The sequence below is a fragment of the Cyprinodon tularosa genome, unplaced genomic scaffold (genome assembly GCF_016077235.1).
Source record: "Cyprinodon tularosa strain WSP-4 unplaced genomic scaffold, ASM1607723v1 ctg8, whole genome shotgun sequence".
NCBI classification, from domain to species: domain Eukaryota; kingdom Metazoa; phylum Chordata; class Actinopteri; order Cyprinodontiformes; family Cyprinodontidae; genus Cyprinodon; species Cyprinodon tularosa.
In genome coordinates, this window is record NW_024039562.1 from 3,617,429 (window position 1) to 3,723,911 (window position 106,483).

Here is a 106,483-nt window from a genome sequence, read left to right on the forward strand (position 1 = left end):
TTCTTTCAAACATGCTTTTTTAAAGCTACAGTGTGTAATAATTACAGGGATATACAGTCAGAAATGTAATATATTATACATAACTATGTTATTTATTATCATCTACGAGCTCAGCCTCTTAACCTTAATATTTGCGTTGCTTAGATTTCGTTTTTTATAATTACATAGGAGCGGGTCTCGCAGCCATGGAGGCAGACATCTTTGCGCTACGGCAGCGCAGAGCCAACAAACTAGCGATTGCGAGATTACGCTCGAAAGTAACTACGGCAAGTTGAGAGAGATGAACTGAGACGGTACTGAATACACAGACTAATGAAATACTATCTGTAAAATCATCTATGTAAACAAACCTCATCACTTGAGAAGGTAGGTGATGCGGACATCGTGGAAGACATTTTGTCCCGTAACGCTCGCCGTACTGTTGGGGGGGAGAAGCGGTGGGGGGGATGTTCATACGATTGGGCCAATAATCGTCCGTACAATAACGCGCAGTTCCATATTGCAAGCCGATTGGGCCAATAATCGTCCGTACAATAACGTGCAGTTCCAACCCGTATTTTACGCGAGCGCGCGTAAAATACGTGGCGTTAATAATGTTTGGTGGTGTTTTTTGCATATTATATCATCAGGAGGTTGTCTTTTAGGTGCTCAGCCACTAGATTTAAAGGTGTTTTACCCAATAAGAACACTGCAGCACCAGACACAACCAGGAGATCCCTGATTGTTGGGGAAAGGCAGAAAGAAGATGCACCTTCCTTTCTGATCCTGTCTAAATCCTGTTTAGTTCAATAATAAAGTCTGATATTACACAAAACTCACTCTGCTTGTTCTCCCTACTTATGCCCTTGGTGCAGAAGATAAATTATATCTTTAACAGAAATGTTATTATTAATTCTGAAAATATTATCATGTGAATATAAATACAAAGCATACAAAAAATGCAGCTTTATTAAGTGACCTGGTTTATTTTATTTAGCTTTTAATTTCTTTTCAACATTTAGTTCAACATTTAGTCATACCTTTTATCTGTATGTCTCCAATATCTGAACGTTCATACAGGTCAACGCTGTGGTCATTTTCTGTAGTTGTGCCAGGTCCACTGAAGAATAGAAAACAAGATATAAACATTTCAATCTGTGTTATATAGATTATAGACATAAGCCTATAGAAAATAAAGTGATAAAGTTGGTTTCTACTTACCCTTCTCAGGCGCGGATTCAGGCGGGGGCGCGCAGTGACGTAAAAAACGAGCGCTTGCGTAAAATACGGGTTGGAACTGTGTGTTATTGTACGGACGATTATTGGCCCAATCGGCTTGCCATAGGTTAACTTCAATCTTAACGCGACAATTCAATGCGAAATGTGACGCGACAATTCAATGCGAAATGTGACCTTCTTGGCTTGCCATAGTTTTGCTGCTGGACTCGCCGCATCAACCAATCAGAGAAGCTGATCTGGGAGCTGACAGCGAGACAGACACAGCGCTCTGATGACATATGATATTAACACAAATGGAAAAGGCTGGATGGATGAGGAGATGATGAAAGCGTAGCTGAGGGAGGTGTAGCCTATGTGAGGAGACCAGGTGGTTTTTTCCACGCATCACCATCGCTGCGTGCCCATCTCACAGCCGATGTGAAAAAAAAGGTGAATCAAATGGATACTGTGCTCGCCGTTATCCCGGGGGGTCTGACAAAGGAGCTTCAACCGCTCGACATCAGTGTGAAGCGGCCGTTCAAAGTAAGGCTGCGAGCGGCGTGGGAGCGATGGATGGCCGACAGAGACCACAGTTTCAGGATAAGTGGAAGGCAGCGCCGGGCAAGTTACGCCACAGTTTGCGGATGGATTGTAGATGGACTAACGTGTCTGCTGGCTCTGTTGTACAAGCTTTTGCAAAAGCCGGCATTATTTCTGAGGAGCTGCGCTGCACGGAAAGTGACTCTGACAGCGAAGAAGGGGAAACTGGCATGTCTGATTTAGCGCAGCTGTTTTATTCAGAAACAGAGGATGATGACTTTGATGGGTTTGATTAATACTTTGTAATAAATACATGAATAAAGCACAATCATACTCAGTTTTGCTCCCGCTCTATTTTTCTACCTGAAAACTTAATTCAACAGCAGCATCTGGGCCGGGTCTCCTCCTCTTCACCGCGGTGGCTGGCAGGTGTTTTTTCATCTAAATAATCTAAATCTTGCAGCTATATTTGCTGTGATCAGTGGGAATTAAGTAGTTTTATTATGTTTTTAAGTGAGAAAGTCCACCTGAAAACTTAATAATTGCAGTCAGTTCATCCAGATTATCTATTTCTGTCGGAGGCGCTCAGACCCCCACATACCAGCGGTGCACCGACAGTAGAAATCCTTTCATCAGCAGCCTCTAGGCTGGACATTCTCCGGGTTCACGCGGTGGATGGCAGGTGTTTTTCATCTAAATAATTTAAACTGCAGGCACCCATAAAAGCGAACATATTCCGTCGGCAGGTTTCAGGATTTTAAGTTAATTTAGGAGTGATCACAGCGCTGTGTCATCTGCGATGTGTCTGTCTCACGGCCAGCTGCCAGGTTTGATTAATACTTTTTAATAAATACATGGGTAAAGCACAGTCATACTCAGTTTTGCCCCCGCTGTATTTTTAAATACGCAGTAGAGGTATTTAAAGGTAGTAGAGGACATGTACCTGTATATAAAAAACGCGCCCTATAGTCCGGTGCGCCTTATGTGTGTGTTAAATACAGAAATGGGACACATAACTGAGAGTGCGCCTTTTAGTACGATGCGCCTTATGGTCGTGAAAATACGGTAGGTTGTTTATTTATTCTGCTCTCAAATATCAACCCAAATTCCACATGGACTGTTCCAGATGGAAAAATAAACAGCATCTATATGGATCCTTATTAGTTTAGCTTTGCTGTTTTTCTCTTGCTTTATCTTCTTTCCACCCTTTTCTTCATCAGAACAAATAACATATGTTCTGTTGAAGAAAACCCATAAAGTTTTAGTCAACTACACCTCCAGATATATCTGAGCTAATGATTCATTGAGAATAGGTCATTTTAAAGTCTCCACCATTCATCTAAATGTAGGAATTAAATCCTGTTATTTATATCCTCTATCATTGTAATCCTTATTATTAATGTTATCATTATTATTATTATTATTATTAAATAATGTTATTATCATCATTATTTCCAATTGAGTCATTTGAACACCGTATAATTATTAACCAATACTTATGTTAAATAAATTTGCATATTTATTCCAGATCAGCTTAAGATAGATTTACTTCTTAAAGAATTGTAAATAATTTAAAAGCAAATTCAATCAGCCTAATTTATTTTTATACAAGCTATTTATGCTACACACATATAGATTTATTTACCCTTAAAGTTTAATCTAAATCTTAAAGAATTAAGATTAACAAATTAAACTTTAGCATCTAGCATTTAAATAATGACACAGGTCCTTGATTATTTGAAGAAATGCCCAATTATTGTTAAACAATCATAATCTGTTCATTTGATTTAATTTTTAAAAATCTGTCTCATTAAACTTTATTTGTTGTGATATTTGAACCTTATATCAATCCCCTTTATTAGCAATTTAAAACAGCTGTGTATTATCTCTAACACATTTAACTCCTGCTTTGTTTTGAAAACAGGTGAGGGGGAAGAATGAGCCACAGAAAAAAGAAACTGTCCTTATTTTACAGTTTAACCTTAATTATTCACTCATTTTTATTTTACCAAGACAAAAAATAACTAAACTATCATTTCACAAATGGACAACATATAATAGTTATAGTGGATCCACAGACACTACAGACAACATATAAGACAAACAGATAAGACAAACAAAACACCAACAAATGGCCATAACATAAATGATTAAACGTAATTGTTGCATGCAAACATTCATGTGTGTCAGGCCCTTTTCTGTCATCGGGGTGGGGTGGGGGGTTGGGTGTGTGTGTGTGTGGGGGGGGGGGGGGGGGGGGGGTGGGGGGGGGGGGGGGGGGGGGGGGGGGTGGGGGGGGGTAGGCAGATTCATGGAACCCTTAGCCCGCCCATCTTTACCGAACCTCCTGTAACTGGGTCAACGCTAAAATGGACGCTTTTCAGTCTATTTATACGCAGGTACTTTAACTCTAGTCAATAAACAGTGAATCCGTTACTATTCTGCTGTAAGCCAACCATTTATAACTTTATGTCAGGTGCTATTTCAGTCCTAATTCTGAAAGTTAGGATGTTTTTTTTTGTTTTTATCATCCTTGATTTAAATCCATTAAGCAGGTTTTAGGTTTTATTTATTTTTAAACATACTTGTTTTAAATGTGCCAAAAAATTATTATTATTATTTCACTCTCTCAGGAAAATATGCCACTTTGATTCAAATCTTTCAGGAATTAATTATTTATTTTTTGCAAATCTGTAATTTTAGTTAATAAACTCATAGCTTTTATATATTTTAGCTGCATTTTCCAAACTACGTCCCATATATTTGGTTTACTGTAAGGTTTATTTATTTTAAACACTTAAGGGGTGAAAATTGCTGATTTCATTGTTTATATGTTTTAAATGATATACATGTGTATTAATATTTTTTTGGAGGAAAGGGAAATCAATTCTCTTAGTTTTTCATTTAGTAAAATCTTATTCAGATTAAAGTGACACATAACTTTAGATTTTATCCTTTGGATTATATTATTCAGTCTTTTTCCTCTATGAGGTGCTATTTTGTTTACATTTTCATAAGTCAGAGCAACCATCACCTTTTCTCTGTCTTGGTCAGAACCTCAGACAAAGCAACATACCACAAAATCATGAAGAGATTAAGCTAATCTCTCCGAGTGGCTGCTGTGGAAATGGAGAATTTGGTTTGTGACTAAAACCTGTGCACATTTTACTGTGTCAGACCATGTTTGGCATAGCCAGCAGATTAGGAGACCTAATTAAATATTTTGAATGCTGAACTGGTCAAGGCTACTGCTAGGATACCCCACACATGATTGTTCAAGTGAAAAGATGTACCACCATCATGTAGAACTTTAGTATTTTTCTTAATCTACTTCGCTAGTTTGTGAATCATATTTTTTATACAATTAAGTACTAACAATGTGCATATGTAGCTGTCAATCTTTGCATTCAGCCTGGTGTTTTTGAAGAAGAATTTTGAATATCTGCTAATAACATGACCCTGTGTATTGAAACGTTATCCTATTCGTCATCTACAATCCACAATACTCTATAAAATCAATCAAACTTACCATAGATTGTTGCTTTTCCGTATTAAGATCTGAAGAACTGCTACATCATAGTTTTGGTCTCGTAAAATCAGCAACATGGCACTGATGACATCAAAAAAGATATAAGAAAACTGACTACAAATCAATTTGTACGTTCTTGGTGTTTTTTGCCTCCCACTGTTGTGTATCTTTTTAAGTTAAATTCTTTGATTAATTAACAAATTAAGTAAATTATAAAAGTTGCCTTCTTAAAGCATTTTCTTCATACAGTGGGCACTGGTTGGAAATGGACACTTCACTCACGCTCCGCGTGTTTCACAAATTGCGTGAAAAACATGTGACTACTATAGCCACTAGGTGGCAGTCTGAGTCCATTTCGGCGTCCCATGAGTCAGGATTATATAGATCAATTAGCAAACTGGGATATTCTTTTGTGTTCTTGGCTGTTAGTGTAGAGGGTAGAGGGAGTAGTCTGCAGTTCTAAAGGTTGAGGGTTCAATACCAGCTATGGATGTATATTTTTCAATTTTTTTTAAATCACTTTTTTATTACATAAGACCATAGGGATTATCATTCTACATTTTTATCTTACTGTATATACAGGTCTATTATATTGCATGCCTTATAGCCACAGTGTTTAGATATTTTTATAATTCTATTTACCCTATTCCATATTATATGTGTCATGGTCTGGCGGTGTTTGTGAATGAGAGATGGTGCGGCTCGGCTCATGTTCACGTGAAGCAGCAAATATGCAGCCTAGATGTGGAATTACTCTCAGTGAGTTTAAGACTTTATTATCTGCCGCGGGAGTTTGGTCACGTGATCGTGCTGTGCGTTTCCAAAGCGTGTTAAACAAGTTTCAGACTAGAGTCTGAGATGGGAGTGGATTTTCACTCCTGTCCCATCCCGCTCCGGAAGCAGTGATGGTTTTTGGGTCGTGTAGTTTTTTTGACTCGCATTATAGTGTAGGCTTCAAGGAAAAAAAATACAAAATGGCGGCGCCGCGCCAGTACTGGATTTTTTTTCTTTCTATTTAATTTTATTTTTTGGCATCGATCCTAGTTTTTTTTGTTATTATTGGTTTGCTCCCGCTCCCGTCTGCTCCCGTTAGTGTTTAATACTGTCCCAATCACGTGATCGTTACTAATACTGACTCCCATCCCAAAATACTTAAATGTCTTTTTTAAAATTTTTGACAATATGATCATTAGACGGGTAAAACTTATGAATTATTTTTAAATGATATTGCTTTAATTTTGGTGGTCAGCAAACATCGGTTGGGTAAGAGCCAGACCTTCTTCCAGTCAATGTTTTGCACAAATGTATTCCAGTATGCAGGGCCGGATTTAGGAGGATTGGGGCCCCTGGGCTGGAGTCAGGATGGGGGCCCCTGGGCTAGAGTCAAAAAAAAAAAAAAATATATATATATGTGTTTGTTTTGTTTTAGAGGATAAATAACATGCAAATACCAGAAGAAATTGCTCCAAAGACTTTGGCATAATCTATAGGAGACATAGGAATTTTGTATTCTTCTAGAAACTCTTTATAAGAGTAAAGAAGACCCTCTTTGTTAAATAATTGGTCAACCAAAATAATGTTATTATTAAACCAATAATCAATAAATAAGGATTTATGTTTAAACAATATGTCTTTATTGTTAGATTTGTTAGGTAGGATTTGTTAGAACAGACTTCTTCACTCTGCTCCACTCTCCCCACGCTCACACAATACGTCACGCAACCAGGAACAATAAAAGGCTGGACCTTCTTTATGCAAATGTTAAGGATGCATACACCTCTGCCCCCCTCCCCCCGCTGGGTCGTTCAGATCACAACCTTGTCTACCTGCCCCCCCATTACATTCCACTGGTGAGAAGGACAATTGCACAGTCAGTGAAAGTTTGGTCGGATGACGCCACTGAGGAGCTGAGGGATTGTTTCAGCACCACAGACTGGAGCATGTTCCAATGGTGAGGACATCAACAGCCTGACTGAATGCATCACTGACTACATGACCTTCTGTGTGCAGAGCATTGTGCCTACACCAAGTTTGCAGATGAGTTAAACAGCTTCTTCACTCGGTTTGACTCCCCTCACACTGGTCCCCTCCCTGCCCTCAACTCTCCACACACTTTCAACCACCAGCCCCCCAGAGACCTTTCCCCCCCACCGCCGCCACTCCCACCAACCCCCGACCCATCCACACCTCTAATCGTGCCTTCCTCCCCCCTCACAGTAACACCAATGCAACATTGGAAAGCCTCAGGACCAGACGCCCCCCCCCCCCCCCCCCCCCCCCCCCCACCCCCCCCAGGCTGCTGAGGACCTGTGCAGATGAGCTCTGTCAGATCCTCAGCAACATGTACAACCTGAGCCTCAGCCTGGGGGTGGTCCCCACCCTGTGGAAGACCTCCTGTGTGGTTCCGGTTCCCATATCAGCCGGATTGGAGCAGTGGTTCTAGAGGAAACTTATTTGGAAAATTAGTTTGTGGAAAGACACTGCATGCAGTTTCTCCCTGTGTTTACAAACGTAGGTGAGAAACTTGGGAGAAGCTGCATGCAGTCTCTCTTCACCATAAAATGGAGTCCACCTGGAAGCAACCGCAGGGAGGCTGAAGAGCAGACCATTTTCTGGTGGGATTGGTGGCTGGTTGCTATTCAAGGTAATTTTACACACCTGTCCTTAATTTGCATTTGAATCAATGGTGAGTGACCTCTCCCTATCCTTCTACAGATGAAGAAGTAGACATCTCCTTAGAGCAAATAATTCACCAAACCCATCAGTTGAATTTTTTGACCAGGAACCAGGAGAGCAACGCCTGCCGTACTCCTCTACCTGCAGCATCACCCTTTTCCTTCCAAGAGGTGTGGAGTGTGAGGAGCAATTTAAAGCCACGATGGAAATGTCCATCAAGGGCTCACATGGATTTAGAATAGTCTGATAAAAAAAAAAAAAAACCCTAGTGATAATAATAGTTTCAAAGGTTATCCGTTTTCTGGCCTTTCTTATGGTTCTCTCAGATGTATAATGTAAACCAGTTTAAGGCTTTATATTATGGACTCATTGAACCATACTATACAAACTTGCTGTGCACTTAGAGATGGCCCATTGAGATGCAACATATCCCGCTAAGGAGTAAAATTGAAGCATGTGTGCAAATTAAGCATACTCTACAATATAACTGAGGCTGATCCACAGGTCATGAGCACCAAAGCAAGAAAAAAGCATCAAGTATAGAGCAGTGCAGATTTATTTTTGCTCACACAGCAACATGCTTTGCAAGTTTGCATCAGTCTGATTTTGGAGCAACACTGTGATGATAGACAGATCCTTCTTGCATAGTAATACACTAAATACGTTAAATGGACTAAATCTATTTTTTTTTTGACAAATTGTAACAATCATAATGGTGAAAAAATAAATGAAGCTTTGGATTGCAACAGGAACAAAAATGGCCTTAAGAAAGCTGGCTGGTGGAACACATGATGTGTGTTAGGAAAACAGTAATTGGTCCACTCAAGATTTATCTTTGTTCACTTAGCAACTTGCTTTGTACATTTGAAGTCTGACCGATTTTAAGCCATAGCCATGATCTCCTCTACAATAAAACAGTTCATAAACAATTTCATGAATGCTATGTTTATGATGTTTAAAATGGTTATAAAGGAGGCAGAGCTGAAATTCTCATTGAAACCACCGGAAACAAAATAGTAATTTGGACAAATTGAAACATTGAAACTATAATTTCATCATCCAAGTAAAGTGTGTAAATTAAGCATACAAGTGTAATTAAGGTGTAATCTGGACAAAAATGGCCTCAAGGAAGTGTTCGATAGGTGAGGAGCAGCAGAGCTGGTTGGAGGAACACAGGAGGGAAGATGTTGATGACCTGGGGTGTGTGAAGGATTAGGGAACCAAATATTTGAGCTAGTGCTTACTCCTTGTCAACTTGTAAAACTTAGATTAGTTGGAAATTGTACATTTTGAATATCAGCAAGCCATGCAGTATTTGGTGTAACAATTTAATTCAGGATTCTGACTAAGCTTTGTTAGACTAACTTACAGTCTGTAAAATTAGGTTATAATACAAACAGTAGTACTGAGGCATTTAAAGAAAGACACGAAGATAATAAAACAGTACATACAGACAAAAAAAATTAAGCATAGCGTCACATAATACTGTTTATTCCCTGGAAAATGGTATAGTTTCATGCTCACTTTGCATTCTTGGAAATTTAATATGATGATTCAAATCACAAAAAAGTGGTAGACAGACGTTTAAAAATTGACTTCAAACATTTAATCTCATGAATTTGGGCTTTCACTGCCATCTGCTGTCATATGAGAGTAAGTACAACTTGACGACCATAAGCTTTTTCATATTTCTTTTGTCATTTTAAACATGAAACTACCAAAGCACAAGCCAAGTGGTAGAACTAAATGTTGAAAAGAAATTAAAAGCTAAATAAAATAAACCAGGTCACTTAATAAAGCTGCATTTTCTGTATGCTTTGTATTTATATTCACATGATAATATTTTCAGAATTAATAATAACATTTCTGTTAAAGATTTAATTTATCTTCTGCACCAAGGGCATAAGTAGAGAGAACAAGCAGAGTGAGTTTTGTGTAATAACAGACTTTATTATTGAACTAAACAGGATTTAGACAGGATCAGAAAGGAAGGTGCATCTTCTTTCTGCCTTTCCCCAGCAATCAGGGATCTCCTGGTTGTTTCTGGTGCTGCAGTGTTCTTATTGGGTAAAACACCTTTAAATCTAGTGGCTGAGCACATAAAAGACAACCTCCTGATAATATAATATGCAAAAAACGTATTACGTAAAAAACGCGCGCTCGCGTAAAATACGGGTTGAAACCTCGCGTTATTGTACGGACGATTATTGGCCCAATCGGCTTGCCATAGCTTGGAACCGCGCGTTATTGTACGGACGATTATTGGCCCAAATGACTTGCCATAGCCTCAATAAATGGTGCAAGTCAAGATGTCCAAATCGCCCGTAGATCCTCTGTCTGCTGTGGAAATAGGCTCCCAGTCGCATTATTTTCAGGTAAACCCACTCACTGCAGCTCTCTGACCATCCACCATGTATTTGGATTGTCTCAGATGCTACTTGTTGTTCTGTGAAGCGTCGCGGTTTGGCAGCAGGTACCTCAGCCAAACTGTACATTGATGCCAGAGCCACAGCTCTCTGTGTGTTTGGCTTCAATCCACCTGCAAAAAAAGATCAAAGCTGCTGCTTTTGGTTCAAACTCAGAGATCAGGCCTTTTCTTTTGCATTCATCTTTTATTATTTATTTCAGCGCGCTTTCCATCGTCTACAATAACGCGGAAAACCCAGCAGCAACATGATGGGATTGCGTTTCCTTTATTTATTTTGATTGATTTATTTATTTTTAGGTGTTGGAAATATTATAGCCTATATCTTAGTCCAACTTGTAGCTTAGAACCTGAGGCGCTCCATTTGTTGCTCAGAATGAATCCTCTACATTTTTGGCCCAGAAATTATATAAAGTTATAGCTTATTGTATCTAGTGCTGGACAGATGTTAGAAACTTAATTGGAGAACCTAGACTGAGGAAGACACGAATCACATACATCAACGTTATAAAGCTTACCAGGGCTGCTCCAAGCTTTTATGGGGCCCAGAGCAGAATCTGATTTGGAGCCCAGTAGAGCCCTACTAATCCAGATTTATGTGTGAACCGACATTTTGCATGAACATTCCCCTAAGCCACATCGATACAAGCTGTAAAGGTCATTACATTACTCTCTCGGATGGCAGTAAGCAGCTTAGTTTATTCCACAATTATTATTGTGTAAATGTTGTTATCTTTAGTTCCTCTTATGTTCAAATAATTTGCTATTTTTTGTCACAAATGTGGTCTTCGTATCTATATATACCTTGTCTGTCTCTTTGAAGTCATTGGGTGAGATAAAGGGTATTTTTATCTACTGTTGGTGTTTTTATGTGGTAAAAATGGTAATTTACACATTTTTTATATTTATTTGTTTTGTTTGCCGAATAGTTTTAATTGATAGCATGTCACTAAAGGGCTGGGTATACTCCGGTAGCAGTGTGTCGCAGTGATTTTGTCACAGGTATGACTCAGATATTTTTGAGGCCTGCGCTATGTAATTCCACGCCACAACGCAAGAGGGACAGTCACGAACTAGCTGTGAGGAAGTGGGGGCAAGTTTGTGCGACGAAGGAAGGGACATGAGGGCGAAAAAGAGCGGGGATCCAGGTGGAAAAAGGGTCCCAGCGTTCTCACGCATCTCGCTCTTTTAGCTGGACCAACAGGAACCAAACAGGAAATACGCATGGGTATAGCGGATGTAGAATTGACCAATCAGAGACCTCTTGTCTGCGGTCTCCTACAATTTTGGAGAGGTGCACCAGAGTGTCTGCGGCAGGGGCGGGGACGTCTCTGCATTCACAGCGACACCTGCTCAGGCAACCTAGTTTTGAAGTATAAATCAGCCTCAACTCCTGGCCCCAAATCATTTAGTAAAAACAACCACAGAATTAAGCTATATTTACATAATTTTACATGAGTAAAATGCTTTTATAACCATTTTAATTAAATGATAGGTTTTTCATATCTAAGGGATTACTGAAAAAAAACCACAACTTTCTAATTAATACGCATGTACTACCTATTATTTCCTCACCTGTTTGTGTGTCGTTTTTCCACACAGCTGCCCAGGAAGTTGCCTAAACGCAAGAGCCGCTTCAAACGCTCAGATGGCAGCACATCCTCAGACACAACATCCAGCTTCATCAAACGGCAGGTAAAGTTTACTTTATATTATAAATATTCAATAGAAATCTGTCAGTATATAATTGATAACAGCGCAGGAAGAGTTTCTTCTGTATAAAATATAGATCAGGTGACGTGAGGGCATTTGTAAGGTTTCATGCTGTATAAGGAATGGTGAGGAGTGATAAATATGTGTTTAATTAAGAACCAAGACAATAGTATGGGAACCTCTGGTAGTATATTTTCCTGATTTGAAATGTCGGCCTGCTTCTGTTCATCCACACTGCTGATGTCCATGTTTTAGGTGTTGTTTGTGTACAGCAGAGGGCAGCAAAATGTTTGAAAATTAAAGTGTGGGAAGTGTGGCACTGAAATCCCAACACAGCACACAATTTTTAATTAGTCATTTAGGGTCAGACACTTTTGGAAGACTAAATTGGTTATTTAAAAGGACTGCTGTGATTAAAATGATACTTAAAACATTTCAGATTTTAGATTGACCTGTTAATCTGGAAGAAGAGTGTCCATATGCTGCTTCTGAAGAAAAATTCAAATTGATCTGACCGTGTAAAACAAATACAACTGTAGTTATAGTCAATAAGACAGGACAGATTTGAGTCCAGAGATTTACATAGAAGGCAAAATGCAAGACAAAGTGGGGTATGAATGACTTCAGGTGTTGCAATTAGTGAAGCAGACCAATATTAATTTAAAAAAGTATTTTGTTGGGTATTGTTTTAATTTTGAAATACTACTATTGCAAGCAAATTTGAACTCTTCTATTTGTAGTTTTTCTTTCTTTTTGTAAATAGTTGTTTTATGCATAACTGTTTAAAGTCATCCTACTTTGTTACAATTAGATTTAATCTAAATTTTCAATTTCTACTGTGTGCCCAATATTCTTTTTTTGTTTTAAATAATTTATTTACTCAGTGCTGATACATCTGAGCTTTCCCACTGAGGGACAATATAGGACCTTTCTACTTTATGCTATTCTTAGACTATTGGGAGAAAACTACAAATGTGCTCAAAACGTTTTCTCTGGCATCTTCCTCTTTGTGGCAGGCCTTAGTTATTTTTTGATGACATCAGCTCAGGCAACAGAATTTGTTTTCGGTCAAGGAAACTGTTAACCATCTTTTCAGAGGTATGTGAGTATATATAAAATAAAAAAAAAAAGGCAATGTATGATAATGCAGTCATGTTTGGCCCCCTTTACCCTTGCAATTCTTTCAAGACCTCAGAGGTTTGTTAGAGAGCATTTTTGAGCAAGCAACAGAATGAAGACCAAATAAAACAGAAAAAGGGTCAGGGATTAGTTTGGGAGGAGGTAACAATGCTACATTACATTTAAATACAACTAATGATTTAATTTAAACATTACATCAGTATCGAATGCTTCAAAACTCTACCTGTAATATATAATCTTTATTGTTGCATGCAGGAGTGGCAGCATTGTGCTGTGTGGAGGTTCTATTCAGCATGAATTCAAAACTCTCCAGGGTTATTTAATGGTAATATGGGGATAGCTGCAGGATGAGGCAGGAGGAGGCATATGACCCTCAAATCCAACCTACCAAAGTAACTGAACATCACTTGCGCTGAGCAGGCTGTGTTCTTCACCTACCGTACTTCATCTGTCTGCACCCCATACCCCTCCCCTATTCTTTTTATTAAACAACCAATCAGTGATTAGTATGCAAATGAACTACAAGTAGCCTCACCTGACTATTAAGGGATGTGAGACTTCTATCTCACTAAGGAAAAACCAAATTGGTAAACTCTGAGGAGGCACAAATATGGAGGTAAATCTGTGTCGCTAGGATTTGAATTAAAAATGCCACTGAAATTTAAATATTGTATGTTTGTACTTACTGTTTCAGTGTTAAAATATATTCAGAACACATTTTTGACCTAAAAAATAATTCATTCATTATTTCTACACAGTTGAAATTTCATTTGTTATTTTTTCTTCAAGCTAAAAATTCACATTACTATTTCAAAGTGATTACGTTTTCAATACTTATTTTTCAGTTTAATTTTTCAGTGTTAAAAAAATCTGCATATAAAAAAAATTCAACCTTTCAAAATTAAAACTTAATATTTTAAGCCTCCTGAGATTCAACTGGCTCTATTTCACTGTCTTAAATTCGGCGTCTAAATTCAGTGTAAAAAGGGAAGGGTTACTTCAGGTCACAGACATTAGCAAAGGATTGTGGTGTCCAACACCCAGCCAATGCCGTTACGTTTTCTTAGTCACGTGACGTGACGCTTGCTGCGCTTATACTGAAGGAAAACCAGCATGACGGAGCCGGTCATGCAAGCTAACGCTAACTCAATGGTGAGTTTATTACTTTTATTTTTCTGTAGTTTAGTTAGCGTTAGCTTGCATGAGCGGCCCCGTCATGCTGGTTTTCCTTCAGTATGAGCGGCACAAGTGTCACGTCACATGACTAAGAAAACGTAACGGGATTGGCTGGGTGTTGGACACCACAATCCATTGCTAATGTCTGTGACCTGAAGTAACCCTTCCCTTTTTACACTGAATTTAGATGCCGGATTTAAGACAGTGAAATAGAGCCAGTTGAATCTCAGGAGGCTGAAAATATTGAGTTTGAATTTTGAAAGGTTGAATTTTTTTATATGCAGATTTTTTTAATACTGAAAAATTTAACTATAAAAATAAGTATTGAAAATGTAATCACTTTGAAAAAGTAATGTGAATTTTTAGCTTGAAGAGAAAATAACAAATGAAATTTCAACTGTGTAGAAATAATGACAATGATTTTTTTTTAGGTGCAAAATGTGTTCTGAATATATTGTAACACTGAAACAGTAAGTACAAACATACAACATTTAAATTTCAGTGGCATTTTTAATTCCAATCCCAGCGACACAGATTTACTTCCATACAAAAAGGCGTAATAGAATTTATTATTGTTACTAATGTGGTGAGGCACCATATAAATCGTAAACTACAAAAACAATGAAAACATAGGAACAATTTTTTTTATTAATTATTTAAATTAATTTTTTCATCTGTGCCTCTTTTACCATCTCAAGCCCTACTAGATTTATAATCTAAACATGTTGGGTCTTTCTCTAATAAATTTTCAGCATACTTTTATTTTGGCCATTTTTACCCAAGTAATGACACTCAAACTTTATTAACTTTCTAATCTTGCTAGTCAACTTTACATGAATATGCAGCAGATCACTTCCATTAACTACAGCAGCCTCTTCCAAGCCTCTTCCACAGCTGTCATAGGGTTTACTTTTGTCAGTGAGCCCCAGGGCAGCTGTGGCTACAATGTAGCTTACCACCAACAGTGTGTGAGTGTGTGCGTGAATGACTGAATATAGTGAAAAGTGCTTTGGGCAAGTCTCCTTAAAAAAGGACTATATAAGTATATGTCATTTACCATACTCAGTGGACACTGTGAGAGAATGTTCAAAAATGTTGTGCATTTGCTAACAAAATATGAATTGTCTTATGAGATAAACTTTCATTTAAAAGAAATGTAAATGTTACATTATAGGTATAGTGGAGGATGTTCTTTTTCCGGGTGGATCATCAAAATAAGTGTTCCTGTTGTCAATTGTTAATCATTTTGGTGATTATGTTTGCGTTCCTACGGTCCTACGTGCTCGTCCCCATTTTCACTTACTGGTTTGAGTCTGACATTGTGTAAAAATTGCACATCTTCTTTCGGAAAGTAGGCTTGTATGAGCGATGCATACAGCGACTTTTAAACAGAGCGTGCACAAGGATAAATGGGTTTATGCATTCTCTGCTGTGCTGTAAACAGTTGTACATGTTGATTAACTTCTCCATTTAATCTGAAAGAGGGAAATACAGTATTCTACTGTAATAATAGTATTTACTACTGTAAAGTTCTTGCTTATTTTACTGTGGTGGTGTCATATTAAAGACCTTGTGATATAAAAAGTTTCTTTTTGATTGTAGGATTTTACTGTACACTAAAAATTAGATGCTCTAACTTTTTAAGGGGACATTGTGCAGGTATTCATTGGGATATTAAAAGGAAACTTAATTACAAAAACTTACTGTAAAATTATACTGTAGATTATTGTGGAAAGCTGGTTATTTTTAACAGTACACAAATTAGCATACTCCTGGAAAATTAGTTACCTTCCCCACAAGGTAACAAATATATGGCCATGCGTCACCCACACATACCAGTCAACCAAGTGGTCTACTTCGCTTTTTTGCAATATTACTAATACAGACTATTCATTAAACAGAAGATTTTGACATCTAATTGAAACTGGCACTGCCATATGACATTTTACTGTATCCTGTATGTGATGGACTGAGCAGTAAGAACAGTTAGGCACAGGTGTATTTAAAAAAAAAAAAAAACAACAAAAAAAGGGTTCTTTTATGTAACCCAAAAAAGATAAAATATCACAAGTACAAAATGGATCCAAAAATGAGGTCAAAGAAACAAGAACTACTCAAAACAACCAGTAAGAGAACTAACTCAAACAAACTGACCTGCATTTTTGAAACAAAGAGAAACTTGAATAGTGGCTAAAAACATGGGGCAAGGCATACACAAACCTAACTAAACCAAATGAAGCAAAAGTCAATTTCTCCCCATAGCACTGATGTGCTATAGTCCAAATTAGTTCAGCCCCTCGGCCACCTGCTGGTTCCTCAGTCAAGGGAATTAAACAAAATCATAACAGAGCAGGGTAAACCAGAATGTGCACACTAATTTTGAAGTACAGTGCAATGCTGATAAATAAATTCCAAATAATGAAATGACTCTTTAAATAAAACCCTATATAAAAAAGAAACTAAATATCAAATGATATTTGTCACCACATCTGTGTGGCTGTAGATGTAGCCATCACACTATACAATGACAATGAATGTTCTTCTTCGAAATGACATGAAAATTAAGCATAGAATATCAGCCAGCATCAGCTGCTTTATTAGTCAGCCACTATAAATTGATGTTTTTGGGGTTTTTTTGTAGTAACTGGTTATTTTACTTTTGTCTTTATGTAAAGACCAAGTTTTGTTCAGACTTATTCAATTGAAATTTCCCTGAGGTCTTTTCTGTTAAATGACCTCTTGATACTGTTAATCCAAGTAAAGTAATTTTTACATAGACTATGGTGACATAGCCAGGTACAATGCAGGACTAAAGCAAAGGAAAGAGAAAGAAAATTTGGAAAGCCATTTAAAATGCCTGCACAACTGTTCAAGAAACCGTGATAACATTATAAGTATCATCTGCTTGGACTTCCGGTTTAACTCATGGAGTAGACAGATGCACAAGAATGTTCACTCCCAAACTGAAAGCATAAATCCCTCTAATTAACTTGATAACGTTACATTCGACAGATAGAAATCGTGGAGGGAGGGAAAGACACATACCAGAGGCCAAATTAAGATACAAATGCCAAAACCTCACGATAAAGGCTCTTCCATAACAAAGGCTAAAGCCGAACTGCACAAGCAAGCACCAGTGCGAGGAACCTGCCGGCATACTAGAAGCAATAAGAGTTAAAAGAAGACTTAAAGGGGATAACAGGAATCTGAGGAGTGAAATTGCACAACTGAGTGAGATGGAAAATTGAGTGGAGCAGGTAGAGCGGTGGTCGGCAGAGTTGACTGAGGCAGTCTGTAACAGCTTAAACCAACAAACAGAGCAACAGCGCAAAGTTATGGACCTTGAAGCCACAGCCAGAAGAAATAATATGCGCATTTTTGGATTAACAGAGGGAGAATAAGGAAACTCACGCCTTCAATTCATTGAAAACTCCTCTGGGCTGCCTTTACCCCCGGACCTGGACCTTAACATACAGCGTGCCGATAGATTGCTGGCTTCCAAACCCCAACCCGACGCACTGCCAAGAGCCATTACAGTATATTTTCAAGAATTCACCGCCGAAGAGATGGTGCTGAGGCAAGCTTGTAGAAAAGGAAAGATTCACCTGAGTAACAGGAACCTGTACTTTGATTATGACTACCCAGGCAGAGATAGTGAAAATGAGAAAAGAGTACACTGGGATAAAGAAAGCACTCAAAGAAAAGAATATCCACTTTCAGACAACATTCACCAATATTTGAATCCATTGGAGCCCCGGAGCACAGCCCTACGATAGCGCGCAGGAGATGCTGCGGTAGAAGAATACTTGAGGATTAAACATGCAGGAACCGGAGCCCATAGCAGAGGACAGTGACTCAGGAGCACATCTTCGGGAACTGTAGGGACGGCAGCAAGCAAACAGCCGAGGATCGGCGACATCCACCACAGAGAGAGCAAAGGAAAAACCACAGGGGCGTACAGCAAGAAAATGTACTTTGGGATATGAAAATTATGTGATTATTTAACTCGAAATGGCTCTTTATAGTAGGCCTTCATGTAATTCAGTAAAGTGATTGGGAGAGTCGGTTTTAGTTATTGAACAATTACTGTTGGACTATAAAAGATGGCAGAGTTGTTTATTTTTAACAATGTAGCCACTCTTATGGGTGGACCCTCTCTAGTACACCCATAAAAGAACTGCCTGCCAAAACAGGCAACTGAAGGGAGTGAACATTACAGGAGAAGACCATATAATCGGGCAATTCGCTGATGATATAATTATATATTTACAGAATCCTAATGTAACACTTCCAACACTGTTTTTAAAACTGGAAGAATATGGGAGGATGTCAGGATATAAAATGGTACTAGCTATATAAATATAGCTACTACCATTAAACTACATTCCGAGCAAGGAAATGAGACAAAGTTACACACTCAAATGGGAAAATAAATCAATTAAATACTTGGAAGTCCCACCTATGTAAGACCTGGGCAAAAGTCAGGAAACTAGTTATTCCACAATTAGCAATACAATACAAAGAGATTTCTTAAAATGGTCAAAATTAGTAATGGATTTTAGCTCAAGAATAGAAATAATTAAGATTAATTATATAGTGCCTAGGCTACTGTATCTATTTCTATCATTACCATTTAAGATTCCAGAAGCCCAATTTAAAACACGGAACAAGCAAATATCCAGATTTATCCGGGCAGGTAAAAGAGAAATTAAAGACTCTTCAATTAGATAAAAGAAATGGTGGCTTAGCCCTCACTAGCTTTAAAGAACATTATTATGCTGCATAACTAATTTACGTAATCAATTGGTGTTCTCTTGAGTACGAACCCAAATTAAAACGAATAGATTTAAATGTACAACTACAAGCCAGGCTTGGGAAAAATGTATTAATTAAAATGACAGAAAACACCATTTTAGAAGAAACTGGTATGAGGTATTTAAAAAATACAAATCAGAAGGGGATAGTAAACTATTATTATGGCACTCCCAGTCAACGAGATTCAAACCAAAAGACTCAGATAGCACATTTGTAGAAAAAAAAAAAGAATTTGTCACTATGTTGTTTAAAAGCATACAAAAAGTAACACGTTGAGAGTGCATTTGGTCCCACTTGGAATTAGTGTTAAATTAGAACTCTACAGGGTGTATATTTTACTTCAGTTGTTGTAATAACTCTAAAAGAGTCAATGTACCTTGACACTGCATATTTAACACTGTGGATATAAAAAGTCTAAATGGGAAGCAGAATTAAAAGTGAAACTTTCAAAGAGCGACTGGCTTTCAATGTGCAAAACACAACAGTCCTCCACGAGCTCTAGAGGCTGAAGGGAATTTGGCTGGAAAAATGTATTACGCTACTTTATAACACCTCAATTACAAAATAATTTACTCCATACTCAGCAACAATGTTGGAGGTAGTGTGGACAGATGAATGCCAGTCATTCTCATATATTTGGCAATGTGCAAAAATACAAACCTGCTGGGATCAAGTTGTTCAGGCTATAGAAAAAATAATAGGATACAAGATACCCAAGGACCCACGTATTGTGTACTTGAGCTGGCTGGAGAGTGAAGAGATATACAGGGAAGACATCTATCTCCTCAAATCTCGATAGTGGCAGCTAAAATGGCGGTTAGCAGAAAATGGTTCAGAAGCGACCCTCCACACCTGATGCAATGGATATCAATAGTAGAGGAAATCTTCACAATGGATAAAATCACCTACCACCTAAGGATCAAGCCCAAATACCTGAAATAACATTGGAAAAAGTGGCTTGATTACACAAGTCAGAAAGAACTTACCCTCAATAAGACTGGAACGCCCTACAAATCTATATAAGGGACCTGTGTGACCCCCACATCCCCTAAACATGGACTCTGTTATACCTTTGTTGTATTTTTGTTGCCCTTCTCTTTTCACTTTTCTTTTTTTTTTTGTGTGTTCTATGCAATCTTGAAAAATACTGAACAAAAAGTAAAAAAAAAAAACTATCATCTTCTTAGATAGAAAACAGGGGTCACTTAGACACTGGAATAAAACAAAATACTTTTCCACTTTCCAATATAAACAATCCTACTGACGGTGAAGCTTTCATGATTAGAAACGATTCATTAACACCTACTAGAAGTTATTTGAAAGATTAAGAATGCTTTATTCCTTCTGAGAAGAAAATAATCAGCTAAAAGGGGGTTCATAATTTTCTATTGTAGTAGGAAATATGGAGCAGTGTAACAAAGAGGCGTTAGGTAGAAGAGGAAAAGTGCTGAGGGGGCATTTTCCCCAGCAGGGACATCAGATATCTCAATTTTGGGGCGTATCAATGAAATTCTCCAGATTTTCAGGAAATTTCACGCAGCTTAAAACATTTATGATGCTCATTTTAAAGGCCTCCATCTGTGTGATGATGATGTGTGGGTTCAGTGTTCCAACAAGCACCTACAGTTTTTTTTTCAACCATTACCTTACCTCCACTCACATTTATACACAAACACACAAGGACCACACCACCTCCTGCTCCCTCCGACAAAGGCTTTCACACAGAGGGAGTAAAATTCACACACAGAGCAGATAGTTTTTTGCCTGTGATAGGGGTGGGGTGTGACTATGGAGGAGCAGCGGCGTATGAGTCATTTCTGCAGCAGGATACTGTATGGATACATGTGTTAGATGTAGGACATGAGCGGGAGGAGAATACTTGAGGGAGGCATCGATTAAAAACAGCAGTTTCATCTGTTTCCTTTCTTGGCCGCTGCACGTTCAATTGGACTTAAGGAATATTAAGTGAGAGTGATGTAAATTTGAGGAGGTGGGTTTTATCAAGTGACGCAAATGCTGCGTTGGTTGTTGTGTTGTGATGTGAGGATGTGTGGTAAGAATAGAAAAGAAGGTGTTGCCAGTTTCTGCTCCAGTGCAGGTTGTCCCTTTTTAGGGAGTGGGACACGGCACAGTCTGTCTGCATACGACAGGTAATGTAGAGAGGGAGGCACCGGCCGCAGCAGCATCACCACATTAGCTGAGTAAGTATGAAGTATTGCTGTCCAAGATTCCTGTGTTTTCTTCCATCACCTGGTTTCCCTCTCCCCTTCAGCCCTGGCTTTTGTTTCCCTCTGTTGTGCACCTGTTTCACTTTCTGGTTGCAGTCATTCTGCATGCACTCTCCAGTTCCTTGCAGCCTTGTTTGATTTTTAAATAGGAGGGAGCCCGATATTTACAGGGAGATTTAATACATGATGTTTTCCAGATGCTAACAGACCAGATGCTAGCAAACACAAAAGCCGATGGTATGTTGTTTTTAAACAAATGTTTGGTTTGTGAATTTAGCGGTTGCAATCATCATAAGGATTTTCTAACCTTCAAAAAAAGAAACTTTTAGGGAAATATTGTTCCAAGATCATGTTAATAATTGGCAATATTTTGGATGCACAAGATGTTTGGGCTGTGGGGATATAGTGATAAAAGTAAGGTTGTTGATTTTTGAGTGAAAGAATTATAACAATTGTTATAGATACACATCTGAAAAGTGTGGCATATATTTGAATCAGTTTCTCTGATACTAGAGAATTAATAACCTGCACAGCGAGCTGATGTCATCATTTGAAAATGAAAAAAGTTGCACACATAGCAAATCTACAACGCCATGCTCGGCAAGGAGAGCATTAATCAAATAAGCAGCGAAGTTACCAATTGTAAGTCTGCATGAAACAAAACATAAATCACTAGAGAAATTATTAATTACACAATATAAACATCTGAACTCTTTCAAAGAGAGCTGTTTTTGACACAAAGCCAAAAATCCTTAGTGCCACAAAAAGTCTATTGGGTAAACAACATAATCCCCTTCCTGCAGGATAATTACCCTTAATATATTGTTAAAATCAAAGGCCAAGTCAGAGTCAAGATTTTGCTGAATTGCAGTTGGCAACAGTTTCAGATGTCCAAGTCTGATCAAGGCCACACGTTCCATCATTTGTTTTGAAACGAGACATTGTTTCTATGCCAGAGTTATGCACTGCTTTTAGTTTTATCGCATCATATTGGACAGTGGATTACAATGTGAAACATTTTTAAAAATAAAATGTCATGAATGCTTTAGTACAATAAAGACCAAACCTGTCTACAGTCCACATTTTAAATATTGGTGTATCTTCATCCATCCATCCATCCATCCATTATCTGACACGCTTGTCCCGAGTGGGGTTGTGAGGGGGTCTGGTGCCTATCTCCAGCTGTCTACGGGCGAGAGGCGGGGTACACCCTGGACAGGTCGCCAGTCCATCGCAGGGCAACACAGAGACAAACAGGGCAAACAACCATTCACACACACACTCACTATTGGTGTATCTTGTTTTTATGAATTCTAAAAAGAAAGCAATGTGATCACTTCCACATATTCTGGAAAATAGCCTCTGCAATTATTTTGCAGGCCTAATATTTTTTATTTTTATTTCTATGACTGTCAAGGTTAATGGATGTTTGCAGATGACCCAAATGCAGAGATGGGAGGCAACAGAAGCATTAATCCAGAAATTACAGGCAAGGAACTCAGAAACCAAATCTAATAAATGCTCAGGAAAAACAAACATAAGAATAAAGAGAATCCAGCAATGAGGAACTGCAGAGGAGGAGTATATGGGAGATAGAACAATGGCTGTGTTTAAATGTCTGCCCTAATCACTATATAGGGCACTATATAGTGCTCCATATAGTGCCCTAATCACTATATAGGGCACTATATTGTGATTACGCCATGAGTGTCCGAAAAAGTGGTTGAAAAAGTATTGGACTGGAAATTTCCTACTTTGCACCTAGAAAGGTTTTATTCTTCCGTGTCACATCTCGATCCGTCCCTTTGTTTTACTTAAAAAATAAAGTAGACCTAAATTAAGTTTTCCCACCTTAAAAATATTAGGTGTCCTAAACTATAATGTATTAAAGGTTGATAATGTATTTCCTGAGAAAATAAATGCATTAAAATCCTTCTTGTTTTATCACTTGTCTGTGCTTGATCTGCACTGAAAATGGGATCCTACGCTGATTCTGGGCTTTTTAGCTTTGGATTTAACCAATAATCTGGATGCAGATGAACATGGATTAATTATATTTTGCCTCACTTCTCTGAGCATGTCCAACTGCAGGTGTGAGCAGAAGCAGCCAAGGGGAAAGAAGAGGGGCAACAAAGAGTAAAAGCAGGACATGTCCCCTGCACTTTTTATTGTCCAAAAACAATGTTACGCTGCAGTACACAGACACTAGTCAAGACCGCCCACAAACTACTGATTGGACCTCTGTCTTTTTTTGTGTGATTGGCTGTCACCGCTGTCACCCAAGAGAAGCTCACTTTACAAACATTTGACGCACCACTGAATCAGGTCTGTGAAAGGTCTTGTAGAAAAACATGGCTCTGCAAAAGACAACAGTTAGTGAGGGAATCTGAAATTGTAAATCAGGCATTTTTTCTTCTCTTGGGTCACGTAATCTAGAAGGATTGTAAGAATAATCTTTGAATTGGTGCCATGTGCGTGCGTGTGTTTGTGGTTTTGTTTATTAGACTTGCAGCCAGGATGTCTGAAAAAAAGAAAGAGACACACTTTGACTTCTTTAAAAGTCAAAGTGTGAGTTACTTTCAAAGAACTTTGTAACAACCCTCCTAAAAAAAACCTTCATGGGCTCCATAAAGCAGCATATCTACTTCAGGATCCTCCTCCGTTTTTTTAAAGCTCTCAATAACCTATATATTCATTTTGTTAAAGTGCTGATACATCAAAAGTATTATAGTTATATATCATTATCCTCAAAAAAGAAAAAAAACATACAATCTATGAATGTGATTTTACACATTCAAGCTCATGATAACTGTAAAACTATGTGTGTTTAATCTAAATGAATTGTTGCACCCAAAGTTGTCCAACTGTTCATGTCATGTATTCACATATTTGTCAGGAGAGGGATAGCAGAGATCCAAGAGAAAGTGAATGAAATAAATACAGAGGAACTTCTAGAAAACACATTGAACTTATATAGAGTAGCTATATTAAAAAATACTCGTGTACCCCCCGACTTCTGATATCAAAATTTCGTCCATACACTGGAGATAACTGAAAAACCACCAAACCGGAATAGTAAAACAAGAAGTAATTAAAAAATAATGTATTTCTTAACACTGAAAACAGAATAACGTAAATCCAAGCCTGACAGAAAACCCAATGTGAAAACTAAACAGAACAAAACATCCCAGAATTGCAGATTATAACAATTACACATCACTTATTATTTTATTCCTGGGATTGTGACTTTGCAAAGCTATTGAAAGGAGAATTATGTTAGTTTTTCTAATGCCAGACTTAATGATTGCCTGGCCCTCTTGGGCGCAAAGTCCAGTGCTCTATACAGTTTTAACAGAACCAATTTCTGAGCTGAGTTTGCAACTCCAAACATTTAGCATGCTGAGAAGAGTTCAACTCTAACTCATGTTAGTCAAACCATGGTTTTGAAATCTGTGTTGCATCGAGGTTCATTAACCAGAAGTTGTGCATATGTCAGTATATGTTTGGAGAATTTCTCGATACCTCCACTGCCGTGTTTAGATATACAGAAGATGCTGGAATGTTATTTACTGTAGTTGTGTATCTTCGTATTGCTTAAGCTGGGCATACACTGCACGATGTTTTGCCCTTTTCGGGCCGACTTTCCAGTCGTGCGAGAATTGTTCGATCGGGCCAACTTTCACCCTGATTGTTTGTCGTGTAGTGTCAGGAGGTAACGAGGTACGATCAGCCTGTACCGACCACCTTATGATCAGGTCGGGAGAAAATCAAACATGTTTGAAATTCAGTTGGCTGTCGTGGCCAAATTGGTCAGTGGGCATGCGCGAACAAGGATTCTTCTTCCTCTCAGACGAAAACACAGATGTGTGTAAATTTGACAGACAGTCGTAGCCACGTTTGTTCAGCCATGTCAAACCAAATTCATTGTCGTCTTTTCTTTTTTTAGTGTACTCAGCACACAAAATTGCATAAATTTCCAAGGCAGCGTGTTTCACTCATGTAAGCTTTATATTCCTCTTCTACTCGTTTGGCTTCCGGACAGATGAGTCTGAGTAGCGCCATCTCATTACGGAGCTGAGTCCGGCATAGTTTTTAGATGTACAGTGTGAGCAGGTAGATTGCATCAGAGCGTCGGGTCGCGCAGTGTGAGAACATACATCGTGAGCTGTAAACTCACACTGTAGAGTGTGAGCTGTAGCTGCATGCAGCGATTTAAAAAATCGCAGTGTATGCCCGGCTTAAAGGAATAGTACACCCAAAACATGATTAGCCTTCATTTTCTACTCACCCCCATGCTGAACAACACTCTGGAGTACTTTTTTGATATCTCAAATGCATCTGGAGATCTGGGAGGCTTCTTACTGTCTGCTGACATTCAAATAATGGAGGTCCATAGCGCCCGAGGCAGAAAGGTCCATAAAAGTCCACAAAAAACGTGTCAATATTCCTCCATACTGCTCGTCCAATGTATTCCAAGTGTCCTGAGTGGGTAGCGTCCATAATTTACTCGAAACGAAGTCATTTAGAATGTTTTTAGAGCATAAACAGTAGCGTATAGGATTTCCTAAAAGCGCGCGCCTGCGAGTTCACGAGCCTACGGAAACCGCGGCAGACCAAACCAGATGAAAGTGCGCATTCAGCTCGGCAAAGAACTCATGCTCTTCCTCAACACTGAAGTCCTCAGACATTTTTCTTTCGTTGTTTCTTTCTTTGCATAGGTAAACAGCAAATTTCTTCTTCTACGCTTGCATTATCAAGAGCAGACGCTGAATGCGCACTTTCATCTGGTTTGGTCTGCCGCAGTTTCCGTAGGCACATGAACTTGCAGGCGCGCGCTTTTAGGAAATCCTATACACTACTGTTTATGCTCTAAAAACATTCTAAATGACTTTGTTTCAAGTAAATTATGGACGCTACCAACTCAGGACACTTGGAATACATTGGACGAGCAGTATGGAGGAATATTGACACGTTTTTTGTGGACTTTTATGGACCTTTCTGCCACGGGCACCATAGACCTCCATTATTTGAATGTCAGCAGACAGCAAGAAGCCTCCCAGATCTCCAGATGCATTTGAGATATCAAAAAAGTACTCCAGAGTGTTGTTCAGCATTGGGGTGAGTAGAAAATGAAGGCTAATCATGTTTTGGGTGTACTATTCCTTTAAAGCTGACATGCACTAGTTCACAGGAGTTTGATCTTGCATAATTCTGAGAGGAGGGGACGGTTACTAAAAGAAACCCTGGGGCCTCTTTTTTTACTCTAAATTACTTGAAAGAAAAGTTTGTGGCAAATCAAGAAAAAAAATATTGGACAGATTGAGAATACGGTTTTAAAGAGAAACATTTAGGTACTGTTTCTGGTCAGAGAAATAAGAGATATCTAAAATGGCCTCAATGCAGTGTTTCCCTCAATGCTATACTATCTGGACACATTCAGCTTCTTAGAAGGAGCTCTTTACAGACAGTTTGTTTCTAATATATCCTATATCTTTTTTCAAAAATGCATTCAATAAAGATGTCCATTCTAAAGATCCTTGCCTAAAGCACAGCTTTACCCAGATTGGCAATAGTAAACGTTAGGGATGGAACGGTTTATGAAAACCGTCCGAACCGTTCGGTTGGACTGTCTTGGTTCGGTTCGCGTGTGCTGCGTTCGGTTCATGCGCTGCTCCTTTTTCTCATAGGCGAAGCGTTTACACTCCAGAGCAGAAGGTGGCGGTACTGCGACCAAAGCCAACCACCAGTAGTAAACAAGAAGAAGAAGCGAAGCAGATTAGCCGGGTGTAGCAGAAAAAAAATCAGTTGTTGTGGAGTTTTGTGTGGGTATGGCGAGTGGGAAAGAACAGGAGTTGGAAGACGCGCCAGCAGCACTTTATAGGTCTGCTGTTTGGGACCACTTTGCATTTAGAGTGACCTACGATGACGGCGGAAAGAAAGTTGTGGATAAAAACAGTGTGCAAGCGTTGTGCAACACGTTTTGTTTATGTTAACAGCAACACGACAGATAGTGTGCATTCACAGAATAAGACAACTAGCTACAACGTAGGACGACCTTACGTAAACATATCCCCAGAATGATTGACAGTTAGGAGGACCACTTATTTAGAGGATCCACTCAGAAATAAAATATCATCCTCTATACCTCTAAGTATCAATACTTTTCGGATTATCACTATTTTTGACAACTCCAATTGATACTAAATATTTTCAAGCAGGTTTTCTTACCCTTAAAGGAAAAATTTGTTATCAGTTGTCTTTGTCACAGCTTAGATTTAAAGAATACTGGGCAGTATGGACTGATGGCATCAAGACAAGAATGTCCAAATTCCTACTGGTCTATAGATACATCGGTAAAACAAGGAAACTGTGCTTGTACGAGTTGTCTAATATTTTCCTGAGGAAGAACATACAGAGTGAGCAGAATAAGTCCAAGAACATAACCCCATGTAACACCATACATGACTTTGGCATAAGGTGATTGATTATGTACAAAAAAGGAAATCTAGTAGCAATGGGTCAAGGATCCAGAGTAAGATTATTGGATCAACTTTAAATCAGTAACTAGGACAGACTGACCATTTTGAGCACAGAGCCACTTGTGTTAAAAGCTCTTTCAAGAAGCAGCATATTTGATCTACTCTGTTTATCTCAGTTGATTAAATTGAGTATATATGATATTTTCACCACCCGGTTTGTGAAAACACTACAACTTAATAGGATCAAGAGAATAACATAACATTCCTGTGGAAACCTCGATCTAATTAGTTGAACTCCCTCGTTGAGGGTCTCCTGGACTGTTGAAGCATTTGTCCCTCTCATCTCAGCACCAGGCGAGCTTGGTGAAACACTTTTCTCACTTGCCCACCACTCTGCAGAGTTGGGGCAATCAGTGTTGCAGCATGTGAAAAATAAACACAGAGGCAGAGGAGGAATGAGCAGAGTTAAATTCAGCCTGCAGAAGAAGATGTTAGCAGGAAAACAAGACATTCTCCTAAAAAAAAAGTAGGATGAAGATGTTGCTTACCATCGTTACAAACTGCAATGCGGTAAAGGGTCACCTAGATAAGCCCCTGCTTTATGTCCCACTACTCTTATTGTAAAGAAGACTTTTGATATATTAAACAGGTCGTCTCCTTGTAAACACAAGGAGCAGCAATCACCTCCTGTGTTGTAATGAACCTTACATGTAACGCCTCTACTCTGCGCCCACCACCACGTTTATTCTGCTTTTATGTCTGAGAGGGTTTGTGAGCATTCCTAGTGAAGACAGGGACGCTGCAACAGTGAGAAAATTCCCATTGATGTCTTTATCTGGATCTAGTGTCGTCCTCTTAATCAGCCAGGTATGCACCATATCATTGTCTCATATTTCTGTTCTTTTTTTGTCCTTCATTGTCTCTAATTTTTTTTCATCAAGGTAGCATCTGCCCTTCTTGCCTCTAACCCCCTCATTTTTCAGTTACTTGAACATTCCTGTCCTCTCAGTGTATCTTTAGCTGTATCCATTACTCTGATATCTCTCTCTCCTTCTCCCCTCTGTTTCCACCTCTTGCTGCTCACCCTCCTTTTCTGTCTGTCAGTGTTGCTCTGGCTCTGGTGCAGTGGTGCCTCACAGAGCTTGCGAGTGCTAGAAATCACATCTAGTTATCTAACAGAGACGCCAAACCAAAAAAAGAAACGGGGAGAGCTGTTTGCTGGCACAGCTGCTGTCTTCATTCTGGGTTTCCTGCATGTGTTCTGCAAAAGGTGTCAGTGGTTTTGGTCTCTGTTTGGGGAACTTCTACCTACACTATATTGCCAAAAGTATTTGCTCACCCATCCAAATTATTGGAATCAGGTGTTCCAATCACTTCCATGGCCACAGGTGTATAAATTCAAGCACCTAGGCATGCAGACTGTTTTTACAAACATTTGTGAAAGAATGGGTCGCTCTCAGGAGCTCAGTGAATTCCAGCGTGGAACTGTGATAGGATGCCACCTGTGCAACAAATCCAGTCGTGAAATTTCCTCGCTCCTAAATATTCCACAGTCAACTGTCAGCTGTATTATAAGAAAATGGAAGTGTTTGGGAACGACAGCAACTCAGCCACGAAGTGGTAGGCCACGTAAACTGACGGAGCGGGGTCAGCGGATGCTGACGCGCATAGTGCGAAGAGGTCGCCAACTTTCTGCAGAGTCAATCACTACAGACCTCCAAACTTCATGTGGCCTTCAGATTAGCTCAAGAACAGTGCGCAGAGAGCTTCATGGAATGGGTTTCCATGGTCGAGCAGCTGCATCCAAGCCATACATCACCAAGTGCAATGCAAAGCGTCGGATGCGGTGGTGTAAAGCACGCCGCCACTGGACTCTAGAGCAGTGGAGACGCGTTCTCTGGAGTGACGAATCGCGCTTCTCCATCTGGCAATCTGATGGACGGGTCTGGGTTTGGCGGTTGCCAGGAGAACGGTACTTGTCTGACTGCATTGTGCCAAGTGTAAAGTTTGTTGGAGGGGGGATTATGGTGTGGGGTTGTTTTTCAGGAGCTGGGCTTGGCCCCTTAGTTCCAGTGAAAGGAACTCTGAATGCTTCAGCATCCCAAGACATTTTGGACAATTCCATGCTCCCAACTTTGTGGGAACAGTTTGGAGCTGGCCCCTTCCTCTTCCAACATGACTGTGCACCAGTGCACAAAGCAAGGTCCATAAAGACATGGATGACAGAGTCTGGTGTGGATGAACTTGACTGGCCTGCACAGAGTCCTGACCTCAACCCGATAGAACACCTTTGGGATGAATTAGAGCGGAGACTGAGAGCCAGGCCTTCTCGTCCAACATCAGTGTGCAACCTCACAAATGCGCTTCTGGAAGAATGGTCAAAAATTCCCATAAACACACTCCTAAACCTTGTGGACAGCCTTCCCAGAAGAGTTGAAGCTGTTCTAGCTGCAAAGGGTGGACCGACGTCATATTGAACCCTATGGATTAGGAACGGGATGTCACTTAAGCTCATATGTGAGTCAAGGCAGGTGAGCAAATACTTTTGGCAATATAGTGTATATGTTGTTGTGTAGCTAATTGGTCCTCCAGAGGATGCGTTTGTATATGTTGGCAAGATGGATGACCACCACTGAGCTTATACTCATGGAAGGCGAGGAAAAGCAGTCAAATTAGCGTTGCAAGCTGCTCAGATGTTGCAGAAAAAATGTCTTTTCTTTACAAGAATGTTGCTAATAGTTTTTCTGAGTGGATTGCATTTACTTAGTCTTTAATCTGTTCTTTTTAGTTTATTCTCAGTTGATTTAATTTAGTTTCTCCTGTGCTTTTTTGTCTCAGTGACAAATTTAGAACCCTCAGATAAAGTGTTGGGAATTATTTAGTTGTTGTACTTGCTTTTTTGTCACAACAACTTACACAAGTACAAAAATGTAATGATCAGATTAGGAATTTATTTATACGATGCCAATCAATCTAGATTAACCTGTCAAAAATAACTGAATGCCTTCTAAAAGTGAGGATAAAGTCACAAACTCTTGAATCACTTTTTGGCATAGTGGGGAAATAATTGTCAGAACCTGAAATCAAACAAAACAAGGGATGTTTGTAGATTTCAGAAAAAATAGGATAAAGTAAAATGCTATTAACATCATAGGAAAATTAGTGGTGGTGTTGGAAGAGCATAACTACCTCGGTGTTGACCTGGACAACAGACGTCTACAGAAAGGGACACAGCAGAATTACTTCTTCGGGAAGTCGAAGTCCCTCAGTGCTTGTTGCATGTCTTCATCTGTTGGACTAACAGCAGCAAATGACTCAAGGAAGCTCAACAAGCTGATAAAAAAGGCCGGCTTTGTTCTACAAAGTTTTCTAAAACTAAAAGAAATTTTTAAAAAATGGAGATGTAATTTAGTGCCTCTTAATTAGAATAATTTAAGATCAGGCCCAGAGTGCCTTTAGTCAAAGGCTTCCTCAGATCCGGACATATCCTCCACAGATTATCCTTCCTGCTTACAGCTATCAACATTTAAAAAAATAGTTGAAAGAAAAAAAGTTATTACAGCATTTAACTTCCCTTTAGTAGCAATAAAGTGGGTTGAACAGAATTGAGGCAAAGGAGGCACAAAACATCAAACAAACACCAACTTGTTTATTGTGTGATACTTTTTTTTCTGTCTCCAATGCTTTTACTTTTCAACACATTTAATAGGAGACATGTCTCCAAAAACTCACACTTTTTTCAGTCCACAGATTATTTATTACTAAATGTGAGGACAGTTGCTTTTCTTCTTTGTGCTTTGATTAGTCGTTGTTTTAACCTTTTTGTTTTCTTTTGTTGAATCATGAACTTAACTGAGGCAAGTGAAACCTGCAGTAATTTTGACATGTTCTGAGTTTTCTTGTGACCTCCTGGAGGAGCTAATCCTGCAACCCAACCAGTCCTGGAAAGGCAGACTACTGTTCAATGTTTTTTTTGTAGATAATGGATCCTACTCTGGTTGGGCTTTGTTAGCCTCCTCAGACTTAAGGGTGTCACAAATCTAGTTTCCTATTTGATTTTGAAGATCAGGAGATGATGTGTTGCTTTTTATGGTCCGTTAACCCTGTGCTGTCAGACAGGAGTTTGTCAAATGATTCTAAAGGCCTGGCAGTAATTACACCTGGCCATGTTGGTTTGGTCTCTTAAAAAATTAAATCGTCATCTAAAAACTCCTTTTTTTTACTATGATTATTTTTCTCAGAAATTGGCATACAGTATATATAATCTTCTAAAACATGCTGGTAGAACTCTGCCATTGCTTAATGTGCTAGCCATTCCTGGGATTTGTTATTTAACTGCTTACACGGAAAAATGATACACAGTGTGTATTTCTCTAATGAAAAGAAGTCTCTGGAGAACAGACCAGGGAATAAAGGATGTATGTGCTGCACTGAGGGGGATGCTGGAATGGATTCGGGCCAAGCGGGAAAGAAAAGGAAGCATTGCTTCCTTTGTGCTATATTTGGTCTGTCATAAGATAGCTGGTGTGGGAGAGCGGTGCATTGTTTCATAGATCCCCACTTGAATTCTTTCATGAATGCACATACATATTTACATCCACACCTGCATGTAGAAAGGCTGCAGAAGAGAACACAGATGAGGGAGCTTTCCTGCAGAACCAGCGGGTCTGTGTTTCTGTTCCCAATGTTGTTCTATGCAGCTTTGAGCTGAGTATTTGTGTCATGCAAAATGATTTCCTCCATAGAGCCTAATGTAACTGTGAATCTGTCTTGACAGGGGTCTGCTGATTCGTATACCAGTAGACCGTCGGATTCAGACCTGTCAGCCGAGGAGGACCGCGAGGCGTATCGGCGTGAAGCCGAACGCCAGGCACAACAGCAGCTTGACAGAGCTAAGGTACACCGCCAGGGGCGCCTTCACAGTTATCGAAAGGGGATGGTCAGAAGGAACTTCCACCATTTTTGGGTAGAACAACAACATAAATTTGAACAATCTGAATTCTACACAGTATCAATGCTCCTATGGAAAGTCTTTGCATAGGGAGAGACATTCAACAAAGTTCTTTGAGCTGACTAGGTACATGCCTTCTATGTCAAGCTTTCAGCCTATCACAGCAGTAGCAGCCAAGATGATTCACATTTTTGATTTGTAACTGAGGAGTTAACAGATAAATCCAACTTTTACTTAATCCGGTCAGGAGGAACTTGCAAACACCTTCTCATCCATTAAGGCAAAAATATTACTTAGGCTTTAAGTAATTGAGGGTATTCCATCTAAAAAAGCCTTCCGCTCTGGTGGATGCATTGACATCATAAACGTCACTTCATTTAATTGGCCCAAAACATTTCTGTATCCAGGTTAATTCATCTTCTGGCTTCTTGCTGGCAAGGTAACAAAAGAAATGCCCAGAACAGAAATAGTTTCATTGTGTTGTTGATTATAAATATGCTGCTAGAATTAAAATATTAGAGTAAGGAAAGAACCACCTGAACATCCCTCATTTGTAAGCAACCTTTGAAAGAAACAGATTCAACACTTCATCTCCATATATCAAAAAAATCTCCTCAATATCCAACCAGCACTCTTCCCCTTTCTTTAATCTGTTAATGTTTTCACTCATCTCTGCCAAATCATATCATTGGGGCAAATACAGAATCAAAACTATGGGATATATGCTAGGCAGGGCTAGCAGGATATCGTTGTTGGGTTTTTGTTAAAAATGACGTCCTTGTCTTTCCGGCCACATCCCTGTTGAGACAGACATGCTTACTTAGCCACACCCTGTGTTCATATAAATACATTTGTTACTGAAACTCATTATTCTGTTTTCATTGAGCTTCCCTTCACACGTGTTGTTTTAAAATGTCCAAAATATATTTCACCAAACATCCAACTCATTAGTGGCCCTCAGTTTTCTCACAAATTCAGACAGACTTATACTGTTTGATGAGGATGGTAATATGTATTTGTTATAGATATTATTTAGCAGCCACAAAGAATCTTATGATCTTTTTCAAAAGTCACCTGAATTGTTTTCACCTTAATTTTAGTTTAGGATGGAAAAGAAAGTCAACACAGTTCAAGTTAGGATATTTATCAGCATCAGAATATTTTCAGCCCAAAAGCCAGGTCTACAAGCTTCCTATGATATTTCCCATTACTGAGGAATGTCCTTTTCTTTCTTATTGATTCATAGTCTAAACCTGTAGCGTTTGCAGTAAAGACAAATGTAAGCTACTGTGGAGCTCTGGATGAGGACTGTCCGGTCCAAGGAGCTGCAGTCAATTTTGATGCCAAAGATTTCCTGCACATCAAAGAGGTGAGTCATGACTTTCTGCTAAACATGAGAAAGTGCCAGCACGGGTAGATTTAATTTAGAGTGGTTGATCTCCTGACTTTAACAGAAGTACAACAATGACTGGTGGATCGGGAGGTTAGTGAAAGAGGGAGCAGACATCGCCTTCATCCCCAGCCCTCTTCGGCTGGAGGCCATGAGGCTGAAACAGGAGCAGAAACAGAGGTTTAAACTTCACACATTTGCTTTATTTACTTCCTACAACATGTATTTTTTCTATATTTGGAGAGTTATAATCCAACATGTTGCTGCTGTTGCAGGAAAACAGGAGGGAACTCCTCTAGTTTAGGGGACATGGTGACAGGAAGCTGGAGGACCACGCCTCCATCTGCAGGCGAATGTAAGTACTTCAACCCACCTTCCAGCGCTGGGAGATGACCAGAGGCCAGTTTCTGTCCTCCCCTCTACTTAACTGTCTTTGATTGTCATTTTTTGTTTTCACAAGCTAAACAGAAGCAAAAACAGGTATGTTCTAACTCTTTCTGAATACCAAGAAGGGTTTTATAATACAGTTAATTCTGAATTAAGCTAACAATATATTTTCGTTACTATAAAATATATGTTGTAGGATAAATTAACTATAAATTAAAAATATTTCTTGATCTATGAAGTTTACAAACGCTTGGAGTTTCAGAGGGTCTATGAATATATATTTTTTTATCTTTATTCTAAAGTTGGAAGACTAAATTCCTATTTCTCACACTTCAACCAACCAAGTTTAACACTTGTAACCATATTTAACCCTAAAGCACAGAATAATTGTTAATTGTGTGTAAAACGAAGAAAAGGGTATTTCATTTTGTTATCTTGTAAAAACAACTATATCATGACAACTGATCTTTTCTTCTCTCTCCTTCATCTCTTACTTCCATGCTTACCTATTCCTGCAGGAACATGTCCCTCCCTATGATGTGGTGCCCTCTATGAGGCCGGTGGTCCTTGTGGGACCGTCACTTAAGGGCTATGAGGTCAGCCTCTGAATTTTACCTGCAATTTTTGTTGGTTACATTAAAACCTATTAGTGAGTTTTGTTCAACAAAAATACACTCTTGATATAAATGGATATTTATATCTGGACTAAATATTGCTTCTTGAGAAGAATGCATTTGAAAGTTAAGAGCAGAAGTTCTTACTATCAATATCAAATATTCCCTGCTGTCTAAATCTTTTTCCTGTGTATGTGGGGTTGGGTATTTATTCCTGCTGCACCAACCATCATCCTTCTCCTCTGTCCTACCAGCAAAGGTTAATCTCGCCCACTTCAATCCTCTATGTTTACCAAATAAATGGAGATATATTCATCAGAACTATTATTTAACATTATAGTGCCTCTGTTGTAATTGTTAGCTGAGCATATAATAAAACCTATTAAACCCAGTAAGTCTGCTGGTTTGACCCTGCAGGTCGGAAGATTAAAAATGAACAATACAGATAGAGGAGGTGAAGATTTGTAGAAGAGGCATCTAATCTGACCACAGCAAGCTTTAAGGAAGCATCAGCAAATTATAATGAAACAACAGTGTTTTGGATGTGAGGGCAGAGCTTTCAGAGCGACCTGCAGCAAGAAAATGCATTATGAATAGTTTAAACAAAGTTTTCATAACATTAAATGTATCAAGATGCTTTGGCAGCAAACAAAAAAGTTATTACAAAGATAACTACTTTGTTTTTTAAATAAAACTGGGACTTTTACTTGAGAAGTTTATTTGGTTGCATAACACTAAGTTGTGCTGATGGATTTGAATTTAACCAAGGGGGGAGGGAGGGGGGGCATGTTTCTTCTCTGACAGCACCTAGACCGTCCTTATCTGGTGAATAAGCACCAGATGGATGGATGGATGGATGGATGGATGGATGGATGGATGGATGGATGGATGGATGGATGGATGGATGGATGGATGGATGGATGGATGGATGGATGGTTTACCTGCAATGTGCATAAGGACTGCTAAGACTGCATTAAGTGTTAGTTTTTCATTTATCTACAATTAATTCAATCTCAATATCACTTTCTCTATGTTTAAGTTGAGTTTGTTTCAAAGATTTTATTTCAGTAAAGGCTTCTTAAAGGAATAGTACACCCAAAACATGATTAGCCTTCATTTTCTACTCACCCCCATGCTGAACAACACCCTGGAGTACTTTTTTGATATCTCAAATGCATCTGGAGATCTGGGAGACTTCTTGCTGTCTGCTGACATTCAAATAATGGAGGTCTATGGCGCCCGAGGCAGAAAGGTCCATAAAAGTCCACAAAAAACGTTTCAATATTCCTCCATACTGCTCGTCCAATGTATTCCAAGTTTCCTGAGTGGGTAGCATCCAGAATTTACTCGAACCGAAGTCATTTAGAATGTTTTTAGAGCATAAAAAGTAGTGTATAGGATTTCCTGAAAGCGCGCACATGCGCGATCACGACGCTACGGAAGCCGGCAGACCAAACCAGCGCATTCAGCTCGGCAAAGAACTCATGCTCTTCCTCAACACTGAAGTCCTCAGACATTTTTCTTTCGTTGTTTCTTTCTTTGCACAGGTAAACAGCACATTTCTTCTTCTACGCTTGCATTATTGGAAGAGCAGACGCTGAATGCGCACTTTCATCTGGTTTGGTTTGCCGGCTTCCGTAGCGTCGTGAACGCGCATGTGCGCGCTTTCAGGAAATCCTATACACTACTGTTTATGCTCTAAAAACATTCTAAATGACTTCGTTTCGAGTAAGTTCTGGATGCTACCCACTCAGGACACTTGGAATACATTGGACGAGCAGTATGGAGGAATATTGACACGTTTTTTGTGGACTTTTATGGACCTTTCTGTCTCGGGCACCATAGACCTCCATTATTTGAATGTCAGCAGACAGCAAGAAGCCTCCCAGATCTCCAGATGCATTTGAGATATCAAAAAAGTACTCCAGGGTGTTGTTCAGCATGGGGGTGAGTAGAAAATGAAGGCTAATCATGTTTTGGGTGTACTATTCCTTTAAGTATGATAACCAGAGATGCTCTGTTGACATGATCTGAATATTCCACATTCCTTCTGCAAACATAATGTATGTTTGAATAAAAGCATTTTTTTTTTCTCTGGCAGGTGACAGACATGATGCAGAAAGCTCTTTTTGACTTTCTGAAACACAGATTTGAGGGAAGGTCTGTAAAACCTAAAAAACTGAGTTTTATCTGAATTAGACGTTCAACATGAATCTGTGTGTAATTTAATGTGATTTATTTACAGGATCTCCATCACCCGTGTAACTGCCGACCTGTCCTTAGCCAAGAGATCCGTCCTGAACAAAAGACCCATAATGGAGAGATCCAACACACGCTCCAGCCTTGGTAACAGAGCTAATGTCAGCACAAAAATGTCTTTGCTTTGGTGCTGAAGTAAGTATGAGCAAAGTGTATCTCATGTGTGCAGCGGAGGTTCAGAGTGAGATTGAGAGGATATTTGAGCTCGCCAAAACCCTGCAGCTGGTGGTTCTGGATGCTGACACCATCAACCACCCCGCACAGCTTGCTAAAACATCCCTTGCCCCCATCATTGTCTACGTTAAAGTTTCCTCACCAAAGGTCTGTGTTGCTCTGATCATTGACTTCAGGCTCCCTCACCCTCCAAGATTCCTAACTGAGTTTATCCTTTGTCACTCAGGTGCTGCAGAGGCTGGTCAAATCCAGGGGGAAGTCTCAGAGCAAGCACCTGAATGTGCAGATGATGGCTGCAGACAAACTCTCTCAGTGCCCCCCTGTGAGTGCTCCACTATTTGCTCGCTCCCAGTCAGAAACCTTTTATTCACAAGAGTTTACTGTCGAACCTGCATGAGCTAAGATGCTAATTAAGTAATCACTAATAATAATTGTGTAATATTCCTCTGTTTGAGTGAGAGCCACTGCAACAGAGACAAACCTCAATGTTTAAGGAACATACTCATCAGTAGATTCTTGAATTTTTAATCCCTTAGTTACTACTTTAACTCTTACTTCAGTGGGCACCTAAAGCAGCAGGTTCTAAGATAATTTATCCAGTGACAGCAAAGTCAGAGAAATCTTTGAGACCTAACAGGCTAGCACTTTAATCCACATATTTACAAGTTGTCAGTGTCTAGCCCTGTCTGCATTGAAACACCATAGTGATTAAAGGAGAAGTTCGGTTTTTTACACTTTAAGCCCATTTTCTGTGGTGTCCAGGATGAAATCGAATGATCAACACCAAAAGTTTGACAATTGCTCCTGTCTCTGCTTTTTGGCTCATTTAGAATCCCCCCCTGGCTGCTTTAGAATGGCTTGCATAGAGCATGTCCGATAATGTCCTTAAAACAACCTTAAACGTTCTTTTTTTTTAAATATGCTACTCACCGGGTCGTCAGCGCTGTTCAATGACGTTCCAAAAAAAGTTTCGTGAAGAAAAAACGTTCCTGTAGTGTTTTATTTAGCATTTTGTAAATCCCATTGAGTTCTGTTGGAATAGTCAATATTCCCCTGCCACCGGAAACGGAAATGGGGCCTGTTTACACAGTTGTAGTCTTTTCGCTTCACTCTGTGTACTCCGACGTCGAGAATCAAGAATCCACCTTTCGTATTCCATTTTCAGAGTTTTTTAAAGTGTTTAACAGAGACGTTAGCACCTCGACGTCGGAGTACACAGAGTGAAGCGAAAAGACTACAACTGTGTAAACAGGCCCCATTTCCGTTTCCGGTGGCAGGGGAATATTGACTATTCCAACAGAACTCAATGGGATTTACAAAATGCTAAATAAAACACTACAGGAACGTTTTTTCTTTACGAAACTTTGTTTGGAACGTCATTCAACAGCGCTGACGACCCGGTGAGTAGCATATTTTAAAAAAAGAACGTTTAAGGTTGTTTTAAGGACATTATCGGACATGCTCTATGGAAGCCATTCTAAAGCAGCCAGGGGGTGATTCTAAATGAGCCAAAAAGCAGAGACAGGAGCAATTGTCAAACTTTTGGTGTCGATCATTTGATTTCATCCTGGACACTACAGAAAATGGGCTTAAAGTGTAAAAAACCGAACTTCTCCTTTAATAACCACTTCTGGAAATAAATATAAGTAAGAAAAGCAAACATTCTTGACTATTTCAGGTAGATGTTGCAGTTTTTGCTCAGTTTCTGATGAGCATTTTTACTGTGATAAAAGGGAATTTTCTGAACACATTTTTACCTGCCACCATGGCAGTGAGGATAGTAGGCTACTCATATCCTTACTACCCACCATCTTTTGCTTAGAAATGCTTCTCATAACCTGCTGTGGGCTTTCAATCTTTGACATTGCTCCAAACTTCGAAATTAAATTTCTCAAAACTTGCATTGAATGAGCTGATCTTGAAACTCACAATAATATTTAAGCTGCAATAAAAACACAAACATGCTGTACTTGTTGGCACCTAAATTGAAGAACTCCAAAGCTCTTCAGACTGCATTCAGTATTTCACACACTGATGGTGGTTAGCTACACCAGTGATTCCCAACCAAGGGTACTAGTACCCACACCCACCGATAGGGGTTCGGGTCGGTTGTCTCGGACCCAGGGTAGAGAGGGGGCCCTAAATCAGCCCCTAAATCATTTGCCACAAATATTATTATATTTTAAAGATGTTCGCAAGGAAATTGGAGCTTTATTCTTAAGTTTCATAGAATCTTTTTTCTATTATTACTTTTTTCCGATTATCCACTGCAGTATTGGAAAGTCCATCCATTCATTCTAACTGGTTATGCTGCTGACGCAGTTTCTCTGATCTATCTTTGCCAGATGAAGTTATAATAAAGAGCGGACCAAAGGGCATTGTTAAGAGGTTGAGAAGTTTTGAAATTGCCTGACGTGGCTACATGGCACGTCCAGTGTGCAACAATGCTGCGGTGGAAGTAAATATTTATTTACTTTACAAATCTGTTTAGCGTTAACTTCTTAAGAAAGATTTTGACCGGAACATTTTGTGGTCCAATTTAAACGTCGCACAAGTATAAATCAAACAAGTAAAAATCTATAAATAGGATCAAGTCTGACTGGAGCAGGTATGGAAAGCCAAATTTCATAAAATAAAAACTGGAAAGATCTATTTGTAAATATAAACATTTAAATGTTACCTGAGATGCTTGCATTATACAAAGAACTATATTTTTTTATTCTTAAATATTTTTCACTTATTTAATTAACTATTAAATATGTTTCTCTTGCTTCCAGAAAAGGTTACTTAAAAAATGTAAGACCTAATTCAAGATTGATCAATCGAGTCTTTATATTTATATATATATATAGATATATATAGATATATATATATCTATATATATATATATATATGGCTGTCAGCTGGCCTGCTAGTGCTCCGCCAGTGCATTGCACGGGGTACGTGGAAAACGTTTCATATTTTACTTACCGGTTAATTAAAAAAAATGGGATTGATTTTGCTCTTTAAGGACCCAAAAAAGATTTTATCAACCAAAACGATTAAAAAAAATTTCCTAATCATAATTTTCATGAAAGACTACAGTGGGTGTCCGTGCTGTGCACCTACCCTACTTCCCTGCGAGTGAGAGCAGGAAGACAGGGGTCAAGGCAAAGGTCACAAGAGAAGAACGCACCAAAGCAGCTGTAGTCAAGGATAAATGGCTAAAAATTCCCATTGCTGGGGATTCAGGAGAAGATGTTTCATTAACATGGTGAATGATGTAAACAAAGTAAGAACAACATAGTGAATATAAATCTTATTTTTTTTATTTTTTATTAATTTGTCAAGTTTAGATGTGTCTATAGGGGACTTATTCAGAAGAGCTCTGCTTTTTGTCCATAAACGTAGAATTGGAACTTAATTTGATTTTGTGTTTATATCAGTACGTATTCACTTACCTTATTTTTTTATTTCAATTGAAAACAATGAAATGCCTGAGCATTAAATGTTCAAGTTAAGGATATCAAATAAATACTTTTTATTTTATGGTCAGTTGTACTTTTATTTTTGGAAAATAAGACGTAGCCACAGCTGCCCTGGGGCTAACTGACAGAACCAAAACTGTCATACAATCGGAGCGGCCAGGTCCTCCGACCACAAACAGCAGCAAGCTTGGGTTAATGCCTTGCACAAGGATATGGTGACTGAAAGAGCAACCCACTCGTTACATGATGAGCCCTTACCTCCAGAGCCACTATCCCCATGAGAGTGTCAGTGATTGGCCTGTTGGTCCAGAACCGAACAAGTGGATCAAATGACTTTCCTGGTTTAAAAACAAACTAAAAGTACAAACCGATAGGCCGGATGTAATTAATTTGAGTCCATAATTTCCAATTAATTGGCTTTCTTGCTTTAGTTTGCATTAAAAAGAATAATAATAAATAAAAACTTTTTCACAAATAAGTATGTTAAATTGCAATTTAGAGAAACATGTTTTTTATGGGTTCTCTTTCAGGATATGTTTGATGTCATTTTGGATGAGAACCAGCTAGAAGATGCTTGTGAACATTTGGCTGAATACCTGGAGGTGTACTGGCGTGCAACTCACCTGCCTGGAAACACCCCTCTTAACCCCTTACTGGAGCAGAGTCTGATGACCCCACCCTCGGCCATCTCCAGCCTACAGGTACCCTGATCAGTCAGAGTTCTCCGCTGTTGATGCTGGTTAAAGCGTACTGTAGGAGTCTTCTTAGGTTGAAGTTGCCACTGTTTTTACCCGCTGTTACCATCTCAGACTCGCTCATGTGTTTTAATTTGTCTCAAGTTGTCCCATCTGTCCTCTCGCTCATTCCTACCTCATACCTTTTGCAGTTTTCTGAAACACAGGGATTAATTGAATGATCGCTTACAAAAAAGGGTGAGTAGTGGGGTTTATATGTCATGTATGTGCACTCCCCCCTTTTACAAACCCTCTGACACCTGAACACAACACACCGGTTGAAAGAGCGAATGAGCCATGCTTTTTTCACTGAGGTCTCGCCAAAAAGGTTGTTTTTGTTTGCTTGTTTTTCTTTATTGCACTATGCATTTTGTCCTTTATTTGAAGGTTTTAGGTGAATCAGTATTTACAAGCTTTTAGGGAAATTCATAGTCCAGGGAAGCACCAATTTAGGTCCTAAATGTCACAAATTTTAAACGTCAATATTTTTTCTGTAGTTTATCTTTTGACAGCATGCTTTGTGAATGCCTTTACCACTTACAGTAACACATAGCAGAGCCTATTGAAAGAAAAGGGATCAGCACTTAACCCAGGGGTCTGCAACCTGAGCATGAGGTTCTGGAGAACCTCCAGAACCTCATGTTCCTCTTTGGTCCCTCCACTGTGGCTCTTGTGTTTTAAAAGTACCTTTGTATGTTTTTGTTAGGGCTGGGAAATTAATTGCATTTGCAATAAAATCACAGTTGAACAAATCACAATTTTGAAATCTCAGAATCGCTCAGTTTTGGTCATACACTTATCACTTAGGCCGTTTAGATAACGCCACATATAAAGAAAGAGAGGTTTGCAGCCAGCACTGAGGCTGAATCCCAAACTGGCCCCTTAGCACTAACCTCTGCATCGGTGCAGGCTCGCTGGAACTTGGCAGTGGGAGTAACGGCGAACTAGTGGCGGAGGAAACGCGTGCATTCAAATGTAAGTTCCGCTAGTTTGCTGCATCTTCATCACACTGATAGAAAATAATAAGATAGGAAAAATAAAAAAAGGCATTGAGTGTGGCTGTGTCCAAACATCACTATATAGGGTACTATATCGTGATTACGCCATTTTAAACAAATAGCTAAACGTCTAGTGGATGAAAAAGTAGTTGACTTTAAATTTCCCGCAATGCACCTTGAAAAGTAGTGATCATCCATGGTCACTAGACAAGCAGATACATCCCATATTATGGGATTTGTTGTGGCGGCGACAAATGGCAAAGATGGCACATGCATCGTGCAGGGAGGTGGAGTTACTTCACCAAACGGGAGCGAAAAGTAGTGATCATCGTCCGAACAGTCAATTAACTGAGTTCACAAAAAAGTCCACTATAGAGTCCCAGTTCTATACAGTGATTGAGGGTTTTAGGGGTTAGGGCGGATGTTCAGACACAGCCTGTGACTATTGCGAGTGACACTTGGTAGTTAAGGGTTATTTGTTTGGGATTCAGCCTCAGATCTATGCATTCTAGTAGAAGTAAGCAATTTTTTCACACATAGCTTACAGTTAAGACCTGCAACAATGGACTCTGGACGAAACCCTGAAGTGAAACATATACAAGTATGTTTTGCACCCTTTAAAATTACAAAAAAACCGAATATATTTTCACTTATGTGCAACTTTATCAAACAAAATCCATTTTGAGCATACAGTTTACGTATTTTTCTCTGTCTCCGTAAATATACACAGATCATGAACTTTTAACTCCCATCATGCATTGTGTCCTTCTTAAAGGGGTAGTATCATGACTGAAATGTTTGAAATAACAAAAAAAGAAAATATTTTGAGCAATTTTTAGTCATAAACCAAATGAATTATTCTAACTAAATACTAAATCAAAAAAATGCTTGCCCAATAAGATGATTATACCTATTATTTTAACATTATCACATTCTTAACATATTTCTAGGGCTCTACATATGTGGTCAGTGCATAAAAATTAAATTGCAGTCACAATATTGGTTAAAATTATTGCCATTTAGATTTTTGGCAAAAATGTTTAGGTCTAATTTTTATGCAATATCTGCATACTGTAGAATATCTACAGAATATGTCACTAATGATATTAGTGTCCTGATTAATGAAATATTGATTTTTTTTTTGTCTCAAATGATCTTTCTTCATGTTTCACATCTATAGAAATGTCTCAATTAACTGTCATATTTTACAAGGTTTTTATTTTACTTTTTAAAAATGAAATATTTTATTTCACTGCTGATATGTGAAATTAGTCATCTATTTTTAGTTTCCTTTCCTTTTAAATACAAGGATTCACTTTTCTGCAGCTGTGGACGTAAAATATTGTGGAGTCAAACTGTGGCTCATTGAATTGAAAGTGTTGCTGACCCCTGGCTTAAACTGTGTGTTTTACTTTGAAATGAAGGTATTCAATGAACTTAGCTTATTATATCTGTGCATTGACAATCTGTGAGCAGCAGTATTTGGTTTGAGCACCTACTCAATTCTTTAAGTTGTATCATAAATTAAACAGAAGAGCTTTAACCAACTCAGGCTTATTTCCCTCATTTTAGAACCAGTAGCTCCATCTTTCTTTATGTATAGAAATTTAGTAAAAGTCACTTTGGACTAGGACTTTAGGACTAGGACTTTTAAAATAATGTTTTTTACACCAAAAAAACTGTTTTGAAGACATCATCTCTTTTGTTTTCACTGCCAAGAGATTAATTTGTTGAAACTAATGAGCTCCCGTTGGTTGGCATAATTTCTTCAGCAACATCTTGCAAAAACAAATTTTTAAAAATGAAACGCTATTGTTGAAGTTGTTGTGCAAAAATAATGTCCTGCAGACAATGAATAGATGGTTAACTAGAACTGGAGTTATAGTTAATTATTATCCTATTCAACATCGAAGGCCAAAATCAATTTAGTGTTCAAAGGGCTATAATTATCCACCTAAGAACACTAAACTGATTTGGCCTTCGATGTTGAATAGGATAATAATTAACTATAACTCCAGTTCTAGTTAACCATCTATTCATTGTCTGCAGGACATTATTTTTGCACAACATATTGGCGTTGTCCCTGGGTGGGCCTGAGATTGAAACTTCCGTTATATGAATAACAGATAAATCATCCAGAAATTAAAAACAGCTAAAAGCGCTACTACTGCTAAAATAGACCGGGTGTATTTGTGGTGTTGCAGTGACGGAGTCCAGCGGGTTTGAGTAGATTTAACGGCCAGTTAATTGAATCTCAGACTTATAATCCAATAGAGAATTGGTGATTTGGGACTTCAGCTGCGTTGTTTGTTGGTTGCTGCTATTCTGAAGCCGTGAGATCAAATTGTGGATTGGTGCAGCACAAAAGGGTTTTTAAAGTCACAGCGACTGGGTCAGTGTAGGCCACGTTGGCAGAGATTGTCATCTCCCCCTAGTGGTAGCTTATGTAATTACAATTACTCAGCTGGTTCCAGTGTTTGAGACCCAAATTGTGTAGTGCTCTCTTTGGCGCCATCTGGTGGCGTAAGCGTGTTATTGCAACAACAGTTTGAAAATTCCCAGGCGAAGGCACCTTGTCTCCCCCTGGTGGTGGCTTCTGAAATTGCAGCTGAATGGTGTAGAGAAGGAGTGACTTGTTTTTTTTTTCTCTTCTTAAATTTTATTTTTCTTTCTTTCATGCTGTTTCACTATTGCTTTCTGTGCTGTGGACAAACAGTGTTTTAACAATTGGAGAGTGGTTAAACTTAAACTGCAGGTATAAAGAAACAAAACCTCAGGTTTAATTGTGCAGCTGCTGCCACCTTTTACCACTTCTGCCAGGTTTTCTAACACTGCGTTATCCATTTTGTGTGCAAGAGTTGTTTGTTAACAGTGTTTTACACATATATACATACACACGCACACATCTATACACATATACACACTTTTGAACCAGCCAATCTTACTTACTGAAAGGTGAGTGAATCAAACCATTAGAAACCCACAGATTTAAAAGCAAATCGGCAACCTGTCGAATTAAAGAGGAGGTCGCACGTTGAAAGCAACCTGCGTATTGTTTTATCCGCACGTTCTACACCTGCCGTATAGGACACGAACCTATAGTAAACGGAGCGTGTTTGTTTAGTGCGTGTAGTGCTAACACGGTTAGCGATTTGTAGCCAGTGCGCTGCGTTTCCTGCTTTGTGTTTCCCCCCCTAGCGAATCAAATGGATAGGGATCAGGATCAGCAAGCAGTGGGAGCTTCTGCGGCCTCCATCGAAATGGACGCCCAGAACTTAATAAGCTCATTGATTTCGTTGTCAGAAGACGAACACAGAGCCCTTGGTAGTTTGGATCTAGAGGCTTGTGAAAGCGAGATTGAGAAGCTAATGGAGTCAACTAAGAAGCCAGGGAAAGAGATGCTTATTGCAAACGTGCTTGGTCAACTTGCGTTGCTGTATCAGAGGAAGTCCCAGTTAGAAACAGAACAGCGCGTGAAGGCCGAAAAACTGCGTGCAGAAGCCGAAAAACTGCGTGCAGAAGCTGAAGAAATGCGTGCAGAAGCTGAAGAAATGCGTGCGGAAGCTGAAGGAAGGGCAAGAAGAGCAGAAGAGGATAGGATGGTGACCTCTAACTTCCTGGAAGAACGGCAAAGGGGGGTTGCTCCCTGCCCACAGGATGAAGGGTCAGACGAGGGGTCAGACGAAGAGTCAGACGAAAGATCAGAAGAAGAGAAGATCAGAACAGAAGGTTCTCTTAAGAGAGAAGAAAGTGAACCCATCCCTGCTTTAGATACGTTGGATAAATGGGGTACCAGGGGAGATCCTCCTCTGGCAGCCACAGAGCAGAGAGCTAGCATGAGGGAGCAGGGAAGGTTCGGTAGTGTAGTGCGTAGTTCCACAGAGCAGAGAGCTAGCATGAGGGAGCAAGGAAGGTTCGGTTGTGTAGTGCGTAGTTCCACAGAGCAGAACAGCTTTAGACCGCAGAGGATGCCGGACCTGAGCGGCATGCCAGGTCCTAGTTATAGAGCGACAAGCAGGTCAGACCAAACGCGAAGCACGATCTGCTATGACACACCCTTGCCACAAAGGCAGCTGTACGACCAACCATGGGACACTGATGAGCGACCCCGCACTGAGCCGCGGCCATGGCCTAGCGGCTATGGAGCAACAGGCCCACCAGTGTACCATGAGCGGTCTCACCCGCCTCCAAGGAGGTCAGAGCAGAGCTTTCCACCCTACCGCGACCGTAGCTGGCTAGAGCTCTCAGATGAGGATTCAGATGGTCCAGCCCCAGTCCCAGAACAGGGATTACGGATGCGACAACTCGAATCCCTCGCCCACGACATAGAACGTTTTGACCCCAGCAACACGGAATCCACCATTGAGGACTACCTTAGAGAGGTAGAACGCTGTCTTTTAGACTTACCTCGTCCCTCCGCCCGGGAAAGTTAAAGCTAATATGGAAGACGACCTCAAGGAGCGTGCATGTGTTCATAGAAAGCCTTAGGCCCGCGATCCGAGACACTTATTCCTCTCTTTGTCAAGCACTGAGAGAGGAATACTCTGTACACACTGATCCAGGCTCTGCGATGTTCAGTGCTTTCGGCATACAACAGAAAAGAAATGAGTCGCCGAGAGAGTTTTACCGTCGTTTACGAGCTGCATATTTTCAGGGGCGGAGCGCCCCTGGACAGGAGGAAGACCACACGTTAAGATACCTGTTCCTTCACAATCTCCATGAGAGCATCAAATACGATGTTACTATGTACTGCCGAACCAGAAACCTTACCATGCAGGAAATAAAGAAGTATGCTCAGATGGCATGGGAAACACGTGCTCGGGTCAACAAGGAAACTGACCGGAGCAATAGGGTTTTACAGGTCAGAGCCGAAGCAGGTAAGGACCTAGAACTGGAGGGAAGAGAGATTCCCTCCTCTGACAACAGATTCAGGAACGAATCCAAGGGACGTCAGAAGTTCAACCCACAGGAGAAGAAAGGGAGGATGAGAGAAAGATGGAGTCGAGACGGAAAAGAAGGTAAGGAGTCCAATGCGAGAGTTAAACCAGACAGAGCGAAGTCTGACAGCCACCCTGAAAATAAGGTAAGGCCTAAGAATGCAGACCAGAAAGGACAACAACAGATGATGAGGGAAATGGAAGCCGCCTTACGCAGACTACTTACAGAAACGGTGCAACAGATGACCAACACATCCCAGCCGCCAACAAATCCCACCGATACCCGAAACAAACCAAACCCAAAACCTCCGTCCGCATGACTAGGCGTGGATTCAGACCCATCCAACAAAAGGGTCTACCGAATTGAGTGGGGAGCACACCCCCTCAAACCAGGTGAATCCTCCGAAACCCCATCACACAAAACACCGTTCTTGAAGTTCTTGGGTGAGCTCCATCTCACTAAAAACGCACGTCGCCTTTATTGTTCTGCCATAATAGGGGGATGCGTCACTGCTGATGCTCTTCTGGACACAGGTTCAGAAATTAGTCTAATGTGCGCCATGCTTTTCGAAAAGGTGATGAGAGCCATGAAAACCCTTGGAAAGCCATTCCAGGTGGAGACCTGCAACGTAGGGATCACCAGCTACACCCAGCATGAGTCATGCATCACCAAGCGGGTGTGGTTAGATGTCACTTTCCGAGACATGACTCTAATCCATCCTATCTACATTTGCACATTGGATACAGAACCCTTTCTTGTGGGCCAAGACCTGCTGGACAGGTTGGCCCCACTCATTGACTGCAACCAGGGACACTTATGGGCTCAGGTGGAAAATCCAAAGCCGTTCCCCTCGACAGAGAAACAGCTTGTTCCTACCCATCTGGTAACCTGCTCAAGCGAGTCAGCGAAACACCAAACACAACCACTTCCTCCTGCAGAACCACTTTTTGGGGCTCGAGCCTCAAGGTCACAGACGCACAACCAAAGCGCATCTTTCCGCAGCCATGAATCCTTCCTCTGCACTCTCACACCTTCCGATAATGAAGGCTTCAACCTCACACTGACTGAGGGCATTCACTTGGAAGGCGTCTTCCAACCGAATGCGGTCTTAGCCCTATGGTTGGAAAAGTCAGCCATAAGCAGAAAACTGTACCTTTCTTTATGCCAGGCGAAGCCTGACCTGGTTGAAGTAAGACGTTGCCACCACCTACTTTCAGACGATCGGCCTCGCCGACTCATGAAGGCTACTGGGGTATGTATGCTTAGGGTAAACATCGGACCCAAACACATATTGCACCCTTTTAGCATCGTGGAACATCCACTCACTCCGATTCTGATCGGCGCCGACCTCTTGGTCCGACTAGGGGTACAACTGGACACATGCAACCAAGTGTTGTGGGCCCGGGCCCGAACACCACCATGTTCTTTCCTTGGAAAACCCGAGGTCATGAGGTCAGGGCAGACCATTCCCCAAGCCTGCCAGGTGACATGCGAAACAGATATGCTGATACCAGCATATACCACTGGTGTCCCAGTCCGGCTAGTCATCCTCAAAGGTCAAGAAATGGAAAACCCCTTGGTCCATTTCCAACCTCTGCCTCACTTCCACGAACTGAATCTGGTTGTCCGGGGAAATCCCTTGCTTGAGTTGAACAATCGTTCAACCTACCTCTTGGTTGAAAACCCAACCGCGGTCCCAATCCCACTAAAAACCGCTAAACCCCTCGGGGTGCTAATCGATAGTTCGTTCCATGACTTCGAGTTGAGCATTCCCGTCATTGGAGAACTGCCGTCATCCCTGATCACCACACAGGATTTCACAGACAGTGCCTCCACCTTCCCCTCGAAAATGATAACTGTCAGAAGGGATGAGGCGCTGCCTGTCAAATCCCTGTTTGGCGCCACCCTTGAAGCCGAAGGGAACTTGGTAGTGTACTCGCTAGAAGCCCGTTCCACAAAAGACAGCCAAACCGAACCTGAAGGGCAGAACCAGAAACCCGAGCCGTACCCAGGGTTCGAAGACGAAGTAAACCAACAGTTAGAGAAGGCCGACGCTTTATCCACTGAAGCTGAAAAAGCGGCACTCAGGGATCTTTTCTACGAGTTCCAGACCATCTTATCTAGAGACTCTAATGACTGCGGGGTTACAGATTTGCATACGGTTCGTATTCCCACAAAACCAAACGCGCCCCCAACCTTCGTGCGTCAGTATAAGATTCCTCTGGCCGCTTATGATTCGATCCAAGAGATCCTCAATAAGCTGCTAGAGAAAAACATCATTCGGGAATGCAACTCCACCTACAACTCCCCCATTTGGCCGGTGTTAAAACCGACAGGAAAATGGCGTCTCACCATCGATTACCGTGCTTTAAACAAGCAGGTACCGCTTTCGCGCTGGCCCATGATCCACTTAGACCAAGAACTGGCAAAAGTTAAAGACGCCTGCTTCTTCTCAACCGTAGACGTGGCTAATGGCTTTTGGACAATGAAGGTGGACCCGGCTGACCAGTATAAATTGGCGTTTTCCTTTGGGAACCGCCAATATACTTGGAACAGGTGTCCTTTCGGATACTCCAACTCACCAGCCGAGTTCAACATCTTCCTTCATAAGGCGATGTCCGATGCTACAGAACGAGGAAACCTCATTTATGTCGATGACATCCTAATGAGGAGCAGAACCTTCAAAGAACATCTTGAGGAAATCCGACACGTTCTAGGCCAGCTAGCGGCTGCAGGAGCCAAGTTAGCGTTAAGCAAGGGTCAGTGGTGCAGGAAAAAGGTGGACTACGTAGGGCTCACGGTCGGACCAAACGGCATTGAACCTCAAAGCCGACAGAATCAGGCCCACCCAGGGACGCCAATATGTTGTGCAAAAATAATGTCCTGCAGACAATGAATAGATGGTTAACTAGAACTGGAGTTATAGTTAATTATTATCCTATTCAACATCGAAGGCCAAAATCAATTTAGTGTTCTTAGGTGGATAATTATAGCCCTTGGCTGATAACTTAACCGGGGCCACTAGACTGGTGGATACCTGGATTTTTACAGCCGGTCCCGGAACCCTCCAGTTGTGGATCAACAACCGGTAAGTAGATAACTCAGGGCTATAATTATCCACCTAAGAACACTAAATTGATTTTGGCCTTCGATGTTGAATAGGATAATAATTAACTATAACTCCAGTTCTAGTTAACCATCTATTCATTGTCTGCAGGACATTATTTTTGCACAACAAAGTATATACAGTAAAACATAGTGAAACAACACAACCTTATAACAATACTGAAAAAAAAGTTTGAATCAAATTGATTAAACATATAGCATTCCTGTATAATTAGCCTTTTTTTTAAAAGTTATAGTTTTTAGAGCAATTTTTCCTTTGATTTTGTCATCTTTTTCATCACCAAATGAAGTTGAAAGTTACCTCAGTGGCAGTTTTTATATAGGCCACATTGGCAGTTACCCAGGGCAGCATTCAGAGGGTGGGCTCACAAATACCAAATTACAAAGTATAACTTAAATATGTTTTTGTTTGTCTGTTTTGCTTTATATCTTATATGTAAGTTGGTAGTCCTGGCTTACTGCTAGGAACTAGGATGTAAGCAGTGACATGTTTTCTGCAGGAATGCACTTTTTTTATCCTTATCTCAGGAGACTTCTTATATTTCAGTCGTAAAGAGGGAGCAGCAGATGGAGTGGCTCAACCAGGCTTTCATTTACATATAACCAAACTTTTTTTGAAAAAAAAAAAAAACTTTTTAAAAACCAGTTTTAGCTTCTGTTTTGCTCAAGTTTTTAAAAAGTAAAAGAAAGGCCTGATTTTGTTCTTATAAATGGATTCAGACAGAATAATCTAGTTTAAAAAGCTATTGACTTATTCAGTTGTTCCTCCTGATTACTTGATTAAAATTGCTGTAAAAATGAAAGCAATGCTCGGATGGTTTAATTCTCAGTTACTGTCTGAATTAATAAAAAAGAAAAAAACAAAGAAATTATTTAACATAGCCTTTTTAACCATAATGCTATGACCACCAACAACTTTCCTAGAACCTGAATCCTGACATTTTCTCCTCTATGTTGATGATGCGCCATCATGGCGGCTCATTGTGTTTAACTTCAGAAATATAATGACAAACCTTCACTTAATGCTTCTGCACTGGTGTTGTTGTTTTTGACAGTACAGCCTTATTGTTCACCACCTTCAGATAAGCTTTTTAAAATTACCATTAAACCGTTCCAGCATGGCAGTTTTTTTATTTGGTTTGGGGTTTGTGGTTTGGTGTGGGATGGAGAAACAACTGCAGCAAAATGTGTCTCTTTTAAAGTGACATTTTTGCTTGTCAGATGGGTTTTGAAGGGGATTCTGGTTGTATTTTGATCTGTCATATATCCTGTTAACGTGACTATTGTGGCACTATCATTCATGCAAACATAGGCCTCTTCAGATTTGTACAAAGAATTAAGAGGTTAACAATAATTGACCAGATTGCAATAACCTAAATTACAGTTCTTCAAATATTTCTTTCTAACTGTAAAATATGTAAATAAATTCCTAAACAAAGTACATTTATGTATTTTCAAGTCCACAATGTAGTTAAGCCCAATGCTTGCATGACTTTTTACCTGGATAAATACCTAAAGGAATCACAAATCAGGATAAAAAGAAGTTCTGATCATTTAAGATTGACTTCCTCAGATTCCTTTTAACATCCAGCATTTGTAGTTAGTTTCTTTTAACCTCACCTCTGTCTGATGTCAAAGTCTTACAAGGATTGTTCAGATTTTTTTTGAAGGGTTCTATGAAGTTGTATTTGTTATGTTTCTGCTAAGTGTTAGTCAGGGGAACACTGTGCTTTCCATAATTATTCTAATTTATAACAACTAAAAACTGAACCTTTTCCTGTCTGTGGGATACAACAATAGCAGATATAGAAATGAGCTAAACTTTAACAAGAAGCTATAAATTTGTATTTGTTTTTTTTAACTTAAAACATTGTTGCTACTAAGCAAAAAATATTCAACTTTTGTTGTCTTTCATAAATCAAAGTGACAGTTTGCTTTAAAAATAAATACAATAACACAAAACTTAACTTTATCTCTCGGAAGTGAACGTGGCAAATGAGGAAGAAACTTAAGCGTCTTTTTCACTGAAAGTGCCTGGATTTGTTCTATCCAGGTAATAGGAATCTTAGGGAATTCACCATCCTGCTCATAATTCTGAAAGACATTTATTTATATTAATCAGTCAGAAAAAAAGCAATTAGGTGGTGATAAACCAGCAAGTTCTACCCTCTACTTTGAGTGCTGTGTTTAAAAGGCTCTATTTTCTGTTGTTATTTAAACTGATATATATGTATAAATATATCTACTGACCTGATATATCACCAACTTAGAGTTATGCAGTTGATCAGTTCATTCCATTTTTAAGCAATCTAAACCCCTTAGTCATTCAGCATTTTTTATTAACCTTCATCAGGCTGGAGTCATTTCATGATTCATTTACAATAACTATTTAACGCAGAGTCACTGATTTTAAGCTGCTTTTCTTTTGTCATAAAAATAACCCACTAAATCTCATATTATATATCTACAGCACTATTTTTTTTTTCAAAATGTCATTCACTAGAGTCAGTGAGTCGACGATGGGTGGACTCAAAAAAGAAATGGAAAAGGGTGAAATGACCCTGGGTAGGAAAAAAGTTGAGTTTCTGCTTGTTAGCATCACTGAGTCTTTTGGATCAAGGCTGTAAGAATATAGAAAGACAGCAAGGGCAAAAAGAAACTGGCTCTTTGCATTTCATTGTTCTATTGTTTACATCATGTCTGTGTATTCTTTAGGCTTCAATTATGCCTAACTTTATTGCATATAAAATAATACAGAAAAAATTGATTTGAATTGTAATCTTTGCACAACACTTAGCATGCAACAAGTTATGCAAAGTTTAAATTTAAAAAATGTTTTAGAAAAAAAATGTATTTGTCACTTTTGGACTTCCATACTTGAAGACAGCAGACAGTTGTAGTTTTTTTTTTTTTTTTTTTTTTTTTTTTCAATACGTTGTTTCTGCAGGCTCCTTGTTTAACATAAACCATGCTAAAATAGATTAACAATATGCAAACAATAACTATTTGATTTATTTACAAAAAACTATATTATTTTTAAAGAGGGATATACGTATATCCTGATAGACATGAGTCCCTGCTGATCAGGCAGGTTGGTACAGCCAGCAACCTTAGTTGCATGTTAAAACAGACATTGTTTGTCTGACTAAAGAACTTCACAGAAGCTTCTTGTAAAAGTACAAATGCCAAATATCTACAAATGTAACATGTAGCCCACAGATGTAAAGGTTTTCCAAAAAAACTGTGTAAAACCAGCCATTAAGGAGATTAATGGTGGTCTGACCACAGTTAGTTGTAGAATACCTGTTTGCTCCAAGTTTTCTTTACATTGGCAGAAATTCATTATAATATAAAATGTCTGCTATAGGTTAGAAAACTGTAAACCGCTAACAGCTTCACAGGACCTTTACCTCCAGAAAAATCAGAACTATTCATTGAAGCCACTTTAAAGTTTTAGTTTTCTTTTAGAAGTGTCTTTACCTTCCCTGCTTTCTTCATGACAATCTTAATTCTCTAGAACAAGAACAAGACACAACCACGAGCAGCAGTGGGCCTGGAGGCTGAGGAGGAGGAAGAGGAGGCGGCGGAGGAGGCCCACTCTCCGCTGGAGCAGGACAGTCTCATGCCATCTGATGAGGCCAGTGACTCCCTGTCCCGTGGCCACAGGGGAAGCCCATGCCACACTGGGGTAGAGGAAGATGAGGAGGAGGAGGAAGAAGAGGAGGAAGAGGATGGTTACGCCTCGCCCTGTCATAGCCGCTCATATAGGGACAGGTACCCCTCCCACCGAGGGCATCCATGCAGCGACCACAGCACCAATGGGCATGAGTCACAGGACAGGCTGCTCCAGCGTGAAGCTCAGCAAGGTCACAATCAGAGGAACAACCGCCAGCGCAGCCGCCCTTGGCCCCGAGACAACTACTAAGTTGCTAACAAGGTCCCCCCCCATGCCCTCTGACTGATGCACAGCTCCAAACGAATTATTTAATCGTAAAACATTTATTGATCATCTAACTTTATACTTTACAGTTAGTTGTTGTTAATCCTCCAACCACATATTTTATGTAAATTGAGATGAATATTACTCATCTCTTTGGGGTCAAACAATTACAGTTGAATTCAACAGGGCTATCCACCTCTACAACAGAAAGGTTTCAGGCTACCGGCTGAGTGCAGACTCAGACGTTAGCTGCTTTGCCTAAAGTTTCTCTATTGTAGGATGTCGCTTATACAGGCCTTAAAATTCCTAAGACTTTTAACTATCTTTACTATTGCATGTATAATTATTTCAAGACGATTTGCACATTACTGCAGTACAGAAGGTGAATGATCTTTATGGAATAAAATAATGTAGGAATGTCCTGTGTTTGAGCCATTTAGGGTTAATTGTAATGCATTTGATTACAATGTATATACTAAATGGGCACCTGGTTTTGTTTCATTGCTACTTTCTTTGTCTGATTTTGCGGTTATGGGCAGATATTTGTATAAAAAGCACCTCATTATGTCACCATCAATGCGGTACATTCCAGACATCTCTTGTCTTTGCTGTTACACAATCACAGACACCTCTATAAATAAAAAAAAGGGCAAATAGAATGTAAATACAACCAAGGAAGGGTATGTTCAGAGTATTATATGGAACACGTTCTTTGCCAAAATGTTTGTTTACACTAATTCATTCAAATATTTCAAGCACATGCTGCTCAGCTGCAGCTCCACTACAAATCGATGCTTCACCGAATGTACGCTCGCATGCCTTTTGCACCTCCAGCACCACCTGGTTTCTCTGACCCGACCGAATGCAAGGAAATCTGATTGTAGCACGTTAACTGATTGTAGCATCCACTCTTCCCGCACAGATCGCACCCTCTGTGGGAAAAAAAAACAAAAAAACGTGGCGTCATTTATGTGTATACTGCAGTTTTAAAGGCCGGTTTTTGCAAAGGAGGATCCTCAGGTGTCAAGTCCTCAGCTTCACATTACAAACTCGTTGGGCTTTTGAAGGACTCGTAGCACCCTTAGCGCCCTTGTCAGTTCTCTCCTGTGTGGGGCGACAAGAGAGCTGAGAACCTGTGACTTTTTGAGTGAAAAGCGTCAAGAATGTGTTGTTTGCATAATGCTGAGGCATTAATGTGGCGGGGGTGGTTTATTGGATTTTTTGCATGTAAAAACAATGTGCGAACAACATGTCAGCAACATATTTTTGGCCCCATTTGCCTTCCATACTGGTCAGCCTTTTCTGTTATGGAAAGCAAGAAATGCCAAAACATTTTTTTTTTATGTATAGGCTTTACACATGCATGTCGTGTGTTAAAATAATTTTACATTGGGTACAATTTGATAAGTATTGATTATGGAGGACATATCCTGCAATAATTAAATATACATGAAGGAATAAATATGACTCCTAAATATAACCCATTGGCAAAATTATAGCTTTTATTTTCAATTTTTAATATCACTTTTTAAGTATACCTCTAATTTTAATCAGTTTGCTGCAGTTAGTGGCTTAATAATTCAAGTTAAAGGCTATTATTTTGCCAATAGATTATTTATGAGTTTTTTATTTGATGTATTTTTAATCATGGCAGGATTGGTCCTCCATAGCTATGTACCTAACACAAAAAATATATATATATTTTGACAGAAGCACATTTTTTAGGGCTCCTGGCTTTTGACGCAGAAACGGACTGATACAGTGTAAGAAAAGCCAGAAGGGACACAATCACCTGACTTTTTCAGCTTGTCAAGGCTTTACGTCGTCGTGTTTTGGCACATTCCTAACATGTTTTATTCTCATTGTTTTTGTGGGAAATTTCGTGTCATCAACGCACACAGATTGTGTTTACATGGAAACATTTCGACCTTACAGTCACAATTTTTCGCTGTCTTTGCCCTCCTTAATACCACTCTGTTTCCAGTCACCGAGCCAGTTAGACATGACTCTTACGCAGGGTCAGTGTTTACTCGTTTTACGGCTTCCACGTCACCAGTATTTATCCAGTGTTCTGTATATTAAAAATAATTTCTAAAAAATCCGCATGGTTTAAAAAAGAAAAAAATCTATGCAAGTGTTGCATGAACCTCTGGTTGTTTCTTTTTACAGTTAAGTATTTTAGTAATGCATTGGCTCTGACTTTTCTCGTCGTCTCGTAGTGATGATAGTCTTGTCTTTAGGGGCTACTCACTCCTTATTATCAAATTCCTGAAAATTTCTTTCCCTCCCGAAACACCACAGTAAGAGATTCCCCACAGTATTTGCTTGTTGCACTTTTAGGTCACTCCTCAGTAAATAGTCCCAGACCAAGACTATGACAAAATGAGTGAGTTCTGCATGTCAACAATTAGCTACTTGATTATACTTTGGCGAAATATGTTTTTTGAAGCGGACCAATTTAGCAACTAATAAACAGTTGAGGTTTTTCAATTTTGAAGCACAATTTTTACAAGGGTTCTGATTTAATTTTCTCTGTCTTATTCTGTATGCAATATGAAGCGTAACATTGAAAAACTTAAAACGCCTTAGACCATCTGGACTTCCTCTTTTGTGTGAGTAGAAAAAAAAATATTGCACTACTTTGTTTTTTTGGGATGGTTGCTTTGTAATGCAATAACTGCACTAAATATAACCATATATCCACCAGACTACCACAGCGTGCTAGCGTGACCCCAACACGCCTCTTCCCTTCTGTATATTAAAAGAGGCAGAGATGGTGGGAAAAAAAAAGAGAGACCTTTTCTTGCCTGAAGCTGTATAGAATGCTTTCTATTGGAAAACAGATTTACGATGATGAGTGAAATATGAAATAAAATAAATAAACATGACTTTTATGTACTTTTAATGGTTTGAGTTTCCTTTGTTTTATAATACAAATGATAATTGATTGGTAAATTATTCTAACTGGGAAAAGAACATTTCAGATTAGCCTCAGCAAATGCAGCTAAATGCCAAGGCGTAATTCAAATAATAAAAAAAAAATGTTTTATTTTGCCTATTATATGACCTATTAATTAATAGATAGCTCTAAGTGATAAATAACTTACAGAGCAAAAGTAAAAGAAAATGCATTACGTATTGGAAATTGGAGGAGTTTATTATGGTAACAAGAATATATATATACTATATTAATGTAAAATGGGTCCTTATGGTCCTTTCAACTTTACATGGTGGATAGATAAAATGTCTTGATCCAGTCCTGTTTTTTATAATTTACTTTAAACTTATAGGTCAAATAAAAATACCCCTTAAATCTGCCTTATAGGGATAGTTCTCATGCATCACATCTTTGAATGAGGGACAATAGGTGCAGAATCAAGTTATCTTAAAGAAAAAAAATAAACACACACATATATGTGTATATATATATATATATATATATATATACCTATAATTTTTTGTTGCAATATTTTTTACCAAAAATATTTAGACTAGACTTTCTAAATCATTGAAAGATCTGAAATCACTAGAAGGGTTTGTTCATATCTTAGAGGTATCAATGAGAGCAAAATGTGCTGTATGTGCCTTAGAAGTTACCACTGATCAGAACAGGATCAAAATATTGAAAATCAAATAGACGTAGCATTGCTGCTAGGTCTCAGGTTCACATCCCAGGTCTGGAGTTTTTCTGCGTGGAATTAGCTTGTTCTCTACAGGTACTCCATCTTGATCCCACAGATACATAACATGTAACATACGGATTAATCTTTTTATGAATCCAAAACCAGGTGTGTACATTAGCATGTGTCACAAAGAGTAAATAATTTATTTTTGCTAAACTCAATGAGGTAGGCTGTACCTATATGTCCCTTTTAAAAAAAACATCACTTCTGCTTTGGCTGAGGTGTCCTTACCAATTTGCCACATTCAGATGACCTTTAGTTTCCCTGGTCTCCCTAAATGACCCTTAGGTAGGAGTTAGCACGGCTGCTTCTCCAGTGTGTCTGTGCTGCATCTTTGCGCATCCAACCTCTCAGCAAATGACTACTAAAAATGGTCAGCAGGCCCCTCCCAACAACCTTTGGAGGGTAAATAGTTGTAGATATTGATGGATTGATTAGTTTTACATCAAGTATTTTTGAGGCGTTCAGACTTTTTCCTCCAGTTTTTTTATGAACATCTTTGACCAATTATGAACTGGAACATTTCATTGTACACAAGTGACAATATTTTAATATTTTCAAGATACCTGAGAGACAAACACCGATTAATTCTTATGAAGTCACATCATAAAAATTTAATAGTCCAGCATTGAACTCCAAACATCCAAAACACAAGAAATGTACATTTAATCTGTTATTGGTCTTTTACATGTTCAGAGGATCCAGATAATGGTGACAAATGTTCACTAAAACAGCACCTACTTCTATACGCCCTCATCACTGTCAGCTATTAATCATTTGTTATTTATACAGTCCCCCTGGGTCTTCATGAAAATAAACCTAAAAAGTAAAATGTGTCTAGTCATCTCTTCCTTTTCAGATGGTCTGAAACATCACCATAGCAGGGTAGGAATGGAAAAAAAAGAATTTACATGATGACTGGCAGAAACTTGCAGAGTCCTGTGAAAATTTAAAACTAATAAATCAGGCAAAGATGGTCTCTTCACGCCTCTTCTTTGTCAGGATAGTTCCGGGTTTGTGTTGAGCATCTGGGTGGTTTGTTAGCTCTGGAGGGCAGGTGGAGACCGGGCTCTCCAGGATGGCCTGCTTCAGATCATAGAACACTGCAGAGTCCTCTTTGGTGAGGAACGTCATGGCCACACCACTCTTACCCGCACGACCAGTACGACCAATACGATGGATGTAGTCTTTAGGAGAGATACAGAAGACTTGGTTCCTTTTCTATCGTTTTTAAAATGGCTGAATATCTTTGAAAACAGCGAGGCCACTTACCTTCAATGTTCTTAGCCATGTCGTAGTTAAGGACCATAGAGACGTCATGGATATCGATACCTCGACCAGCAACGTCTGTCGCCACCAGGATGTCTTTGGCTCCAGCCTTGAGATTGGAAAGAGCAAACTCTCTCTGCTCCTGGCCTTTGCCACCATGCAGCGTGCACGCATTGTACTAAAGAAAAGCAAGAGGAACGTTTATTTTAGTGTGCATTCATGAAGTCATGTTACACCGTTGTTGTCTTTGAGAATCATTTAATTCCCATTTATTACAGTTACTCACCCCCATCTTCTCCAAGGACTTTGCCAGTACATCACAACCCTTCTTCTGGTTGACAAAGATGATGATTGGAGGCTCGAAGCCGTGCGACAACACCTCCAAAAGCTTCTTCCTGTGCGCCACATGAAAAACAAGAAAACACTCAGCAACACTGAAGTGATTGCAGGATTATACAGGAATGAGTAACTCTAATGTAATGCTCTTTCACTGCTCTTAGAAATAATTTTAATGCTATGATCAAGTGCCCATGACTTTCATATATACACAGCAAAATCCATCGTCATCTTTACCATCAACAGGCTGCTGCCATGTCCCGAATTCCTTGATTTCAAAACACTTTGGTTAAAATTTGTATTTTCCCATTCTCTATCTTTTTCTCCGCCTCAAGCTTCTTTTCCGAACATACGGCATTAAAAATCAACCAGAAGCAGTTCTATGCAAATATATCGCAATATATCTGACAAAATCATTTCTATAAACTGTTTTTTTTCCTTTTTAAATAAAGCATTTTAAATGCCACGATAATCACATTTAATGTATTTTAATGCCAATTCAGTCCTTAATTAAAAAATAATAGTTGAATGACTTTTAATGATTTTTATTGACCCGCGGAAACCCTGGAGTGAGATCTTGGGTTGTGGGATTGGTTTTTCTCTCACCTCTTCTCTCCCTCTGACATGAGCAGGACCTTCTGTTCCACTCTCTCATGGGGTTTTCCTGCAGAGCCAATGTACACCACAGCAGGACGCCTCAAGTAGCTCCTTGCCAGTCTCTCCACAGCCGGCGGCATGGTGGCGGTAAACATGACAGTCTGTAAAAAAATAAAAAATATCAAGAAGACACTCAGAGAATACCTGAGACCAGCAGAGGTGTGGATCAGAAATAGTCACATACTTGTCTGTATTTATGTTTCCCAGACTCAAAGTTCATTAACATTTTCTCAGGGTCCTCTGCTTCTTCAGTGTCCGGTTTCTGATTGGTCACCGGAATGTACTCCAGAATCTTCTGGACGTCGGGCTCAAAGCCCATGTCAATCATACGATCTGCCTCGTCCAGGACTACATATGTGCAGCGGCCCAGGACCAGGTAGCGGTTCTCCAGCACATCTATCAGACGACCGGGGGTAGCTATGACTATCTGATGGAAGAGGAAAAAACACAAACAAACAAATTATAAAAGCAAAATATTTGTGGCACTGGGTAAAAAAATCAAGCTCTCACATCATGTCACATAAAATACCAATTTGTCAGAACACAAACAAATACTTATTGTTGCCCCAGCTATATAAAATAAATGGTTTGTTCCACTTAATGTATATATACTTAAGTCCAAATTTTATTTCAATGCTGAGATTATGTACTCCTGTTTAGGATAATAGATGTTTTTTTGTGGTCAAATGACAGATCTACAACCAAATTTATTTCCTTCAATTCTGACTTCAGTCACTGAACACAAGTTGTCTTTGGTACCATGTTGCATATAAGAAATAATCCTGAGTATTTCACCTCACAGCCCATCCTAAGGCGGAACCCTTGGTCTTCTCTGGAGATTCCTCCAATCACGGCCACTGTTCGGATTCCCAGGGGTTTACCAAACTTGATGGTTTCCTCTTCAATCTGCTGAGCCAACTCACGTGTTGGTGCCAGAATCACCGCATACGGACCCTGATCGGAGTCTTCGATCCTGCAACACACAGAGCAGATGGCTGTTTTTAGACAGGAAGGACTCATAACACAGTGAGAGACGGATTAACAGGGTTACTGAACACTGATGGAAGGTTATCTGTGCTACCTGTCAATTTTTGGCAGAGTAGTAATCCAGACCAGAAGTGGAATGAGGAAAGCAGCAGTTTTACCGCTGCCTGTTTCAGCCACCCCGATGATGTCACGGTTCTGTAAGCCAATAGGAATGGCTTGCCTCTGAATTGGAGTTGGGTCCTGAAGGTTAAATTTAAGCAAAATAAGACATCAGACAGGGTTATAGACATGGAATCTAAATCTCCAAACAGGATTAAGGCAGAGCTGTCCATTATACCTTATAGCCGCATTTGTCGATGACTTCCAGGATGTGTGCAGGGAGTGAGTACTCCTTCCAGTTCCTGATGGGGTTGGGGATCTTCCCTCCCTTGGTGGTGATACTGTAGTCCTCCCTAAAGATTCGCCAGTCTCTGTCTGTCATCTCATCCAGCTTCTTCTGAGACCAGTGCCTGTCGTCCCAGCGCTGCTTAGCCTCCTTCTTACGCACCTTCTTTAATCTTGTCCTGAGTGGAAGACAAGGTTCAAATCCCTCAACGGAAAAAAAGGAAAGTCTTACCATTGACCCTGATGGCTTTTCACATCACCATACTCACTCTTCCTGCTCCTTCTCTTCCAGTGTGCGTCTCTTTTCCATCAGATCGCCGTAGAAACGCGACTGCTCTCTTTTCTGCTGCTTTAAATCTATACCAGCAATGAAGCCCCGCCCATAAAGCTGCACCTGATGTTTCTCTTTGTAGCTGCAGAGAGAAATGTATATCTAATTATCAAACTTGGATAAAGATTTAAAGACCAATTAAGAACAACTTGGTGATAAACTTACATAGGGTTGTAATCAACTGAAGTGTCTTCAGAAGCATCCCACTCAAACACGAACTTCCTGTCGTTGAGGTGACGGGTTCTCCGACGTTTTTTGATTCCTCCCAGATATCGCTCCTGTATTCAAATCAGTTTAGTTGTTCAAAAACACCACTATATACGCCGATTGTCATATTTTTAGTTCAGATTCCATAAAAATAACAATCTCACAAAGTCATTTGAAATAAAACGTTTCATGACAAAAAGTATTTTGGGTAATGATGAGTGAGAATTCAATTGGAAATTCCAAATTACTTTTTTAATTTTTTTTTCCATTAAAGGTATATTTTTACTAGGGGTGGAACGGTTCACAAAATCCACGGTTCGGTTCACGGTTTCGTGGTCACGGTTTTCGGTTCGGTATATGTTGATTGTTACACCAAAATCCCATAAAAATTAATGAAATTAATGACAAAAAAATAAATTAATCAATTGTAATTATTTTTCATGATCCGCGGAAACTCTGGATCATTTGCTGCTTTGAATTTAATCATCTCGCGCATGCCCTCTACGATCTCCAAGGAACTCAGAGCGGAGTGGACGGGAGCCACAGTGGAGGCTGTATGCTTTGCTTTGTGCAGGCGTTCTGGAGCGCAGCGGTGTGGAGCGCTGATGGAGTATATGGGATTTCGGGGTTAGCATGACATGTTGGTCGTGTTGCTGTTAGCATAAACAAAACGTGTTGCACAATGCTTGCACACTGTTGCACTTTTATCCACAACTTTCTTTCCGCCGTCATCGTAGGTCACTCTAAATGCAAAGTGGTCCCATACAGCAGACCTATAAAGTGCTGCTGGCGCGTCTCTCAACTCCTGTTCTTTCCCACTCGCCATACCCATACAATTCTCCACAACAACTGATTTTTTTCTGCTACACCCGGCTACGCTGCTTCGCTTCTTCTTCTTGTTTACTGCTGGTGGTTGGCTTTGGTCGCAGTACTGCCACCTTCTGCTCTGGAGTGTAAACGCTTCGCCTATGAGAAAAAGGAGCAGCGCATGAACCGAACGCAACACACGTGAACCGAACCGAGAAAGTCGAACCAAACAGTTCGGACGGTTTTCATAAACAGTTCCATCCCTGATTTATACCTATATATATTTCCAGGTAGATTGGTAAATAAGTGGTCCTCTTAATTGTCAATCATTCTGGTGATATCTTTACGTAAGGCGGTTCTACATGCTCGCCCTGTTAGCCATCTTTTTCTGCACATGCGCACTTTCAGCCATATAGCTGTGGTGAGCTACGGTTTCAGCTGGTTATAGAAGCTCACCTTTGTCACTTCGGTCCTTTGAAAATGGCAGAGTTTTGTAAGAGAAAAAGGGTCTACGAAGAGTATGAGAAGAAAAGGCCTCAGAAGAGGCAGATATATCCCAGAATGCTTTGCATGGAGAGCAAAGGGATTGCTGTCACAGAGGCCCATTGTCGCTACCAGACAGCAATTAATAGCAAAGATGTTAATAGCAAAGATGGCGCCGTGCGATGGAGGCAAAGTCACGTGACCAACAGGGCAAAAAGCAGTAATCACCTGTCCAAACGGTCAGTTAACCGAGTTTGCTATAAAGCCCACTATATAATCCCCTCTGTATGTAGACACAGGACGTGCACGGGGAGAAATGGGCTCATGCATGCTTTTGCACATCCAGTTCTTTGAAAAAATCCTCCACAATACCTTTAAGATCCAATATTAAGTTTTTATCTAATATATATATATATATATTTTTTTTTTATTTAGGGACCCTTTAGGTTGCTTGAAAATAACCTTGATGGCATGAAGTTCCTTGCTCTTGTCTTTCTCCTCCCTGAGCTTTTGTCGTCCATCATCTTCATCATTTCCATTGTTCTCACGCTCCATTCGCTCCCTGCGCTCTCGTCTCTCCCTTTCTTGGGGATCCTCTGAAAGGAAACAAAACAACAGGTATTAAAAACATCTCCAGACTATTAAAATATTCAAGATAAAACATAAAATACACACCTAGCATTTTTCTCCCAAGGTCCTGAAACATCCTCCTTTTCTTCCTTTCCTCTTCAATCATCCTCTTCTTTTCTTCCACTTGCTGCTCTCTACGCTTTATAGCCTCAGCTTCGCGTTCTGCTCGGGAGAGAAACTTGGGCTAAAAAATAAAATAAAAGAAAAAATATCATGACAATTTTAAGAACACTGAACTTTGAAAAGAAAATGAATATGAAAGAAAATTCTCACTTTTGCTTCGGCTTCCTCCTCTGCCTTTTTCTTGGCCAGAAGCTCTTCCAAAGAGAGTGGCTGGACCTAAAACATGCAGAAAAATGTAAACTGGTGGAACACATTCTCAAAGGATACTATTTCTACTAGAAAAACTATATTCTAAGTTACGGAGGTTAAAATTTCTCCCATAAACCAGTGGTAATTTATGATCCATAAAGATGATAAAGAATAATAAAAGTGCTACAGAATACCTTCTCTTTCTTCTTCTTCTCATCTTCTTCTTCCTCTGTTTTTATATCCTTCTCCTTTTTTATCTTGCTATCCCTTGACTTTGGTGACAGACTTGTAAGGAAACAGCAGCAAAAGAAAGTTATACATACTGTACAGTATACAATAATTATTAAAATCATATGCTCACCGTAAACAATCATATTGAATTAAACCAGATGTGGTAATTTTAGCAGATTTTTGTCAGGGTTGGGAGTTTTCTTTTTAATAACTTTATGTGTTATCTTACATTTTTAAGTAAATATGCTGCTTAAGATATTGCTACCATTTGTTCCTTAAGTATCATGATCACGTTATTGTTTGACATTTTCAGTACCTTGATCTCTTGCTGCGATCTTTGTCACGGCGATGGCTGTCTCTGTCCTTGCGACTCCTCTCTCTGTCTTTGTCTCTGTCCCGCTCCTTGTCTCTCTCCTTGTCTTTCATGCGACGATCCCTTTTTAGTTATAACACAAATTAACAGCCTAACTTAAAAGTGTGGACCGGCACAATCCATTTCACAGGTACACAGAGGTGAAATTGCTTAATTCAATAATCCTGCCAAGTTTGTTTTTTTTTGTTTCTGGTGCGTTTCCGTTTAAGCTACCTTTCTGGAGATTTGGAGCGGTTTCGTTCACGGGAGCGATGCCGTTTGCGAGAAGGTGATCCTCTGCGATCTCGTGAACGGCTGCGCTTCCTCTCGCGCTCTTTGGTCCCTGATGAGTCGCCATCCTTCTTGTCTGTGTCAGCTGCCATCTGCAAATGTTGAAATGCACAACATCATTAGTAGAGATTTTATACATTACACACATCTTAGTTATTGCTTCCAGTGTACCTTTAAAACAGAAATGTTAATAGCCTAGAAAAAGTCACTGATTCAAAACCACTTAAGTTTTCCGTCACACATTTCCAGCAGTATGTTTTTTTTTCTTAGTAAACGTCATAAGTACTCAGGTTGTATTGCAGCAGTGTGCAACAAAATGCATTCAAGTCAGCACTGGCTACCACAAGAAGATAGACAGCAAATGCTTGGAGGAAGAAGGTTGCCCTGCGTGCGTTATGACAACGGCAGATAGAGGAAGCAACACAACTGATGGTGGAGCATCTGCAGGAGCACCAGCTAGAGCTATTGCCTAAATTCAAGTTTCAAGTTTGTCTTGAAATGAACAATCTACCTTTAGCATTACGCATTAGTAAAACAAATACCACCATGTTAGTGAGGCAACTGATTGATGACTGTTCTGGTCACAATTTCTCTCTATCTGATTAGTTTTAAGTGCAGGATTACCAATCTGAATCTCTTCTTGGGTGAAGCTGCAGATTCTGTGTACCTACTTACCTACATACTTATATATCTGCTACCTCTTTTTGCATGTAATGATTTGAATATAGGTGCCAAAAATCATAAGCATTAATAAGCATTTAATGGGAATTGAGAGCCTGCAAGGGAAAGAAATTTCAGCATGATAATAATAAATAAATTAAAGTTAACAATAACTACAGAGTTTATGGCGAAGATCAGCGCACAATTCAGCAAGAATTTCTTTCTATTCCCCTTCCTTTAATTCAGCCTTTGATTATGATTGCATAAAAACGTTAATTTTCTTACTTTTTTGCTTAGTTTTATAGTACAATCAGAATTTCATACTGACTCATATCTACCTGGAAACCTTTCAGCACATAGAAAACCCTTCCTTAGATCACATACAGAAATAAAGGTGGTCAGTAAATCAGGCAATATGTTTGAACAGCATCCAGGCCTGAGCAGTGCTGGAACAATAAACATTGATTAGTATTTATTCTCAAAGCTGTGTTGCTATGAAAGTTATGGCAAATAACATCTAGCGTGTTCTTGATTGCCACTGGCTAACGTCAGCTTAGCAGACCTATTCAGTTAAATATTTAAACGTAATATTAACATTCATATCAAAATTGAAATACAAAAACTATTTGCTACCTCTAAGAAAGTAAAGGCAGGGAAAATGTAAATGTATAAAATGGTTGCACAATAACTAAAGTTCTAAAATCATTAATCTCACATATAGAGAAATGTTTATGCGCGGTTCTGACATTTTTTTAATTGCATTTAATCATTTTCCGTTTTCTTCCTCAATTTATGACCGATAGTAAAAGATTGACCAAGTTTAAAGATGTATCCCTTACTAAAGTCCACACTTTAACAGTTTCGCAGAAAACCTTACAGGAGCGCAGATAAAAATGGAAAAATTGTTACTAAATGACATCGAGTGTGGCATAACCAGCTACCACGATAATATCTTCTAATTTCTACAAGCAGTAAAATATGGGTGTCATGAACTACTTTAATCATAATATCACCATCTACATAAAAACGAGTCGGAATCATAATGGGCAAAATATGTTAGTTTTACGTTTTGCTAAAAGAAAGATAGCCCTCAGAATATAGCTAGCAAAAAGCTAAACGACGATGCAGTTTATTTTTACCCCAAAAACTAAATAACAAGAATACGTTACCTTTAGCAGTGAGTAGGAAGTTAAAACAACTCGATTATCTAAGCCCTTATTTTCTTAAACTGACGTTTTTTTAGTTTGTCAACAAATTGGTAGCGAACTATCAACGATTCAAGGGGAAGCCATGATGCTCGACAGGAGCATAACGAGCAAGGCCTTCTGGGATATGAAGTCCTAGTGGAGGTTTAAAAATCGAAAATTTTATTTTAAAAACTACATTTCCCATTATAGTGCAGAAGTCTGACGAGGACCCTAGTTGTTTAGCACGCGGACTCCTAAATGCCTTACTAAAAAGATCTGGCGCGATATTGAGATCCTTTTAAATCAATCAGGGCCTTTGCAATTATAGTAACCAATTCTTCTTATGTGGAATATTTAGGCTTGCAGTTCTCTGTTATTTAAGTAAGAGTTCAATCTAACAGTTATTTCGTATCATCTAAAATATTATCAGTAAATTCACACTCTTATAAACAATTGCTTGAACTCAAATACAATAAACATCTACTACACACTTTGATTCAATTGTAAATGGCTGGAACATGTAAAAAAAAAGATTAAACTCATAGTCTGCAATGTTACTGAGGAGATATGATAGAAGCACACAACATTTTTTGTTTGAAAACTGTTAATATTTATTGGATTGATCACTGCTATAAGAGGGACATATAATGTCTATGGTTCTGACAATCATCTAAAATGGCATAAGCACTATATATTGTAGTGGCCTCTATAGTGAATAGGGCAGTTGACAGTTATTCCATGAGTAAAATGATAATAAAAGCAGCTTATTAAAATGATTAAAATAGTAACTCATCTCAGTTAGACAGGGTTTATGAATTAGCCTACTGCAAATTCCACATCTGTTCATAATTATACTAACAGTTCCCAATATTGTATGTTTTTTTTACATTTGACGGTGTTTTTGCTAGTGGGACAAGAGAATGACGCCATCCTCTTGTTTCCGTGGTAAATTAAACGCAACTTGTCATTTTGGCCAGCAGGTGGCGACAAAAACTTACAAGTTTACACACCTTTCTTTCTTTCTTTCTTTCTTTCTTTCTTTCTTTCTTTCTTTCTTTCTTTCTTTCTTTCTTTCTTTAATATAGAGTGTTCCACATACCCCTACATTTACTGAAAGTAGCCTGTATGTATGTGAAGAGCCTGGGGAAAGAAACTCTCTGTGGGAGTTTTGTTTTTGTATATTGCTTACTGGAACCCAATCAGAAGGTACAAAATCTAAACAGTTTGTGTGCAGAATGTGTGGGGGTATTAAAGGATGTTGGCCGCCTGTTTTCTTAGGTGGAGTAAAGGTCAGCCTTGATTATTCTTTCTTTAAATACTTTTTTTTTTTTTTTTTTTTTTTGCAGTTTGGACCATATTTATGTATGAGCCAAATTGAGAAGTAAAAGATGCACCACGTAAACTGAAATAGGGCAGTGTAAAAGATGACCAGCAGCTCCTGTGGAAGATTCTGGTTCTCTGGTTTCTCCAGTGAGTACAGGCTCTGCATGGCCTTCTATCAAACAGTGCTATCACAGGTCCCATGCTAGAGTGGGTTCATTATAATCTGAGGTTTTCCACAACAGACAGAGCAATTTTACCGATGTTGAGAGGAGACAAGGTTTGGGGACACTTTCATCTTCACAATGTTTAGCAGATAGTTCTAGGTGGTTCTTTACCAGAGAACCAACAGCAGAACTTATGTACACTCATTGTCGTGGATCAGAGACAGCTGAGTTTCACAGACATTCACCTAATGCTTTAAAAAAATATTTAGACCAGTAGCCATGATGATGGGATTTAGCTGTCTGCTCAGTAATAGGCCACAATACAAACACCCTCCTTTCCGGATTCAAATTCAACAAGGGATGTCTCAAAAGAGTAGTTTTTTGTTGTTGTTTGTTTCTGGTACTATAAAGCAGTGTCTTCTGTTTTTGGAGGGATTTTTCTGACTTCACCATCAAATTTAGGAATGTTTGTATCAAAGTGAGGACATTTTGCTGGTCCTGACTTCCTTTTTTGCTAACAGGTTTAGGACTAAGGTGTGAATTGGGTTTAGGTTAAGGTTTGGTTAGGTATACATTAGTAATGGTTAAATTCTGGGTTATTGTAAAGGTTAGGGCATAGAAAGGGTTAAAAATGACTGAAAATAAATGAAGGTCGACACATGGTCCTCACTACATATAGCAAGATGCGAACGTGTGTGTGTGTGCATATACAAGCTACTGCGTGTAGATGAAAGACTTGTTAGATGCTGCCTTGCATGAGTCCGGATTGGCTCATTTACTGATTCATATTCTGGACGTTCCTCTCCTTCCATCGTCAGATCAAAGGAGATTTAGGGAGCCCCTCTGAAGGTGAACTGATTCAGTGGAGCGGGATCTAGATTTATGTTGAAAATCAACTAGCACATAAAAATTGCTGGAGTTGAAAAACAATGCACAAGTAAGAAGGTAGAATTTACAGCTTATTCTTAGTCCCATGTACTGTATCTCTCCTAATTTTAAAAGACAAGTGCAGTGGTGCAAATAATATCTATATTTCATTACTTTGTGACTCTTAATCTGAGTAGACACATGTAATGGTATAACAATATCTCTGTGGCATAGTAAACACATGCAACAGAAAGAGCAATATATTTGTTTTCCTCTTAGTTGTTCTTTAGGGCAAGGAATATTTGCCTGGCTGCAAAACTAAATTTGGTCCAAGCTTCAGCTTTTAGAAAGATGCTGGAAGTTTAAGCTCCAAACTAAATGTAGTCATTTTTTCGTTGTAAACTTCCAAAGCTGTGGCATTTGATCAGATAGAACAAAGCCATGCTAAATGTTTCCATCCATCCATCCATCCATCCATCCATACATACATAATTCATCCATTATTCCATCCATCCATCCATCCATAATCCATCCATCCATCTATCCATCCATCCATAATCCATCCATCTATCCATCCATAATCCATCCATCCATCCATCCATCCATCCATAATCCATCCATCCATCCATCCATCCATCTATCCATCCATAATCCATCCATCCATCCATCCATCCATCCATCCATCCATCCATCCATCTATCCATCCATAATCCATCCATCCATCCATAATCCATCAATCTATCCATCCATCCATCCATCCATCCATCCATCCATCCATCCATCCATCCATCCATAATCCATCAATCTATCCATCCATTCATCCATAATCCATCAATCTATCCATCCATTCATCCATAATCCATCAATCTATCCATCCATTCATCCATAATCCATCAATCTATCCATCCATCCATCCATCCATCCATAATCCATCAATCTATCCATCCATCCATCCATAATCCATCAATCTATCCATCCATTCATCCATAATCCATCCATCCACAATCCATCCATCCATCCATCCATCCATCCATCCATCCATCCATCCATCCATAATCCATCAATCTATCCATCCATCCATCCATAATCCATCAATCTATCCATCCATCTATCCATAATCCATCAATCTATCCATCCATTCATCCATAATCCATCAATCTATCCATCCATCCATCCATCCATCCATAATCCATCAATCTATCCATCCATCTATCCATAATCCATCAATCTATCCATCCATTCATCCATAATCCATCAATCTATCCATCCATCCATCCATCCATCCATCCATCCATCCATCCATCCATAATCCATCAATCTATCCATCCATCCATCCATCCATCCATAATCCATCAATCTATCCATCCATCCATCCATAATCCATCAATCTATCCATCCATTCATCCATAATCCATCCATCCACAATCCATCCATCCATCCATCCATCCATCCATCCATCCATCCATAATCCATCAATCTATCCATCCATCCATCCATCCATAATCCATCAATCTATCCATCCATCTATCCATAATCCATCAATCTATCCATCCATTCATCCATAATCCATCAATCTATCCATCCATCCATCCATCCATCCATCCATCCATCCATCCATCCATCCATCCATCCATCCATCCATCCATCCATCCATAATCCATCAATCTATCCATCCATCTATCCATAATCCATCAATCTATCCATCCATTCATCCATAATCCATCTATCCATCCATAATCCATCCATCCATCCATCCATCCACAATCCATCTATCCATTCATCCATAATCCATCCTTCATCCATCCTTCTATCATGTATCCTTCTATTCATCCATCGTCCCATTCCTCCATCTATCCATCCTTCTTTCCATCTACCTATCCATGTATCCATCCACCCATCCCTTCATCCTTCTCTCCAGTCATCTGTCTTCTACCCGTCCGTCCGTCCATCCATTCATCCATCCATCTCGTTCTAGAGAGGAAGCTCTCCTTCAGACCTCATTCGGCTCACAGAGAGAAGAAGAGCAGGAACGGAACACACATTTGTTTTGAATGCCATGTTTTCATCCACCGTAAATAAGAATCATCATTATCTGAAATAAAGTGTTGAAAATGTCTATGTATATGATGTTCCTCTGAATATCATGATGTTCCTCTGAACAAGGGATAACTTGAATAGACACACATTGATGAGATTATTGGATTTCTTATACTGACAAGTGGTTTCAGTTATGTTTTTATTTGTACAGTTAGTTTTTGAAGATTGCTTTACTATTATTTTTTTTTATTTCTGTGTATTTTAAGGATTATTTCTGCCAGATGTCAAAGACATATTTCATTGAAAGAGTGATGTACCATAAAGTTTTCATTAATATCTTCATCTAATGAACTACACTGTAAGCAATTGCTGTAAATTTACAGCAAATTTTCAACACTAAAATACTGTTTTCATGTTTAACAGTTCAGTACTGTAATAAGCAATGCATTGTGGGCTTCTTAACTTGGAGCAACAGGACAGAGGCCGTAAACGGTATGCGGCTGTTTTAAATAACGGGATACTACAGTATTTTCTGAAAAATTTCCAGAAGACTGCAGAACACACAACGTGCTACCATCTGTCTTCATCACAACGATTCCAGCCTTGCATCTAAAAAAATGTAACGGTACGTAAATCAAAATCTTTTTTTCTTTGCCTCTGTGTTTTCTATTTTATTTATATTGCCAAGAATGTTTGATATAGGCTAACGCTCAGGAGTTTGTCTAGCTAGGCTATATGTAAGCTATCAGTGATGCTTAGATTTGAATAGGGTAGTCAATATTCTACTATATTCTACTCTACTTCTCTACTATTTTGTTGTTGTTGTTAAATCTTGGTTAACTATAATATATAGTAGCCGGACGACAGCTTACACACACGCATGCACACCCCCACACACACACACGCACACACACAGGGTATTGGACCTCATTAGAATCCCATTTGCTGTCACTTTACTCCACTCTGATGTTAGACTATTTTGACGATTTTAGGCGCTTCATTGGTATAAATCCAGAGAGAAGGACAAAGGCCAAAAGGGGGAAGGTTGTCTCCAAGAAGAAAAGTGTGATCGTCCAGAAGAAGTCTTCCACAGTCAACACACACGTCTACATGCTCCTGAAGAAACTCCTTGACTTTGAATGGGACTTCACATAGATCAGTGAGTACTCCTTAATCTTGCTGTCTGTCCATGTGTTGTTTTGACAATCTGGCATTGCCACATTAAGCCACAACAATTTATTAGTTTTATAAGCATTAGCTTGGAGAGTATATTGTACATTCCTGATTGTATAATATTTGTTTGTTATTGTTTGACAGTGGCTCCACTAGAATAATACTGCAGAGGAACAGTGGCTAACAAACTGAACATCTCTCCTGGATCCACAAGATTTGAATCAGGGTGGTTCACACCCACCCAGATTCCCGGGAATACTACTACTACTACCTCACAGGACTACTTTAAGAAGTAAAGTACAGTTTCTTCCCTAAATGTTCTCTTTTATCCATATTACTGTAATGATGTATAAATCCACATGTTCTAACTGTACTGTAATAGTTTTGAAATGGCCTTGATGCACTTTTTCAAAATGTTCTTACGTTTGTTTTCCACATGTTGTCAATTCTGCATACAATATTCTGCATTTTCACAGACATCAGAAAATACATTGCAGATTACATAATATACATGTTTTAAGTGGAGTTTAGAGGAAAATTGTAATCTATCTCACAGGACTATTTTAAGAGGAAAAACACTGGTTTGCTGAATGTTTTTACTCATAATCAAAAAGGTCTTAATGTTCCTACTTTGAAGTAGTCTTAATAATGTTTAAACTCTTATTTCCTCTGTATTTGTTGTGTTGGTGTGTAAAAGACAATGTTAAATAATATTGACATTGGCTCAAAGTCAGCTAGTCACCTGTCTCTGTTTGCTACTCGAAATATCTTCTCCGCATCACCCAACACGGTTTATTTTCTGGGGGGGTTTTTAAATTTTTTGAAAGTAATAATATTCAATATTATATTGCCTTTTGAAATAAATTATTTTGATTCTTTTTGATTTGATTGCTTATTTTGCACAATATTCATAATAATGCTCGAGCAACTGTCTGTAGAATAATGAAGCTCTTATATTGATTGCATGTATTCAAGGTTGATATTTTAGGAAACTGCTAAACTGAATTATTGTATTGTGTATCTACTGTGCCTCTCTACAGTAAACTTAAACAGAATATTATTGTAATTTCCAAATAATAGAAATATGATGCATTTATTTTTTTATGTATTAGACAGTGAAATCATTAAACAGTGAGAAAACAGACTACTACTGTAAAGTCAATTTACGGTATGAAAACCCTAAAATTACAGTATATCACTGGTGTCCTAGCTGCCAGCTCTTTACTGTAACTCATAGAAATACAGAAATATACCGTATTTCTGGTTTACGGTCTACTACTGTAAAATCAATTTACGGATGAATACCGTAAAAATAACGGTATATTGCTGGCGTCTCTGCTGCCAGCTCTTTACTGTTATTTTACAGGACAATTACTTACAGTGTAAGTAACTGGCATAGATTCACTTTTTAACAATATTGTTAATATCTAATAGGTCGGTGTTCCTAAAAAGTACAATTTACCCCCATCAAGTCTTGTGGCATTATTTTTGGAAACTAAAAACTGTTTAGGTTTGATCCATTGCATTATGCTACACAGACAATGATGGCTTAAATTCAATACAGTTCAGCCCTATCAAAAAAAAAAGAAAAGAAATAAAACCTCCTTAAAAATGGCCAGTTTTCTTTTTCCTTTTTCTTTATCAGGGTCTATGAGTGATTCTGCTTGCCCTGAGGTTGAACTGAATCATCTAACGTTGCATTTGACTGTTACATCACTGACAGCTAGCAGCTGACCATTGATTAAAGCAGTTTGTGTAAGCAAGGAATCAATTCTCCTCTTTGAGGGTCAACTTCTATGGCTGTAACCTTTTCAAATAACATGAAATCAGGAAAGTTCAAGCCCTAAAAACAGGCTTTAACTAGATGTAGACCAGGGGCTAGCACAGATATGATGGGGTTTAACAGCTCCCCAGCTGTACAGTTTTTATCTCCAGCATATTCCTTAGATTCTAACTCAAGCCGACCCCTTTAACCAAGGTACCTCAGCTGCTCCTAGCATTGAATCCCCCAACCCCCCTTCTGCACTTCAGGATGCCAGCCATAGCTGCCTAATTAAACTTCTGGAAGAGCGTTCAGTCCTGACATGCCCTCAGGGTGTGCCAAGCAGGGCCCATTTGCACGATGAGGAAAGGGGTGGAGGTTAGATCTGTATAAGGTGAGGAGTGCCAAGAAATACGGGTTTCTGACAGATATTTTCTGGGGTATGTGCAGAAAAATCATATCAGGTGAATGTATCAACTCTGGCAGGGGCATAGGAGACAGAGGCAGGGATTCTTTCATCCTAGCAGACCTCTGAATGTGTATGAACTCAGTTCACCATGCTGCTCTTAAGACAAAACTTGCAGCGAATACGAAATAAACTGTTTTGTATGCACAGTGTTCTCTGTACTGACATACAATCATACACCAAACCACTTTTGCTCAGGGATGTTTTCCTTTTTACACATGTACACATGAACTGATAATTAGAGTGGAGCCAAATTGACCCAGTGACACATATTACTCACAGACTCATTGACTTCTGGCACATTTATGTGCAGCAGGCTGAAGTTAACATAGAATGATTTAGTTAGTATTAACGTGAGTTAGTCCTCAGGCTGTAGGGCTGAAGAAGGGTTACCAACAGTCTGGCAGCTGTCTGATGCTCTCACGTCGAAGCATCTTTGAAATGAAATAAAAAAATCCGAGATGCGGATGGAATTGCAAAACAAAATTATAGGTTAGATAAGTCCTGTAAAACCAGAGGGGGTCAGCTCTTATTTTTATCATTTTTTCTGGCAGTTGTGGAGCAGCCTGTCTGGCCTTGTTTTTTTTTTTTTTTTTTTTTTTTTTTTTTTTTGCTTGTTTGTTTTTCAGTCTTGCCATTTTTTTGATAAAAGATCTTCGATATACAGGCTGATGTGACTGAACTTAGACAGCTCGTATTTTGACAAATATCCTGGCTGACCTTTCTGAAACATATTTTCTTTCTTTTATTCTGCAGCTGGAGAATCGATGGCTCATTGAAAAATTAAAATACCTGCAAAAGTATTTCTACCCTTTAAACCTTGTCACATTTTTTCTGGCCAATTATTTATACTGTGATTGTATGTGTCAGACCAACACTAAGTATTTTTGCTTCTAAAATGAAAATATATTTTTTTATATATTTTGTTTGTGACAATGAAAATCTAAAATAAATTTAAAAGGTTTATCTGGCCTTTCTGACTCAATAGTTTATAGCTCTATTATTTGTCATTTGTGTTTTATGTTGGGTCTCCACCAGTTTACAATTCCAAAAAACTTCCCAACTCCAAATCTTCCCAATTTTTCAATATTCAAGAGGATCTCAGTTCAATAGGCAGGAAATGGTATAGCTGCATATCATCATGAATCTTGGTGGTTTGTGTTTTAGATTTCTTTTGTGTTTATTTGCTGATTATTTTTGGTTATATTTTATTTCGAATTTTGCCATATTCAGTAGTTTATTATTGTCTATAGAGTTTTGCCATACAGGTTAATTCTTCTGTAATCATTTTCTTATTTGTCTGTTTTGTTCTTCCCTCTGTGAATTCTGGTTCATTATCCTTTGTTAGCCTTATCCTTTGGTTTTAGATCCTTTTGATTCTTAGTTGAGTTTAAATATTACAAAACAGGTATTTTAGTAATATTTGATAATCATTCACAAAGTGCATCTAAACAATTAAAAAAAGGTAAATAGATCATTTATTAAGGTCTTAAGCCCACTGACGTTAAGGTTAGGGCTAAACTTACATAGCAGGGCAGTATGATCTATTTACCTTTTATAAATGCAGTTTATAAACAGCCATCATTAAACCTCTTCTAAAGAAATCTACCCTGGATCCAGATATTCTTTCCAATTACCGCCCAATTTCACATCTTCCTTTTCTGTCAAAAGTGCTGGAAAAAGCTGTTGCCGCTCAGCTGCAGCTTCATCTAGAACAAAACTCCCTGTACGAGAAATTTCAGTCTGGGTTTCGTTCTGCTCACAGCACTGAGACCTCTTTGCTGAGAGTTACTAATGACATCTACATGGCAGCTGATGCTGGGTCTACATCACTCCTTGTTCTCCTTGATCTAACTGCAGCCTTTGACACTGTGGACCATAACATCCTACTACACCGTCTTCATGTGGAGGTCGGTCTCTGTGACACCGTTCTGGACTGGTTTAAATCTTTTCTCTCCAATCGGCTGGAATGTGTTAGCCTCGGCAAGGCCAAGTCCCAGGCTGTCTCTGTCTCCTGTGGTGTCCCACAGGGGTCAGTATTAGGACCCCTGCTGTTTTCCCTTTACATGCTGCCTTTGGGTCAAATCATAAATCGATATAACATCTCCTTTCACTGCTACGCCGATGATATACAACTTTATATTAGAACTGGAGCATCATCACCATCTTCACTTAATGCTTTCACTACCTGCCTGGAGGAGATAAGGAAGTGGATGACTCAGAATTTCCTTCAGTTAAACTGCTCCAAAACTGAGGCCATGCTGATCGGAACACCTCACCAGGTTCAATCTTCAACTATGACGACTGTTTTCTTTTCTGGACAAGACATCCCCTTTTCCACCTTAGTTACAAATCTTGGAGTTAGAATGGATTCTCAACTTACTTTTGAAAATCACATTAAGCATCTGTTTAAAATCTGTTTCCTTCATCTTCGTAATATCTCCAAAATTCATCCGTTTCTTTCTTTTTCTGATGCTGAGACTCTCATTCATGCATTTGTCTCCTCCAGGTTAGACTACTGCAACTCTCTGTTTGTTGAAATCCATAAAAAACATCTTCAGAAGCTCCAATACATTCAAAACAGCGCAGCCAGGATTCTCTTGAGGGCCCGCAAATCTGCCCATATTACACCTATTCTGCATGACCTTCACTGGCTTCCCATCACCTGCAGAATTCCATACAAAATCGCGCTCATCACCCATCAGTGTTTAAACGGATCCTCACCGGATTATCTGAAGGACCTCCTCACTCCACATTCATCCACCAGATCTCTTCGATCACAAGACTGCAACTTCCTTCACCTTCCTTGCTCCAGATTAAGGTCCATGTGAGATCGGGCCTTCGCTGTCGCTGCCCCCCGTCTCTGGAACTCTCTCCCAGATCATCTGAGAGCTCCACAACCACTGAATGATTTTAAAAGAGGCTTGAAGACTTTTTTATTTAAGCAAGCCTATTCTGCCTCCACATGATTTTTATGATGTTGATTTTTATCTTTGATTTTATTTGCACTGTGTAGCACTTTGAGATTTTTATTAATGACCACATGATTTTTATGATGTTGATTTTTATCTTTGATTTTACTGGCACTGTGTAGCACTTTGAGATTTTTGTTAATGAAAAGTGCGGTACAAATTGGATTTATTATTATTATTATTATTATTATTATTATTATATAAGATTATCAAAATTTAATAAATAATCTGTGTTAAGAAAGGGTCTTTTTACCATTTATAAAAGACAATTTTGTAAAGTATGTTTAAGCTGTGTTTCTTTTGTGGTTATTTAGCATGAGGTTTTTATTTTTCTTGGTTTGAGTTAAGGAAGCATGATATTGTTTATACACTACAAAAGCAGCTGGATGGTAGGCTTGTCTCCTTTAAAGCACTTCCAGGGTGAATAATCAAAGTTATGCCATAATTTCACAATATTGTAACATAAATTACTTCCATTTACAGTATCTTTTCAAAATAACAGCTGGATTATCCAGCAATACAAGCAGGACAACTTGAATGAAAAACAGGGAAGACATGATTGAGTCTTTTTCTATTATTGAGACACATAAAGAAACAGATACCCAAAGAGGACATTTAATCCGATGTTCCCACCCAGAGGCAGAAATTACGACACTCTCTGAGCAGCTGACAGCTCTTTCTGTATGGAGAAATGTTGCCCGTATGTCAGACCGCAGCTCATCAGCAGCAACCAGGCGGCAAAGCTTTAACAAGCCTTCCACCCCCTCATCATCTTCCTTTTTGCTGCTTCTGCTGCTGCAGTGTCAGGGACGTCTGAGAGCTTGAATGTAGGAACGTGCCTCTCGTGTTTGTGAGTTTCTTGTACCTCCACCGTCATGTCTTAGTATATATGGTTGGCTAATGTGGCAATAGGAGGCGACACAAAGCAACACAGTTTTTTGAAGCTTCATGGAGGGTTTCTGATGGCAGAAGTCTTGTCATAAAGCTCAGCAGTCCCACTATCTCTGCTGGAGGCTCTTATGTTACCTGAGACGAGAGGACACAGGTCAGGTCAGCTCAGATCAAACATGAGTGATGTTCATTAGTTCATATCAAACATGTCCGTGTCATTCAGGTTTCTGATCGTCATACTGATTTGTCTTCACACTGCCTCTAAACATTTTAAATCATTTCATATTAGTTTCAGTAAAAAGTAGAGTTTATCTCCACAGACAACATACTGAAGATGTTTTGCAGGCCAACACTAACCTGTGCCGTTTTGTCATCTAAACACAGATCCAGCCTGGTGATCAAGCTGAAATCATTGTGTCCTAAGCCAGAGACTAAGATTGACTTTATCAAAAGTGTGCATATATGACTACTTTAAAAAAATATTATTCTGAGGGGTTTGTTTTTGCTTTATTTGGAGAACTTTGTCATTTCAGTTTATTTTTATTGTTTCTGTATGCTCTCCATTTAGTAGTCACTATTGCCATAGGTACAATTAAAATCTAAAGTTTGTGTACACTATGGAAAGGACACACAGCTTTATTTCCTCAATGTTTGACATGAAATGAGACTTAATTGTTTCTTTCTTCTCAAATTCATTTCTATTTTCTTAAAACTTTTATAAATAAAACCCTTAACAATTAATGAATTTTATCATTTATTTCTTCAAATATTTTCTTTAGAATGTAGGCTTTGGTTAGTTTAGACTTTAAGGTTACGTCTGACAATCATTTTCTAGGATTTTGTCCCATTCCTCTAGGTGTAACAGGTCAGTTTTGTATGCTGCCTTTCATAAACCTCTTTAGATCAGCCCTCATGCTGAGACAGTGTTTGTCTAATGACCAGTCATGGCTTTGTTTTTTCTCTCCTTAAGCCAGTTTGGGCCTAAATTGGTGGTCATTATCTATTTGGAAGACCCTGTTATGAGCTCTGACTTGCTCCGTAAAGTCTAGAGATGTTTTCAAGAGTTCCAAATGATTCACTCCCCACATGGTGCTATGTCTTTTTGAAGTGCTGTAGCCCTTCCTGTAGCAAAGCATGATGAAAATGATGCTGCCACTCTCATACTTCACAGATGGCATTTAGGACATCAACATTTATTAGGCTAATCTCAGCAAATTAAAAAAAAGGAACATTTTGTTTTCTTTTATGTCAGCTAGGGAAAAAAATCATACAAAAATCCTGGTCATGTCTTAATTATACACTCAGAATCATTAAATGTTTTTATTTCAACAAAGCAAACCAGATACTGACCTATTGACAGTATATGTGTTGGGACATGTTTTTAATTTCACAGTATCAACATTTTGAAAAAGAAAAAACAAGAATAAATTTAATAATTAAGTATTATGTATTCATGAAAGAACCAGTGACAGTAGATGTGCCATGTTCAACTGCATAATCATGCCTTCCAGCGTCCTTCCATAAATGACATGCTCAGCATGGTTTATGTCAGAAAGCTATCTGATTTGTTGAGACATGTAATGGGCATGAGCTATTTTTTTATTATTTAGTGTAGAGAGATGGGGAAACCAAATGAGCAGTAAGAGATAGGAGGAAGAAGAATATGTCAGAGAGAAACAGCACCCGGCTCATTCCAATGATGATCAAACTGATATTGCAGCAGTAAAAAAAAAAAAACAGTATTATAGCAGCAAAGATTAAATCTATCCAAGGTTTCTGGTACACAGCAGATTCCCTCCATTGCCTTGTCTGTTGTTGTTTAAAAGTAGTAGATAAGCTGTATCCTGTGCGATAGCTCAAGAATGAAAAAGATTCAGGGCACTTCATTTATATGGTTTCACCAGCAGACACAAGCTGATAGCAGCAAAGATCAGGCAAGTCAAGGAACAAACACTGTGATGGAGGCCATGGCTGATCGCTTTAAGGTAAAGGAAAGAGGAAAATAATCCACGGGGGAAAAAAAATGATTCATGGATGTAGTGCAGAAAGAAAAAAACTGTAAATTTGTTAAATAAATTATGAAAGTTTTCCTGTAAAACCAAAAAGAGACAGCTGCAGAAAAGGTGTCCATTTCTTCTTTTACCAAACCATGAGAGAAATATGCCTGTTTAAATTCTCTGTCATCAGCATACCCTGTCGGACCAGCATAACTATAGTCAATATGCATGCGCAAAGATGCCAGATTTGCGTTTATACCTTTAGTTTTATATGAAAAATAGACTTTAAACTACCTCAGCAGGCGTGTATCCCTTTAGTCATGCACAAAAAAACAATTTAAGGACAGATCGCCCATACGCTTCAAAAAAACACCAAAAAGTAAGTTATCAAATAGTTTTTTTGTACACGACTAAAGGGATACACGCCTGTTGAGGTACTTTAAAGTGTATGTTTTGTACAAAACTAAAGGGATAAATGGGTACTGACTATGGGTATGCTGGTCTGATGGGGTATGCTCATCTGACAGAATACCGGATCATGTTAACCACTCAGATATCTTTAGCTTATATTTCCCAATTACTCTTCATTGTCCACTAGTGTCACCTTCCTACCCATTGGTTTTCTTGTTCCTTCTCTGCACACCTGTTCCCATTAAGATAATTACCTCAGTTTACTCTTCTCCTGTGTTCTCTGTTTCTGGTTTCTGAGTTCCTTGCCTGGTTACTTTTGGATTTATACTGCCATTGCCTTCATCATTAAATCTACAAGAGCTCATCTCTACCTCCGCTTGTGCATCTTGGGTCCAGCAACTAAATTCTACACATCATAACAGTTTTCAGTTGTAATGGGGCAAATGTTGACTTTTCAAAAGTATAAGCTCTCCGTTGCATCACATTATTAATATCTTTTCATTTCTTGAGGAGATTAACTACTTTGGCCTTTACCCAGAAATTAAGATACATTATCTTTTATCCTGTAGACAACACAGTCAACTTGTCGCCAAGCTATCAGTCAATTTCCCTCTTTAACGGCCTTGAATTCAATCAAGTCTCCAAAATAGCCTTTTGTTCCACTTAGATAAAGTTTCTGAGAGGTTTCTAACCTACTTTGGCCTTACCTGAAAGACGTACTTTAGTGCCTCAACTTACTGTAAAATTTTATTTTCTTGAATACATTCTCATTCTTTTTAAATGCATTCATATCTGCAAGATATAAATGGACTTGACTTCATTATATGTTTGTCAAATTTTTCTCTTTAATTGATTTAATCACAGAACAAAACACTTGTAAATGAAATCCAGGCATATTCACTTAAAGCTTTTAAACACAATAACAAATACAGAATTTTGTTAATAGCTTAAGCCTTTAGAGGCAACCTCATGCAAGCATGTTGTTTTGCCTCGGTAACTTTCCTCTGCAAGAGTAAAACAGACTTGTGAAGATTATGTACAAAAAAAAAACTAAAAAACAAGCCAAAGGAACAGTGAAACAGTGTATTTATATTTAAGAAACTGCGACCAGTCTGGGACATTAGGAAGCTCCAGACAGCAAAGAGGTTCAGTAAGCAATGCAGCAGATGTGAAGAATCACTTTTAAAAACTTGAGACTGCTACCAATTGGCTTTGCGTGGTCTTCCCAACCAGAGAACTCAAAGTTGAAGCAGTCTGCTGCTCCCTGATTGGTGCAGCCTTCACCTTCGCTTACGTTTCAGTCTAATGCTACAAAGAAAAGGTGAGGCGTGCTCCATGAAAGTCATTACCCCTCCCCGCCTCCCCCGTCAGAGATATAGGCATGGCCCTTGCTCACACTGTTGCTAGGCAACAGTTTGAATTCCACCGTTATGCACATTGCCATGCATCCCAGTGCAGACCTACAAATCATCAAGTCCTCCATTAGCCAAGCTGTCAACAGCTTAATGGCAGGAGACTCCAGTGAAAACAACGATGAGCACAGCATCTAGCAGGTCTTCTGCTTTTCGTGATGACCATAAACAAAATAAAGAACAGACAGGACCAGCCTGAATGCAGTCAAGGGAGTCAATTCATATGTTTTTTTCCCCCAGGGATTAAGACTGATCACACATATAAAAGTGTCATGTTAACAAAGAATTTTACATTAAATATATGGTTACGTTGTAGCTAAAAAGCAATTTTTTGGGTACTGGGGTGACAAACTTTTTTGTGCACAAAAGAGCTAAATGTGGTGCTGGTTAATTTTCTTTGGAAATCAAAAGAATATAAAAAAAATCTTGGCAGTTATTAAAACGTTTAAGTTAAAAAACACGGTTTCATTTAAATATCTGAATCCTTATCACTTCTAAAGTCTCGTTAAAATCCCGAAAGGTGCCTTTCATTTCCATAAATCACAGGTTGTCTTCTCAGAAGAGTTCAGCACATTTAAGTCCAACAAAAAAAGTTTGGCCAGATGAATATTAAGTAAGATTTTGTAGATAATGAATAATTTCTCCTGCAGTAGATAACTCTCTTACCCTCCAACACTGGTCCCAGAGACTATAGCAGACAGCTAATCAGAGTAGGACATATTCCAGAGCAGATGTCTGAATCCTAAAAATGTCATGATCCCAAAGCACCCCCATTGTTTATACAACACTATCATGAATCTTTAAACTCTTATGATGTTTGCTTAAAAAGTTAGAAGCTTATTTGTAGAAATACATACATTTAAACAGAAGATTTAGTAATGATGCACTACAACAACCCACTGTGATTGTTCTTTAGTATGTCAGTGTAAGACAAACATACTTGGCTTCACTTACACTACTATAATAGATAGTTCCCACATGGCGCCACATCCGGTGCACCGCAACACAACGGCGGCAATGCGATAGAAAGATACAAAAAAAAAAAACGATAATAAAACACTATAATTAAATCAATTAACATACTGAGAATCAGAAAAGATGAATATGAGCAAACTGGAACTAAGCATCGAGCATCGATGAGGGTGGCTGGCTAATATCCAGGGAAAACACAAGCCATCAATTGTGGCACAGATTTTCTTTGATCGCTTTACTAATATTAAACGTTAAATGTTTAAAACATGTAGAAGTAGCTTTAAAAATATAAAGATACATCCAACAGGATGGACATAAGAGTGTATAACAAAAGTGCCAAATTATTACATCCTAATGCTATGTTCATATCGTGATTTATTTACCCTCATTTTACTTTTGAGACAATAAATCAAGATCATATACAGATATAAGACTGATTATAGCAAATATGGTTGTAATCTTTAACAATAACAGCCATGTTTACTTTGTATCTTTTTAAAGAAGCCTCAAATAACGTGTCTTTTTACCAATATCCTATCCACATGGCACATTCCCAGAGCCATTTACTTTAGGTCTGGTCTTGTGGGAACTATCTATAGTGCAGTCCACACATATAACATATTTTACTACTTATATTGATTGAAAAAATGTTTTAAATACCAGGATTCACAGGAAGATTATTGATGGCAGACCACTTCCTGTGTAAATAACCCAAAGATCAGTAAATAACCATGGATCCAAACTTAAGTGCATAATAGTGTAAACTGGGAGAGTGGTGGCCTAGTTGTTATAGCATTGGGCTTGAGCCCCAGAGATTCTGAGTTCAAGCCCCACAGACTGCCAATCTGGGTCCCTGGGCAAGACCCTTAACCCTGGACTTCTCCCTGGGCGCCAATTGTGGCAGCCCGCTGCTCTCCGAAGGGATGGGTAAAATACAGAGAGTGAATTTCCCTATCGTGGGACAATAAAGGATTTATATTTTTGTCTCTTGTACAATCCTGTAAAATAGTTTTTAGGACAGTAGATGTCCTCTCTGGCCTTGGTAGTGAGCTATATCATCTGGGACCAACTAATCCAAAATAAGAAGTCATCAACTACGCAAAAGATATGAGCTGCTCAAGGACAGAGATACAGCAAGAAAACTGGTGGGTGAAAAAACAGTCACCACACAAGTGACTGCATGGTATTGAACAATGACTGGCCAGTCATACCTAATTATAGCTACCTGCTAAATAGCAACATTATTTGGTGTGAAAGTTGTTATTGCAGAAAGAAAACTTAATGTTTTGCGATTTAAGTGAGGTGTTTTAATCTAAAGTTGGAGTACCAAAGCACTGAGATAAAAGGGACAAGTTAATGTTGCAGTTCTTTCATGCTAAGAGTGAAACCAAGACTTTTAGCAAATGATAGGAAGGCTGAAGTAGGTAAGAAAACGGGCTCTTCTATCATTTTGAGATTTTCATTGCTGTAAGTTATGGCTAATGCTGGCTTTTCAAATGTTAGCAGGATTGTAGAGAATCTTCAATCACAATATTTTAACAGATTTAGATACTATGTCTTTAAGGACGATCAAATGTTATATATGTTATAATGAGATATGTTACATTTACTATGCTCTCTTAGCAACAGGATCCTACATTATGTAGAGGATGAAAAGAGTGATGGATACAGAAAAAAAAAAAAATTATATTTCATTTGGTTTCATTGTTGGGACTTTGACTAATTATTCAGCAGAGTAAAATCCTCCTTGGGCAGACCTTCAGGAAACTGTACTGTAAGCAACAATTAGGACGTATTTGCAGATCCAAGCTAAAAAAATAATATCCCAAACTGTTCATAAGGAGGGGTAGCTCCCAAATGCAAACAGCTCAGACTTCATGCTTGGAAATAATTTCGCTTTCTTGGTGCGATCTATCCAAAAAAAAAAAAAAACTAAATGAAAGAAAAATAAATAAAAAAAGAAACCGACTTTGGAACAGACTTGGAAATACCATTCCTCCCAGTGACAGCACTTAAATCAAGGCCTAATGTTACGGAACACATAAGGCTGCTGGGGTGATAGAGCCACCTGACGACATGCTAGAAGTACAGAAGACAAAGCATCCATCCTTTCCCATATTCTGGCTCATGGTACTGCTGAGTCACATTGCAGATCTCCAGACACCCACTCTGCCCTGCCTTCTGAAAATGGCCTCTTTTTGACATATCATTTTATTCTGCTGTCAACCTTAATTTAAAACCGTATTACGGTGAGGGGTCTGGTTACAGGGATCATATCATCAGGAGCCTTTTTGTTTTAATCCTCTGCTAGGTTTCTGCAGATACAGCTTTGTGCTTAGGCTTTACGTTCTCTTCACTCAGCCATGCTGTGACCTTTAACATCCAGACAGAGAGAGGAATGGGATACAGTATTGCCACCAGAGCTTTAAATGGAGAGTATATAACTGTATATTCCTTCGTGGACAGGCTAAGGTACGGACTGATGCTTAACAACCTTGATGTGGGGAAAAATAAAGTGCATGTTGTTCATTTTACACAGGATTATTATACTCCACTTCAAATAGTTTCTCTCTGCAGAAAATGTGGTAATTGAACTGAAGGAGAATGTTGCAAAAAAGTTTAAAGGTTTGTGAAATCCAGATGATTGCTCTCTCTGTCTCCTTCTTGCACACCCCGAACCTCGGCTGAACCCGCTAGAAAACTGTTCTCTTGTTATCTCCTCCCGTACTCCGATCACGCTCCTTGCTCTGTTCACATGATGGAGCAGCTTTTGGACTTGTCCTTGCTAAAGGTGGAGGAGAGGAGATCCGTCTTGTTGGGGAGGTGCAGCAGTCTTTTGGAGAGGCGGCGGACTGGGCTGGGTTTGTTGGCAGGCTGCAGTTTATTCATGCAGGCCAGAGCGGCGGTACGAAACACACTGTGGATGCTCTTTTCTGAAGTGAAGGCTGAGCACTCCAGATAAGCTTCGGCACCGAGCTGTTTGGCCAAAGATGAACCCTACAAAACGAAGATGTGTATTTCTTAAAAGGTAATGAACTATTTGTTAACAATACGCTTATGAGAGTTTTAAAGTAAGAGGAAACAATGGGAAAGGTACCTGTTCATGGGAGACTGGAGCCTGTTTTTGATTGGACAGCTCCATGCGTGTGCAAACATCAGTTCGCAGGTCTGTCTTACAGCCTATAAGCAGGATTCGAGTGTTTGGGCAGAAGTCTTGAATCTCTGCTTTCCACTGCAAAAGAAAACAAACAGGGTTACTGATTCAGAGAAAGCTGGTTGATCATTAAGCAAAGATGCCACCTAGCAGGAATGTCCGCAGCTCATACCTTCTTCAGAGCACCATCTACTGTGTCTGGTCGGCTAATGTCAAAGCATAGCAACACCGCGTCTGAGTCGCTGTAGCAGAGGGGCCTGACGTTGTCGTAATAGGGAGAGCCTGAGAGGGTGGAAAGGAGTCAGAACATGGCTTTATTCACCCAAATTAGAGCTTTTATTTGGTTAAGAATGGAGAAACATTAAACTATAATTATCTTTATTCACTCATTTCTAGTATCTACATAGTAGGATGTCTTAATCAATAAAATAATACTATTTAAACAAAAGCATTTGTTGATTCAGCTGTGCTTCAACCACCAGTGTTATATAAGTGATTCAAATTTGAAATAAAGCAAATTTAAAAACACGTCAAACACTGTTCCTTGTAAACATATTCATACCCCTTGAGGACTGATGTAAAGAACTGTTCAGTCCATCATTTGAGAGGCATGGTAGGACAGCAAAACAAAACATGCTTTGCACCTAAAACAGGGCTCTGCATCAATCACAATCTGAGTAAGTCAGAGCTATTTTTGATCTGTGTCACAGATGAAATGTGTGTCCCAAGCCGTGCAAGAGACACAGCACACAAATGGAACAAAGTGCTCTCATAGGATGAGACTGAAATTTAAACTGAACATTACTCATGTGAAACACAGTGTTGAAAAAGTCATGGTATGGGGTGAGCTTCTGAGACAGGTTGAATTAGAAGGAAAGATGGATAGAGCATGAAAATCCAGGAAGAAATCCTATTAGACGCACCAAGAAACCGCTGATTCAAGCAAGAGTTTCCCTTTCAACATGACGGCTACACCAGAATAGGTAGGCATAAAGTCCATTTGAGTCTAGACAATGCATATCCATGCATGTCAGTAGAGGTAAGCACAATTCCATGCAAAAGTAACAGTTAAGTCCTTTAACAATGCACTCTGGTCAAGCAAGCGTTTAATGGAGTAAAGAAATTAAATCCTGAAGTGAAACATCTGAATGTCTAATTTGGCTTAGTCTATAACATAAAATTCTCGCTTGATAAATTTACTTGTGAGGCTGTCACCAAAATGGATGACAATCGAAGGCTATACATACAGCAACATTGAGATTACATTTTTTGAAGCAGAGGAGTGACTCAAAAAAAGGTTTTCGTAAAACAGTAATATCAAAAACATACTTTTTACTTACACTCCACATCCTTTTGTTTAGCAGCTGTGTCCACTTTTTAGAACAAAATAAGTTTGTTCTATGAAATGACCTTGTACCCCCCCTCAGGTATTGAGAAAGTAAAATATGAAGGAAACAGATTCTTCTTGAATGTCTATAAACAGAACAAGTTCCAGAGCTAAAAACAGATTGGCAGGATGTCCGCTCTCTATTGTCTTCCTTCTACCACCTAATCACTACCTACACAACCACAGCAAGCTTTGATTCCCTTGTCCGGTCCTTCGGGGCCAAATATGCACAAGAAGCAACTAAAAGAAGGTGTAATTAAGGCAGGAATAGATGCTTCTATTAGCAAGACCAACCAACAATCAGGGAGTCGAATGTTTTACACCCCAGGTTTAATATAGCATCTCTTCATTCTTGCCTTCACTTTGCAAAGTAGGATGTATTACACAAGTTGCATCCATCAATAATTTTTTCTGTTCTTTTTGTGGGAATCGACACCGGTACCCCATATAGCCATCTGAGGTGATGTAAGACTTGAGAAAGAGGAGGCAGACGGATCTAAAGAGGACACAACTTCTAGCTCCTGCCGCCTCCCACACATTAGCACCTCAACTATGCCTGAACACACAAATACGCTCCCTTACACAAAGATGCACGATGCTTTTAGCAGTGCTAAGAGACCAAAACGTCTGCACTCATCAGTGTGGCTCGGACTGAGGGGAAAATAAGAAAAATACCAGCTATGTTTTGTATTTAGAAAGAAAAATCTCCTACTTCTGTCTGTCCTTGTGTGAAAATATGATTTCAATATTCTAACCAATAAAAAGCTCTGGCTAGCCAAGAATTATATCAGTCACTTCCAATTTCTCCATTAGAACTCGAATTGGCCATAAAATACTTGTTATCTACATGGATCAGAAATGATCCAACTTTAGAATAAATAAGTATGGTAAAATAAAACTATGCTTATAGAGCCATTTTCTTCTACATCAATAAGTATCTACAAATACAGTAAAAGTCTGTAGTTTATGAAACAGTGTCATCTACAAAATATCTTAACAAAAGTCAATCAAAGCAGATTGCCTATTAAGGGAGATTCTGATGTATTTATTTATTTTGCACACCAAGAAATTTTGAAGTACATCACAAGATACTAAAACCAAGATCATTTTAAAATAAATGTCCAAAATTATATTTGAAAAAAAAAGGTTGTTTTGTTTAGTGTTTTATTTGTCAATCCTGTGGGAACTATTGGAACTAAACTTAGTAAGTAAGTTCACTTGGTCTACTTTGTTTCTTTGTTTTAGCAATGTGCAATGGGTCCTCAACCATTAAGAAGCCTGTTTATTTGCTTAAAACTATGTCTTGAGCAGCTGAGGTGAATATAAGGGTCATACCCATGAAAAACAAGCACATTCTTCCCTGTTAATCCAAACACGCTTAAGGTGGGGCAAACTGTTTGCTTCAGTGTGGAAAAAAAGAGGCTTTGCATCAATGCAGGCAATCCAAATGTAGAGATCTAGATGATGAGGGAAGGAACCCCCATATCTTCACTGTTATTGACTGAACTCAGATTGAACTATTCTCATCTCCACAGAGCAGGGAGCCTCAGAGAAAACCTCTGGTTTTTGGGAGTCTTAAATTCTCATCATCATCATCTGGAAGCCAGATCGTCAAAAATTATCTAATACATTAACCAAACAAATGCCAATATCACAAGAATTGGTCTGGCCTGGACATAAAGGTTTTCTTTTTTAAAAGCTCATCCCACATACTCTAATATCTCCAAAGGTTTGACACAGTTTAAATAAAAAGAATTACAATAAAAGTATAAGATCATTTAAAAGGCTTGTTTGAACAAAGAACACATGACCAAAATCTAAGTTTGATTCATTCATTAGAAGCAGAGGTGAATTCACAATGTGTGTGAAAGCAGTGGATGTTACACAGCTCTGCAGTTCAACAAGATTTTAAATTAGCTTTAAAAGGAAGATACAATTATTACAGAGTTTAAATTCTAAACTCATTCAAAGCATCTTAATAATAAATTTGAGCATGACTATTGCAGTTTATACGATCAGTTGTCATTAGTCTGTGTGACTTCCTGAAAGAGTAAGAGCCTTACCTTAAATGCAAGACTTAAAGAGTAACATCTTTTAAAAAAACAGGTCAAATTGGAATAACAAAACAAATTAAAAAAAAAGAACTTTATTACAATCAAAACAAAACTATTACTTTCCTTAAAAGTAGCGGCCTCAACATTGAACTTAGAAAATAGTTGTTTCTAACTCCTTTTTTGCTCCCTATATAATTTAATGTTATTAATATTTTATGATTTCTATTAAAGCGTCTGACAAGAAAATGATAGTTTTATTAGAGACTGAGTTGAGCTAAAAGGACATTTAGAGTTTTAATAAGACATAGTAAAATGATAATTATTATATTTTTTAAGAAAATAATATTTAGTATTCAAAGAAGTCTTTATTAAAACAGGTCAATCGTAAACATGAAGAGAATAAGACGTAATAGGGCTAAGTGCAGTGCAGCAAAGGTATGTTTATTTATTTCCACCAATGGAAAGCAGTCTTATGCAACATTTCCTCCAGAATGAGGGACTGTCAAGATAAGTTTTTCCTTCGTGGGAGACAAATGTACAAACCTAAATTATCCCAAGGCTGCTTTGTATTACATAAGCATGGAGGTCAAGCACGTTATCTCTCAGTATCCCTTGCCTGTGCCTTCTGTTCACAGCAACACACACACATAAGAACCATGGTTGGCTTCCACCCCCTGTATGGACGAGGCATCCCCTCCGCTCGGCTGTGAAACAACCACTTTGAAGGCCAACTGGCACAACTTCACTTCCTCTGAACACCAAGCCTGAGGCTCCAACGCAGGCCAGCACTGGAACAAAGAAGGTTCGCTGCTGCACTTGGTGGCCTTTTTTATTGATTTCATTTACATAATTTCTTCAGTGTGTTTAGGTCACTGGGCTGCATGCAGTTTATCTGTTCACCTACTGAACCAGAAACCTAGAAGCCATTCACACTGATTGCTTATATATGCCGTTTCAGCCTTTAATTATGTTTTTATTTTTTATTTTTAACTGTTCAAAAGCACATTTGGTCATTTAATTTATGCAGAAGGCAAATTTTAGAGATCCCAGTTACATTTTCTTTATATTTAACGAAATAAAACTGTTTTTTCCCCCACCTTTTTTAGAACTACACATAAAGGTCTTTTTGCAAACAAAACAGAAAGGAAAGCTTCTTTTGACGTGGTCAACAACTTTTTTTTGTTTAAGAAATTATTAAATTATTAAAGTTTTGACCAATACATAAAAGTCACAGTATTCATAGGTTAGTATTATGAAACTACACCTAAAAACTGCAAAAAACTGAATATCTCTGTTGTAGAAGATGTTTTATAAAAGCAGATCTTAATCAAGAAAATTAAAGATTTTCAATATTTTACTGGTCTAAATCTATGCTGATACCTAATCTATGTTGGACTTTAAATTAATAACATGTGCATCAGTTATGTATTGTAGGGTGATGCATGTATAGACAATAAAATTATGGGGTTCCTTTGTTTTGATGCACAAATGAACAGAGAATAGATTTGATCTGCCTTTGATCTGCAGGTCTGTCCTGATAAACAATAAACTCGCAGCTAATTATTCTTTTAGTTTTTTTAGTTTTTTGTTTTGTACATGCTAAATCAACATGCTAAATCAGCACTGAGGGTCACTGACAACAACATACATTTGATCACTGGATACCAAAAGAAAAGGAAAATTTTATTTCATACACAAAGATTGCTGCATCAATACTCTAAATTTTATAATATTCTCTTTAATCGATTGGTTCAGCAAATAAATAAAAGATACTAGAACTCCATCAAATATAATTGTACATCTTGTAATAATTGGTTTGACTATTTATTTATTAATTAAACTATGCCAGATATCTAAGCTTAATGGAAATTATAACAGGGCTTTTTTGTGGCCAGAAAACTGACATTTTATTGCATGGAATTTTAAAATGGGCAGAAAAAATGTCTAGAACTTAAAATCTAAAATGTCTGCCTTTCACAGACAAGCAGGTAAGATTCCTCAGCAGTTTTAAATAGATCTTTAACTGCATCCACACAGAAAAGACAAAGAGGCAGGGAGATAGTGAAGTCTGGTTGAATAGACCTGACTATCGCCCTGCTAAAACAAAAGAATGAGACCTTGCTGTATTTACACTGGTAATGGTTCCCCCGGCTCCTGGATGGCTGATCTTACTGGGAGGGCAAACAAATTGCAGACATCAACCCATCAATACAGCTCTCAGCCTGAACACTTTAACTGATTGCTCAGCTTCAGAGCTGACAAGACTGTTAAAGATGGAGATTCTTGTCTTTGACAAAAACCATTTTTAGGAAATGTAACCAAAAATATTGGAGCATGTGAATCTCACCTGATGTGTCCCAAAGACTGAGTTCAACACGCTGGTCTTCCAGCTCCAGACAAGCCGTGTAGTTCTCAAACACAGTGGGGACATAAGTCTGGATGTGGAGGAGTTAAAAGCAGGATTAGGAATCATTCTCATCACATATTCATCACTATCTAGTCTTGCAAAAATAAATAAATAAATAATAATATTTTTTATAAAATGTATGGCTTGGATTGTGTAATAAACTACTTATTTCTGTATATGTGTTTTAATCATATATATATATATATATATATTTTTTTTTTTTTTCATAAATTGATCAATAGCTTAAGAAAATATTCACAGTAAAAAGGATTTTGTGTTAAATAATGTGGCCTCTATAAACATGCTTTATAAAATAATATATTTATATTCTATAAACAACAATTTTAAATCCAAATATTGTTTTGGTTAGAAGGAATGACGTTTATATAATTAATTTGAATATTTAACAGCAGTATGACTTTCTAATTTTTATTCTTCTACAGAGACCTAAAAACACAAACCTTTAGATGCCTAATCCCTTTCTTAATGATTAATGATATGTGCAGCAGGATCTTACCTCTGGGTAGCAGTCCTTCACTAAGACTTGCAGCATCGCTGTTTTACCGCATTGAACGTCCCCAACCAACACCAGTTTACATCTCGCCACAAAAGGCTGCTGGAGTCTTCTTTCCTTCATTCCGACTAAATAAGCTATTCAAACCGGGGAAATGGAGAGTGTGTAATCCTATCAACCTGCTGAGAGTTAAAGATGACTCTGCGGTGAATTTAATGGGACTGCAGCAGCTTAGTTTCAGTCAGTAAGTGAAGGAGTCTTGGATGCAGCCAGGCTTTATAGCGTCGCAGCAGCCAATCAGAACGACGCGCTGCGCGCATGAGGCGCGCGCACGATGAGAAGTTCACCTTATCACTAGCAGAGCTGCAGGGTCATTGATCTAGTTAACATGTTGGCCTAAATGACCTGAACTGCACATTAAATCATATTTGTCTCAAGCTAAAGCTATATTTGAATGAATAAGAGGAGCCTCTTCATGAATGTACACCCAGCTGTTAACCATATATATTGGATTAAATAAAAGGTTTATAACTTTAATATTATAGCCAGTTTAAATCTAGATATGAAGCTAATTAATGACATTTAGCTTCTAATAAAAAAAAAAAAACAGTCTAAGTATGTGGACTGTTTTATTGATGCCTTTTTATTCAAGCAAGGCACATGAAGTCATAACAAAAGTTTTAAAACAAACATGACTTTTTCTTATCATTTTAGCATTTAAAACATTGACCTAATTCGTGAAAATTTGCTAACATAGTCACTTAAGCTGCAAGGTCTTTCTTTGCAATAAGAAAACACAGTTAGAAATTAAAAGGTGTTAGAAATTGATCTACAACATGTGTCTTTGACCAATCATTGACGTTCCCTCATCATTTTTTTTTATTTGAGCAAAATGCTGAGTAATTATGTCGCTGCACTTTCCCATATATTCCTATGCCCTTTTTCCAATACCAGACCAATGTTAGAAATGTAATCAAAGCGACCATGAGGTCAACCACTGCCTTTTCTCAACCAGTATTTTAAATTCAACTAAGTGTTAAATAATCCCTTTAATGTGTAAACCTAGAAGCTTTATTCATCGTGTTTAAAAAAAAAAGAATCAGTCTTGTATTATAGTGAAAATGATTCCATCATTATTATTTTCTTCATAATTTTAAGTAATCAATACATTCAGATTATCGTAATGGCAATTAAATAATAAAGAATTTAATTGACTTAATTTTCAACAACTATACTCAAACTATACATAATTATAAATTTACAAAGTTTAAATAGTAAATTAATGTCTAAGTACCTAATGACACTAAAAAGAAGCTACATTTTTTTTTTTTACCACTAAGAAGCTAAATTCAGAATTAACTTTTGGTCAGATGTTGTCCATTCTTATATATCATTTGTAAATACATTGATAAGGCCTGTTCCTATATACTTTATTGGACAGCCTAACTCACATTTAGACAATTTACTGAGTTTATCAGCCATATTTGATTGCAGTCTCACAGTGTATCCTTGCTCTTTTACGCTACATGTTTAGTTCACACAACAGCTACATGACATAAAAGCACATTTTATAGTATCATTAGTACAACAGTCAATGTATAAACAGCCATCCGTGATATATATAAATCGTGTTGGCTGTTTTAGACTGAAACGTTTATAAAGTTAATTAGCTTCACTTTTCCATAAGGGGTTATCATCATAGTAAAATTAAAATTTTGACCAACTGTACAAATACCTGTGCTAACAAAGCTATATTCTTGCCTAAAAACATTCAATATCAAAATGAATTTTATAAAATTCAGCTCAAATGAAATTATAAATGTTTAAGAGGTTATGAACAGGAGATTACTTGCTCCAAAGCTGGTTCACGTAGAAACTACAGAATTAACTAACCCACAGATAAACAGATAAAATTGTGAAAGTTAGGAGAACTTTCTAAAGGGGAAATTCTTATAAATATAAAATGAAACCAATATTACACCCCTGCATCAGTTAGATATTTATAGTCAGTGTAGTGGAAAGGACCTTATTTTTTTTTATCTAAGATAGCTCCACAAAGTGGTAATTCATGAATGTTACATGATTTTTCCCATCTTTTCATTAGCCTTCATGCAAACTTTCAGTGATTCAGAGGGTACAAGAAGCCTTGCTACAGCTAAAAGCAAAAAACATTTAGACAATTTTCTGGATATACAAACTAAGATAAACAACATTTTAGGGCAAATAAGTTCTAAGTTCTAATAAGTTCTTTAGAAATAAATTAATCAGGCTTTAGGCTTTTGAAAACATCAGTTTTTTATTATTTAGTAAAATCTTGACCAACTGTGCAAATATCTGTGCTTGACAAAGTCTTATTCTTGCCTAAAAACATCCTATATCCGTACATTTCCCACAATGCATTGCAGTTAGATCGGCCAAGCTCAGACTGCAATGACTGGGGCAAAATCATAGTTAAAAATGTATATATTATGCTTCCAATAATTTAAAGTAAACCTTAAAGACATTTTTATGTGAGATTGTAGCTTTATCAAACTAAATAAAAAAAAAAAAAAGCTCAGTTGTTTGCTGAAAGCGAAGACCTGATAAGTTTATTCCTGAAATATAATGTTTTTCTTTAGACCTGACAACTTATTTCTTGAAACATAAAATCTGATAATTTTTTTCCCCAAGACCTCATAACTTATTTCGTAAGACCTCGGGATGTCCTAAAATGTAACCATAATAAACTGCACGCAGACAGATTTGCAATACGAAAAATACTGGGGTGTAATAAGTGTTATCTACTGACACTTCTCTTTAGATATATATTTTGTTACTAAGTTGACATAAAAATATGAGGTGTTGATGAATGGAAATGATGAATGATGGATTGAACACATCCTTATAATACTTCATTGTCTATTCTATAAGGTAAATCTTGGAAATAATTTGCTCAGAAATGTTTAACTATTGCAACTACTGACAGAAGGTGCAGCTGAACCCACTGCTAGACGTGACACTGTCTTCAAAGGGCTGCAAAAGTTTGTTCTAAGAAACAAGCTGTAAATCTCTACCTAGATAGCACCTTTTCAAGACTCCAAAGCCCTTTACACTACATTCAGTCATTCACCCATTCATACAAGCTACATTATAGCTCCAGCTGCCCTTTGGCACATTGACAGATGCATTCTGCATAGGCAATGTGGGTGAGGAGTCTTACCCAAGGGCACAACAACTAATGGAGTTTGAACCGACAACCCTCCAGCTGCAGGACGAACTCCTGCATCCTACGTCACCCAAAATACTTTCCCATTATGCCTGTGTAAATTCTCAGGGTCAACCATTCAACAATTGGAGGCAATTAGACTTTCGCTCAATTTTTTAAAGTTTCAACACTTATCTAACTGTCCTGGTCAACTCTGTTGGCTCACACCACAGCAATCTGTATTTGGATTGCTGATGTATGGTCTATGGAGGACCAATCCTGTCATAACAACAAATAAAAATAAATACAGAAACAAAAAAATGCTCCAAAAATAAATAAGCATACAATTAATTGCCCCCCCAAAAATGCAAATACGACAGGCAGAAATAAAAAGCATGGAAGAAATAAATAGGGTAAAAAAAAAATACAAAGGAAGAATAAACCAGACAAAAATACTATAAAATGCACATAAATAAATACTTAAAGAAATAAGTAATAAATAAATTAAGTTGAAGAATATAACAGACAATAAATAAATAAAGTAATTATTACAAAGGCAAATAAACAAAGAAGCTAATTAAAAGATATATATATGTATGTCTGACAGTATAATTTAATTTCTACATACATTTATTTGTTTATTATATTTTTGGGGGCCATTAATTGTATGATTATTTATTTTTGGGGCATTTATTTATTTACGTATTTATTTTTAATTATGGCAGGATCTGTCCTCCATATACATATTCATGCTGCTTAAACAGGGTCAGAATAAAGCTCTTTGCTGACCTCTGGTGATAAAAAGTATGTGAAGCTCCTGACATCCTCTCTGCTTTGCTTAATGGCACTATACTATGAATAGTAAACACTGTTGAACAAACTTTTCTTAAATTTATTTTTATTGTCTTCACTGAAAAGTGTAAAATTACTAACCATCTTAAGATTATCTTTAGAGATTTAATTACTTGTGAAGTTACAGAGCAAAGCACCAAAGCACTTTCCACCACATTCATGCTTACACTCTATTAAGGATTATATACCATTGCATTTATACATAAAGAATAATTTATGAAACAGGGTTTAGGGTTTTTCAAGGGACAGTTATAAATATTGTGATTTTATGAATGAATAACTGTTAAACTGGAAAAAAAACATGACTACAAAAAGAAAAAAAAGGAACTTTAGATTAATAAAGTAATTTAATGATTTGTTAATTGCCTAATTTGAAATATTCAAGGCACACTCTCTGCTAGACCCTGAGTGACATTAGAAACAAATATATATATGTCGCCAACTAAAAAGTCATATATCTCAAAAGAAACTTACATTCAGTAAAAAAAAAATTATGCCACATTAGGTGAGACATTTAATTTGTATGTAAGGTGGTTTAAACATACACTTTGGTGATTAAATAGATTAAAATTCACATTTAAAGAGGTAAGAGGGACTCAAATTATGCTATTTTTAGTGACTGACCTCACTAGACTTGATAAACACCTGTAATTTGCCACATCACATCATGATCAGTTGCAAAAATGCCTTTCAATCAGTTAGGATTTTCTTTTTTTTTTTTTTTTTTTTTTTTTTTTTTTTTACAGTGTCCTGTCTGGCAATGTGGCAATAAGAATAATTGTCTTGATGCCAAAAAGAGCCCAACAGATTTTACTTTCACAAGTGTAGCAGTATGGCAATTGCCATATTGCTCCACTTGTTTCATGCATATAAATTGCTTTATTATGATTATGCAGGGAGTTTTACAGTTTATATGGACACTGCAATGTAAATAGAGCAGAAAAACAGAAGAAGAAAAGGAAAAAAGAAAAAAGAAAAAGATGAAAGAAAGAAGAGAGAGGAGACAATGACAAAACATTTTCAGTCTGCTTCATCACCTGTAAAGTTAGGATTTTCAACCATGATTAATCACATAAAATGTCCATATAAATCAGAAGTAATCACAAATAATTGCAGTTTTTATGTGCTCAACGTGACATAAAGCAAAGTTTTAACCCACATACTGGATACATTTCAAATATATTTTTCATATCGGTGCCCCTTGCTTGCTCATTTAACTTGATAGGGGCACTGAATGGGCCTGTTTATAATAATAATTATATAATTTAACATTATTAATCTCACACTGGAGAAATTTAACTCTGCATTTGACCCATCCCCTTGGGGAGCAGGGGGCTGCAAATGTGCGGCGCACCTTCTCAGAGAAATATGACAATTATCAAGAATATTCTACAGAGAAACTGCTTACAAAAAAAATATACAAGAAGTAAGTGTGCTTTTATGCATACACCTTCACACCAGATGACTTTGATTTACCTGTATTGGAGAAACATTAATAAAGAGCGTTTTTACGCGGGAATATTAAAAGTGCCTGTACAGCTACACATCCTGTGACGTGCTGTTAGAATAAAACTTTTTATGCTGCTTTCACATTAATATGTTCGATGCAAACCCCTAACAACTTAATAAATATTTGAGTGGTTCTTTGGCTGTATGATGGCATATTTATAATTTTCAAATGAATGTGGCCAGGGCTGGACTGGGTCTAAAAAATATATTCTTATATATATATATATATATAATTATAACAGCCTTTGTCTCAAAAATATTTTTTATCTTATAGGAGAACAACAAAAGCGACAAGTATTCAGAAGCATAATGGAATGTTTCAAATACAGAGAAAATTTGAGAGGGTGAAGTATTTCTTTTATCAAATTTATCAGGATCAACTAACCAGATTCCTTAAAAATAGACTAATTTAACCGTAGCCATTAAATCGATGATTACCCTCCAGTCCGGTAGGTGGCGGTAGATGGTCCTTAAGTTGGTTTGCTAACCGTCATTAAATTACACGAGAAGAAGATTATCATCATCATCCTCATCGTCCTCTTCCTCACTTTCTCTACTGTGAAAGGTACATATCTTGGCGTCTCCGCTACACTTTTTCTGCATCTCGTCAAAAACCGCCAGCTACCTAAACGTGAATCAAAATGGCTGTGGTTCTGGCTTACTGGGACATTCGCGGGGTAAGTTGAACCGCTGCATTTTTGGTCGTTGTTCGGAGAACTAGTTTGCAGAGCTTCCAGATGTCTGCAGATTATGCCCACGAACGAAAAGGGAATTACTTCCGGTTATTTCCATTTCCAAATCAATAACGGGAAAGCAAAACCGATTTCCCCAGCTTTCATAAAAGGAGATAACGGGATAAAGGAGAAAAACTTAAAGAAAAAACGGTCAGCTTTTTAGATTTTGCCAATTCCTTTTGGCTTTTTATTCTTTAGAATTGAAAGACGAAATCAGTTTCACACATGGTCTGGGAGTACGGGTAAATATTTCAAAAATAACAGTCAAAATAAGCATTATGCAAGCCAGAAGATGCAGTTTTTGAGGCATAGAGCTGTCATTTAAATAAAAATTGACCTTTTCATGTTAAAAAGTGATAGTTTATTGTAAAAACATGAGTTTTATTACTGCATGTGCTTTACTGTTGGAACATGAAGCGCCAAAGGATGAATGCAGATGTTGTAAGATAGAAATAAAGGAGCAAAATACACTGTTAAAAAAAAAGGAAACAGGTATACAACACATAACTTAAATTAAACCAAACTTTTGTGAAATCAAACCACCCACTTGGTAAGCAACACTGATTGACAAGAGATTGTGCAAGCTGTTGTGCAAATGGAAGAGACAACAGGTGAAAATTATTGACAATTGGCAAGAAACTCAATAAAGGAATAGTTCTGCAGGTGGGGACAGATGTGTGATGTTTTGGTCACTTTTAAATGTTGGTGGTGCTTTCAGTGGTCAGCTAGAGCAGCTCATCCAGGATGGTGCATCAATGCAACCTGTGGCTAAAAGGTTTCCTGTCTGTCAGCGTAGAGTCCAGAGGCTGGAGGTGCAACCAGGAGGCTGTAGGAGGGCAACAACCCAGTTGCAGGACTGCTACCTCCGTCTATGTGCAAAGAGGAACAGGAAGAGCACTGCCAGAGCCCTGCAAAATGACTTCCAGCACAAACAGTTAGAGATTCATAGGGATGAGGGTTGTACTTTAGGACGCTTGGCATTTGCCAGAGAACACCAGGACTGGCAAATTTGCCACTGGTGCCCTGTGCTCTTTAAAGATAAAAGCAGGTTCACAATGAGCACATGTGATTCTGGAGACAACATCCTTAAGCATTAGGTACTGAGATGTGAGTCCATAAGCTGGTGCGGTTGGCTCTGGGTTCCTCCTAATGCAGGACTATGCTAGACCTCATGTGGCTGGAGTGTGTCAGCAGTTCCTGGGAGAGGAAGGCATTGAAGCAATGGACTGGCCCGGCAGTTTCTCAGACGTGAATCCATTTGAGTATATCTGGGACTTTATGTCTTGGTCCATCCACCAACGTCACGTTGCACCACAGACTGTCCAGGAGTTGTTGGATGCTTTAGTTCAGATCTGGGAGGAGATTCCTCAGGAGACCATCTGCCACCTCATCAGGAGCATGCCCAGGAATGACAATAATTCATTCAGTTCTACGATATATAATTTAAGTGTTCCGTTTATTTTTTTGAGCAGTATATACTTTATGGAGCTTGTGCTCATCAAGCAAACCATTTAAGTCAATAAATAATTGTTCCACTCTGCATTATATTTGTACCCAGGAATACAATTAAGCAACACGGTATATCTATTTAACCCATCTTAAAAGGGTCGCTGTTGGTGAACCACAGGTATTACTCCTGTGTTGTAGCCTATGACTTGGCTTAGACACTTAGACAAATGCATTTATTGAAAATAATGTAATGGATTTGTTACCACACTTAATTTAAGGACAAAACCTGTTTCCTTTTTACGAGTGTAATATTTGATAACTATTAAAACAAATGTAGAATACTTGTTGTGACTAACTATAAGTGAATATACATTTAATAGATAGAAAATTAAATTCTTTATTAAACATAAAATTCACTTTGATGTTTAATATATGGATCTTTGCAGCTTGCCCAGCCTATCCGCCTCCTACTGGAGTACACCGGGACCAAGTATGAGGACAAGTTTTACGTCTGTGGGGAAGGTGATTCAATGTCTCAGCTAACAGATGAACGCATGTTCGTACGCTACCAAAAGCTTCTGATTTCATCCATCGGTCACTTTTCTGTCCCATAGCTCCAGACTATGACAAAACCTGCTGGTTTGGTGAGAAAGAAAAACTTGGAATGGACTTCCCCAATGTAAGTAAAAACACTGTTTTCCTTTTACCAGGTAGCAGGTTTAAGGGTTTTGTTGATGGTAGTTTAATCCCACACCATAGCTGCCCTACCTGGTGGATGGAGACAGGAAGATAACGCAGAGCAATGCCATTATGAGGTACATCGCTCGTAAGCACAATATGTGTAAGTGTTGTTATCTGTAATTCATTAGCCATCACTGTTTTCTTAATTTAACAGTTTTGTTCTCTTAAATCTTAATTCTAAACTTTGGTGAAAACAGGTGGAGAGACTGAGGATGAAAAAGTCCGAGTGGACGTGCTGGAGAACCAGTCCATGGACTTTAGAAACGGGTTTGTGAGGATGTGCTACACTGACCTTGTAAGTTAATAATTCAAACATTTATTAACAGTATTTATTCATGATGGATAAAGCCAACCTCCCTTTCATAAAATCAGGACAAGATAAAGCCAGGGTACCTCACCTCACTGCCAGATACTCTGAAGAGATTCTCTGACTTCCTGGGAGACAGGAAGTGGTTTGCTGGCGATAAGGTAAGTCATCTTATTGTATGACTACTTCTTGTTATACAGTAGCTTCCCAGCAGCTGTAAATTCCACAAATCTGACTATTCATCTTACAATAAAGGTGATCTGTTAAAATGTTATCATGTTTATGGATGCCTGCGCTGCTAAACAACGTTGGAATTTATATTTGAAGCTGTAAAACCAACTCTATGGCCTTTTGTTTGATCCACCAGTAATTCTTCTGCTTTGCATTGGCTGGTCGTTTTTTTTATGCCAGTTTCTGGCTGATTAGTTTCACACTTATGTATATCTTCAAGCACAATCTCTGTCGACAAACCTCTGACCTGTTTGAGTGTATCATTTATAGAAGTAGATTGAAAACTTGGAATTGGAAAGACAATAATAATCCTTCCTTGGAGGAATCCATTGTCTTTGAAATGACAGAATAAATGCACCTGGTTTTATTCAAGCTCACCTATAAATGTTACACATTAACACCAGTAGGAGGAAGTATAGGCCTCCTGTTCTTCCTTTTTGCCTTTCATCCCTTTTCATTCCTTTCTTTGTGTAGTTTTTTTGCTCGTTTATTGCCTCCCATCTACCTCTTAACCCAAACTTTAATTTCTGTCTATCCTTCCCTTAATACCCTATGTGCTTCCTTCTTTATATAATGTCCTCCCCCCAATAGATCACCTTTGTTGACTTCATCATGTATGAGCTGCTGGATCAACACAGGATGTTTCATCCATCATGCTTGGATGACTTTAAGAACCTCAAAGACCTTTTGGACCGTTTCGAGGTGAGAGCACTGTCTAAAGAGGGCTCCTATCTTTTGGCTTGTCTGAAATGATCTTTATGATTTGAGTAAATAACCATCAGTCTGATAAACCGGAGATGATGGGTTGCTTTAGTTGCACTCTTCAGAGGCATAGGATCTAATCACTTTTCTTAATCATTACAGGCCCTTGAGAAAATTGCTGCCTACATGAAGTCGGACAGATTCATGAAGACTCCTGTCAACAACAAGATGGCCAAATGGGGAAACAAGAAGGAGTGAACACTAAACCCACATCTGCCTTAGAAATACAAACTGCTTTCCTTAAGTGGAATTAACTGGAGAAACCTTAAATTCATAAGTAAATTTACCATATTTTTTTGTAATTCTTTATTAACAGTGTGGCAAGGGCTGTACATCAGAAATAGCAGTCAACGTTGTTAGTTTCTTAACCAGATGGAAAATAGTCACTTAATCCTGCAGTGTAGGAATATATGCAAATGAAAACTTTAATTTACGATCAAGCACTTCACATTTTTTGTAATCATTGTTTTGTTGACATAATAAACTGAGTCCCTCGTCAGTCTGATTTCATTCATTAACATCAAACTCTTTATAATAATGTCACATCTTTGAATCTATGTTTCACTTTTCAAGGGTTTGGGGTATATTCATCCCAGTGCATCACAATGTTGCAGCAGAGAATCACATAATAAACATATCAAAGTCCAAGTGTCGTATGACCTGCACCTGATCTGATGAACAGAATTTTTCACATTTAAGGTTTTTTTTGTTTTTGTTTTTTTTGCTGTTTGTAGAAATAATTTTTGAATAAATGGGGACAAAGGGTTTCTGTGTGATACAGATTACACAATGTCTAACAATTCAACACTGCTTCACTCCCTTCATTGAGGATCCCTATATCTGAAAAATGTCTAGATCTGACTGTAGTCTATTAAAAGCTATTTAAAGTGGCAAGACTTGACATTCATAGTCTAATGAAAAGTTTGATTTTGGTCATGCTTAATTATAAATATTGTCTTGGCCTCTGTTGTCCAACTGAGCAAACAAGCAGCTGTCAGGATCCCCTGTAGTTTGCATATCTCCATGGAGTTAGAGTTGAAGATCATACACCTGCTTCAACAAACCCACTGTCATTTAGACAACACAGACAGAGTTGCAATGACCATGTTCTTTGACTTCTCCAGTGCATTTAACACAATTCAGCCTGATTTACTTTGTCAGAAACTCCAGAAGACTGGTGGAGGCACCAACAATCGCCTGGATCAAAGATTACCTGATAAACTGACCACAGTTTGTTGGACTGAAGGGTCAGCTGTCTTATCAACTTTTCAGCAGAACAGGAGCATGATGGGAGAGCACACTCTCCATTCCCTTTAACTCTGTACAACTCTGACTTCCAGTTCCAGACAGACTCTCCTCATGTGCAGAAATACTCAAATGAGTCTTCAGTCATTGGGTGCATCAGAGATGGAGGAGTGGCAGCCTAGTGGTTAGGGCATAGAGCTTGGAATCCTGAGGTTCCGAGTTTGAAGCCCACTGCTACTCTGGGTCCCTGAGCAAAAGACCCATAACCCCACACTGCTCCCCGGGCGCCACACAATTGCAGCCCACTGCTCCCCAAGGGGATAGGTTTGATGCAAAAAACTCATTTTGTTGATCTGTACTTGTGACAGTGCATTGACAATAAAAAAAAAGCTGGAATAAAAGATGGACAACAAGTTGAGTACAAGGAGCCGGTGAACCACTTTGTTGCATGGTAAGGAGCCATCATCTGATCTTGCATGACAACAAAACAATGGAGAGAATCTTAGATTTTAGAAGAAACAAACCATCTTCTATATTTTTAGCGACATCAGACTCCCCCCATTCAGTTTTACAGCCGACGACACGTTTTTTTTAAAGCACAAGATCTGCAGGCAAACTACCGTAGGTATTGCTTAGAAGTGAATGGTTTTCTGTACTTTTTTACAGCTTTTTAGCCCCCAAACTAGTTTTGAAATACCATTTAAAGCTTTACAGATCAGTCTCAAATATCTGGGTTTTCTTCTTCTCAACAACTTTGTTTATATCTAACATTCAAATGTCGGTGAAGAACCTCCATATCTTTTGTGTATCCTACATGAATGTCTAAACAGGATTATCGTAATGTGATTTAAATATGATTTACTTTCAATGAAAATCTGCCATGTATATTTTTTATATGCATTGGGATCCATTACAACTTTTAAAAGGCTGACTTGTATACTAGTAGCACTAAAAGTATTGGTATATTTTAATTCATAAGATTACATTAAAATAACTAAAAAATATATATGAAAATTGGGTTTAAATAGTTTTAATTAATCAAAAAGCTTTGTTTCCATGGGAAACTAGACAGGAACCTTTATAACATATGTAACTCTGAAAAAGGAATCATATTTTTTTTATATTTAAGTCTGGACTTTGGTCAGGCCGCCAGTAATATTAACTTCAGTCAATAAACAAAACAACAACATGTTGGTTAAACTAAGGGGCAATGAATAGCTTCAGTCACCTTTATTTTTGGATTTAGATGAGGGTCGTCTTTTGCGTTCTGCAAAAAAGGTGCCTGCAGGGTTTGTAAATTTCACTTCTGGCCATTTTGGAAGACATTCAGCATTCAAGCAGAGTTATCTGGCTGTAGACATAACACTGCATATATTTGTCTGTATATAGCTGTTTAATTGGGATGATTAGTCCTGTTTTAATATGTAGCTAAGTTTTATCCGGCGCATTCCTATTAGAGAGATTATAAATCAAAATTTTTATTGCCCTCTTCCTTAACTCAGATATTGAATATATTCTCAGTAAGCCCAAGGACAGCTGTGGCTACAATGTAGCTTTCCACCATCAGTGTGTGAGTGTGTGCGTGAATGGGTGAATGAATGTAGTGTAAAGCTCTTTGGTCAAGTCTCCTGACTTGAATAAAGGCGCTATATAAGTACATGCTATTTACCATATTTATTTTAAAGGTGGCTGTAAAAGTATGATTAATTTTGCATTATTGTTTTTACCTTCCTAAGCTTTTTTAAATCTGTTTGCTGCTTTTTACATGTCACCTTGAGGTTTTTTACTTTCTTGATAAGTAGT

General features: G+C 38.5%; 4 protein-coding genes across 6 annotated transcripts; 2 read left to right on the top strand and 2 right to left on the bottom strand.

The window, feature by feature from the left end:
* Nucleotides 1-10,201: 10,201 nt before the first annotated feature.
* On the top strand, nucleotides 10,202-57,801 carry LOC119774128 (voltage-dependent L-type calcium channel subunit beta-4-like). 3 transcript variants are annotated; one of them, XM_038271494.1, is made up of 15 exons: nucleotides 10,202-10,317; nucleotides 11,970-12,062; nucleotides 32,696-32,815; nucleotides 34,116-34,238; nucleotides 34,324-34,439; nucleotides 34,535-34,614; nucleotides 34,720-34,739; nucleotides 35,165-35,242; nucleotides 37,362-37,420; nucleotides 37,506-37,606; nucleotides 37,689-37,840; nucleotides 37,920-38,015; nucleotides 41,691-41,861; nucleotides 42,047-42,092; nucleotides 54,474-54,611. In XM_038271494.1, exons 1-14 carry the CDS (start codon nucleotides 10,237-10,239, stop codon nucleotides 42,074-42,076), a joined length of 1,320 nt encoding a protein of 439 aa, XP_038127422.1. In that variant the 5' UTR covers nucleotides 10,202-10,236; the 3' UTR covers nucleotides 42,077-42,092; nucleotides 54,474-54,611. The 3 variants fall into 3 exon arrangements, with proteins under 3 accessions (XP_038127422.1, XP_038127420.1, XP_038127421.1); XM_038271492.1 differs by lacking the exon at nucleotides 42,047-42,092 and having other exon boundaries at nucleotides 54,474-57,801; XM_038271493.1 differs by lacking the exons at nucleotides 10,202-10,317; nucleotides 11,970-12,062; nucleotides 42,047-42,092 and adding an exon at nucleotides 28,679-28,785 and having other exon boundaries at nucleotides 54,474-57,801.
* Nucleotides 57,802-59,170: 1,369 nt separating this feature from the next.
* On the bottom strand, nucleotides 59,171-67,844 carry ddx23 (DEAD (Asp-Glu-Ala-Asp) box polypeptide 23). The gene is made up of 17 exons (XM_038271480.1): nucleotides 67,686-67,844; nucleotides 65,800-65,948; nucleotides 65,530-65,649; nucleotides 65,177-65,267; nucleotides 64,944-65,009; nucleotides 64,716-64,854; nucleotides 64,503-64,636; nucleotides 62,709-62,821; nucleotides 62,482-62,625; nucleotides 62,166-62,391; nucleotides 61,923-62,068; nucleotides 61,637-61,814; nucleotides 61,026-61,268; nucleotides 60,791-60,942; nucleotides 60,135-60,243; nucleotides 59,852-60,026; nucleotides 59,171-59,766 (listed from the first exon to the last, which is right to left on the bottom strand). The coding sequence occupies exons 2-17, from the start codon at nucleotides 65,946-65,948 to the stop codon at nucleotides 59,543-59,545; spliced, it is 2,409 nt and encodes an 802-aa protein (XP_038127408.1). The 5' UTR covers nucleotides 67,686-67,844; the 3' UTR covers nucleotides 59,171-59,542.
* Nucleotides 67,845-82,591: 14,747 nt separating this feature from the next.
* On the bottom strand, nucleotides 82,592-93,948 carry rnd1a (Rho family GTPase 1a). The gene is made up of 5 exons (XM_038271529.1): nucleotides 93,670-93,948; nucleotides 93,093-93,180; nucleotides 87,477-87,586; nucleotides 87,248-87,382; nucleotides 82,592-87,147 (listed from the first exon to the last, which is right to left on the bottom strand). Exons 1-5 carry the CDS (start codon nucleotides 93,787-93,789, stop codon nucleotides 86,902-86,904), a joined length of 699 nt encoding a protein of 232 aa, XP_038127457.1. The 5' UTR covers nucleotides 93,790-93,948; the 3' UTR covers nucleotides 82,592-86,901.
* A 5,776-nt stretch (nucleotides 93,949-99,724) lies between these two features.
* Nucleotides 99,725-103,934, top strand: LOC119774166 (glutathione S-transferase Mu 3-like). Its single transcript, XM_038271549.1, has 8 exons — nucleotides 99,725-99,888; nucleotides 101,841-101,916; nucleotides 102,009-102,073; nucleotides 102,154-102,235; nucleotides 102,333-102,430; nucleotides 102,508-102,603; nucleotides 103,265-103,375; nucleotides 103,538-103,934. Exons 1-8 carry the CDS (start codon nucleotides 99,853-99,855, stop codon nucleotides 103,631-103,633), a joined length of 660 nt encoding a protein of 219 aa, XP_038127477.1. The 5' UTR covers nucleotides 99,725-99,852; the 3' UTR covers nucleotides 103,634-103,934.
* The last annotated feature ends 2,549 nt before the right edge of the window (nucleotides 103,935-106,483 follow it).

Coding starts and splice junctions, on each gene's coding strand:
- LOC119774128 (XM_038271492.1), top strand. CDS start 10,237: ATGGTGCAAGTCAAGATGTCCAAATCGCCCGTAGATCCTCTGTCTGCT. Junction 37,841..37,919: donor TTAAAGTTTCCTCACCAAAG/GTCTGTGTTGCT, acceptor TTTGTCACTCAG/GTGCTGCAGAGGCTGGTCAA. Junction 41,862..54,473: donor CGGCCATCTCCAGCCTACAG/GTACCCTGATCA, acceptor TTAATTCTCTAG/AACAAGAACAAGACACAACC.
- rnd1a (XM_038271529.1), bottom strand. CDS start 93,789: ATGAAGGAAAGAAGACTCCAGCAGCCTTTTGTGGCGAGATGTAAACTG. Junction 93,181..93,669: donor TGAAGGACTGCTACCCAGAG/GTAAGATCCTGC, acceptor CTCCACATCCAG/ACTTATGTCCCCACTGTGTT. Junction 87,587..93,092: donor CAGTCTTTGGGACACATCAG/GTGAGATTCACA, acceptor CCACCCTCTCAG/GCTCTCCCTATTACGACAAC.
- LOC119774166 (XM_038271549.1), top strand. CDS start 99,853: ATGGCTGTGGTTCTGGCTTACTGGGACATTCGCGGG. Junction 101,917..102,008: donor GTTTTACGTCTGTGGGGAAG/GTGATTCAATGT, acceptor TCTGTCCCATAG/CTCCAGACTATGACAAAACC. Junction 103,376..103,537: donor ACCTTTTGGACCGTTTCGAG/GTGAGAGCACTG, acceptor TAATCATTACAG/GCCCTTGAGAAAATTGCTGC.
- ddx23 (XM_038271480.1), bottom strand. CDS start 65,948: ATGGCAGCTGACACAGACAAGAAGGATGGCGACTCATCAGGGACCAAA. Junction 62,392..62,481: donor GAAGAGAAGGAGCAGGAAGA/GTGAGTATGGTG, acceptor TCTTCCACTCAG/GACAAGATTAAAGAAGGTGC. Junction 60,943..61,025: donor GGAAACATAAATACAGACAA/GTATGTGACTAT, acceptor ATTTTTTTACAG/ACTGTCATGTTTACCGCCAC.